General features: G+C 42.1%; 6 protein-coding genes and 1 pseudogene across 11 annotated transcripts; 4 read left to right on the plus strand and 3 right to left on the minus strand.

The window, feature by feature from the left end:
- Positions 1-24,720: 24,720 nt before the first annotated feature.
- Positions 24,721-29,685, minus strand: LOC135543868 (four and a half LIM domains protein 1-like; annotated as a pseudogene).
- Positions 29,686-41,283: 11,598 nt separating this feature from the next.
- Positions 41,284-52,445, minus strand: slc9a6b (solute carrier family 9 member 6b). Of its 2 annotated transcripts, none has more exons than XM_064971549.1 (16): positions 52,113-52,445; positions 51,651-51,850; positions 51,193-51,270; positions 51,005-51,081; positions 50,081-50,193; positions 49,080-49,185; positions 46,334-46,475; positions 45,656-45,761; positions 45,399-45,487; positions 45,143-45,256; positions 44,898-45,009; positions 44,625-44,778; positions 44,469-44,499; positions 44,202-44,287; positions 43,425-43,530; positions 41,284-43,352 (listed from the first exon to the last, which is right to left on the minus strand). In XM_064971549.1, the coding sequence occupies exons 1-16, from the start codon at positions 52,381-52,383 to the stop codon at positions 42,996-42,998; spliced, it is 2,142 nt and encodes a 713-aa protein (XP_064827621.1). In that variant the 5' UTR covers positions 52,384-52,445; the 3' UTR covers positions 41,284-42,995. The 2 variants fall into 2 exon arrangements, with proteins under 2 accessions (XP_064827621.1, XP_064827620.1); XM_064971548.1 differs by having other exon boundaries at positions 44,202-44,290.
- Positions 52,446-60,964: 8,519 nt separating this feature from the next.
- Positions 60,965-68,468, plus strand: LOC135544143 (cytokine receptor common subunit gamma-like). Its single transcript, XM_064971550.1, has 10 exons — positions 60,965-61,039; positions 64,431-64,524; positions 64,764-64,930; positions 65,090-65,223; positions 65,359-65,530; positions 65,629-65,728; positions 65,883-65,967; positions 66,094-66,160; positions 68,194-68,264; positions 68,352-68,468. The coding sequence occupies exons 1-9, from the start codon at positions 60,970-60,972 to the stop codon at positions 68,196-68,198; spliced, it is 894 nt and encodes a 297-aa protein (XP_064827622.1). The 5' UTR covers positions 60,965-60,969; the 3' UTR covers positions 68,199-68,264; positions 68,352-68,468.
- Positions 68,469-68,475: 7 nt separating this feature from the next.
- On the plus strand, positions 68,476-71,208 carry LOC135544144 (putative nuclease HARBI1). 2 transcript variants are annotated; one of them, XM_064971551.1, is made up of 9 exons: positions 68,476-68,527; positions 68,618-68,679; positions 68,762-68,848; positions 68,936-68,977; positions 69,046-69,218; positions 69,298-69,333; positions 69,430-69,984; positions 70,266-70,377; positions 70,472-71,208. In XM_064971551.1, exons 7-9 carry the CDS (start codon positions 69,916-69,918, stop codon positions 70,840-70,842), a joined length of 552 nt encoding a protein of 183 aa, XP_064827623.1. In that variant the 5' UTR covers positions 68,476-68,527; positions 68,618-68,679; positions 68,762-68,848; positions 68,936-68,977; positions 69,046-69,218; positions 69,298-69,333; positions 69,430-69,915; the 3' UTR covers positions 70,843-71,208. The 2 variants fall into 2 exon arrangements, with proteins under 2 accessions (XP_064827623.1, XP_064827624.1); XM_064971552.1 differs by lacking the exons at positions 68,476-68,527; positions 68,618-68,679; positions 68,762-68,848; ... (1 more) ...; positions 69,046-69,218; positions 69,298-69,333 and having other exon boundaries at positions 69,422-69,984.
- An 8,352-nt stretch (positions 71,209-79,560) lies between these two features.
- On the plus strand, positions 79,561-94,534 carry dpp3 (dipeptidyl-peptidase 3). The gene is made up of 18 exons (XM_064971556.1): positions 79,561-79,647; positions 84,548-84,878; positions 85,170-85,259; positions 85,355-85,492; positions 85,641-85,715; positions 85,971-86,064; positions 86,184-86,314; positions 89,489-89,619; positions 89,721-89,779; positions 89,889-90,083; positions 90,647-90,759; positions 91,027-91,119; positions 91,382-91,444; positions 92,474-92,598; positions 92,722-92,842; positions 93,069-93,248; positions 93,381-93,543; positions 93,728-94,534. The coding sequence occupies exons 2-18, from the start codon at positions 84,609-84,611 to the stop codon at positions 93,868-93,870; spliced, it is 2,184 nt and encodes a 727-aa protein (XP_064827628.1). The 5' UTR covers positions 79,561-79,647; positions 84,548-84,608; the 3' UTR covers positions 93,871-94,534.
- Positions 94,535-94,629: 95 nt separating this feature from the next.
- LOC135544145 (ras and Rab interactor 2-like) lies at positions 94,630-102,711 on the minus strand. Of its 3 annotated transcripts, XM_064971554.1 has the most exons (11): positions 102,435-102,711; positions 102,264-102,331; positions 100,478-100,672; positions 100,139-100,253; positions 99,953-100,025; positions 99,771-99,862; positions 98,396-99,460; positions 97,960-98,268; positions 97,702-97,833; positions 97,439-97,605; positions 94,630-95,870 (listed from the first exon to the last, which is right to left on the minus strand). In XM_064971554.1, the coding sequence occupies exons 2-11, from the start codon at positions 102,327-102,329 to the stop codon at positions 95,565-95,567; spliced, it is 2,520 nt and encodes an 839-aa protein (XP_064827626.1). In that variant the 5' UTR covers positions 102,330-102,331; positions 102,435-102,711; the 3' UTR covers positions 94,630-95,564. The 3 variants fall into 3 exon arrangements, with proteins under 3 accessions (XP_064827626.1, XP_064827625.1, XP_064827627.1); XM_064971553.1 differs by having other exon boundaries at positions 102,264-102,710; XM_064971555.1 differs by lacking the exons at positions 100,139-100,253; positions 102,264-102,331; positions 102,435-102,711 and having other exon boundaries at positions 100,315-100,557.
- Positions 102,712-103,354: 643 nt separating this feature from the next.
- LOC135544147 (RNA-binding protein 4-like) lies at positions 103,355-111,473 on the plus strand. Of its 2 annotated transcripts, none has more exons than XM_064971557.1 (4): positions 103,355-103,412; positions 104,051-104,420; positions 105,173-106,070; positions 106,156-111,473. In XM_064971557.1, the coding sequence occupies exons 2-4, from the start codon at positions 104,063-104,065 to the stop codon at positions 106,439-106,441; spliced, it is 1,542 nt and encodes a 513-aa protein (XP_064827629.1). In that variant the 5' UTR covers positions 103,355-103,412; positions 104,051-104,062; the 3' UTR covers positions 106,442-111,473. The 2 variants fall into 2 exon arrangements, with proteins under 2 accessions (XP_064827629.1, XP_064827630.1); XM_064971558.1 differs by lacking the exon at positions 103,355-103,412 and adding an exon at positions 103,418-103,443.
- The last annotated feature ends 10,423 nt before the right edge of the window (positions 111,474-121,896 follow it).

Consider the following 121,896-nt stretch of genomic DNA (forward strand, 5'->3'; position numbering starts at 1 on the left):
TGTCTCCTCTCTAATGGGAGTTTGAGTCAGAGCTTCCTGGGCGTTAAAGAGGAGACACGGCATACTCATCGTAGACATACCTAACACACAGATAGTGGGTGAGTGTGGAGGTAGAGTAGTAGCTGTGGTGAGAATAACAGAGGAAGCAAAAGTGTCCACATTGTAAACCATAACTCATAGCATTGCAGTTAGAACCTGTAACATACATTACACTCTGCCTCCAGATGTCAGCCTTCTAATACACAATCTAAATCGTGGACAAGAAGTCTACTCCGCTTGGTATATGAAAGGCATGCAGAGCATACAAGAGGGCAATTTATATCATTTCTGCTGTGGACAAAAATCCAGCTAATGAATAAGATGTAGGTATTATTCTACTGGTCAGCAGACACTGTAACCAAGGTGACAGTTTGTATATTGTTGAGCCAGGGACAAGATACAGTGAAAGCTTACATAAGAATAAAATACTAACAGTCATCAAGAAACACTGGTTTGACTTGAAAGTTTGACTCAAAATGTGTCTCTCTACCAGTCAAACTGACTGTGTAGTGAGTTTCAGAGATCAAACATGTTATTTGCTTATTTACTGTTAATTCAAGACTAGGATGCATGTGGTATGTATCTCTCACACAGGACAGAGAGCTTGGCGCGAGTGGACCTGTTGAAACATGAGATTGACATGCAAGTTTCTTCCTCAGTTTTCAGTATCTCTAAAACTTTACCATTATGAAAAGGATAGGAATCGTATAGGTTATCAAGTCAACTAACCGAAAAGCGTGTTGGCGAAACCGTACCACTTGCACCCTTGGTCTCCGATGAGCCATCTGCCGTAGAGGCTCGCAGCAAAACTGAAGGGAGTTCCAAAGATACACACCAGCATGTCACTCACGCTGATGTTGAGCAGGATGAGGTTGATGGGCGTCCTCAGCACCTGGAACCGTGCGAAGAGGAGAAGGACGAAGAAATTGCTGATGAATCCTAATAGTAAAATGACACCGAGGAATACTGCAACCACTGTGTGCCCTGTCCTGCTGAGCTCAGACTTCTCGCTGTATACGAGAGAGTCACGGACACTGTCATTCGCGTTGGGGTTCGTCGCGGAACTGTCCTGGGTACTGAAATTGAAGTTGTGGCTTTCAACAACTATTGTAGCGCCTTGCGGAGTCAATGGTGGTGGATGAGACATTTCAAGGGGCCGGGGAAGATTGTTCTGGACCTTAGCTCTCACTCACACGTTGTCAGTGCAGACATGGGAAATACATCTAAGACTCGCCTGCAGATTTCAGTTTCCACTGCTCTCGCAATCGCTTGCAGGCTATCGACGAATCGGCCCCAGACGGCTCAACGCCAACTCTTTATTTATCATTCCCATTGGGTTTTTTCTTAGTTTTAATTGAATGTGCTACGCAATGAGGAAGTCGGCGAAACACTAAAATAGTTGAATTAACCAACAAGGGTAGACTATGTCTAATAGACTCATGTAATTAGATAAGCACCCACACCAGTCTCTGTTCAATGAATACAAAGCACACTGACGTAACACAATGAGTGCTTTACACAGACAGGCCAATTACAATAGTTGTCCACTAATTAGTATTTTGACCAATCAGATCAGCTCTTTTGCCAATAATTGGGCAAAGGGTCAGAATTGATCGCAGCCAAACATTTGAGTTGCATTTTCCAAGGACAATTGCCCCCTCAACATACTGTACTTTCAGACTGCTTCATTAATGCACAGTGTGCCGAGCCATGGTCCATGACTGAATACAATAGGTTCTGTTGAGTGGCTATTATGCTATTAGTCAAAAACATCTGCTCACTTGTATATGCCGTACTGTTCACTGTTAGATAATGGTACACCAATGTTCTGGTAAATATTGAAATAGCTGCATGAAGATCTGGAGCCCAAGGCTTATATTTAAATTGAGCTTTTCTTCCTGTGGTTGAAAGGGCCATGATATTGTTCCATCCCAGGGGGTCATCTCACTTCCCCCATACAGAGACACACAGCACTGCATTTCAGCGTAAACAGGTGCTATTAGCCTATAGCTTTGAGTATGTTGGTCATCTAAAGAGTAAAGAAAGAATGTATTTACAGAGCCTGAGAGTGTGGAAATTGGACTGCTCAAAAGCTTTTCAGATCGTTATCTGTGAAAATTGAATTATTCGAGCCATAACTCTCTCAAGCTGTATCCAAAGTTTGGGATGTAACCCTTGTAGAGATATTTTGATCTCATCAGTCTCAGCAGTCTATAAGACTCAGCAAAGCGCTCCCATTGAGGGAGCAATCCTAAATAGGCCGGATGTCACGCTGGAGCAGCTTCGAGATCACCTCTCTACTTTGTTCTTCCTCTGTGGTAATGAATTGTAAATCAAATAAAATTTTATTGGTTGCATATGTAGCCGATGTGAAATGGCTCGCTAGGTAGCGGTGGTGCACGCCAGTGGCGTTTCAATCGGTGACGTCACTTGCTCTGAGACCTTGAAGTAGTGGTTCCCTTGCTCTGTAAGGGCCGTGGCTTTGGTGGAGCGATGGGTGACGATGCTTCGAGGGTGACTGTTGACGAGTGCAGAGTATCCCTGGTTTGCGCCCAGGTCGGGGCAACGGGACGGACGTAAAGTCTATACTGTTACACATACACATATTTAGAAGATGTTATTGTGGGTGTAGGGAAATGCGTGTGTTCCTAGCTCCAACAGCGCAATAATATCTCACAATACACACCAATCTAAAAGTAAAATAATGGAATTAAGGAATATAGAAATATTTTGACAAGCAATGTCAGATTCCGGAGTGTGTGTGTGTGTGTGTGTGTGTGTGTGTGTGTGTGTGTGTGTGTGTATACACACACTCCAGATTCTAACTATATATATATTATACTACCGTTCAAAAGTTTGGGGTCACTTAGAAATGTCCTTGTTGTCCATGAAAACATACATGAAATGAATTGAAAAATGAATAGGAAATGTAGTCAAGACATTGACAAGGTTATGGGCACTTCTTACGTACCATACGGTCAAGCTGCAGCTCAATAGGGTTGAGATCCGGTGACCGTGCTGGCCACTCCATTATAGACAGAATACCAGCTCACTGCTTCTTCCCTAAATAGTTATTGCATAGTTTTGAGCTGTGCTTTGGGTCATTGTTCTGTTGTAGGAGGAAATTGGCTCCAATTACCGCAGTCCACAGGGTATGGCATGGCGTTGCAAACTGGAGTGGTTGCCTTCCTTCTGGAAGATCCCTTTAACCCTGTAGAAATCTCCCACTTTACCATCACCAAAGCACCCCAGACCATCACATTGCCTCCACCATGCTTGACAGATGGCGTGAAGCACTCCTCAAGGATCTTTTCAGTTTTTCTGCATCTCACGAATGTTCTTCTTTGTGGTCCGAACACCTCAAACTTAGATTTGTCTGTCCATAACACTTTTTCCAATCTTCCTCTGTCCAGAAGAAGAGACTTGCTTGGGTCAAGAACCACAAGCAATGGACATTAGACATTAGTGGAAATCTGTCATTTGGTATAACATATATTTTGATTTGTTTAATACTTTTTGGGTTACTACATGATGTCTTCACTATTATTCTACAATGTAGAAAAAAATTAAGAAAAACCCATGAATAAGTCAGTGTCCAAACTTTTGACTGGTACTGTATATATCATGTATTTTTATGTGCACTGTGTCATCATCCACATACCTTTATCCACAACAAGTCAATTTGATGGAAACAACTCTGGTGGAAAAAATCTATTTTTTTAATGCAGAATTTTGAAAATGTCTATGAAAATCTGTCACCAATTGGATGTAAACCTAGATACAGAGATCTCTTCTTCTTGGAGGTGGTCTGGGGCGGTGTGTCACACCTCCTTCTTCTTCTTCTCCTCTTCTAGTCATTCTTCTAGCTAGCTTTCCATCCAATTGGTGACAGATTTTCATCGAAATATAAAAAAATATGCATAAATCAAATATGCACATTTCCCATTGACTTGTTGCAGATAAAACTCAGTGTGTGATGACGTAGTGCACAAAAAATGTACTTTTTCGCTTACCGTATGTTTTCATGTGCCTAATACAAATCTAATGTTCAATGTGTTTCCATCCCATTTTCAACTCTACCAATAGTTTTGTCACAAACTGTTTTGTTAAATAGCAGATGTGCCTACTCTGGTCTTGGCACTTGCTCTCTAGCCCAGGGTTTCCTAAACTTGGTCCTGGGCCCCCGGGTGCATGTTTATATTTTTGCCCTAGCACTACACAGCTGATTCAAATAAACAATGATTGATGATGAACCCTGCTCTAGCCAACAGCTTGCAGATACAGTGCGGGTCGGCTCTGCGGCACAGGTGTCAAACTCATTCCATAAAGGGCCGAGTGGCTGAGGGTTTTCGCACCTCCCTTGTACTTAAATGATCAATTCAGGTTACTAATTAGCAAGGAACTCTCACCTGTTTGTCTAGGTCTTAATTGAACGGAAAAACTAAAAACCTGCAGTAACCAATTATTATGGGATGCAGTCCCTTCAAGTAACCATTGCAAATCCAGAATCATGATTTACTAATATATACAGTATATATATATATATATGTTATTCCTGTTAGATTATCGTTAATATAGACATGGATAATTCCTAATAAACCGAACAGACGCTGCTATAGTTCCTAAAATAAACTCCTCTCACTATCAACCGAGTTTATTTTCAGCAAACTTAACATGTGTAAATATTTGTATGAACATAACAAGATTCAACAACTGAGACATAAACTGACCAGGTTCCACAGACATGTGACTAACAGAAATGGAATAATGTGTCCCTGAACAAAGGGGGGTCAAAATCAAAATTAACAGTCAGTATATGGTGTGGCCACCAGCTGCATTAAGTACTGCAGTGCATCTCCTCCTCATGGACTGCACTAGATTTGCCACTCTTCCACCAAGGCATCTGCAAGTTAGATCCAACAGGTCACAGACGTGCTCAATGGGATTGAGATCCGGGCTCTTCGCTGGCCATGGCAGGACACTGAAATTCCTGTCTTGCAGGAAATCCCGCACAGAACGAGCAGTATGGCTGGTGGCATTGTCATGCTGGAGGGTCATGTCAGGATGAGCCTGTAGGAAGGGTACCACATGAGGGAGGAGGATGTCTTCCCTGTAACTCACAGCGTTGAGATTGCCTGCAATGACAACAAGCTCAGTCCAATGATGCTGTGACAATGATGCTGAACGATCCCGTTCCAGAGTACAGGCCTCGGTGTAACGCTCATTCCTTTGACGATAAATGGGAATCCGACCATCACCCCTGGTGAGACAAAACCTCAACTTGTTAGTGAAGAGCACTTTTTGCCAGTCCTGTCTGGTCCAGCGACGGTGGGTTTGGCCCATAGGCAATGTTTTTGCCGGTGATGTCTGGTGAGGACCTGCCTTACAACAGGCCTACAAGCCCTCAGTCCAGCTTCTCTCAGCCTATTGCAAACAATCTGAGCACTGATGGAGGGATTGTGCGCTCTTTTTTTATAATATGTTTGTTATTATACAATAAAAAATCAAATAAAAAAGACAGCAATACTAACAATGACATTCATTGTACTGTTGAATGGGATGGCCAATTTAGAGGACAAAACAAAACCAAACTTAACTCACACATACACAAAATAAAACAAAATCCTATTAGGTGGTACATGTATATGAAGACAGCATATAATCATTACAAGCAGTGTAGTTAAGCCAAAAATAAATGTTGAGTGGAGTACAGCACAGAGTAGCAGCAGATCGTCAACCCAGTTATGAAGCGGGACTAGACCATTTATCCAGTATCGGCTGCCATATTTTGTAAAACATTGGAATTCTATTGGAGGTATTGTATAGAATCTTTCCCATATGTATTACATTACCTAAATCCCATAACCACATTTCAAAAGGTAGGTACAGTCTCCAGTTTCCAAAATTGCAATATGAGACACGATTGTGCATTCTTGGTGGAACTCTGGCAGTTGTTGTTGCCATCCTGTACCTGTCCCGCAGGTGTGAGGTTCGGATGTACCGATCCTGTGCAAGTGTCGTTACATGTGGTCTGCCTCTGCGAGGACGATCAGCTGTACGTCCTGTCTCCCTGTAGCGCTATCTTAGGCGTCTCACAGTATGGACATGGCAATTTATTGCCCTGGCCAAATCTGCAGTTCTCATGCCTCCTTGCAGCATGCCTAAGGCACGTCCACGCAGATGAGCAGGGACCCTGGGCATCTTTCTTTTGGTGTATTTCAGTCAGTAGAAAGGCCTCTTTAGTGTCCTAAGTTTTCTATGACTTTAATTGCCTACCTTCTGTAAGCTGTTAGTGTCTTAACGACCTTTCCACAGGTGCATGTTAATTCATTATTTATGGTTCATTGAACAAGCATGGGAATCATTGTTTAAAACCTTTGCAATGAAGATCTGTGAAGTTATTTGGACTTTTACAAAGTATCTTTGAAAGACAGGGTCCTAAAAAAGGGACGTTACTTTTTTTGCTGTGTTTAGTTATTGTCTGACTTAAAGTCATGCATTCCCCATTCCCCACAGAGCATGCAGAAATGACGGACAAGAAGGCACTTCCCGGGTGTCAGTATCACATTGTCCCCCTCCTCAGTATGTCTGGGGGCAATGTGTATGAGGAAAAGGAACTCACGTTTCACACTTAGTTCCCCTGTCCTCTTTTCTTCATTAACCTTGCAGGACTGTGACGCAGGATTCTATGTGGGCTCACATCTAATCAAAAGTATTGAGGAATAGACACGTTCACGCTACTGTAATTGGTTGACATTCTGAAATACTTGACGGTGGGCAAGGAGTGTTGAGGATACAACAACAACTGATATCATGTTCACAGTCTCACCAGGCACGCTTCCCATCTACACACAGTGGAGGGGGATTGTGACATGAACTTCTGGCATCTTAGATAAAGGTTGCATTCCCAATGGTTGTATGCCACATCATTGACTGAGTCAGACTGGCAGATTGCTATAATGTGGTTAGCTGATACTTAAAATACCTATCCAAGCGCTGCAATATCTGGCATGCGTCAGCAACCCCTGGGCAGAGGAACACGCCCATTGTGGTTGGCTGATATGTAAAACACCTATCCAGACCAGATGTAGTGATACCTGGCATGCGTCAGCAACGCCTGGAAAGCACAATGTGCCCAAAACCATTACATGGAGGTGGAAGATCTGTTACAGTTAGAGGATTTGTGCAGCAGAGTTTTGTGTGTGAAAGACAATGTGTGGGAGTTGATGGCTATTGGTATAACATCACCTTAGTGATAGATCTGTGCACATGATTAAGAGGCTGGACGTGAGCTTGTCTGGAAGTTGGATGTGTGTGGGTGGCCTGGACGTAAGTGAATCTACCTTCCCCAGAGGACTTAATCCAGCACAGCCAGCCAGCTACGGAGAGTAGGCGGATATCAATCTTTCCCTCCCACACAGGCTGAAACGTCCACACTGCACAGGCTGAAACGTCCACACTGCACTGGCTGAAACGTCCACACTGCACTGGCTGAAACGTCCACACAGGCTGAAACGTCCACACTGCACAGGCTGAAACGTCCACACTGCACTGGCTGAAACGTCCACACAGGCTGAAACGTCCACACTGCACAGGCTGAAACGTCCACACTGCACTGGCTGAAACGTCCACACTGCACTGGCTGAAACGTCCACACAGGCTGAAATGTCCATGCTGCACACTCTGAAATGTCCACACAGGCTGAAATGTAAACACTGCACAGGTTGAAACGTCCACACTGCACAGGTTGAAATGTCCGCACTGCACAAGCTGAAACGTCCCACTGCACTGGCTGAAACGTCCACACTGCCAGAAACACTTCCCACTACTTCCCCAGTCTCTGCTGCTTTTTCGAACATTCCACAACTCTCCCACTGGGCACACGCTGGTTGAATAAACTTGGAATAGATGTCTGTGCCCAGTGGCTCTAATGTGTGGTTACTTTTTCACACAAACCAATCTGCTGCCTTATGGCAACATCTACAAGCAATCAATAATACAGGTGAAAGAATAAACACAATATCATGCATGGTTGCCATTGGTAAAATTGTCAAATTGATTTTCCATCTCAAAATAAATCATATGACAAGACAGACACTTGAGTTTCAGTTTTAAAGTTGAAATCGAGTCCACTATGAGAGAGCCAATGAGAAACACCGATGTAAACCCTTTCTGTTTTACACTTCTCCAAGGCTTAGTCCCTAATTGTGTTTCCATTCCAGATGACTCATATCAAGACCAAGATCATTTAGTTCATTACACAAATTCTTAGTATAAAATACATTAAAGCGATGTTGCACATTTTTGATGTGTTTTTAAGGGAAATAATTAAAAATACATAAATCACTTTTATTTATTTTTATTAAAATCGCCAAGTATTCAAGAACAGAATACTTCCATGCCAACAGTTCAATTCCTCAATCCTCAATGTGTCACTTTCCACCAATCAAACTGGGAGGTGTGGGGCAGTTCAGCAGTGTCCTTTGTATATCCTGAACAAAGGGCGTGTAGACAGACATCTCTCTACGTGTCCTCATCATCACTTCCTGTCAGGCTGTTGTCATTGGAACCTACTTCTGAGCCCTCAGAGGTCTCTGGTTCCACCCCTGGATCTTCTGCTACCTTCACCCCTGCTTCCTAGCTCTGAGAGTTGGAGGGCTCTGCTACTCCAACTACTCACTCAGTTTCAGGTTGGGTGGTGTCCTCAGGTCTCTGCTGTTTGTTTGCTAGAGCACCCCCTGTATAGCTTGTAAAAGGAATCCTTGGTACCAGTAATCCCTCCAGGTAATTTTGTCCAAAATTAGGTTGTAGGTTTGGAATTTTGATCTGGAGCGAATGCCATCATGTGGAGGGTAGCATCCTGTATATGTCCCTGCTAAAACATCCAAGTTTAGCTAACTCCAAATCTATTATTTTGTTTTTTAAAACAAGTTGAAAAATGTGAGAGCTCAAATGCAGCTGTGTCTCTCTCTTTATCCCTCTCATGCTCATTCACATTGGTGTTGAGTGGAAATGCCTGGCTCATTGTCTCATATGTGCAAGAATGTTTCCACCTGATCACATCTGACATCCATCCTTGAGGACATGTATTTCCATTGTTAGTGTGGTCAGGTGAATATCTTGTCAAAATAGGCTCATAGATCATATTTGCCCATGTAGATATTTAATGTAGCAGCAGGGGGCAGTAGAGAGCACCAACCCACCACAAATCAACTAAATAACTGGTGTCAGTGCTCCCATCCCAAATACTTGTATTTTTCATCTCACATAATACTTTGATACTGACACAAATACTGATATTTAAAAAATGATCGCAGTCTGTCATTTATTGTCAGTTTTCCACACGTTTACAGACTAGACTTATTTGTCACACCTTAAGTACAATGAATAGATCAGTAAGGATGAACATCAGGACATAACTGCATTTTTATGTGTTCCAATGTAAGAATAAATTAAAAACATAATTCATAGTATGACCCAAATCATTTGCTTTATCATACTGTGCATATGCTCCTCTCTTAGGGAGACTTCCTTGACTCGTTTATCTCCCATTCAGATTGAGTCAAAGCACAAGCTGTCATGTTACACAGAAGCAAGCCATGTCAGATATTTCAGATTGCAACACACTGACTGCACAAGTTGACTTACAATCTTTGTTTTTCTATTCATTCATTTGGCACAACTGAAAAGGTGTTCCTCCTTGCTGATTTTGAAAGGTGTTAAGTGATGGGTAGCCGATGTCTTGGGTGCGATCCGTCTTGCCAAGTGGGCCCCTCGTAGTTCCCCTCCTCTGGGAAAGTGGTGCTCTTGTGAGGAAGAGGAGTGTGGTTGAGTTGGACGCGTGGTAGTGCCAAGCAATTCTCATACACGAGGTCTGCCAACCAGGGTGACACAGGAAGAACATATCATTACAACATAAGCACCATCTCTCTAATCACTCATGATAATGTCCTAATAGGAGTCATAGAATAATGATAAATCAGAATGATTCTTACTTGGAGAAAATGGGATCTCACCCAAGTTAGGTCTTCTGATGGAGACCTGTCGTTGACTGGAGCCAGAGGAGGCAGAGGTGCTATCTGTGGCACTGGACTTGATGGACCTCACTGAGGGCATGCGCACCAGAGGGCTAGGCCTGGATTTGGCTCCAACTGTGGCAGTTTGGCTCCATTCTGAACAAGACAGGTTATACATGTAGAACTTTTTATTTTCACATCGACATCAACATTTATTTTTTGTATATATTTAATTGAATATGACAATGGTCAAACTGAGTAGTTTCATTTCTAATTTGGGTGGTAGGAAGGTATATTGATATGTGGTTGTAAATACCGGAGTATTCTTGGAGTCTTAAGCTGCCAAAGCACAAATGGATTCTCCATTGTTTCCTCACATTCTCCTTCATCAGACAGTGGAACAGAAAGATGAAAAACCCTGAAACACAGTGGTGAGACTGACGTTAGGTTATACCCTATATACCCTATACCCTATAACGTAGCCCTTTCCTGTAGTCAAACACAAGCATTTCACGACACACGCAATTACATCCGCTAAACACATGTATGTGACAAATAAAATGTGATTTGATTTGAATAACAAAAGCACCCTCCTTTGGCCTCATGGGTGGAATGTTATTAATATTTTTCATAATTGCATCATTAATAAAGATTATTTAAAAGAAAACAAATCAAATCTGGTGTTTCTACGTCAAACAGTTTCGTTATAGTTCAGTCTTCTGTGATGTATAGTATATAAAGTGTAATATTGGGATGCAAACTCAAAATTGAATACATTTCAACTCTATACCAATAATCACTCTGTGTGACCCTGATTTAGCCCACTGCAGTAAAAGGTTAAAGGATGTACTGGCATCAGGCTATAACTTATACCTTATACATACCTTATACACTATGACTTAAACAGACAAATGCCTGTTGCTTGGCAGCAGTCACTTACCTTGCAGACCGTTCAGGACACAGAAGACGTAGAGAAAAGGAACCTTGGCTGGCCCCCAGGCAAAGAAAGCCACAGTCCAGGTGAGACCCAGCAGGAAGGTGAGACTGGACACCCCCTTCAGGTCCTGCAGAAGGAGTCCGCTGTGGACGCCGGCTGGCTGATTGACCCGCATGTGGCGGATCTGGACCAGGACCACAACGAAGGTAGCCATGTTGCACAGCAGCACCAGCAAAATGTAGCCCACCACAGACACATAGAAAGCCACTTCATCTTGGATCCAGCAGCTGATAATAGAAGAGAGTAGGATTTATCTATGCATCTGAATAACAACCTCAGTCCAGAATCTACAATACACAGATATACTATACAGACACTAGTACCACACACTGGTCATCCATTATCTACACATATCTCAATTTAACTGTATAACGTTTTGACAGAGTTGCCATTGAGAGAGTCAGATACATGTCATTCAGTGTCATAAAAAAAAGTGCTGATCATCTAATGACCGGGAACGATAAACTACCGCAGGATGAATCTAATACCCACAATGCCTCAGAGTTATCCAGTGGTTCCATGGACTCACTGCCGAGGGAACTGCCATAAGAGTCTCTCTTCACAACCAGAACAAGGCAACACATAACCAGGGGGGTTCCTGCAAGAAGGTAGGAAGATGGAGAACAGGTGATATGGTTCAATTTATAAAAGTAACAGGGAATACTCATAACTAGTAAAAATATATATATAAAGAAGTATTTTTTTACTGATGTTCTAAATGAACTGAGAGATTGATCTCACCCCATCCCAGGGCGCAGAGCTTTAGGATGTAGGAGGGTACATAAACATTGAAGACTTTGACCAAGGCAAAGTACATGTGCACAGCCTCCAGGCCCATCCAGGTGAAAGAGGCCAGCAGGAAGTAGTGCAGTGTGGAAGCCACCACCACACAGAGCCCATAGCTGCCAAAGGAGGAGAGCCAGGAGTTGACCAGGAAAACCATGTTGAGCCCCAGCAGCGCCAGAGACAAGTTGATGAGGATCTTGGATGGATAGTCTCTGCGGAGCTTCCTGTGAGGGAAGATGGGGGGGTGAGACAGAGAGAAAGTAGAGAGGGTAAGAATCAAGTAGACTGTATAAAGTGTATGAAAAGAGGAGGAAGCTGTGGAAAGAATAAGTTCATTTACAAAAGACAAAAGATGATAAAGTGTGAAAACAGGAAGAAGGTAACACTCTAAAAAACGGAAGATGCCGGGTGTACAGTATTTAACTTGATTGATTCATACTCAAATGCTGTGTATGTCAACACAGTGATTCCCAGGAAGAGAGAGGATACACCACAGCCAAGATAAGTTATGATGGTCAGAATTTCCTCATTTGGTACGTCGATGGGTGTCCTGGATACGTCCTACAATACAAGTGAGGACAGTGGGGTAGAGAATGACATCATAGTGACAACAAAGCTTCTGTAAAGTTTTGTAAGGTGACCGGCCTTGGTGCGTTTAAAAGAGGGTAATTACCAGAAGTACTCCAAAATGAGTGAGGTGGTCACACAGGCATGTGGTATAGTCAGCACTGGTGTTGTGCTTCCTGCATCCATGCTGTTCCCATCCTCCCTTTCCATCTGTAGTAATATAAACAAAATACTCCATCTACCTCTGATATAACACACAAATCAACTTAGAGTATACTCTTTCCAAAATGTTCTGATTTGTATTTGTTTGATAATTTTTCAGTGATTTATAGTGGGACCCACCATTTTGATTGAAGTCCCAGTAGACACACTGCACCTCCTTACCAAGCTTCAAGAGAAAATATCATTGGATCAGGCAGTAAAATATGGGTTTGATTGATCATTTTACAAGTGGTTGTTCAATTGTTTTATTGTCACCCTTATGAAAATGTACTGCAGTTAGAGTGCAGTATAACTGTTGTAGTGTCTTTAGTATCCTTAATGTGAAGATTGTTATTTTATCAAATCAATTCTCTGTGTAATTATTATTACTACGTAATTAAACTAATCATGTAAAACTTGAATTAACTAGGAAGTCGGGGCACCAGGGGAAAAATGTTTATAGTGTCTATTTCCCGAATCAACTCTTCAGATATTTTCATATCTTATCAATTAGTCTTCCATAAATGATTATTAATTGTTACCTCATTAATCTCATTCCAAACGTCGTAAAATGCTTGGTTGTCTGCACGAACCCTAGTTTCCATAATGAGTCAGCAATATACAAATTGGTTTAATTATTTATTTACTAACTAACTAAATAATCACACAAAATTACATACATACAACAGGATAAATTATACATTGATTACTAATCATGCCATGAAAAGTCCCTAGTGGACTAACCCGGTATGACAGCTGGTTACACGAAGGGTGGAGGAAGAAAGAGCGGGGTTAGGAGAGACAAAGGAATGAGTCTGATTCGTATCTTGGGAAGCTATGCTCACGTAAATACAAAAGCATATGCATTCTAATAACCGCCCATTCGGGAAAAATACAAAATATATATATATTTATGATTGAGATGGGCTTCGATAGGTGGGTTGATGATGTAAAACTCTGGTTTGCCCAGTAGAGATCGCCCTTTTCCTTTGTAAAAATCTCTCTGGTCGTAGTGTTGATTAGAGCGGATACGTTGGAGTACCCTGCAGTTCTTAGAGGATTGTCTGTGTCCTCGTCCAAGGACACGTACGTTCTCAGCTGCAGACTGGATAACCGTGATGATTAGGATTTGATTACTTATTTTATGTAGTGATCGATAGTTCAGAGTTCATACCATTTTGCCATATTGAGGCTGAGCTGCATTCTGGCTGGTGTAGTAGAAAATTAACCATTTCAACGTGGGGCTCGTCACCTCCATGTTATCTTGTCTCGTGTAAATTTAATGAGGTAGTATTGTAGTTCAACCATTTGCAACCTCAGTTTACACCGTGGTTTGCGTGGCCTTAACCATTTGTGACATCAGGCTTACCGTGGGTCTCTTTGGCATGAAATGTAAATTTCATCACGGGTGGTTTTACACATTTCAGAGAAAAGGGCAGTCCATGATGCCTAATGTGATGTCTGGGCTCGCGGGGGTGTGGCCACTGACTAGTTCATCTTTATATGAAAATCCATACTCTCATTTACAAGGTTAACATCACATTACATATTTTCACAAATAGTTTCATGTTTAATCACGTTTCACAATATTTAGATGTACACCTGACAGCTGGGAAATGTACACTTTAAGAGCTACAGTTATGTGGGTTTCCTGTCCTTCACGAGATCACCAAATGAAACACACTCGTCATAACTGTCCCTTAAGTGTCCATGATCTACACCCAAAAAGGGCCATGTCATGACACTGTAGTTTGAGTGCAGTACAACTGCAGTATGCTGCAAATACTGCATCCAAAATAACACTATTTGTTTTCTGGAGTAATTTTGTAGTGTAACTGCAGTTAGAGTGCAGTATGACTGCAATTGTTCTGCAATTACTGTGTCCAGAATACCACAATCGACTGCAGTTATTTGCACTTTTACTGCAGTTTCAAAACTTAAATATTTTTTTGTAAGGGCAGTAAGTGTTCCACATACTGCATTGGACATCAGGTGATGCAGTGTCACCTCAACATCCTCCTCGAGGTCCTTGATGGGGACACTGCTATTGGTGACACTGGCTGAGACCACATACGTGTTCAGGATCTTTCCACTCGGGTTGTTCTGAAAGTGAAAGTATACAGGATTGGGATTTACTTCTATCCTTGAATACAATACAGATCTGACATAATAAACCTTGCTGTGGTGCAACTCTGTTACCATGAAGAGAGTTGGGATTCCATAAAACTGAAACTGAACCCGCGGCTGGACACCACTGTGTTGAGGAAAGCTGTACTTCAAGGCTGAGGGTAGGGAGATGAATGCAACCGTTCCTTTGAATGGATCCTTGTTGATATAAATCTAAAAACACCAAGATGAATTAAGGCCATGACCAGAATGCCATCTCAATATCAATGACTGTACAGATGGTTAAACTGGCTTTATATTATATTACCTTGTGTTTAGAAGGATAACGCTGCAAAACTATTGTTATGTATGGAATTTAATTAGTGCTAACCTCAGGGTTCAGGCCCCCTGCAGCAGACGAAACGCCAAAGGTGAGGCTCTGAAACTGGTCAGGGTCAACATTCACCACAGAGATCGCCATCGCAGGAGCAACCAAAGTGTAATTTGTCTGGTAAAAACAAGACATCTTGTCCCCAACCATCTCTGTAATGTTCAGTATTCTACAGAGCAAAGAGAAGGAGGCAGAGAAGAGGACACAGTGAAGAGTGATGGCAGAGCATACAGGAGAGAGAGACAGAGGGAGAGAGAGAGAGGGAGAGAGAGAGAGGGAGAGAGAGCATATTATCAATTCGTACAGCTTCAATAGACTAGGGCTACGATCCAATATCCATACTAACATTAGCCCAGTACATTCCTTCATTCTAAGTGGTATGTTAGTGTGGATACTGGACTTGGTCCAAGGTCTATCGTGTTCGTCTGTGTGGTTTTGAGAAAGCCTCCTGATCACCACTCCATTTCTTTAACCACCTGATCTGTGTGGTAGTGCTGAGTGGAACAGAGAGAAAACACCCACTGGTTGGTGACATGCTGCAGGTAGCTCTTAGACTCCAACATGTCTGAGATGATGCTGATGATAGCTTTGCCCAGAGGTGGGGTCATCCAGCTGATGAAAACAATTGTTTTGAGTTTCTTCAGAATGGTATCAAGTTCATTGCAGTTGAGTTCTGGATGGTCCTGCAGCAGGCTCTCTATAATCTCTACCACATCCATTGCGTTCTCTGAAAACATCAAAAGCATAATACATTGATTTTCATGGCCACAGACAAAAGCCGAAAGGTAGACGGTTTCAAATCCTAGGGGGGGGGGGGTGTAACATATGGACAGTAAAGTAGTGTTCTAAATGGACATAGCAGAACTATTGAGGAACCCACCAGGAGTGACATCAATGTTGTCTAGGTCTGGAATGGTCTCAACCACAAATGGGCACTGGTGCAGATCTGGGATGCCCCAACTGACTGGTATACCCAACAGACTGTAAGTAGGAGTCATCCGCCCATAGTCCAGGTGTGGCAGGAGTCATCCGCCCACGGTCCAGGTGTGGCAGGAGTCATCCGCCCATGGTCAAACAGATGAGAGACAGGAAGATTCAAGTCAATGAATGGAATATATTTGTGTTAGCTGCCTCGTAATTCAATCCACAAGGCATTTTAGAAGGCTCAGTAATAGTTGTACAGTCTCGTGTTGTTAGCCATCACATATTTATCTCAATGGAGGCAAACAGGTGTCTCAGAGACAAACAATATCACATCCCTCGCAAACAGTAAGGCTCCATGCTTAACACACACAATAAAATTTATCATGGCAAATATTTAAAAATTAACTCTGCTCATGATGTAACAGATTCATGTTTTCATTGCAGGACATGTTCCAGATGTAGTCATCAATTGATTTGGTTATAATCGTTCAATGCAAATATCCTTCTTCCAGTGTTAAAGAGAGACAGCTTGGTCAGTAATGTTTCAGACAGCACACAGTCTCTGACAGCAAGATCAAATAGGCTATAAAATCAATGAGCCAGAAACAATAGAACTCTAAAACTAAACTGTGTGATGGCACAGTGGGACAAAAAACAAATTTGAGACCACAAAAGCCCTTCATCATTGGTAATTTGTCATAAATAATCATAATGGACTACAGTATGTCAACTCGACAGCTTGTCTCACCAGAGCCTACTAGCTGTCTTGCTGGGGTCTCCCTGACATGGCAGCGTGGCAGTCTGGGGGGCCCACGTGACCGGCCACACAAACAGGCCATGTCTGGTCTGGTGACGGTGCTCCAGACAACTCCCTGGTGGTGGAAAAAACAAGGAACACAAGGCATCAACGCCTGCACAATTCATAGGAACACATGCTATATTTTCACATCAAATTCAAAGTTCAAATCATTCATATCAAAGGGAAAAGCCATTTTCGACCGTTTGTTTTCTTCAACCTCAAGCCTCTTTTGTCCTAGACAGTTACCAGAGTCCTTTCAGTTTCAGGTTGTGGGTCTTGTTTCATTCAAGCAAAGCTTACATATATGACGGATCTCGATGTCCTTGGACTTGGTTTCTATGGTTATAAGGCCATTGGTGTATTTCTTCTCCAGGAGGGTGCGGATCCTTGTCGTTGTTGCCTCTTGACTTGATGACGTTGTCACCTGCACTCGGAACAGGCAGCCCTGTCTGTGGATGGATAGGGAAACTTCTTAGTTAAAATCCTCCAACCAAATAGTTACATATTGTTCACTCAATTTTATTATAAATTGCATGCAGTGTTTAGTTGTCCTCAGTGTGTCTGACTCTCTTGTAATATTATTTATATGTTTCTGTGATTATTTTCTATGATCATACCTTGACGTTTTGAGCAAGGAAGACTGCAAGAAAGAATGACAGTGTTAAGTGCTAACAGACCCTGAATATACCCACAGGTTAAAGTCATTTTCATTTTACAATGTGGATATGTTAACCTCCCACAATTACATTTCTTGCTGCCTCAACTACCAGGAGAGTCATTTGTATGTCCTTGGCCGATACATACCCTATCAGAATGAGTCGTGTTTGATCGTGGAGATGGATGGTGCCCACTGAAACACAGAACACCTACTGATTTAGCTGCGACTTTGTATTCACTGTATTTGTTTATTCTTTAAAAACCTCTTAAGCATAGGACCCTTTTTTTTCAATTTTCACCTAAAATTACATGCCCAAATCTAACTGCCTGTAGCTCAGGACCTGAAACAAGGATATGCATATTCTTGATACCATTTGAAAGGAAACACTGAAGTTTGTGAAACTTGAACTTAATGTAGGAGAATATAACACATTAGATCTGGTAAAATATAATGTTTTTTGTTCCATCATCTTTGAAATGCAAGCAGTGTATGTGCAAAGTTTTAGACTGATCCAATGAACCATTGCATTTCTGTTAAAAATGTCATATCAAGTCTGCCCAAATGTGCCTAATTGGTTTATTGATACATTTTCAAGTTCATAACTTTGCACTCTCCTCAAACAATAGCAATAGCATATTCTTTCACTGTAATAGCTACTGTAAATTGGACAGTGCAGTTCGATTAACAATAATTTAAGCTTTCTGCCCATATCAGATACGTCTGTGTCCTGGGAAATGTTCTTGTTACTTGCATCCTCATGCTAATCACATTAAGCTACATTAGCTCAACTGTCTGACACACACACACACACACACACACACACACACACACACACACACACACACACACACACACACACACACACACACACACACACACACACACGACCGATCCTGTAGAGGTTAAGACGTTTGTATTAAGAGCTAGACAAAATCTCCCATGATTCCATTTACGGGATGTAGTGAGTGTTTTACTGTTACATACCTGTATGCCTTTCTCAAAAGCTGGAAGGTCAGAACAGACATCTCAGCAGGTAGAGTGCCATGCAGCTGAAAGTGTCAGAGAACAGGCAGAATAATTAGTAACCTGGATTAATCAGGAAAACAAGCTTTTGAATGAAGAAATGCTGTTCTATCAGCACACATACCCAGTTCCTGATGGTCTGTCCTGGATCGTCACAGAACCCAGTAAGGGTCACGTTCGCATCAACCTCAAAATATATATCTGTAATGAAAGACAGTTTACGCCTCATGTCCACCAGATGCATCAACTCGTTGCATTCCGGTGGTAGTCATTCATTGTCAATGGAGCAGCTCTACATTGGGGGTGCAGCACTAGGCTGCAGTGTGTTCTGTGTACCACACGAGTTCAATATTTTCAACTCTTGTTTTGCTTTATCGTGTTGTGGTACAAATGGAAGTACAGACACACAGACTCCAACGAGCTAGCTTTTAGCTAGTTGAAAAGCGAAGCACATGTGCATCAAGAACGGAAACGGTATATACATCTGGTGGACGGGAGACATTTTAAAACAACTATATTTCAAGTCAAAAGTCCTACCACATGCAGTAATTCGTTTGGTTGTGGATAGAAGAAGGGATGGACTGGATCATTTCCTGAAACAGATGAGGAACACACTAACCTGAGAGTTTGCCACCAGTCGTGACACTAAGGTCTGTGGTTGTGTCAGAAGAGGCTTCAGTGACTATGTCAACGGGAGGAATGTGCGTGGCTTGGGGGAAGTCCTCTGTGGAAAAAGACAATCACTCTCCTCATAGACCTGTATTGGTTCTCCTCATCACAGTGGAACCATGGAACATTTACATCACACGTCTAGATCATCTATAAGACCAAGAGTTTGTCCTCCTGACCAGGAAAAACTCAGGGCCCTAATCACTTAGCAACTTCCTCTTTAGTCATTCTTTTCTCTTCAGAGATGGGATTTCTTTTGAAATGCTTTGTGTCTTACCTACAGCGTTCACTTGGATGCTGTAGGGGTCAGCCATTAGTGTGAGATATCCAGAGTTCTGATGGGTGTTCAGCAAAAAAGAGACCTGTTTCTGCACTGTACTGACATCAGAGCTGGGGATCACGTTGAGGTGGACCAGACAGTCAAAGCTGTGTGATGATACAACAATGATTAAACAACAACAAGCACAAGTCCTTTTAGTCCCAAACCTATAGCTTCAATCAGCTCCTGGAAATGTGAGGTAGTGAGTATATTTCTTTGTAAATGTTTTGCCAATTGTAGTAGTGTCATAGAGACCATTTTCAAAAAGTGAAACTTGTGAATAACACCAGAATAAAGTATTTCTTACTTGTTAACATTGAATTCAGCCCGAAATGTTGGTTTGTCCTGGGGAATTAAAATCGTAATACATGCTATCATCTGTGCTCAAAAAGGTGCACTGATCACCATCAGAATAAATGTTTCACTTTGTAATTGTTGTTACTGTATATTGTAGTATCATCGTTCCATCGAGTTCAACACTTACCTGGACCTCTTCCTCGTATGTCTCACCAACACTGTCAACCGTGTGATATGGCCTGCAGTAGAGATTACACATGAGAAGAAGAGATGATATACTTGTATTGCATAAATAAATCCATGATATACCTGTAATAAATGTGTAATTGGGTCTTCTCTTACCTGGTTGACACAGACACAGAGACTCTGTACAAATAATATTTGTTGGATGGTAATATTTGTCTGAGCTGCAAGTAGATAAAGGTAATGGATCCATCAAAATAGAGAACATTACATGTGGAGAGTAATACTGGAATTATTCTAAACACTGTGCAACAGGAAGTGAAATGTGACCCAGTAGCTTACCCATTGATGTGCAAGGTCTCTGGCTTTGTATTTATCTGTACTGTTTCCATCATAGCAGATGATGGCAATCTTGACTTTAACTTCATACAGAGACCAGGCTGACAGAAATTATGAAAATGATGTCATTGATCAGAAGCAATGTATAAGATACAAAACATAGCTTTGGTGTTTAGACCATTTACCTTCTGATTTGTGACTACTTATCATCTACATATCTACCGAATGCACTGTAGAAGGACCATCTCTAATGACCTGAAAGTCACTGCAGAGAGCTTTGAGTTTGATGTTTAACACATGTTTAATTATGCACCCTGTGTTTGCACCATTGGATACGAGATCAATATTTGAACTTGGGTCCAGATACATAACAGGAACAGCAGAGGACACCGGAGAAATACAAAATGGCTGCTCATAGCTGACACCAATCAGTTTTTCCATAGAGAATTACATTAAAAATAAATGTACAGACAATCAAAATCTATATAAAATATAAATGGTCTCCTGTCTCACCACACTGTAGACGGGAGTCTGGGACTGGAGGGCAGCTCAGGGTAAGCCAGTCAACAGCATCCCAGCGCACCTCATCCCCCTCTGTGCAGCTCAGGTCAGACACCTGTTCAGGGGTGCGTGCATGTCCCCACATGCGGAACAGAGACAGACTCCCATTGAAGTTGGTACCGTTCTTCACATGCATCTCCCCTTGAACTACGTAGTGTGAGACGCCCAGCGTGAGCGTCCCGTGCGCGACCAGCCTGCAGCAGGAGGGGGACAGGGGGGATCCCTTAGCATGGGCTGTAACATCCACACTGGTCCCATTGACGTAGAGGGCTGGCTGGTGAGACGCCCCAGACCAGGTTATACAGATGTAGGTCCATTGGCCCAGGGGGAGGTGGAGGGGGGCTGACCACCTCATCCCAAACAGCCAGGTGTGGACCAGACCCTGCTGCCCCGCCAGGCCCAGCTCAGCCTGCAGCCCGTCAGGGTGGCGGTACATGAAGGCTGTCCAGGCCGGCGTGCTGATGTGCTGCTGGAGGTGGACACACACACTGAGCTCCTCCAGGGCAGGGATTGAGAGGTCGGGACTCAGCTGCCAGTAGCTGCAATCCCCTGTAAAGTCAGCCATCTTCCCCCACAAGCTCACGCTGGAACACTCTGGTGTACATAGGGCACATGGACCACCGTCAGCAGGCACTTTTTATTTTGTCAATCGTTGTTGGTCGTACTTATCTTCCATATCTCCATTCATATCTTCACTTTCTTCCAGATACAGTATTTCTCCCAGACAATTGGCAGCATATGGCTTGTTATTGATCAGTTGTGTGTGTAATTGAGTGTGAGTGCAGTGCAGTGCTGTGGCCAGCTGTTTACCTGGGTCCTGGGGAGAGGCACAGCTTAGTAGAGACACACTGAGAAGGAGATGGAGGAGTTTCTTACAAACGTTCATCACAGCTCTGAAATAAACATCAGCAACAGTAAGACCTGCACTCAAGCTTCTACTCTGGTGTTTTATATACATCTTTCAAATGTAATATTTTGTAGGGCAAAATGTTCTTCTGTGTAAAGCCTATCAATCATTGTACGCACTTTACATTTGGACAAACACTTTCCAAAGGACAGTTTTCTAAGCTGCTATTAACCAGCACAATACAATATCTGAGAGAATATATCAACTCTATTGCACTTTGTTATGTGTTCGCATATTGACTTTTGGTTATCATTGTTCCCACTGCCAAAGCCTTTAAGGTTGTTCCATATGATTTCAATCCCTTTCTGACTGCACCACTTTTCATTTGAAATAAACCTTCCATACATGTTCGCCCACGGTAGAAGTGGTCAGAAAGTGACAAAACATTCAGAGATGCTCAATGTTGACCCATTTTGCATAACCCACCCTACCATGGGACAACCATGTCTTCATCACTGGAAAAGATAAATCATTTTAAAAAGCTTACAAACACTTGTCAAACTGTTTAATTTTACATTTTACATTTTTTCAATACATTTTCAAATAGTTTGACCACAATTCAAATGATATTTTTTTATTTTTTTTTAACCTTTATTTAACCAGGCAAGTCAGTTAAGAACAAATTCTTATTTTCAATGACGGCCTGGGAACAGTGGGTTAACTGCCTGTTCAGGGGCAGAACGACAGATTTGTACCTTGTCAGCTCAGGGGTTTGAACTCGCAACCTTCCGGTTAGTAGTCCAACGCTCTAACCACTAGGCTACCCTGCCGCCCCTCAAACTCCACCATTTATATTTTTCAGTGATGAAGACATGGCTGTCTCATTGTAGGGTGGGGAATGCAAAATGGCTATTCAGGTCTGAAAAGTAACTTTCTGACCACTTCTACCATAGGACAACATGTATGGAAGGATCCGTTCAAATCAAAAGGGATGAAGTCAGAAAGGGATTGAAATCATATGAAATGACCCTTCATTGTCCAGTGTGTAACTCAACATGAGACTGGCCATATTTACAGTAATGAACATCTAGAATAATCTACAGCAGAATTAGACAACCATAAAATATTACAATTTATGACATGAATGAGAGATGACTGTCACGGTTTTCTGTAGGTGAAAGAGAGTCGGACCAAAATGCGGCGTGTCTATTACGATCCATGTTTAATAAAACTGAAGTAAACACGAATCAATATGAAAAACAATAAACAATACACGAAAACCAAAACAGCCTAATACTGGTGCAAACTGGCACACGACAGACCTAAGGACAAACAGGCTACCTAAATATGGTTCCCAATCAGAGACAATGACTAACATCCCTCTGATTGAGAACCATATCAGGCCAAACACAGAAACCGACAAACTAGACACACAACATAGAATACTCACTCAGATCACACCCTGACCAAACAAAACATATAAACATACAAAGCAAACTATGGTCAGGGTGTGACAATGACATTAAGATTACAATGACATTGAGTTGGAAATGAATATACTAAACAGAGAACTGAGTTCGACATATATTTTATATCATATGAAGCATACACCCCCACCCCAAAAAAAAAAAATAGTGTAAAACCGCTGTCTTGGATTCAACTAACATTTTTGTTTAATCACAAATAAACGTACAAATACTGAAAAACTTGGTCAACATCATTAAAGTGAAGTTAAAGGATAATTTTTTAAAGTCTATGATATAAATGGTCAAATGACTTACCAAATAATTAGGTGCCTGCAACAGGCAGATGATCCTGGTATATAGTCACTTAATGGATGGTGCTATTAACCACTTTATCTATTCCTAAATGGATGGGTGAGACCTGTAGTGTTCTGGTGTCAGTGAGACCTGTAGTGTTCTGGTGTCAGTGAGACCTGTAGTGTTCTGGTGTCAGTGAGACCTGTAGTGTTCTGGTGTCAGTGAGACCTGTAGTGTTCTGGTGTCAGTGAGACCTGTAGTGTTCTGGTGTCAGTGAGACCTGTAGTGTTCTGGTTTCAGTGAGACCTGTAGTGTTCTGGTGTCAGTGAGACCTGTAGTGTTCTAGTGTCAGTGAGACCTGTAGTGTTCTGGTGTCAGTGAGACCTGTAGTGTTCTGGTGTCAGTGAGACCTGTAGTGTTCTGGTGTCAGTGAGACCTGTAGTGTTCTGGTGTCAGTGAGACCTGTAGTGTTCTAGTGTCAGAGAAACCTGAATTCGTCTACACACACCTTGAAACCCCATATATGACTGTGGCTCCACCCCCTCACTTCTTACCTCTGTTTTACATGGTGTGCCAGTGAATCCGCCTGTAGGCTGGGTGTAAGATCTCTTCCCAGATTACTGCTCTTTCCAACCTTGAAATGAATGCATGTTTGTTACATTTTCAATCTCTTAGTTTTGATGTCATACACACTGTAAAGTGAAATGTCTGTTACTGGATTGATTAGGCAGCTGTCCATGGTGCTGATGATGAGCATCTGAATCTCATGTTGTTTTTTATGAAAATAAAAGTATATACTGAGCCCAATATATGACAATGCAATTTAAGTACAACTATCATGATGACAAAAGAAAAGCAGAGTCCTCCGCAATGTTTTGTGGAAATAATATATTATTTTATTCCTGATAAACCCACACAAATGCCATTCCCGTCACAATAGTCATTATAAGTAATCGCTATGGGACATTGTCTTTCCCTTTAAGACCTTTGAATGGACAGTTACAGTTGTGATGTACCCCAGGGTTGAAATGTCTCCTATTGACTATGACCCCAATCTTAACAAAGATACTTGAATACCCCACTGAATCAACTGATTCTAACCCAAATATATGTATCCCACACTATCGCTGTAAAATTAAATGTAAAACAATTGCTTTCAGCGTTACAACCTGACACACTGGCATAGTAGGCCCACTGTGTCACGTTCGTCATAAGTAGGAGACCAAGGCGCAGCGTGATAAGAATACATTCTTTTTTATTTACACGAAGAACAATAAACAAACTAACAAAACAACAAGACAACAATAAACAGCTGCCTCTGATTGGGAACCAATCTAGGCAACCATAGACATATAAACCCCTAGACATACAAAAAACCCTAGACATCACAAAAAATACACAAACCACCCTCGTCACACCCTGACCTAACCAAAATAATAAAGAAAACAAAGATAACTAAGGTCAGGGCGTGACAGTACCTCCCCCCAAAGGTGCGGACTCCCGGCCGCAAACCTAAACCTATATGGGAGGGTCTGGGTGGGCATCTAACCTCGCGGCGGCTCTGGTTATGGACACCGCCCCCCTTCTTTACACGGAGTCCTCGCCGTAGGCCCCGGGCTGGGGACCCTCGCTGCGTGGATCATCGCCGGATGTTCCGGACTGGGACCGTCGCCGGATGTTCCGGACTGGGGCCCGTCGCCGGAGGTTCCGGACTGGGGCCCGTCGCCGGAGGTTCCGGACTGGGGCCCGTCGCCGGAGGTTCCGGACTGGGGCCCGTCGCCGGAGGCTCCGGACTGGGGCCCGTCGCCGGAGGTTCCGGACTGGGGCCCGTCGCCGGACGCTCCGGACTGGGGCCCGTCGCCGGACGCTCCGGACTGGGGCCCGTCGCCGGACGCTCCGGACTGGGGCCCGTCGCCGGACGCTCCGGACTGGGTACCGTCGCCGGACGCTCCGGACTGGGTACCGTCGCCGGACGCTCCGGACTGGGTACCGTCGCCGGACGCTCCGGACTGGGTACCGTCGCCGGACGCTCCGGACTGGGTACCGTCGCCGGACACTCCGGACTGGGTACTGTCGCCGGACACTCCGGACTGGGTACTGTCGCCGGACGCTCTGGACTGCTGAGGCGCACTATAGGCCTGGTGCATGGTGCCGGCACTGGTGGTACCGGGCGGGGACACACACCTCAGGACACGTACCTCGAATATCGCCGTTCCGCTTTCGCTGCCTCTAACTCCTACTTAGGACGCCGATACTCCCCCGGCTGTGTCCAGGGTCCTGCTCCATCTAATATCTCCTCCGAGGTCCATCTCCCCATTAAGTGCTGTTCCTCCTTTTCACGCTGCTTGGTCCTTGTTTGGTGGGTTATTCTGTCACGTTCGTCATAACGAGGAGACCAAGGCGCAGCGTGATAAGAATACATTCTTCTTTATTTACACGATGAAGACTAAAAAAACTAAGAAAACGAACGTGAAGCTACAAGACACGATTGCTGACAGGCAACTACACATAGACAATAACCCATGAAATACCCAAGGAATATGGCTACCTAAATATGGTCCCCAATCAGAGTCAACGATAAACAGCTGCCTCTGATTGGGAACCAATCTAGGCAACCATAGACATATAAACACCTAGATATACAACAACCCCTAGATAATACAAAAACTACACAAACCACCCTCGTCACTCCCTGACCTAACCAAAATAATAAAGATAACTAAGGTCAGGGCATGACACACTGTTTCTGTTCCAAGTTCACCTCAGAGCTTCTTGGCACATTCTGAGTAGAAGATATCCCTTGAGTTGGACAAAATGCACTTGTTAGCCACGCTCAGGGAACACTTCTTGCAGTTGAAGCAGTACTCATGCTGCCCTCGTAATTCACCACATTGGTGGCTTTGCCGAAACCTGAAGGACAGAGAATAAACAACAAACAATTACTAATGTGTACAATCGTTCAATAGTGGAATTTGTTTGTGTGTGTGTTTGTTTTGACCTGTAATGGGGTTCTGGCAGCCGCTGCCTTTCTTGGCTACAGTAGTCTTGTAGCAGTTCACACAGAAAGCCTTTTCCTCATGGGAGGTAAAGCGGGTCCCAGCCAGTGGCTTTTGACAGGAGCTGCAGACAAAACACTCCGAGTGCCATGGCTGCTCTTGGTAGTTCACTCCCCCTGTGGTGAGGGCCTAGATACGGGGCAGGAGAGAGTCAAGTCAAATTTAGAGAGGAATCCATATTAGGGCAGTGTGTTTTGCGCAACCATTTGATATGCCTGGATTTGAACTTTTATTTACACTAAACAAAAATATAAATGCAACGTGTAAAGTGTTGGTCCCATGTTTCATGAACTGAAATAAAAAATCCCAGAAATGTTCCATACACACAAAAAGGCTGTTTTTTCCAGCATCTTCACAAGGTCCTTTGCTCTTTGTTCTTTGATTGATTTACACTTTTCGCACCAAAGTACGTTCATCTCTTGGAGACAAAACGCATCTCCTTCCTGAGCGTTATGACGACTGCGTGGTCCCATGGTGTTTATACTTCCGTACTATTGTTTGTACAGATTAATGTGGTACCTTCAGGCGTTTGGAAATTGCTCCCAGGGATGAACCAGACTTCTGGAGGTCTACAATTTTTTTTCTGAGGTTTTGGCTGATTTCTTTTGATTTTCTATGATGTCAAGCAAAGAGTCACTGGGTTTGAAGGTAGGTATTGAAATACATCCACAGGTACACCTCCAATTGACTCAAATTATGTCAATTAGCCTGTCAGAAGCTTCTAAAGCCATGACATCATTTTCTGGAATATTCCATGCTGTTTAAAGGCACAGTCAATTTAGTGTATGTAAACGTCTGACCCACTCTGGAATTGTGATACAGTGAGTTATAAGTGAAATAATCGATGTAGATGTCTTAACTGACTTGCCAAAACTATAGTTTGTTAACAAGAAAGTTGTGGAGTGGTTGAAAAACAAGTTTTAATGACTCCAACCTATGTGTATGTAAACTTCCGACTCCAACTGTAATTGCAAAAGGGTTTTCTAATGATCAATTAGCCTTTTAAAATTATAAACTTGGATTAGCAAACACAACGTGCCATTTAAACACAGGAGTGATGATTACTGATAGTGGGCCTCTAAACGCCTATGTAGATATTCAATTTTTAAAAAATCTGCCATTTCCAGCTACAATAGTCCTTTTGTCACGACTTCCGCCGAAGTTGGCTCACCTGCCTGTTCTGGCGGTGCTCGGCGGTCGTCGTCACCGTCCTACTACCCGCCCGATCCCTTTTTCGTTTGTCTGTTTGTTTTGTCTTATTAGTTTCACCTGTGTTCTGTTGTACGGCTTAATGAGCTTCCCTATTTTAAGTACGTGTACCCGCCCTTGTTTTGTGTGGGATTGTCTTTATGTTACGTGTGTGCGTTTTAGGTAGAGGTGTATATATTTTCGGAATTTGGCACCCTGTGTTTTTGGGTAGTCACTTTGTTGTCCGCGCCCTGTGTTGTTGGGCTTATCATTTTTGAGTGCCGTATTAAAGAGCACTTTTCACAACTGGAACTCTGCGCCTGATTCCTTCACCCAAATAGTCCCTCGTAACACCTTTACAACATTAACGTCTACAATGTATTTCTGATCAATTTTATGTTATTTTAATGGGGGGGAAATTGCTTATCTTTCAACAACAAGGACCCCAAACTTTTGAACGGTAGTGTACATAAAATTATATTTGTGTTTGTAGATCAATGTACTTCTGCCAGATTACTTTTATTAAGTTTCTGCGCTAAAGACCATTGCGCTAATTTTTTTCCCATTGAATAATATTCAAAACGTCAAAAAAAAAGTTCAAAAACTTACAAGGCTACTTGCTGAGAAACAGCGCATCTCTTGCATACCGTAAACAGGATGTCATTTATAGGGCAGAACAACCGATTTCTAACCAACCACTTTGGTCCAATTGGCTTATTTAAAATGGACATCCATCAATTATATCAAAGGATTTTGATCCTGTTGAAAAAAATCTAATCTTTACGGAACCTGATTACAGCTGACACAGATCCTGGCAAACTTCTTCTCATGGCAAAGGTTACAGTAGATGTCCGTGCCTTTGGTCAGGAAGCTTTGAGAGCGGATGTTGTTGTTTTTTACAGTCGAAACAGGTGAAGCAGTCCTCGTGCCAAACGCCGCCTTTTATACTCCACATTCTCGGAGCCTTTAGTAAAGAAAAATATTCACATTAGTCTCAAGGAAGGTTTAAAGGGGCAATCTGCAATTAGTACGTCCATTTTTGGACTTTTAAATTGATTATGTATACCCATTGATTCTTGAAGAATAGAACTTATAAATGCCTCATGCCTCAGTCATTCCCCATCAGAACCCAAAATATAAGCTTGTTTTACTCAATTGGTTGTAAACATTATAATTGTAAACAAACACTGTATACCCTCAAAACATCCATTTTATGGATGGTCAATCCTTCCATCCTAAATTATGTCTAATTTGAAAGTGGTTACATTTCTCCAGCTCCATTCATCAGCTATTTACCAACACAGTGGCAGAGTGCCTCTTTGTTATTGTTTGAACAGTAGATTGCCCCTTTAATGGAACTTAACTGTAATTTATGAAGAAAGTGTTTACTAATTATGTCTAAGTTCACATAATGGAGAGTGTCTATAAAATGAAGCGTACAGTGGGTGTAAATATCACTTGCTGAATTTCATGTTAACTCATATCAGTGACAGTGAGTCTTAGCCCATAGTGCCCCCTACCGGCTAGAATGGATTTGTAGCAGGTGTGACAATGAGGGGCATCCTCTCGGGAGCTACACTTCCCACATATGATGCCGTCCTCCTTAGCACTGAAAGACTCCTTGGCTAGCGACTTGTAGCACTTGTAGCAGCGAAAGCAGTCTGCGTGCCAATAGGGGCCCTTATGTTGCAGCTCCTAAAGGAAGGAAGGAAGGAAGGTAGGTAACTGTTTTCTTCCTCAGATGCTTGGTAGACATTGTGCACTCATAAACACATCTCGACAGTCAGTCATGAAAACACACACCTTGGAGTCGATGCCAATAGGGTGGCGGTACTCAGGTCAGGTGTTGGCACAGAACTGGTCATGGCATCGGACACAAACAGGCTTCTCCTCCTGTGTAACGTACTTCTTCCCACTTAGGTCTTCCCGGCACTATTTGCAGTTCATACTGTCAGTCATGACAGCAGCAGCAGGGCAGCAAACACCTGAAAAACACACAGGTGTGTGTATATATATATATATATATATATATATATATATATATATATATGAGCCGCTGCTCTGTTTATAACAAGTGGTATTTTTCAGGAACCATTGTCTGAATATAATGGTGTAGGTCTAAACTTTATGTCCTGCAGGGTACAACAATACAATTGAAAGCTATTGGATGTGGTGGTGTACTGTATGTGTTTAGAGAACACTTGCATTACTTCTCATTGCCACAGAGGGGCAGTGTAATTCTAGGCTGCATCACATCCGGCTGTGATTGGGTGTCCCATATGTCAGCGCACAATTGGCCCAGTGTCATTCGGGATTTGCCGGAGAAGGCCGTCATTATAAATAAGAATTTGTTCTTAACTGATTTGCCTAGTTAAATAAAGGTTAAATCATATTTTACAAAATCAAGTTCTAGCCAAAGCCACATACACTATATCCAGAGATGGCCATGTTTTAGAACAGCTGCCATGTTAGCGCCTTCATTCTAAAAACATTTTGGTGATGTAACAATACTAGAGCGCTTCCGACAGGTCACTATGAAACGACCCACTGTAAACACGCAAAACAGAGCAGCGAATTTAACAGACGTTTTTATTGATTAGCATTCAGGATCATGTGTATCCAAGTCGGTACTGTGTTGTGGTCTCAATAAATGGCATATTTGCTTTCACTGGACATCTTCATAGGTTTTGAAAACTATTAGAAATAAACAGCACAATGGGGAAGTGTAATCGATCACTTAGCAACCGCTATGGAGGAGAAAGTGACGCTCTCAGAACGTTCAGATAGAAACCGAACCAACTCTCTATATATACACACTGTGTTCAAACCAATAGGAACACTGTCCTAATATTGAGTTGCACCCCATTTGCCCTCAGAACAGCCTCAATTGGTCAGGCATGGACTCTACAAAGCGTCAAATTTCTGTTCCACAGGGATGCTGACCCATGTTGACGCCAATGCTTTCCACAGTTGTGTCAAATTGGCTGGATGTCCTTTGGGTGGTGGACCATTATTGATACACAGGGGAAACTGTTGAGCCTAAAAACCCAGCAGAGTTGCAGTTCTTGCAATTCTTGACACACTCAAACCGGTGCCCCTGGCACCTACTACCATACCCGTTCAAAGGCACTTAAATATTTTGTCTTGCCCATTCCCCCTCTGAATGGCACACATACACAATCCATCTCAATTGTCTCAAGGCTTAAAAATCCATCTTTAACCTGTCTCCTCCCCTTCATCTACACTGATTTGAAGTGGATTTAACAAGTGAGCTAGTTAGTTCTAGTCGTGTAGCTCCAACGATATGAGGGGATGAAAAGGAACTGTGAACAAACAGAGACTAAACACTATTCAATCCCAATCTGTGTCTGGGCATAAACAAGAACACATTGTGAGTTACCAGGGAAAACATGCTGTAATATTTACTGAGGTGTTGATAAAATGCTATTTGTTCCATAACTTTTAACTTTCCTGTTGTGTTCGTTTCATGTTAATTCATTCTGTGTTCCCGGTCCAAAATGACCGCCCCATTATAGCTGATTATAAATCCATAATAATACATGTATTATCACCTAATGTTGTGTTAATCTTTTAATCAGCTTAAATTATTGTGAACATTACAAGTTTTGAACTTCTATTTGCTATTTATGGCCTGTGGGCCTTATTGACCTGAGCTCATACAACTCGTTTTTGAGTTTAAAAAAAGCATAATATATGGATTATTTTTACTATGACAAATACTCAGATGAAACTTATTGTGCTATTTATCACAGACTACTTTGTGTCAAAGTTTAACAAGGACTCTATCCTCACCAGTGTCATGATCAAAGATATGATCAAGAGCCTCACACACAGTATATTGTTTGGTCATTTTGCTGCCACAGAATTAATTGTGAGCAAGGCCTCAAAAAAGCTTCATATACCAGAGCTGCGATTATTTGTGAGAATGCCAACAGGTGTGGTTCCCGAGGGGGAAAGATTCTATTCTATTCTATTCTATAATTTTGCAGGCCCAATTTTTCAGTTTTTGATTTGTTAAAAAAGTTTGAAATATCCAATAAATGTCGTTCCACTTCATGATTGTGTCCCACTTGTTGTTGATTCTTCACAAAAAATACAGTTTTATATCTTTATGTTTGAAGCCTGAAATGTGGCAAAAGGTCGCAAAGTTCAAGGGGGCCGAATACTTTCGCAAGGCACTGTATATACTGTACTCTATCATCTACTGCATCCTTATGTAATACATGTATCACTAGCCACTTTAACTATGCCACTTTGTTTACATACTCATCTCATATGTATATACTGTACTCGATACCATCTACTGTATTTTGCCTATGCTGCTCTGCACCATCACTCATTCATATCTTTATGTACATATTCTTTATCCCCTTACACTGTGTATAAGAAATTAGTTTTGGAATTGTTAGTTAGATTACTTGTTGGTTATTACTGCATTGTCGGAACTGGAAACACAAGCATTTCGCTACACTCGCATTAACATCTGCTAACCATGTGTATGTGACAAATAAAATTTGATTTGATTTGACTTGCCGATATCTGAACAAGAGAGCCTCATCGAAATTGCAACAAGCGGTTCTGTGAAAATTTAATTTAGTCAGAAGCCACTGACAGCTTTCTGGATTGGGTTGCGCTCAGAGTATCCTGCCTTGGCAAATGGCGCTGTTAAGACACTGATGCCCTTTGCAACCACGTACCTATGTGAGAGTGGATTGTCGGCCCTCACGAGCATGAAAACTAAATACAGGCACAGACTGTGTGTGGAAAATGATTTAAGACTGAGACTCTCTCCAATACAACCCAACACTGCAGAGTTATGTGCATCCTTTCAAGCACATCCTTCTCATTAACCTGTGTTGAGTTATTCACAATTTTCGATGAACAAATAAGGTTTTATATGTAAGATGGTTAAATAAAGAGCAAAGTTAATGATTATTATTATATTATTATTTGTGCTCTGGTCCTATAAGAGCTCTTTGTCACTTCCCACGGATTGTGACAAAAACTCACATTCATTATTATGTTTAATAAATGTATCTTATAGTGTGTGTGGCAGGCTTACAATGATGGCAAAAAACAACATTTGAGAGTGCGCTGACCCTGGTGCTAGAGGGGTACGCAGCTGGAGGTTGAATGTTTGAAGTGGTACGGGACTATAAAAAGTTTGGGAACCACTGCTGTAGATCACAAATAGATGGAAAATAAATATTAGATTGTAGTGTTAGGATTAAAGAACATAAATATTAGATTGTAGGGTTTGGACTAAAGAACATAAATATTAGATTGTAGCGTTAGGATTAAAGAACATAAATATTAGATTGTAGCGTTAGGATTAAAGAACGTACATTTTAGATTGTAGGATTAGGATTAAAGAACGTACATCTTAGATTGTAGAGTTAGGATTAAAGAACATATATCTTAGATTGTAGGGTGTCACGTTCTGACCTTAGTTCCTTTGTTATGTCTTTGTTTTAGTATGGTCAGGGCGTGAGTTGGGTGGGTTGTCTATGTTCGTTTTTCTATCATTTGGGATTTCTGTGTTCGGCCTAGTATGGTTCTCAATCAGAGGCAGCTGTCAATCGTTGTCCCTGATTGAGAATCATACTTAGGTAGCCTGGTTTCACGTTCATTGTTTTGTTCCAGTGTTCTGTTGTGTTTTGATTAAACATTATGGACACTTACCACACTTCTCGCTACTCCACCTCAGAAGAGGAGGACGAGATCCATTACATAGGGTTAGGATTAAAGATAAATATTAGATTGTAGGGTTAGGATTAAAGATAAATATTAGATTGTAGGGTTAGGATTAAAGATAAATATTAGATTGTAGGGTTAGGATTAAATAACATAAATATTGGATTGTAGGGTTAGGATTAAAGATAAATATTAGATTGTAGGGTTAGGATTAAAGAACATAAATATTAGATTGTAGGGTTAGGATTAAAGAACATAAATATTAGATTGTAGGGTTAGGATTAAAGAACATAAATATTAGATTGTAGGGTTAGGATTAAAGAACATAAATATTAGATTGTAGGGTTAGGATTAAAGAACATAAATATTAGATTGTAGGGTTAGGATTAAAGATAAATATTAGATTGTAGGGTTAGGATTAAAGAACATAAATATTAGATTGTAGCGTTAGGATTAAAGAACGTACATCTTAGATTGTAGGATTAGGATTAAAGAACATAAATATTAGATTGTAGGGTTAGGATTAAATAACATAAATATTAGATTGTAGAATTAGGATTAAAGAACATATATATTAGATTGTAGGGTGTCAGTTCTGATTAAAGAATGTCTTTGTTTTAGTATGGTCAGGGTTTGGGTGGGTTGTCTATGTTCGATAATCATTTGGGATTTCTGTGTTCGGCCTAGATTGTTCTCAATCAGAGGCAGCTGTAATCGTTGTCCCTGATTGAGAACATAAATATTAGATTGTTTTGTTCCAGTGTTCTGTTGTGTTTTGATTAAACATTATGGACACTTACCACACTTCTCGCTATCCACCTTAGATCCATTACATAGGGTTAGGATTAAAGATAAATAAATATTAGATTGTAAATATTAGATTAGGGTTAGATTAAAGAACATAAATATTAGATTGTAGGGTTAGGATTAAAGAACATAAATATTAGATTGTAGGGTTAGGATTAAAGATAAATATTAGATTGTTTAGGATTAAAGACACATATTAGTTGTTAGTTAGGATTAAAGAACATAAATATTAGATTGTGGGTTGTCTATTGTTCGTTTTTAAAGATAAATATTAGATTGTAGGGTTAGGATTAAAGAACATAAATATTAGATTCTCAATTAGGATTAAATAACATAAATATTAGATTGTAGGGTTAGGATTAAAGAACATAAATATTAGATTGTAGCGTTAGGATTAAAGAACGTTCATCTTTTGTTCCAGGATTAGGATTAAAGAACATAAATATTAGATTGTAAGGATTAAATAACATAAATATTAGATTGGAGGATTAAAGATAAATATTAGATTGTAGGGTTAGGATTAAAGAACATAAATATTAGATTGTAGCGTTAGATTAAAGAATTACATCTTAGATTGGGTTAGGATTAAAGAACATAAATATTAGATTGTAGGGTTAGGATTAAATAACATAAATATTAGATTGTAGAATTAGGATTAAAGAACATATATCTTAGATTGTAGGGTTCAGGACCTTAGTTCCTTTGTTATGTCTTTGTTTTAGTATGGTCAGGGCGTGAGTTGTAGGTTGTCTATGTTCGTTTTTCTATCATTTGGGATTTCTGTAGATATGGTTCTCAATCAGAGGCAGCTTCAATCGTTGTCCCTGATTAAATCAACTTAGGTATGGTTTCACGATTGTTTTGTTCCAGTGTTCTGTTGTGTTTTGATTAAACATTATGGACACTTACCACATTAGATCCACCTCAGAAGCGTCCATTACATAGGGTTAGGATTAAAGATAAATATTAGATTGTAGGGTTAGGATTAAAGATAAATATTAGATTGTAGGGTTAGGATTAAAGAACATAAATATTAGATTGTAGGGTTAGGATTAAAGAACATAAATATTAGATTGTAGGGTTAGGATTAAAGATAAATATTAGATTGTAGGGTTAGGATTAAAGACACATATTAGATTGTTGCGTTAGGATTAAAGAACATAAATATTAGATTGTAGGGTTAGGATTAAATAACATAAATATTAGATTGTAGCGTTAGGATTAAAGATAAATATTAGATTGTAGGGTTAGGATTAAAGAACATAAATATTAGATTGTAGGGTTAGGATTAAATAACATAAATATTAGATTGTAGGGTTAGGATTAAAGAACATAAATATTAGATTGTAGCGTTAGGATTAAAGAACGTACATCTTAGATTGTAGGATTAGGATTAAAGAACATAAATATTAGATTGTAGGGTTAGGATTAAATAACATAAATATTAGATTGTAGAGTTAGGATTAAAGAACATATATCTTAGATTGTAGGGTGTCACGTTCTGACCTTAGTTCCTTTGTTATGTCTTTGTTTTAGTATGGTCAGGGCGTGAGTTGGGTGGGTTGTCTATGTTCGTTTTTCTATCATTTGGGATTTCTGTGTTCGGCCTAGTATGGTTCTCAATCAGAGGCAGCTGTCAATTGTTGTCCCTGATTGAGAATCATACTTAGGTAGCCTGGTTTCACGTTCATTGTTTTGTTCCAGTGTTCTGTTGTGTTGTGTTTTGATTAAACATTATGGACACTTACCACACTTCTCGCTACTCCACCTCAGAAGAGGAGGACGAGATCCATTACATAGGGTTAGGATTAAAGATAAATATTAGATTGTAGGGTTAGGATTAAAGATAAATATTAGATTGTAGGGTTAGGATTAAATAACATAAATATTGGATTGTAGGGTTAGGACTAAAGATAAATATTAGATTGTAGGGTTAGGATTATTGTAGGGTTAGGATTAAATAACATAAATATTAGATTGTAGCGTTAGGATTAAAGATAAATATTAGATTGTAGGGTTAGGATTAAAGAACATAAATATTAGATTGTAGGGTTAGGATTAAAGAACATAAATATTAGATTGTAGGGTTAGGATTAAAGAACATAAATATTAGATTGTAGGGTTAGGATTAAAGAAAAATACATAAAACCCACATGACAACCCAAACAACCGAGACTGATTATAGCCGACATAAATACATCCATAAATACATCTCTTAATACATCCAGCTGTTCTTGTGCGTGTACTTGGAGTGAGGGTGTGGGAACAGCCTGTGTGTTTGTGCAGTGGGGTGTATTCGTGAAGGAATGCCTGTTATAAGTGTTTGCGAGATCTGGACTGTTGCCAGCTCTTTGACAGACCCAGTGAGCGGACTGTTTCCTCCCTTTGGACCTCCTCTGTGAAGTAGAAGAGGTACTGAGGATCCACAAGACTATTACCCATTACAATGTGTAGGGTTATTCCATTGTTGTTGAGAGAAATATACACTTTTAATATGACAAAATTCATATACTGTATACAAACACTTACAATAGGAGGACCCTTGGTGTCTGAAAAATGTACATTATTTCAAAGAGCTTGTTGTTGTCAGTGCAGTATAAAGCCATCAGAACCAAGGAATTGTCTGCCACTGCCTCAGACAAAAATAGCATGGCTCTTTTCACTGCCTTGGCGTACACACACACACACACACACACACACACACACGACTACTTCCTGAATGCACAAACCAAATTGGAGATCATTCATGTTACATGTTCTTTCTACCTTTGTTTCCCAACATCTCCTTATCTCCTGTAGCAACCTGTGAAAGACTCAAACATTATGCACACAAACAAACAAAACAAAACATTAGGGGCTGGGACCACAGAACGTTTCCAAAATCTCATTTATCTCCTCCAGAGTTTATTATATCTAAGGCCACACCTCCTCTGTCTTTTCTATTCACTTCATTTGTGTTTTTCTTCTAATCTACCATCGCAATGCCCCCCCTCTCTCTCTCACTCGCTCTCTCTCTCTCTCGCACGCTCTCACTCACACGCTTTCTCTCTCTCAATCGCTTTCTCTCTCTCACCCTCTGTTAGCCGCATTTTCGCTTCCTCATATGTTGCTTTCACTTCCTAAAAGGGTAACTGGTATCTATGCTAAGCCACAACCAGAGAGAACATTGAAAATACTTGTATTTCATTGTTTTATCTCAGAGGTTTGGCCCTCAGAGGTAAGTTGAGTTACTCACCGAACAATGGTCACCATTCATAGGACAGCCATCCTGCTCTGGGCTCAATGCTATTCTCTTAATCATGACTCTGATGATATCAGAGGAAAACAAACCTTGTTATCTGAATGTATCTGATCTCCATGAAAAGAAGAAGGGTTATTGGGAAATAGAGTGACACAGTCTTGTTTCTCTGCCAGCATCTGCAGCCCAGTCGGGTGTATGTGGAGGGCTACAGCCAAGGTAAACAGAGCTGGAGCAGCCGTTATCTTTCTGGCATGAAAAGGGGCTTTGTGCTTTACCTCACCCTAACCCAGTTATATTGAAACTTTTTCAGCAGGGGACCACATTTTTCTTTATCTCAAAAGTCTAATGAAAAAATACATCAACAAATAACATTAAATTCATGACATTTGGATTGTTCTTATTAAGAGAACCAATAAATATATTTACTTAACATAGTTGTATTTTTTAAATTATCTTTCTCAAAAACATCTGTATTTTGTCCCATACAATAATCAGTGATTTATTTTTTTATCTATCAGCAGCTGACTGACACAAACCAATATGGGCCTTTTAAAACAGGCTCTGTATGGCATCTGTGTCATAAGTTATAACTTTTGCAGAAACTTGTAAAAAGTTTGAAAGTACCCAAGAGGCCAAAACAGGCTATATGTCTTAGTGAGACTCAATTTATTAACTTTTTGATACTTCAGCCAACGCCCCAGCCAACTCAATACATTATTGCATATGGGCTTACACTATTTAAGTCTATAATTGTTTCAAATTAAATATAATTTGGTGTTTACAGAAAGATGGCATCTATTAAAGTAGGCATAGGCCTTTTCTGAACGCTGGTTTTAGGTGAACTGAAGTCACCAGAGTACAGTAGGTAGGCTATGGAAGGTTGAAGTCGGAAGTTTACATACACCTAGGTTGGACTCATTCAAATTCGTTTTTCAACCACTCCACAAATTTCTTGTTAACAAACTATAGTTTTGGATAGTCGGTTAGGACATCTACTACAGTGGGGAAAAAAGTATTTAGTCAGCCACCAATTGTGCAAGTTCTCCCACTTAAAAAGATGAGAGAGGCCTGTAATTTTCATCATAGGTACACTTCAACTATGACAGACAAAATGAGAAAACAAATCCAGAAAATCACATTGTAGGATTTTTAATGAATTTATTTGCAAATTATGGTGGAAAATAAGTATTTGGTCACCTACAAACAAGCAAGATTTCTGGCTCTCCCAGACCTGTAACTACTTCTTTTTAGAGGCTCCTCTGTCCTCCACTCATTACCTGTATTAATGGCACCTGTTTGAACTTGTTATCAGTATAAAAGACACCTGTCCACAACCTCAAACAGTCACACTCCAAACTCCACTATGGCCAAGACCAAAGAGCTGTCAAAGGACACCAGAAACAAAATTGTAGACTTGCACCAGGCTGGGAAGACTGAATCTGCAATAGGTAAGCAGCTTGGTTTGAAGAAATCGACTGTGGGAGCAATTATTAGGAAATGGAAGACATACAAGACCACTGATAATGTCCCTCGATCTGGGGCTCCACACAAGATCTCACCTTGTGGGGTCAAAATGATCACAAGAACGGTGAGCAAAAACCTAGTGAATGACCTGCAGAGAGCTGGGACCAAAGTAACAAAGCCTACCATCAGTAACACACTACGCCGCCAGGGACTCAAATCCTGCAGTGCCGAACGTGTCCCCCTGCTTATGCCAGTACATGTCCAGGCCCGTCTGAAGTTTGCTAGAGAGCATTTGGATGATCCAGAAGAAGATTGGGAGAATGTCATATGGTCAGATGAAACCAAAATATAACTTTTTGAGGACAAAGAACACCATACCTACTGTGAAGCATGGTGGTGGAAACATCATGCTTTGGGGCTGTTTTTCTGCAAAGGGACCAGGACGACTGATCCGTGTAAAGGGAAGAATGAATGGGGCCATGTATCGTGAGATTTTGAGTGAAAACCTCCTTCCATCAGCAAGGGCATTGAAGATGAAACGTGACAATGATCCCAAACACACCGCCCGAGCAACGAAGGAGTGGCTTCGTAAGAAGCATTTCAAGGTCCTGGAGTGGCCTAGCCAGTCTCCAGATCTCAACCTCATAGAAAATCTTTGGAGGGAGTTTAAAGTCCATGTTGCCCAGCAACAGTCCCAAAACATCACTGCTCTAGAGGAGATCTTCATGGATGAATGGGCCAAAATACCAGCAACAGTGTGTGAAAACCTTGTGAAGACTTTTGTTATTGATCGAATACTTATTTTCCACCATAATTTGTAAATAAATTCATTAAAAATTTTACAATGTGATTTTCTGGAATTATTTTTCTAAGTTTGTCTGTCACAGTTGAAGTGTACCTTTTTGCCCCACTGTATATCAATCCAAGAACAACAGCAAAGGACCATGTGAAGATGCTGGAGGAAACAGGTATAAAAGTATCTATATCCACAGTAAAACGAGTTCTATATCGACATAACCTGAAAGGCCGCTCAGCATGGAAGAAGCCACTGCTCCAAAACCGCCACAAAAAAGCTACGGTTGGCAACTGCACATGGGGACAAAGATCGTACTTTTTGGAGAAATGTCCTCCGGTCTGATTAAAACAAAAATAGAACATAAAAGGGGGAGAGTTGCAAGCTAAAGAATACCACCCCTACCATGAAGCACGGGGTGGCAGCATCATGTTGTGGGGGTGCTTTGCTGCAGGAGGGACAGGTGCACTTCACAAAATAGATGGCATCATGAGGAAGGAAAAGTATGTGGATATATTGAAGCAACATCTCAAGACATCAGCCAGGAAGTGAAAGCTTGGTCGCAAATGAGTCTTCCAAATGGACAATGACCCCAAGCATACTTCCAAATCTGTGGCAAAATGGCTTAAGGATAACAAAGTTAAGGCATTGGAGTGGCCATCACAAAGCCCTGACCTCAATCCAATAGAAAATGTGTGTGCAGAAATGAAAAAGTATGTGTGAGCAAGGAGGCCTACAAACCTGACTCAGTTACACCAGCTCTGTCAGGAGGAATGGGCCAAAATTCACCCAACTTATTGTGGGAAGCTTGTGGAAGGCTACCGGAAACATTTGACCCAAGTTAAACAATTTGAAGGCAAATTTGAAGGCAATGCTACCAAATACTAATTGAGTGTATGCAAACTTCTGACCCACTGGGAATGTGATGAAAGAAATAAAAGCTGAAATAAATCCTTCTCTCTACTATTATTCTGATATTTCACATTCTTAAAATAAAGTGGTGATCCTAACTGACCAAAAACAGGGAATTTTTACTATGATTAAATGTCAGGAATGGTGAAAAACTGGGTTTAAATGTAGTTGGCTAAGGTGTATGTAAACATCCGATTTCAACTGTATTATATCGAATGACTTTACTGTACATTCGTGTTTACAATTTAGGATACTCTAAAAACATACCGCACCAATAGCTATACAAATCATATTGAATGTCCTTGTATTAATTCATTCTGACACAAGATTCGGATCTGTCCATGCAACTTCAAAGTTTAAACCAAGTTCAAAGAAAGTCGTGGGACACGCGCACGCACTTCCTGATCTGCACAATCGCCTCTTTTCTTCTGAACAGGATAAAGCCTATTATAGGAAATGTACCCTACAGAAGCAAACCACTCATCCGGAGGCAGGATATCGGGGGGGGGACAGGATACGACTGCCTTCCAATCAACCCAACTGTAATGTATTTCCACAGAATATTATTAGCCAAGTCTTCAGGAAAAGGTTGAATGAACGATTAACCACTTATTGGGGTGAAATATTGATTGATCTACTCTTTATACGTTGTGTACTGAAAGGAAGTGTTTGTGAAATACAACACGTTACACATATAACATACTTGTAAATAAATACAAAAGTTACATGGATTTGGTACTTGAAACAGGAAAAAAAAACATCCCAAAATAATTTTGTAGCCTAATAGAATAATTTATTTTCATTCATATTAGATTCACATATTTAGTATTTAGGCTACTGTACATTGAGACTTTTCATAACTTTTTCTCTCCCCACATCCAAATTAACTGTATTTTGTAGAATTCACATTTCATTAACAAAAACAAACTATTCACAAAATATAGCAACATCAATATCATACATCCAAATACTGTTGGAACAAGTAAAGGCTGCCTCACCTTTTCAGGTTGAATTTTCTGCTACTTTAACAACTGAGCTTTAAGTTACTATGCTAAATATCTGAGCTGAACTACAATCCCATTTACAGACTAGATTAGTTCCAGTTAGAGTTTAGACTATCTGAACCATTGCTTCCATAACATGTGGTTACTCTAGCTACTGTCGGTGGTAGGGTTGCATTCTAGTCAGGTCTTTCAACATAAGCTCAAGTGGCTCAATCTAAATAAAGATCACAATGCAAACAAATTATATGTAATAAAGCGCAAAAATCTGTTCATAGTTGCTGCCCACCTGACTGAGAAAGAAAGGATTCGGCAGGTATAATTCTTTGCAAACAAAAACTAATCCTGCATAGCAGGAGCTCAGAGAGTGACAGTTCCAGCTCGCTGTCTTAGAGCCCATACACACATTCAGCCTGGACCGAGTCCATAGAAAGCAGCTCTGTACAGTATTGTACCAAACCCTTTGCCACAGCTTTCTGCTCAGGTCGTTAGATTCAGTATCAAGGCATCTGCTTATAGTTAAGGGCCTTGTCGTTCACAGAGCAAGAGTGGAGGTGACAGGAATCTCCAGACTTCGAAATCTGCTTATGAAAATGTCAATATTTCATTTAAAGTAATGACCATATCTTAATCATTTCCACCAGGCTTAATTTGCAAATGTATATCAATCAACTACAACTAATGAATATTACAATTTACAGAAAAAGGTTCATAGTACAATATTGCATTGTATTCATTAGGGTCTTGGTATAACACTGAGCTGAGTTCCAAGTTAGAATAATCCAAATGATTTACTGTAAATTATTAATGAATATGTACAAATCTGCATAAATTGAAAAAAATATATATAATTAGGCACTTGTTTAAAACAGTTCAGCATCCTGGAGCCCCCAATACAGATGCCTCTGACTTAAATAATGACCCTTACATCAGCCAGTAGCAATCAGGTAGGAGAACTGAGTGAAACTTATTATTCACAACTTACTAGCAACTAAAGTTCACCCTAAACTACTCCCATGACATAAAAATCACCACTGAAATTCATATTTATGTTTCCATGTTTTGAAAAAGAAAGGAAGCATGGCTCTTGAAACCCCCGACGACTCCCTGTGGGGTAAGGGCAACAATGAAGACATCAACATATAAATACAGTGTAAATAAATAAAAATAAATATAGGATGTACTTTTTAAAATATACAAATACATGAATGGGCAGAGGAGAAAGAGGCAGACATGGGTAAAGACCACCACATAAAACACAACCAATTTTGCTTTTCAAAGCAGGGGTTGTTCAAGACCAAGGGATGGCTAGACAGAAAAGGGGAGCCCTTGGCCTCTAGAGTCTGTTGCGTCTGGGATCGGAGAAGGGATCTGAAAAGGGATCAGAGAAGGGATCTGAGAAAGGCGGGGGGGAGGTGGGGGGAGGTGGCAGGGTCACAGTGGGTTCAGGGGGGTCGTCCATGGGCAGGACCAGACGTGTTCCCCTGATGACCAGTTCATGCTCCCCAAACGCCAGCTCCTGGTCCAGGGCCTCCTCTGAAGTTATGCCCATGGTGGAGGCAGACAGGGGTTTATGGTTGGTGGTGAAGGTGCCCGATGCGTCGGTGCTCACTGTGACATCACCATACATGGTTGCATTGCCGTCGTTCAGGACCAGTTCGTCAGAATCATCATTCTGCTGGTGCCCTTCATTCTAGAGAGAAAAGGAATCATGAACCACTACGTACATAGGTACGTACGTGCGTGCGTGCGTGCGTGTACTCACCTCATATGCCTGAGTGCTGGTGAGACAGCGAGCCAAGGGGCCACAGCAGGCAGGCAGGGTGGCAGTGAGGGGTGGGCCACTGTGAGTCAACAGGGGTTTCAGGTAGCTGGGGAAGGCTGCAGTCAAGGGATCTAATCCTCAGGGGACTCTAAACGCTGTTACAAACTGGGTGGTTTGAGCTCTGAATGCTGATTGGCTGACAGACGTGGTATATCAGACCGTATATCACAGGTATAACAAAAAAATGTATTTTTACTGTTCTAATTACGTTGGTAACTAGTTTGTAATAGGAATAAGGCACCTCGGGGGTTTGTGATATTATGGCCAATATACCACGGCTAAGGGCTGTATTAAGGCAGTCCGTGTTGCATCGTGCATTAGAACAGCCCTTAGCCGTGGTATATTGGCCATATACCACTACCTCTCGGGCCTTATTGCTTATTTATAGTAGTCTGAACCCAATCACCATTAATGAAGGAATAACCTCTATAAAAGGCATTTAGTGCCTTGTCATATTTTCATTGAGGAATGTGTATCACATGAACTGACTTGCCTTCACTTTTCAAAGGAAATTCAAAGAGTGGCCTCTAGTGTATAATTAAGCAATAAGGCCTGAAGGGGTGTGGTATATGGCCAATATACCGCAGATAATCACCACTGAACAGTGTTTCTTCAATGGTTGGTTCAAGTTGAAGACTGGATTGTCATGGCTTCATCTAATAACTCACAGCCATATTCTAAAGGCTTTAGGTGTGACATGTAGCAGATAAAGGATACGTATTGTCGAAATTGTACCATATTCTGAAAGGCCAGGCACTCTCGTGTTTGGTGTTCCTATGTTGCGTTCCATCCGAAACAGTCACCTGCTCAAAGACATAAAAGTGAGCATGTGACTTTTGTAATACCATAACGGTACAACCACAATCTCCAATTGTGCACTTTTCCTATTCTTTTGTCCACACAACGCTACCCTGTAAACAGATTTCTGCTGTCCTTTAGAAGCAAATCTCAGAATCATGGACAATCAGATCGTTGGTTACTTACTGAGCTGTCTTGGTCCGAGTCCACTCCCACACTAGCACAAACACAAGGATGAGAATGTGTAAGAAGAACATACAGTAGAGGTATACATCCATCTATCGAATCGAGGCATAATGATCAAACTAGTGGTGAAAGATGTGACATCTAGGTGAGACTCACCGTATACTCATGAAGGAGAGCATCGGGGTGGTGCCGCCTCCACACACCCACACAGTGAAGAAGACGATCAGGAGGGTGGTGGAGAACATCATCTGCCGGGCGTACGTGGCCGTGTCCCGGATGGAGAGGGCAAAGGTCATAGCCCCCCGAAGGCCTGATCAACAGATATCAGAGAAGACATTGAAATGAGAGAAAATTACACCGCAAACATGATCTACAGACGTCAATCATCCAAGTCCTTCTAGAACAGGACAACTACAGACAGACTCCTACCTGCAAACATCATAACATGTTGGAAGTTAGATCCAATTTTGTTTTTACGGCCCAAATTGAGCAAGAAAGAGAGGGGGTAGATGTTGGCTGCCCTGCCAAGGAATACCGCAATCTGGTAGGGGACAGCAGTTAAGGAAAGTGGCTTCTGGATGGGAAAAACTACATGCAGTTATAATTAAAGATATTACATTGGGTGTATAATTATTTATTTTTTGCCTCTCGCTCTGTGTGTTTTTTTAGGATACAAATGCTCCAATGATGAACAAGGGGTTGAACACATGGGACTGGAAGGAGAACAGTGTCAGGCCCATATAGGAAAATATGAAATTCTCCGCCAGAAAGTTCAGGAGCTCAAATAGCTTTGGGACGAGAGACAAAAACAATATCAACCAAAATAACAATTTAATAGCGTAAATGTACATTCAAATGTTAGGCCAGGCATTGTCTAACAAAAACCTACAACATGGTTTAAGGCAAATAGACCGGTATGTGTTCCCGTACCTGTTTGGTCCTGTCCTGGGAGTCAGGAGAAAGGTTGTTGAAAGTGTAGTGAGCCTGGGTCATCCCACAGAACAACACGGCCACCACACCTGCACGAGAAAGTTCACAGATCAGCATGTGATGGGGACTCACCTATGTAAGCTTGAAACCGTGTGTGTGTGTGTGTGTGTCTGTGTCTGTGTGTGTGTCGTGTCTGTGTGTGTGTACGTACGTGTGTGTGTGTGTGTGTGTGTGTGTGTAAACACTGCATTAGTTACCAGTCATTTCACAGGCCTCGGCCAGCAGGAAAGTGCTCCAGGACATGAGGAAGAAGAGGGCCGTCTCCAGCAGGGGGAAATCACGCAGCTTAGTGAACTTGGTGACGTGACGAGCGACAGGTCAAGGAACAGATCGAGAACTTCAATCCATCACAGAAACATTGCAACATTCAAGGATGAGATAATACGATAACACAGCAAATGCGTTACTCCTGGAGAATAGAAGCTGTAATGCCTTTAAAAAAACAGCAAATTGCCTTAGATAAAGCAGATTAGCAGACTTTCAATTATTTGAGTCTAGAAGCCATATCTTATTTGGAAGGGAGGGGGCGATGATGTCAAATTTGACCCACATTCAGAATTTCACTTCCTGTTTGGAAGATTGCCTGCCATATGAGTTCTGTTATACTCACAGACATAATTAAATCAGTTTAATTTAATAATAAACTTCAGAGTGTTTTCCATCCAATAGTAACAATAATATGCATATATTAGCAATTTAGGACAGAATAGGATGCAGTTCACTATTGGCACGCAATCTGGATGTCAGAAGGTGAATTCACCAATTTGTAAGTCGCTCTGGATAAGAGCGTCTGCTAAATGACTTAAATGTAAATGTAGAAAATTCACAGGCTTTTCTTTTGAATGAATGCCATCCTCTGGCACACAAAAGGATATCAGTGCAGTCATGACTCCGGTGGCCACACCAAGGGCAAGGGATCCACTGAAGACCCCAAGGAACACACCAAAAGACTTGATCATGGCTGTTGCGTCGAATGTGTGGCTGTTGTCCCCGGCTGGCTGATAGGCACCTATGGAGCTGTAACCAGTGCAGACACATGGAGCCAGAGACAGGTGTAAGCATTAGGAGGCTCTACTACTAACAATGCACATGTTTACAATGCAAAAGGGAAAATGAAAGAGAAAATGTGAAGACATCAGTAAGATACAGTATCTCTGCAACATCTGTACATTGGTCATTCCACAAAATAAGTCCCTTTTGTGTCCCTTTTATATTTTAAGTAGAAATTGTGCACCAATATTGAAGTCTGCATTTTATATTAAATGAAGTGCCCTTTAATATATGGAATTTCCAATAAATCTGAATAAAGACTAGCTAAAGTGCCAAAATTCTGCATTTTGACATGTCTCTCTGTGCCTCCTCTGACTTCTAGGAAGATTTTAGCCCACTTAACCTAAACATTTCTCCAAGTTTCCACCATCATCGTAAAGCCCTAGTTATTTTGTTGCTTTGACAAAGTCATTTCATGAAATTATTGATTTAATGTGATAAGCTGGTCTCTCTTCCTGTCCATGTAGAAGCGCAAAACAAGTGCAAGACACAAGCAGTGGAATCCCTGTTCCTTCATGGGGAAAAACAGCGGTAGGCACAAAAAAAGGGTTTAGGTTGAAGTAACCTTGGATAATCCCAGGGCAAGGTACAGGCACGAGTGGTGAAATTGACAGAGCGTGCGGCTCACTCACCCACTTTGTGGATGTAATGACTAAGGAAATGTCCTCGCTTTGCAGAGGCTCCCAAGGGTGACTGTAAAAGTACCTAAACTACAACAGAAAGTTCCCAGGGTGGGACTAGCTGTTTGGGTACTGGGCGTAGGCGACGTGCGCCCTTCATACGGCAGGCAGAGATGGCAGCCAAATACACCTGTATAGTGGAAAGGGCTTTTTCCCCTTGTCCTGTAGAAGCAGAGAGCCTCTGGAACAGAGCAAAGAAAGGGAATGATCCCCCCAAAAAGTAGCTGAATTCCTACGCTCGGCAGTGAATCCTCACGGGTTCGCCTATGAACAGTTTAGCAGGAAAGCAGTAGTCCAAAGTCGATGCTAAGGACATTATGAAGAAGTATTACGACCTCATAAGGAAGAACTGAAGTGAGATGAGGGAGCGACAGCGCCTTAAAGGTGCGGGGTCCCCCCTATTGGCTGTCGCTCCAGTCTGTCTATGACAGACGTTGTGTGATAGGAGTTCCTTAATGATCACGCCCATTGAAGGCGTTACCCATACTGAGTGACTCAGCGATTATTTGAAATAGAACTCTCGTTTTGATGTGGTGAAACATTGAAATAATAGTCAAATCATAGTGTAAAAGCAGGTGAGCTGGTTATAATCTTTTTGGCCATTTTCTAGTGTTTTGTCGTGAAAACTGAGTGAGTCGAGCATAACACGTCAACAGTGTTACCCATAGATAGTCAGGCAAGACATTTTTTTTAGCAATGTCATTTTTTTTGTAAAGCTTCCATTCCATTGCCTCTCCTGTAGCACACAAGCTTCCATTCCCCTGTAACAAGGGGATTTATGGACAATGGAAGATGAAATCGTCAACCCTGTTACTTTATTTGGCACTTACTAAAATGTTTATTTTCTCTCAACCAAGTCACACTACCCAAAAGGGACTCATTTCGTGGAACAACCCACAACTTTTGTATTTACAGCACAAAAGTCTGGGGAGGTGCTTACCATGTCTACATAGCTAGCAGCTATGCCTACAACACAGTTATAAGAGCCTCTCCTTCCAAAACTGAGGGGGAAATTATAATTTGACAAACAAATCCCAACCTATAGGAACCCAACTCCACTCCACACAGGTCTCTTGATCATTGAATGGTGTGAGAACAGATTGATTAAAAGGTCTGACTTGGCATAGGCTAATTAAATGGCTAATCTAGATGTTAATTAAGAAAGATGCTGATTGTAAACCCTACAGGGACTGCAGTTGGGTTCCACACACTCTTAATGACCACAACAGTGAATAACCTGCACAGCAAACAAGAGCAATATAGAGAAACTTAAAAGAGAATTACACACACTGAAAAAAGGTCATCAACCAACAAGTAGGCTATACCCGTTCTACCTGAACAGCAAATCACCAGCACATACTCCCTTTCAAGAGGAATGATGTTTTCCACAACGCCCACTTTTAAACCTGGTATTTACTATCAATAAGTACAGAAGGTACCAAAAACAATGCCATCTGTGGTGCTGAGCAGGTCTTCAGTAGGGGTCACAACATAAGAACAGTCCATTGTTGTAACCACTTAGGCCTTACTCAAGGACCTGTTTTCATTAGCTGGTAATTTGCTGAGCCTACAGTAACCTAAAGTAGCAGGGGTGTGTGGTATAGTAAAGCTGGGTGAGGCAGACTATAACCATAGCCCACCTAGGGGGGATCCCCTGTTCCTCTACCAATGGTGTGGTCTCTCCATGGCCATGCCGGGCCTGCCTGCTCTGCTTTTCGTAATGCAGAAGAACTCTGTATACAGGTGGCCAGTAAAATGTGAGGGGGTGCGGTTAGTGTCTGCACAAAGTCAACACATCTCCAAACACCAATGAAAGTGACAGGATTGGACAACATAGACAAGAAGATGAGGAGAGGTGCTCAATGTGATGTTGAAAAGGACGGAGACTTACGAAGATAGAACTATGGCCACAGCGTCATTGAGTACACTCTCTCCAAACATCAGGGCGTACAGGTCCACATCCACCTTCAGCTCGTTGAATATGGCAAGTACTGTCACTGTGGGAGCAACAGCAGGAACGTCACATACATACTCATATCCATGATTGCAATGTAGGCTAATCCGAACGCTTAAAATCGCTAACACAAATGCTAAAGTAGTTAATAAGACTGTTCAATGGAGTTTACAACTAAAGCATATTGTAGCACTGTGTACAGAATAGGCCCCTCAAACTCAACTCTAGACCTCGAAGCCAGTTCCACTGCTTTTTTTCCATTGTTCCCCTCTAAAGATTCAGCATGCTTCGATTCGGCTAGGCGAACATGTGCTCGCATACCACTTTAAAAAGACATTCGCTTGAAAAATTTGAAAAAGTGGCATTAGTACTGTTTGTCCTTCTTGAGATGCCGTAGCCAGTATACACTTCCTCAAGAGTCAGAATTAATCTAAAATAACTCAAAAACTGCTGTCACTAATTTTGACGTTTGTGCCGAGGAGATCGTAGTCGCGCAATTTTACATATAACTGAGATGTCTGGTGCAGTAATTCTCAAGTGAAAAAATTTGCATGAAAATGAGTCTCTCATTAAATGACAACAAACACTTGAATAATTCCTACTGTTGACCAATCACAAACGAAGGGGCATAGACTTCGGCTACCAACTTTGGCTTGCCTCAAAAAAAAATGTTGTGCGTACGAACAACTGGAAAAACCCTTGCCGAAGACCAAAAATTTCACAAAATGTCATCACAATATACGCACAAACTGTTCCGAACTGATTTGGATGGGAAGCATGCGGATGTCTTTAAAACCAGGCAATGATTTAGACCTGGGACACCAGGTGGGCATAATTATTTATTTGGTAGAACAGAAAACCATCATGCTCCGGACCTCGTAGGGTAAGAGGTGAATAGCCCTGGTATAGGCTATGCTAGTCAGGGTGAGGATGATTACCTGGGTCTGTGGCTGAGACAATGGCACCAAAAAAGAGGCAGTCAGTAAAGAAAAAGTCCCCTCCCAACTGCCCAACCGCCTTCATTAATGTCACACAGCCATACATAACCAGCCTGTAAGAGAAAAGAGAGTGATTAATCACGTAAACACAACAAAACAAGACCACAATTAGGGGGAATTTCGCCTAATGTAATCCATAGAAAGGTCCTTTGTAGAAAGGATTGTCGACATATATTTGAAATGTGTATCTAAAAGCATAATTAAGAAATTAATTTATCAAAGTTTACCAGGCCTCCTTTAAGACTCCATAATGTTTCATCCAAGACCGTTATTAGTTCATCATTTCAACAGGTGTGAATCTTTTAGTTGATGGCAAATCACCCACAAATGTGTGTCTACTTCCGTCTGCTACAACAGAGGTTCCCAAAATGCATGAGAGGGTACTTCAGAGGTATTCTAGTCAGAGCAAAATTCAGTTGGTGGTACAGTAACCAAAAAAGGTTGGGAACCACTGTACTATAAGACAAAGCTGAAACCACTCCAAAATAACCTGTGTTTCCCCTATATTAATTTAGCAGTGGCAACGGAGTTAGAAAGGACGCCTGTATCGTTGTAGTGACTGGGTGTATTGATACACCATCCAAAGTGTAATTAATAACTACACCATGCTCATAGGAATATTCAATGTCTGCTTTTTTCTTTTTTACCCATCTACCAATACGTGCCCTTCTTTGCGAGGCATTGAAAACATCCCTGGTCTTTGTGTTTGAAATTCACTGCTTAACTGAGGGACCTTACAGATAATTGTATGTGTGGGGTACAAAGATGAGGTAGTCATTCAAAAATCATGTTAAAACACTATTATTGCACACAGAGTGAGCACATGCTCACACCATTTTGATAGTTTTAAAGAAATGGGCTCACCCAATGACAAAAGATGATATGACTGTCCCCATGAAAGCATAGGCAAGGATGGACCCCAGATTCCTGAAGAAGTGTCGCTGAAACACAATGGAGGTGTAGGGGAGACAACAAAATAGTATTCCAGTTAAGTACACAGAAGACTTTTCTATGGTGCCGGCACACAGTCTTCAAGCCATGAATTATCTTACCCGCTTCAAGCTGTAGCCAGCATGGAAGATGATTGGAGGCAGCAAAATGTTGAAAAATACTTCAGGGTCAAAGGTCACCTTGCAGAAAATAATGAAAGGTTAGAAAACTAAATCAACCCATACTGTAACAATCTAAACACAATCTATACCGAATCGCTCCTCTGCAGGCAGCTCAAAGCTTATCAGACAACATCCAGCCCATGTTAATGATTGTAGACTTTGTCACACAACTATTAAATAGCTCCCTTTCCTACTCCTCATTCATTACACCACTGATCTGGAAAATGGAAACGGGAAAAAGCAACATGATGGCTATCAAGTGTTTTCAGCCATCAGTGGTCATGACTGGGAGTCAGCGAAAGGAGACCATTTCAGAGTAGACTACCATCCAGGTCTAGGACCATCCAGTCTGCTGGTAATGTGTGTGTAAATTGACAGTGAGTGAAAGAGTACTGTACCTTCCTGAGCATCTCATCATCTTGCACGTCATGCCCCTTGACGGTGCTGACTTCACCCTTCAGTGTGTACTCATAAAAGCGCCCGCTGACGTTGACCAGAAGAGTTGGTGGGCTGGCATTCACACTGCAGTTCATAGTCACATTGTTCATATTTCGTGGCACATGAACCCCAAAACGAAGGATCACCCCCACCAGCAGACCTGAGGAGTGGACAGCGATAGAGGCCAGTCAGATACAGGTCAGGCAGACATACAGATGAAAAGGGGTGTCAAATACATCTTATCAAGAAATAGCAAGTACAAGTTAATATGGGCATAATGCATGTAAGCCAAGGCATGTTATTTCATTGCCATCTTGCAACGATGTGGCATGAACTGTAGGATGTAGCTCACTCAGTGTTGTCATTCTGCATTATATAGCTAACGTTAGCTAGCTAGCTACAGAGTTCACGAAGGTCCTCACCATAGATCATTGCCAGTCCTGTTTCGTGTAGAAACCTGAAGCGACGGTGTTTAAACAGCCAAATGGTTAAAATAGTGAGAGTTAAGAGCATTATGAAAATAAGAAGGTTGGCACTGTCTTGTCTATGGCTTTCCTCAGCCCTCCTCTCAGTAGCAACATTGTCCATAGCAGTATTCTCGCCTTGACTACCCACTAAAAGAAATGTAAACAGAGAAGGTAAAACAAACAATGTCTTCGACGCCTTTAGAGCCGAATTTGGTTTTAGTCCCATGACTAGACAGTGATGACTATCTGACACCAGATAGCTGAGTTGGTAGCTAGCTGGCTGGACTACTAGTCTGACAGCAGAAAAAAAATGACGTCACTGTCGTATGGTAATGATGAAACCTTCAAAATAAATGCCCACATTTCAAAACATTGCAATGTGAACAAACTCATTTAAAAGATATTCAATTTTAATCAATGTCCATTTTTATGGTGCCTATAAGCATATTCAAAAGGCATTTATGAAAAGAATTGAAAATATATACAGTATCTTCCCAGCTCTGCAGATTTTGTTGTGAGGAGGCAGAGTCATTAGATCATTTATTTTGGTATTGTCCATATGTAGCTCGTTTTTGGTCACAGGTCCAGGAATGGCTGAAGAATTGCAACATTTGCCTAGAACTAACGCTGCAGACAGCAATACTGGGTGATTTGAAAAGCCATTTTCAATCAATCAACAATATAATAATTATTTTAGCAAAAATGTTTATTTTTAATTTACAATCTGTAGAAGTTATGAGAATAGAAAGGCTCAAGTCGTTTTTGTGAAGCATCACAGCACAGTTGAAAAATATATGGCAAATAGAAATTCAAAATGGATGATGTTGTGAGATAGATGGGAGAGGTTGAATGGAGCTGAAGGATCTAATAGCAAGATAAAACATGTAGAACATACAGGGTCTGTAAAATGTATATATGTTTAGAACTTTTGTGAAATAGCACAGTTACAAATAGAAATCAAACTGGATGGACATCGGAAATAGAGGAAGGACTAAAAACAAACAAAAAATAACTATTGTAAAATAGACTGTGAATGTAAAATGTGTATTAAGATGTATAATTGAAGGTAAAAGCCGAAGTGTTTATTAGTTTACTCTAATTGGGGGATCGGTGGTAGGGTTTGCGGGAAATGATAATAAAGGTATATTCTTTAAAAAAAAGTATGTATGTCTATATAGGTATGTGTATGTATATATGTATGCATGTGTGTATGGATATATATATTTTTACCCAAAAAATATATGGTGGATTGGAAATGATGCAGACAATTACATTGATGGAACATACTGTATATTCTTTCCGCAATATTTAGCTGATCCACCCCTTTAAATAATAATAATAATAATAATAAATATATATATATATACACACACACCAGTCAAATGTTTGGACACACCTACTCATTCAAGGGTTTTTACTGTCGTTTCTCTTTGCTTATTTGAGCTGTTCTTTCCATAATATCGACTTGGTCTTTGACCAAATAGGGTTATCTTCTGTATACCACCCTTACCTTGTCACAACACAACTGATTGGCTCAAATGCATTAAAAAGGAAAGAAATTCCACAAAACTTTTAACAAGGCACAGCTGTTAATTGAAATACATTCCAGGTGATTTCCTCATGAAGCTGGTTGAGAGAATGCCAAGAGTGTGCAAAGCTGTCATCAAGGCAAAGCGTGGCTACTTTGAAGAATCTCAAATATAAAATAGATTTTGATATGTTTAATACTTTTTTGGTTACTACATTATTTCATGTGTGTTATTTCATAGTGTATGTCTTCACTATTATTCTACAATGTAGAAAATAGTAAAACATTAAGAAAAACATTGGAATGAGTAGGTGTGTCCAAACCTTTGACTTGTACCGTATATATCTGTAGAATCTATTTATGGTATTATTTCATGGGGGACTGAGGTCTAAATACTGAGCAGCAGGATATTATGTTCGCAGCACAGTCTTGGATTTGTATTCTTCACAGTAAGTGTGCCCCTACAAAGACGCTAAGCTTGGGAATATCGATTGTTTAACACTCTAGTGCAGTAAAACTGTTTTTCACAGCATTGCAAACACCTAATTTGAAGTATATACAGTGGGGCAAAAAAGTATTTAGTCAGCCACCAATTGTGCAAGTTCTCCCACTTAAAAAAAGATGAGGGCCTGTAATTTTCATCATAGGTACACTTCAACTATGACAGACAAAATGAGAAAAAAAATATCCAGAAAATCACATTGTAGGATTTTTAATGAATGTATTTGTAATTTATGGTGGAAAATAAGTATTTGGTCAATAACAAAAGTTTCTCAATACTTTGTTATATACCCTTTGTTGGAAATGACAGAGGTGAAGACTTACAGAAAACGTTTGACAAGGTTTTCACACACTGTTGCTGGTATTTTGGCCCATTCCTCCATTCAGATCTCCTCTAGAGCAGTGATGTTTTGGGGCTGTTGCTGGGCAACACAGACTTTCAACTCCCTCCAAAGATTTTCTATGGGGTTGAGATCTGGAGACTGGCTAGGCCACTCCAGGACCTTGAAATGCTTCTTACGAAGCCACTCCATTGCCCGGGCGGTGTGTTTGGGATCATTGTCATGCTGAAAGACCCAGCCACGTTTCATCTTCAATGCCCTTGCTGATGGAAGGAGGTTTTCACTCAAAATCTCACGATACATGGCCCCATTCATTCTTTCCTTTACACGGATCAGTCATCCTGGTCCCTTTGCAGAAAAACAGCCCCAAAGCATGATGTTTCCACCCCCATGCTTCACAGTAGGTATGGTGTTCTTTGGATGCAACTCAGCATTCTTTGTCCTCCAAACACGACGAGTTGAGTTTTTACCAAAAAGTTATATTTTGGTTTCATCTGACCATTCTCCCAATCTTCTTCTGGATCAGCCAAATGCTATCTAGCAAACTTCAGACGGGCCTGGACATGTACTGGCTAAGCATGGGGACATGTCTGGCACTGCAGGATTTGAGTCCATGGCGGCGTAGTGTGTTACTGATGGTAGGTTTTGTTACTCTGGTCCCAGCTCTCTGCAGGTCATTCACTCGGTCCCCCCGTGTGGTTCTGGGATTTTTGCTCACCGTTCTTGTGATCATTTTGACCCCATGGGGTGAGATCTTGTGTGGAGCCCCAGATCGAGGTAGATTATCAGTGGTCTTGTATGTCTTCCATTTCCTAATAATTGCTCCCACAGTTGATTTCTTCAAACCAAGCTGCTTACCTATTGCAGATTCAGTCTTTCCAGCCTGGTGCAGGTCTACAATTTTGATCCTGGTGTCCTTTGACAGCTCTTTAGTCTTGGCCATAGTGGAATTTAGAGTGTGACTGTTTGAGGTTGTGGACAGGTGTCTTTTATACTGATAACAAGTTCAAACAGGTGCCATTAATACAGGTAACGAGTGAAGGACAAAGGAGCCTCTTAAAGAAGAAGTTACAGGTCTGTGAGAGCCAGAAATCTTGCTTCTTTGACCAAATACTTATTTTCCACCATAATTTGCAAATAAATTCATAAAAAATCCTACAATGTGATTTTCTGGATTTGTTTTCTAATTTTGTCTGTCATAGTTGAAGTGTACCTATGATGAAAATTACAGGCCTCTCATCTTTTTAAGTGGGAGAACTTGCACAATTGGTGGCTGACTAAATACTTTTATGCCCACTGTAATAGCCAGCAGCACATTCTACTCCACCCATTCCATTGGTCCCAATGCATTACACAGTAGGCCTATTGAATTATTGGGGTAGAAATTGCTGCTGGATATTAAGACAGTCTAAAAACAGACCCTACTGAGTAATCCCAACCCCACATTAAACCTTGGCACAAAATATTTTTTTCTCTATTAGCCAATATGTGATTTATAGGCATCCAGTGTATTCCATTTGGACCAATGGAATGGGTGGAATATAAAGTGCTGCTGGGTATTATACACGTCACATAAAGTGGTTGCAATGCTGTGAAAAACATTTGTACTGCACTAGAGTGCTAGAACAAATCGAGATTCCCAAAATGTAGCATGTCTTTGCAGGGTGACTCTTATTTTGAAGAATATAACTTCTCAATCGTGCTGCCAGCATAATATCCTTCTACTAAAAGACCAGTAATCTTGTCCCCAGGCTTAGTATCTCTGGCTTCTCGGCTATTGCGCATTGAGGCGGAAGTGTAATGCCGTAGAGCTTGTTCGACATTGGAGCTGACAGTGCAAGCCACAGCCGGACTGATCTTCAAATCAAACCTTGCATCATAAATAACTAGTATTATTTTTTAAATCAGTCACTATTTACCCACAATGCATCATGTATTTGATGCTCTTGAACGTTCGTATTATACATGAGTGTTTCGAACATGGCCACAGTGGTTTCACTGCCCTTTTCTCTGTAATTTGGATAAAATCGAGAAGTCCGTTCTCCGTGACCAGATAAGTGGTCGAAGAGAGTGTCAATTTGTTAGTAGGTAAACCGGAGAGTCCTCCCCAGCTCAATAGTCATCTTTCATCGAGGATAGTCATGTAATTTATCCTTCTGCCTGAGTCCTTCGCAGAATAGTTTTTTATATTTATATATATATATATATTTGCCACACCCCCTTTGAAGTGGTTATTGTTTTCTGGACTGGGAAATGCAAGCAAACATTTAAAATTATATACTAATTATCATTGTATCTATAAAATGTCTTGCACAAGCTAAATGTGTTTTATCACTTTACAAATGTATTTTGTGATTCCACTGTAAACTTTATTTGCCTGATAATGCGGGAGAGGAGAGAGGAGCCTCATTTCATAAAAGCGCATTTTCGTCCACATTCCTTCTCCTCACAAATTATTCTTGAAACCTTTGACATTTTTTCAAAAGGAGGCGAGAGAGGATGCAGGGGTTGAGCAAAGTTAATTGAGAAAAGGCCACTGTCTTTGGTAACGCTAGTTGGCTATCAGCTTGCAAGTTCGTGTCTTTCTGCCAGTAAAACAAACTTGATAACAGAATCTTTGAATTCTTCTAAATAAAAGTTCCATGATGTGCCCATCTAATTATTGAAAGCAAAAATGTGTTTTGCTCGTCATAAATACAATTTTAAAAATAATAAATTACTTAAAAGGACTATGAAAATAGCCTAGCATGCTTCCAGATCTCTCTCCCAAGGGCTTTTTATTGGCATGGGGAACATGTGTTAGGTAGATAATAAACAAAAGTGAAATAAACTATAAAAATTGCACTCACAGAAGTTCCAAAAGAATAAATACATTTCAAATGTCATATTATGTATATATCCAGTATACAGTGTTGTAACGTACAAAAGGGAAATTAAATAAACATAAATATGGGTTGTAGTTACAATGGTGTTGGTTCTTCACTGGTTGCCCCTTTCTTGTAGCAACAGGTCACAAATCTTGCTGCTGTGATGGCACACTGGTATTTCACCCAGTAGATAAGGGAGTTTGGTTTTGAATTATTTGTGGATATGTGTAATCCCTTGGGAAATATGTGTCTCTAATATGGTCATACATTTGGCAGAAGGTTAGGAAGTGCAGCTCAATTTCCACCTCATTTTGTGGGCAGTGTGCACATACAGTGGGGCAAAAAAAGTATTTAGTCAGCCACCAATTGTGCAAGTTCTCCCACTTAAAAAGATGAGACAGGATTTAATGAATTTATTTGAAAATTACGGTGGAAAATAAGTATTTGGTCACCTACAAACAAGCAAGATTTTTGTCACTCACAGACCTGTAACTTCTTTTTAAGAGGGTCCTCTGTCCTCCACTCATTACCTGTATTAATGGCACTTGTTTGAACTTGTTTGGAACACCATTATTTTGGTCTTACTGATATTTACTGTCAGGGCCCAGGTCTGGCAGAATCTGTGCAGAATATCTAGGTTCTGCTGTAGGCCCTCTTTGGTTGGTGACAGAAGCACCAGATCATCAGCAAACAGTAGACATTTGACTTCAGATTCTAGCAGGGTGAGGCTGGGTGCTGCAGACTGTGCCCTCGCCAATTCGTTGATAGAGTTGAAGTCAGAAGTTTACATACACCTCAGCCAACTACATTTAAACTCAGTTTTTCACAATTCCTGACATTTAATCCTAATAAAAATTCCCTGTCTTAGGATCACCACTATATTTTAAGAATATGAAATGTCAGAATAATAGTAGAGAGTGATTTATTTCAGCTTTTATTTTTTTCATCACATTCCCAGTGGGTCAGAAGTTTACATACACTCAATTAGTATTTGGTAGCATTGCCTTTAAATTGTTTAACTTGGGTCAAACGTTTTGGGTAGCCTTCCACATTCTTCCGCAATAAGTTGGGTGAATATTGTCCCATTCCTCCTGACAATGCTGGTGTAACTGAGTCAGTTTTGTAGGCCTCCTTGCACACATACGATTTTTCAGTTCTGCCCACAAATTTTCTATAGGATTGAGGTCAGGGCTGTGTGATGGACACTCCAATACATTGACTTTGTTGTCCTTAAGCCATTTTGCCACAACTTTGGAAGTATGCTTGGGGTCATTGTCCATTTGGAAGACCCATTTGCGACCAAGCTTTAACTTCCTGACTGATGTCTTGAGATGTTTCTTCAATATATCCACATAATTTTCTTCCTGATGGTGCCATCTATTTTGTGAAGAGCACCAGTCCCTCCTGCAGCATAGCACCCCCACAACATGATGCTGCCACCCCCGTGCTTCACGGTTGGGGTGGTGTTCTTCTGCTTGCAAGCATCCCCCTTTTTCCTCCAAACATAATGATGGTCATTATGGCCAAACAGTTCTATTTTTGTTTCGTCAGACCAGAGGACTTTTCTCCAAAAAGTACAATCTTTGTCTCTGTGCAGTTGCAATCCGTAGTCTGGCTATTTTTATGCCGGTTTTGGAGCAGTGGCTTCTTCCTTGCTGAGCGGCCTTTCAGGTTTTGTCGATATAGGACTCATTTTACTGTGGATATAGATACTTTTGTACCTGCTTCCTCCAGCATCTTCACAAGGTCCTTTGCTGTTGTTCTGGGATTGATTTGCACTTTTCGCACCAAAGTACGTTCATCTCTAGGAGACAGAACGCGTCTCCTCCCTGAGTGGTATGACGGCTGCGTGGTCCCCATGGTGTTTATACTTGAGGCATTTGGAAATCGCTCCCTTCAGGCATTTGGAAATCGCTCCCAAGGATGAACCAGACTTGTGGAGGTCTACAAAAAAATTCCTGAGGTCTTGGCTGATTTCTTTTGATCTTCCCATGATGTCAAGCAAAGAGGCACTGAGTTTGAAGGTAGGCCTTGAAATACATCCACAGGTACACCTCCAATTGACTCAATGATGTCAATTAGCCTGTCAGAAGCTTCTGAAGCCATGACATCATTTTCTGGAATTTTCCATGCTGTTTCAAGGCGCAGTCAATTTAGTGTATGTAAACTTCTGACCCACTGGAATTGTGATACAGTGAGCTATATGTAAAATAATCTGTCTCTAAACAATTGTTGGAAAAATGACTTGTGTCATGCACAAAGTAGATGTCCTAACCGACTTGCCAAAACTATAGTTTGTTAACAAGAAATTTGTGGAGTTGTTGAAAAATGAGTTTTAATGACTCCAACCTATGTGTATGTAAACTTCTGACCTCAACTGTATACATGTTGAAGGGGGTGGGGCTTAAGCTTGCCCCCCAACTCCACTTTCCATCAATTTGTGGGCAGATCCTCATGCCAAATTGAGTGAAAATGCTTTTTAAATCAACAAAGCAGGAGAAGACTTTGCCTTTGTTTTGGTTTGTTTGTTTGTCAATTAGGGTGTGCAGGGTGAATATGTGGTCTGTCATACAATACTTTGGAAAAAGCCAATTTGACATTTGCTCAGTACATTGTTTTCACTGCGGAAATGTTCAAGTCTGCTGTTAATGATAATGCAGTGGATTTTCCCAAGGTTGCTGTTGACGCATATCCCATTGTAGTTATTGTGGTCAAATTTGTCTCCACTTTTGCAGATTGGAGTGATCAGTCCTTGGTTTCACATATTGGGGAAGATGCCAGAGCTAAGGATGATATTACATAGTTTAAGTATAGTCAATTGAAATGTGTTATCTGTATATTTTATCATTTCATTGAGGATACCTTCAACACCACAGGCCTTTTTGGGTTGGAGGGTTTTAATTTTGTCCTGTAGTTCATTCAAGGTAACTGGAGAATCCAGTGGGTTCTGGTAGTCTTTAATAGTTGATTCTAAGATTTGGTTTTGATCATGTATATGTTTTTGCTGTTTGTTCTTTGTTATAGAGCCAAAAAGATTGGAGAAGTGATTTAACCATACATCTCCATTTTGGACAGATAACTCTTTGTGTCGTTGTTTGTTTAGGTTTTTGCATTCTTCATCAAACCAATTGTAATTGTTGTTCATTTTCTTTGGTTTTCTGGGGGGGGTTTTTTGATCGGGAAGCTAAAAGTGAAATACTCTCTTTTCTTTCTCTCAATATCCACAATGGATGTCATAAATTGCTTTATGGATTAATGCATACCCTATCCAGAATGCAAGGTGTTCCACTCATTCTTTAAAACCGTCAGAAACAATTATGGGTAACCCTTTAAAGCACTTTATTTGAAGGATCAGATTATACATGTTTATATATCAGTTTGTAGAAAGTTAATATATGTGTTATAACATTGTTTGCTTGTTATTTAGCTGCTTTGATTGTCAGACTTTTCCTGTATTTTTTTATAGAGTAGATGATGTGGCCACTGCCACAGGAAATGTAGCACACATGTAGGCCTACCGTAGCTGTATAAAAGAGAGGAAGTAAAGGGGAGTGAAGAGGAAGACACATTTTGACATGAAGATGGTTGGAAGCTGGCTGTTTCTCCTCATCTCTCTCCAAGGATATGAGGCTCCCTCCACCCCCAGTAAGATTGTCCTGTTGGATGCTACACCTGTGATATTAAATATTTATGAATAATGTTAGCTTATTAAACATGTTTAAGACCTGGTGCAATGAAAACACATCTGGCCAATGTGCCCTCAACTTTTGACACTGTTTTTGACCTTGTCATAGGAGGATTTATTATAATTTATTGTGTTAATCAGGGAGTTAGTTTTAGTTTGTCCCTTGATTTGGTGTAGGCCTACTCTCATTGTGAGTTGGTGGTTTCATGCTCTCAGTTGACAATTATTTGTTATTATTATATTTGTAGTCATGTTTTTGGTTCAACTTTATATGTTTAGTTTATTACTATTTACCTACTATTAACTTCTGAATTACATAGTAAAATGGCAACATATATATATAAGTTATAGTAATTATAGGCCTACTCTTTTATAGGCCAATGCCATGTCATACCAGGTACTCTATTAATTAATGTGATCAAACTATTACATAACCTATATATGGAACCATAAGTTTTTTTTCAATGATGGCCTCTCCTTCACAAAATACTAAGAAATGGGAACTAAAGACTGTTTCATGTGCCATTTCTATTGCTGCTGTGACACCAAAAGTCCCCTGCTAGTCTGAGATTGACGTCAACTACTTTGTGGTTTCCCTATCCCTAACCCTAACCCAGGGTTAACATGGCCATCCATCTTGTCTCATACATTCACATACTGATAAAATTATTAATTTAATTCAATGTGATGGTGGAAAAGTACTCTGCAATCTTAGAAAATGGTTATTTGGCTGTCCATATAGGAGAACCCTTTTTGGTTCCAGGTAGAACACATTTGGGTTCCATGTTGAACCCTTTGTGTAAAGGGTTCTACCTGGAACCAAAAGGGTTCTCCTATGGGGAAAGGCAAAGAACCCCTTTAGGTTCTAGATAGCATATTTTTTTCTAAGAGTGTAGTCATGATATACATGAATGTATAGACCCCTCAATATGTTATCTGATTTGTCTCTTAGAAATCTGGTAACATCAAATGTAATTATGCAACTCATCTTGATATACCACAGCTCCCCTTTAAAGGATTCAATAGGTTTTCAATAGGCAGGTTTCCATTGACCCAGGTTTATTTGACTAAAGCAATGTAATGAAAATGGCAGATATCGGAGAAACTATCTAAAGATTAACATTTTTATCTGTTCAACAGGGGTGGCTTTTGAGACATAGGATATACCTGAGACATGAAACAGATATGTGGGAGGGCACATAGGCTTTCGCCAGTTTATTAATGCACAATTTAATTAAATGGGTCATGGAAACACTTCAACCACTTCAATTTTATAAGAAATGAGCTATGTTTCCATCCAATTTGCAACAGATCTTCATGTGAATATTCTAAAAATCTGCATTAAAAAAAGATGTGCATTTTCCCACCAGAGATGTGTTTCCATCAAATTGAATTTTTGCAGATTAAAGTCTGTGCGTATGACCTAATGCATATAAAAATGAAGTTTGCCTTTAAATGCACATGTACCGAATGAAAAATACAAGTTAAATGGGTTTCCATCACATTGTCAACTCTACTGATGGTTTTGTCACAAAAACGGTTGCATTACATAGCAAATGTGCCCACTCTGGTCTTGGCACATGTGGTTTAGCCAACTGCTGGTAGATACATGAGACCATTATGGATAAGAGCGATATTTGTCAAACGGCAGCCAAGCATCAATCATCATGTCACCAGAATAATACCCTATATATTTATAGGAAAGGAGTATCAAGCTCATCACCTTGCACATTCACCACCTTGTGTAGTTTATCATAATTTAATTCATCTGTATCCTTATAAATTGCATGCTTTCCCGAGCCGTAGTGGGAGGATCACAGAACATATAATATTGTGACTCCCAATTTTACTTCGATATGATGGTTATTATATCAATATTTGCGCATAAATGCGTCTCCACAGCCGTTTCTCACATAATTCATTTTCCAGAAGCACAAAGATTCTACCATGTGTATCTGACAATTTGTATGTCTGCATTTTAAAATTGTACTAGTATTTCATGGTTCCATCAGCCCCTTCGTGGATTTTTATGCGTCAGGTAATTAATCCGCATGAAATGGTTAGATGGAAACGTGGTTACTGAAGCGTGGTTTTTGCAAGAAAGTTTCGCTTGTGACCTTTTTACGCCCAGCTGTTTTTATGAGAAGGGCGCAACTGTGGCATGTAATTCAAGGTGTTCATGCATGTGAGCATTCCTGCAGGTGCAGGAACCCCTTTATTCATTGGTCCATTTTTAAGTTAGGACAGGCGGGAGGTGGGGGCGCTCCAGTACAGTAGGTGGCGTCAATGCACAGTAATGTTGGATGCCAGCCGCAAAAACCCCACAGAAGGGGCAAGGGCGACAACTGTAGCTAGCCCAGCCGTACAACGGTCGACAGTGTCCTTCACCCCTGCCTGTCTGGCACTGTTTTCCCGCAGTTCTGTTAAGGACGCTGAGGGCAGGTGGGCGCGAAGGATGTTCTCTACCCGTGTCGCTCCAGCTAGCTAGCAAGGAGGACTCCAGAAGGCAGGGGCGAAAAAACTCAGATAATAATTATTTGGGGCCTTACTGCTATTAGCCCACACAAACACATTGAATAACAGATTCCCTACATGGAACAACAGTCCCTTAACAACAACAAAATCGAAAGGAAATTTGTTCTGAAGTGTCTGTCCTATATCTGAGAGATATACATGTATTTAACCCCTTATTTTTGGCACTAAACTGTCTCCATATGTATACTTTGATAAATGTTTTTGACTGGAACCGGGGGACCTTCAGACAAGTCTTGTGAGACATGTGGGCATCCTAGAAACATTACACAGAGGGGTCATACACATTACACAAACATTCACACAGAGGGGTCATATTAATAGAAGTTGGCATATCGGCTGGACCAACTTCAGGCGAGTCCCAAGACGCTTGTGGGAGTCATCCTTCCATAGAGTCATCAAAATAGTTCGTAGGCCAAACCGTTCGGACCCTACAGACGATTTTATGATAAGATTGATTTTGGGGATGTCTCCAGGTCTGACAAACACCACTCTAGCTCTGTCACCTTTCACCACAGATGGGATGTCTCCAGGTCTGACAAACACCACTCTAGCTCTGTCACCTTTCACCACAGATGGGATGTCTCCAGGTCTGACAAACACCACTCTAGCTCTGTCACCTTTCACCACAGATGCGGAAGTGTTAAATAGGCGGATGTGGTGGATTTGAATGCATCCAATGAAAAGAAAACAGATATCTCTTGCTTAAAGTGAGAGATATTTATATTGAGGATGTTTGTATTACGCTAATTAGATGTCCACGCGGGTGTAGAAATCGACCTTAGGAGGTTTTAATGGAAATTTCTGATGCTTTTGCAGATGTAAACTGCCTGATCATTAACCTGGATTATGTCAACTGCACCTGGAGTGAACAGAGGAGTCCAGAGGTCAACTACACCTTCTTCCACAAGAGGTTAGTGCAATGGCAGTACCCTGTCTTACTTTCAACATACGTGTTGGGCGATGGGTGTTGAGCTCTTTGGTACAAAATGCTTGCCGTGTATCCATGTGATGGATGCTACACATTGTTTGTGGTTGAAGTGAGTGAGTTTCCTCCTTGAAAGGGATTTCAAGACCTAGAGAGATGTGATAGTGACTGTCAAATGTTTGGTACTAATTATCATCCATCATTTTCACATGGTATGTGTTTAGGTCCATCAAAAGGAATATGGAGGAGTGCACAACATATCTCCAGGAGAAGAGTTATGCTGTGGGATGTAGACTGTCCTATGACAAGTCTGACAGGTTTAGAACACTGACAACCAAGCTGGTCCATCAGAACAACAGTTATGTGCAGAACCATAACCTGAAAAGCATGGGTAGGTTCTTTTTCTCAATCAAATCAGAACCTTACATACATAACAGCATGTAACATGAAGAGCAATAGTCATCTTTAGGCTATTTAACATGTGTTTTTCCTATTTCAATCTTCATTTGATGTGTCGTTAACATTTGACCCTCCTTAACGCTTTTTCTAGTGAAGCTTTACCCTCCTGTCAACCTGTCAGTTGAGATGAACAAAGACCCAGAGCTGAATCTGTACTGGAACAACAGCAAGAACACCTGCATTGAGAGTGAAGTTCGCTACAGAATAAACAGCGACAAGTGGAAGGTGGGCATGGGTCAGGACTCAGGAGCTGGACCACTGTTTGGACACTGTAGCCTACTGGTCATTTTTCAACAAAATGCTGGACAAATCTTTGAAAGAACTGTCTCTCTCCTCCACTCTCTTTGTTCCTTTCTTCAGACTTCTACTCCAAGCAAGGAACAGAAGTATGCTGTGGCTTTCCCGTTAAAGAGCAGTCGGTATGAGTTTCAAGTGAGAGCACGAGTAAACGACATGTGTGGAGAGTCCAAGTTCTGGAGTGAATGGAGTCAGCCCATTCAATGGGATTCCATGAAGGGAAATAACATCACAGGTAAATATATACAACATCTCTGCTTGGCTTTATGGTTATAGAGTAGTGCTCAGACTTCTGTCAGGACTTTGTTATGTCAACCTTTCTCTTTGGCCTAGACATATCTGGCAGCTCAATGTCTGTGTGGAAGCCAGTACTGTCATTAGTGGGTACCATGACACTCTTCATATTGTCCTGCATGCTGGTCTACAGGGAAAGGTGGGTTTGCCAACAGAAGTTAACGCCACACTTAGGCCCAAATAAAGACTAAAATCAAGGGGTATAGTTTACATTATAAAAAAATCAGTCTCCTCCATTCTTCCTCTGAAAAAAAGTGATACTCTGATTCTGAACTGACCCTATCTCTTTGTAGAGAACGACTGAGATTCATCCTCATTCCCATTGTGCCTAATCCAGTAAAGAGCCTGAAGGACCTTCTTGACAAGGACACTGTAGAGGTACTATTTATCACTGATTGCTCTTTACCATTCACTGCACTTCATTATAATCTTTATATCTTACAAGTGGTACTGTTATCTACAGTGTAAATCAAATCTCTTATTACATAACCTCTACCCTTGAAGGCCTGGCTTCACATCTCCGAAGGTGTTTGCTTCCAGTCTAACTTCACTGAGCTTGCCTGTCCTGTTCGTGAGTACAGTCTGGTTCCCCAAACTAGCAGCGTCAGTGAATCTGAGAGCAACCTCTCCATTACAACAGACCAGTCAGATCTTCTGTCCATGTGTTCCTCCTCAGTTTCCACTTTTCCTGGGGGGCATTTTGTTCCAACTAGGCACTACGCCTGACCAACTGAGCTAATTGATTAGTTCAATGATTGCCCAAATTCAACACACCTGATCTTCCAACTCAGTTAAATCAAAGACTTGATCCAGGACCAGGGTTGCCTACCCCTGGGATACTGAATAAATTGTTAAGCCAGACAAAATTGATTCACTGTTTAATGGATTTTCCCCCCAGAAAAGTGAGGCGAGTGAGCAAAAAATAACATATTGGTGGATAAGAAATAACAGTACTTTATCCAATTGTCCTAGGTGCTTGTGCAGGTTCTAGGCCTAACGTGGCTTCAAGAGTCATTCCATGCGAAAAGAATGCAGATGTTACAATGTTGTTATAACCATGAGAAATGAAACAATGGGAAGAGAATCTTGTGACAGTTTCTTTATTCCTGGAAAATAAAAGTGCAATCCAATCTCGTAATTTAATGTGATGCATCGGGTAATGTCAATCAAGAATGCTTGACAATTGTAATCAAATTAAACATGTTTTTGTATAATTAATTCATTACCTGAATGCATCTCTGTAGCCTATAGGCGTTAACAAAATATTCATACTGATATGATTAGTCCTCTCAGACTATTATGCCTAGTAGAAAGAGGGTCAATCTTTCAGGTCAGCCAAAAAAACAAAACATAAATCCAGCCATAGAGTATAGCCTATCATCATCAAAATAAAAATGTTAACATGCACAATTAGAACTCAAACACAATTAGAGCAACCTTAACTAATTTCGAGCCCAGTAACTTTGCTCACCGTATCCTCCTTTGATTGTCTCGTCTGGCTGCCACCTTGGAGACAGTCGATAACATCATTGTGGAGCTGCTGATCGGCACGAAGTGTGTGCTTGCAACTGGCGATGTACTTTGCTGGACATGCTAGCTGTTCTCGGCAGCGCATCATCACTTCAAACGCATTACGTCTTGGGTTATCGGTTTGCCTACTACTACTGGTGGTACCGGTAAAATGTAAGTTACGAATCGCAAATCACCATACAGCTGACACACTTCGATTTCGTCAATAATTTTGACTTCACTTTGGTTGTCACAAATACGATCAGCTTGCACTGGGTCTTTGCTGATGAATGTCCAGATCTCTGTCAATTGGTTCAATGACATTGTTGTTTCGTCTAACAATCGCTTCTAAATTATCTGAAAATTATGCATTAGCCGACTGTTTGTTTATAATGAGGGACGTTACACGTTTAACCTGGGGCCTGTTGCACAAAAGTAGAATTAAGACATCCGGGATAAATGACTCAGCTGAGCTCAATGAAGCCAAAACATGTGCGTCCAGGCTTAATTGGTTGCACAAAGACCAAACCAGGATGAGCAGACACGGATTCATTAAGCCAGGTGAAACCAATCCTGGATAGGTGCGCGCTCACGGCTCACTCAAATAGACCCCGCCACAGATCACAGATTAACTGATTTACCATGGCAACTAGAGCCGCGTACTTTTCCCCGTCGGAAGCACAAATCCTCATGGAGGCATACGAGGAGGTAAAAGATATAATTAAGAAGAAAGGCAACACCGCCACAGTGATAAAGCAAAGAGAAAAAGCGTGGCAAAGTATTGCAGACCGCCTGAATGCGTAAGTAGTGCACAATTACACACTCACCGCTCCGCTGAAACATCACAATTACAATTCAAATATTTAATTCACATCTCCAAAAATGCAGTTGTACTGTAATTATGAAACGGTTAAATGTTTAATTGAAATGCACTGCAGATATGAGTGAAATTGTGTAAAGTAACTCCATCACACTGTATAAAGCTATGATAAATTTTTTGATATTTTTACTGAAAACAAGACAAAAATACCAAGTAATTTTTTGCAGTGTGACTCCATTAAATGTGTGTGTGTGTGTGTGTGTGTGTGTGTGTAGATTAAACATGAACGGGCCAAAACGGACATGGCAGCAGGTCAAAATCAAATACAAGAACATTCTGCAGAATGGTATGGTCCCTGACTAATATTTAACAAAGCACAAGCATATATTGTACCCAGAAGGTGCCTGCTCACACATTGTCTGTACTGTTTTAGCAGTGAAAAAGAATACCCACAGACAAGGCACGGGTGGTGGGTCACCAAAGGCTGACCTTACCCCAGCAGAGGACATGGCCTTGGAGCTAAATAAAGGCAGGCCCGTCTTAGAGGGGATCCCTGGGGGAAAGAGACGAGCATAGGTTCCTCCCAAGATGCCACCCGCTTCATTCAAGGTATGTCCTTCCATCTCTACATGGGATACAACCACATTCATATTGAATCAATTTGGACTGTCTGACTTTGGTTTACCTATTGCCTTGCAGTGTCTGGCAGCACTGTGTTCCTGTTAGAGCCACCAGCACAAGCACCAGACGATGCTGATCCAGTGAGTACTCCATCAAAGGCATACTGTAGGCCTGGCATGTCTTGTCTACTAGCTTCAATATGAATCCGATTAAATGTGATAGGGTGAAGGCCCCAGTGCAGCAGCAACAGCACATGATGGAGACGATGATGAGGAGGAGACCATCTCTCTGGATTCCAGAAGGCATGAGGTATCATGTTAAGACTGTGAAAGTACTATTTACTCTACAATGGTGAGGAGTCCTCATCAAAATCAAAAAATCTAATTTATTTTACAGGACCCAGATGCTATACAGTGGGAAAACCAGCCTGGCAACATAGTGCGTATTAATAAAAGGACACCACATCCTGCCAAATTCCAGCTGCGCTAATTGTATTGTGTTCACAGAGCTCACAAGCTATCAGAAAGTTGTATGGCAACCACCTCCAGCGCCAAATAGAACTGGCAGACATAGACATTCAGTACAAGAAGAAAAAGATGGAAAATCTTGCACTGGAGTCCGAAATAAAAAGAGGACAATTAGGAAACTGGACCTTGAAATAAAAAAACTTGAGAGGGAGGTGAGATATGCCTTCAATGTACACTGTATGCTAACTGTAACACAAATGTATTAATCATTATTTTTCTTTCCTCCCCCAGCTCCAAGAAGATGACACAGCTCAAAATAAAAATTAGGTATATTCTCGTAAAGTCAAGTGAGCCATGACATATGAGCTCTTATTGTGAGCACACAGGACGGTGGCATCTTTCTAAGGTTTTTTATTTTCCCAGCAATCAGTACAACCAAGTCATCGTTATAAGGCATCGCCCTCTTTTGCCCACCCCCCCAGCACCAGGTGTGGCCACTAGCCTATACGAAGGCCCAAAATTGTGTGTTCCTTTCTGCTCTGACAATGGCATGCCCATTCGTGCGAGATGTGGTGGATGAAGAAGCACTTGTGCTGAGGAGAGCCTTCAGGCGAGAAAGGGTCTTCAGGGACCGGTTGGACCCACTGGCCTTCCCTGATGACCATCTATATGAAAGATACAGGTTTTCTGCAGATGGCATCAGGTATCTATGCAGACTACTGGGTCCCAGGATTAAGCACCGCACTGCACGGAGCCATGCACTGAGTGTGGAGCAAATGGTTTGTGTGGCCTTGCGCTTTTTTGCTAGTGGAGCCTTCCTGTACTCAGTGGGGGATGCAGAACAGCTGAACAAGGCCACAATTTGCCGCACAATAAGGAGTGTGTGTCTGGCTATCAAAGCATTAGCAGATGTCTTCATCTCCTTCCCTGGCCACAGAAGACTCTGTGACATCAAAGAGGAGTTCTATAGGATTGCAGGTAAGAGGATCTACAAATTACAGGACAACTGTTAACACATAGTAGGATACTCATTACTTTGTGTGACAGGTTTCCCCAATGTCATTGGTGCAGTGGACTGCACACACATAAGGATAAAAGCCCCCTCAGGTGCCCATGAGGCCGATTTTGTGAATAGGAAATCCTTTCACAGCATTAATGTTCAGGTGAACATAACTTTTTGATATTGTCCATTGACGAACACTCTGCATTGCCAGTGATGTGCATTGATTGGTGTAATATTCCTCATCTTATGATTTCAGATGGTCTGCAATGCTGACTGTGTGATCAGCAATGTTGTGGCAAAATGGCCTGGCTCAGTCCATGACTCCAGAATCTTTCGGGCCTCTGAAATCTATCAGTGCCTATCACAAGGTAAGCCACACAACCCCTATTTATAACCATCATGGCTGTGTCAAGAATATCACTGTGTTTATGAGGTAGTAATGATGAGATTTTGTGTTGACAGGTGAATTCTCTGGTGTGTTGCTGGGAGACAGGGGGTATGGCTGCCAGCCTTTTCTCCTGACACCTTTCACAGACCCCCAGGAAGCACAGCAGGCCTACAACCATGCCCATGCCAGGACCAGGGCCAGAGTTGAAATGACCTTTGGCCTCCTGAAGGCACGCTTTCACTGCCTTCACAAATTAAGGGTCAGCCCTGTTAGGGCATGTGATATTACTGTGGCTTGTGCTGTCCTCCACAATGTGGCCTGCCTGAGGAAGGAGAGGGCCCCCAGAGTGCCACCAGCCATGGACTGGGACAATCCGGCAATCTTCCCTGATGACGACAGTGGTCGGCTGCTGAGGGACCAATATGTGTTGAATTATTTTAGTTAGTATGTGTGCTTTCAATTTTGGTTAAATATGTCCTGCGGTGGCAGAGGAATTTGGGTTTTTTGGGTTCGTTTTTTGACGAATTTGGCCTCTTATGATGTTTGTGCGGTATACTGTGTGTAATACAAGGCTGCAGGGAGGCTACTGCATCCATTCATTTGTCTGTTCAGTTGATGTGTATGGATTTGTCCTGCATTTATTTTAGTGTGCAGACATGCAGGGTGTGTTATATACAGACCTTTGAATGTGTATGTATCATTTTGTATAATATGCTTGGATTCTGTGCTTTCCATCTTGTAGAGTCACTGTGACTTCAGTTTCGAAAGGAGCTGATGGTTTACCTGCTTTGTTTTGTCCTTATTCAATAAAGGAACATAATGTTACACATTGTGTTTTTATATTCATATGGAATGTGTATTTGTTTATATGACAGAGTACTAGGGCCACACTGAAGAAAAAGGATAAAGTCATACATTTATGAGGCTGGTTCTTTCTGCAGAAAAGCTACATATTGTTTTTACAGTTTTGATACTTATGACAATGTGATACTTAATATTCTGGCACATCAGCATGTCTTTGTTTATGAAACCATACTGAAGTACAATTTCACGAAATGCCCCACATCTGTCATTTTAACAACTGTCCTCCTTTAAAACAACTGGTTACAATATTATGACTTGTGTTTTTTTCCCTCTGTGGCCCTAATATTCTATCATTTTATATATAGCCTTATAGTCTATGGGAAACTGTAAATTATCTAATGATAGCAACATCATCTAAAAATCATTTTTTATCCAAAATCATTGAAATTAATGATCACAAACGTTTAAATAATAACAGTGGGTCTAGTTATATGTGATAACAATGTATAGTGAGCAGTGAAATAACTATTGGTTTCCATTTGTGGTGACTGCTGACTGACATTAGGGATGAGATTAAATAGATCCTGGAATTTAGCCTGGTCTGGAGCAGGCTAGCTCCACAGAATAAATCTCCATGGTAATTTATACCATAACATATCCTCCTGCCCCCTATCCATCTTTAGTGCAACCGGATTACGGATCAATTGAGCCAGGATCACCAAGATATCCTGGCTTAATCCCTTATCCTAGTTTTGTGCAACAGGCCCCTGGACACAAATAGTATTTATTTGTTCAGCCATGATGGCATGTGCACGTGGGTTTGACTGTCCAATCTGAGGCTCGAACATGATCTTAGCGTGTGATGTTGCTGTTTGGTGACTTGTATGGAGGGCCAAGATGACCCAAATCAAATGAAAACATAAATAAATCTATTTCGGCCATCTTGGTCCTCCATAGTCTAGGTCTTTAATTGAAAGGAAAAAACAAAAACCTGCAGACACTAGGCCCTCTGTGGAATGAGTTTGACACACATGCTTAGCTATCAACCTCAGATCCAGACTGAATGCATACATTTTCATACTGTTATAAGTTTCATTGGGCTTAATTTGTTTGGTTATTTTACTCCTAAATTTCAATACATTTCTCTGTGAATTGTGTTTGAGTTCAAACTGTGTCATTTATATTATATTTAGTTAGTTTTATCCTTTTCCCCTGCTCTCTTGAGGCTCCCCAGGGGTGAGAATGTCAGACTAGACTGGGCTCTGACAAAGACAAAAATATCAGTAGACCACAGTAGAAAAATGTTAATCTGATGTTTGAGGTGTTTGAATCCAGAATCGGCATACCCAGACCCAGAGCAATATAGACTCTGGGCATACCCATCACCAGAGTCACTAAAATAGAATGATGAGACGCTTGTGTTTTCACTCTAACTGTTGTCCACAGAGCAGAACGGCGGATTGTCAAGCTCTTGCGGTCCCGTCTTCCTCTTTTTTGGATTGATGGATATATCTCATTCTTTGAATACTTTTTAAAATATTAGATGAGGGACGTTGACGTCAACCGCCTGTATATACAATGAAGAGTGAGACGCTATGGTAGCCTCATGAATATGCATAGATCCTCCCTCTGCAATTGGATCCGGGACTTCCTGGTGGGCTGCCCCCAGGTGGTGAGGGTAGGCAAAAACACATCCGCCATGGTTACCCTCAACATGGTGGTCCCTCAGGGGTGAGTGCTTAGTCCTCTCCTGTACTCCCTGTTCACCCTTGACTGCGTGGCTGTGAACGACTCCAACACCATCATTAAGTTTGCCGACGACACAACGATGAGACAGCCTATTGGGAGGGGATCAGAGACCTGGCAGTATGGTGCTACGACAACAACCTCTCCCTCAACTTCAGGAAAATAAAGGAGCTGAGCATGCACCCATTTACACCGACAGGGTTGTAGTGGAGGGGATCGACAGCTTCAAGTTCCTCAGTGTCCACATCACTAAGGACCTATCATGGTCCCAATACACCAACACAGTCATTAAGAGGTCATGTCTTCCCTCTCAGGAGGCTCTAAAAAGGTTTGGCATGGGCCTCAGATCCTCAAAGTTATACAACTGCACCAACGAGAGCATCTTGACTGGCTGCATCACCACTTGGTATGGCTACTGCTTGGCATCTGACCGTAAGACACTACAGAGCGTATTGCGTACAGCCAGTACATCAGTGGTGCAGAGCTCCCTGCCATCCAGGACCTCTATACCAGGCGGTGTCAGAGGAAGGCCCGGCCACCCAAGTCATAGACTATTCTCTCTGCTACCTCACGGCAAGCGGTACCGGAGCGCCAAGTCTGGGACAAAAAGGCCTGCACAGCTTCTACCCCCAAGCCATAAGACCGCTTAACAGTTAGTCAAGTGGCTACCCAGACTATTTGCATTGACCCCTTTAATTTTGGATTATCTTACACTGGCTTTATGCTCACTCACTAGACTCTACCCACACGTTCACACACTCACATATTGATGCCACACGCACGCACTCACACATAGACAGACTTTCACACTCTTCACATACGCTGCTGTAAGCGGTGCGTAACTGGCTGCAGGGAAGTCAGGCGCGGGAGAGCAGGAATGGGTAACAACTGGTGTCACGATCCTTACAAGGGGCGGACCAAGATGCAGCGTGGTATGTTTACATCCTTTTTATTTGGAAGAGAAACTCAAAGAAAAAAACAATCAAGCAAAAAAACGAAACTTGAAGCTCAAAGTAGTGCTCGCAGGCAACTATACCTAGACAAGATCCCACAATGGGGAAATGGCTGCCTAAATATGATCCCCAATCAGAGACAACGATAAACAGCTGCCTCTGATTGGGAACCATACCAGGCCAACATAGATAATTAATCACCTAGATAACCCACCCTAGTCAATGTCACAGCTCTCTATGGTCAGGGCGTGACAACTGGAGCACTTTAATAATGCAAAAAAAAAAACAAGCTGCACCCAGAACAACAAAATACGGGTGAAAATACCCCGTCGCAAAACTAGTCAGAAGTGCACATACACTTTACAACAAACAATTCCACACACATATATGGGAGGAACAGAGGGTTATATACATGTCAAATAATGAGGGAATGTAAACCAGGTGTGTGGGAAAACAAGACAAAACAAATGGAAAATGAAAGGTGGATCGGCGATGGCTAGAAGACCGGTGACGTCGACCACCAAACGCCGCCCGAACAAGGAGAGGAACCGACTTCGGCGGAAGTCGTGACAGCTGCTGCTACTCTGTTTATTATATATTATGATTACCTAGCCACTTTTACCCCGAACCTACATGTACATATTACCTCAATTACTTCAACTACCTCGTACCAACTAACTCTGCATTGTTGGGAAAGGGCTTGTAAGTCCGCATTTCACGGTAAGGTCTACTATACCTGTTGTATTCGGCACATTGTGACAAATAACATGCGATTTGATTTAGACCCTCTTGAATATCAACAGGGACAACTCCGGTATAAGATTTTTTTTCTCAAAGTTGCCAGGATGTCACGTGCATCACACTTAGATCAGTACACTCGTAACAACCTAAGCATTACAAAACTTCTATTATATAAAATAAACCTCACATATCAAAATAGCAGTGCATGGAGGTGAGGAGCTGTCAGTCTGAAGTTTAGGGGCGATGAGTCCGATAAGGTTGACGGCTGTGATAAAAGAGTTGATGGGGAAGCTGTCAATGCTAAAGTGTTAAGAGATGGGAGCTTGTTGGTGTTCATGTTGGCGCAGAGGGAAAAAGCTCAGAGTTAAGCAAATAGGGAAGTGTAAAGTGGTGTGGAGCAGCTGGACTGATCAAGCAGTGGATTAAAGGGGTGATAACAGGAGAGGTATGGAGCAGCTGGACTGATCAGGTAGTGGATTAAAGGGGTGATAACAGGAGAGGTGTGAAGCAGCTGGACTGATCAAGCAGTGGATTAAAGGGGTGATAACAGGAGAGGTGTGGAGCAGCTGGACTGATCAAGCAGTGGATTAAAGGGGTGATAACAGGAGAGGTGTGGAGCAGCTGGACTGATCAAGCAGTGGATTAAAGGGGTGATAACAGGAGAGGTGTGGAGCAGCTGGATTGATCAAGCAGTGGATTAAAGGGGTGATAACAGGAGAGGTATGGAGCAGCTGGACTGATCAAGCAGTGGATTAAAGGGGTGATAACAGGAGAGGTGTGGAGCAGCTGGACTGATCAAGCAGTGGATTAAAGGGGTGATAACAGGAGAGGTGTGGAGCAGCTGGACTGATCAAGCAGGGAAGCGGTGGATTAAAGGGATGATAACAGGAGGGCCTGTCGGTGTTGGCACTGAAGAGGAGAGCAACAACTTGAGAGGAGGAGTTCTAGTGAATGTTCAAGGATTTCCAGTAACTAGAGGTGGAGTTAGGGTAGATAACCTGTCTATTCTGTTACACTTCAAGGACAGGGTACTGCCAAATAAAGAAACCCTTAGGATATATGAGATATTATGTGAGGGTGTGTGTCCTGAAGCCTTTAAGATGATATAACTGACAGAGGGCATGTGGCAACAGCCTGTAAAGAGAAAAAGAGGTGTGCCAGGTATGGAGGGGAGCATGAGTATGGGAAGTGTGGGGATGGGGAGGTGTAACAGATGAATGAAAATGGCAAAGTGATGGAAAATCAGATGGAAATGAAATCTTTGGTAAGCCTGAATGACAGCCAAGGGATCAGGAATGATGTAGCCACAGGGAAAGAGTCTGCCTTGAACCTCGTATCTAGTGCAATGGCAGGAATCTGAGTGGTAGTTAAGGGAGGAGTCGACAGCAGGGAGTGATTATTACCCCATAGTATGCACAGTAGGCCAGAGGGGGATGAGGTGTCAGTGGATGGAGTAGGCAGGTGGTTGTTTGTTAGGGCAAAGTGGGATGAGTTTCAGCAGCTCAGTGAGCAGGTGATGGGTGGATATGAGAGGGGATGTGGATAGTATGAATAACGGTGAGAACAGCGTTAGTGGGGGCCGCTACTGAGGCTATACCTAAGAGTTCAGGGATGAGGAGGAAAACAGTCCCATGGTGGACGGAGAAGTGAGGGGGAATGGTGAGGAGTAGGAACAGGGCATTTAGAGTACTGAAAAGGACACATAACTTCCAACATCTGATTCAGTATAAGCGGCCCAAGCCCCGGTGAGGAGAACTATCCGTCAGGCAATGAGGTCATGTTGGTGTCAGGTTATGTGACACCATTGGAAGGGCAACATTTATGGGGGATTATTAAGAGGATGAGTGGGGTCACAAGGGTTGTGGGATTACCCAGTGTTGATGAGTGGGAAGGATGTGGCAGTAACAGAGGAGGAGAAGGCAGAGATGATGGTCAAAGCATTTGTCCAAATGCATAGCTCTGAAAAATGGTCAAAGGAGGGGCAGAGGGGGAGAGAGCGAACGAGAGAGGAGCATCCTGGAGTGCTGGATAGGAGAGAGGATGTAAATGATGCGTTGAATGCACCATTTGCCATGGAAGAGATGAAAAGGGCAATAGGTAAGGCTGGGTTAACTTCACGTGGGAAAGATGAGGTGTGCTATGTTATGCTGACCCATCTTAGTGATGAGGCACTGGATAAGGTATTGGTGTTGTACAACAGAGTGTGGGAGGAGAAACTACCAGACAGCTGGAAGGAGGCAGTAGTGGTACCAATCTGGAAGCCAGGGAAGGACCCAACTAGGCCAACAAGCTATCGGCCAGTAACATCATATATATGTATGTAAGATTATGGAATGTACAGTATGATTACGGAGAGGCTAACTTACTTCCTGGAGAGCAGGGGGCTAGTATCATTAGAGTGGGTTTAGGAAGGGGAGTGTAACTATGGACCCAGTGCTCTGCTTAGAAGCAGAGGTCAGGAAGGCTCAGGTGAACAAGGAGACTGTTGTAGCTGTCTTTGATGTGAATAATGCATATGATATGTTAATCAAGCTTGAAATTATGGGGGTAGGAGGAAGAACATACAACTGGATAAAGGATTTCCTGTTTGGAAGGTTTATCCAGGTGAGGGTGGGGAAGTCTATCAGGCAGCGACCTGGTGGATAACGGTACACCACAGGGGAGTGTGATTAGTCCACTGTTGTTCTCAATCATGATCAATGATGTTTACTCTCAGGTACAGATGGATATTGGGAGGTTGTTATTTGCAGATGATGGGGCCTTATAGGAGAGGGGATGAAATGTGCCATACATAGTCAGGAAGGGACAGGAAGCAATTGATGAGGTAGAGCGGTGGGGATTCAGGTTCTCTGTAGAGAAAACACAGTGTTCTTTTCCAGGAGGAAGGTGGGAGATGAGGTATGCTTGAGGTTATATGGGAGAAACTTGGAGAGGATGGGGAAATTCAGGTTCCTTGGGGTATACTTTGACACTAGACTGACTTGGGCAGAACACATTGAGAGAGTGGTGGGAAAGTGTAAGAAGGTGCTAAATGTGATGCTCTGTCTGACGGGGAAGGAGTTGGGGGCTGGGCGTTCTTCATTGAGGACCATGTATTGATTGATCCGATCTGTAATAGACTATGGCAGTATACAGTATGGTTTAGCAGCCCAGACCTCATTGTCATACAGGGGCAGGGACTCAGAATATATAAGGGCACAAGGCGAGACTCAAATGCAGACACAGGAGGCAGAGCTCCGATATTTATTATAATAAAGGGAGTAGGTCAGGGACAGGTGAGAGTTCATAAACCAGGTCAGAGTCCAAACAGTATCAGACGATAGGTTGTTTCGAGGTCAGGCCAGGCAGGGGTCAGAAACCAAATCTGAGTCCAAAAACAGTACAAGGGGATAGGCAGGCTGATAGTCAGAATAGGCAGGTGGGTTCGGAGTCACGACAGGCAAGGGTCGAAACCAGGACGACTAGAAACAAACAGAGACGGGTAAAAATAGGAACAAGGAAAACCGCTGGTTGACTTGGCAAAACAAGACAAACTGGCACAGAGAGACAGGAAACACAGGGATATATACACCGGGGATAATAAGCGACACCTGGAGGTGGTGGAGACAGTCACGAGGACAGGTTAACCAGATCAGGGTGTGACAAAATATGTAGTGGGGCGTTTCGAATGTCCCCAGTGGCTGCACTACAGGTGGAGATGGGGGATATGCCTTTGCAGATTAGGAGACAACAGCTGGCAATGAATTATTGGGTATACCTACAGGTACATGGGGTGTCTCATCCTGCGAAAGTGATTTTACAGGCATGCTGGGATGATGAGTAAGGACAGGACGTACTGGGTCATTATTTGTAGTGCAGGAATGTGTGGTGGCAGTCAGGAAACGTTTTACAGATCACCTGGCTGTATATGTGGCGGAGCTGATGGCCATACTGTTGGCCTTGTAGTGGGTGGAGGAAGTCAAGCCAGACAGAGTAGTTATTTGCTCTGATTCATGTGCAGTGTTGATGAGTCTGCAGTTCTTTAGCTCACATAGCAGACAAGACCTGCTTTGTGATGTACTACAAACCCATGGCAGGATTAGACAGATGGGTAAACAGATAAAGGGGAACGTGGGTTAGAGAGGAACGAGGCAGTTGATGTACTTTTTAAACAAGCACTTAGTAGTGGGGATATTGTTGTAGTTTCAATGAGAAGGGCAGAGGCAATACGCCTGATATGGACAGTGATGGTGCAGAGATGGCAGGAGCAGTGGAATAGAGATACTAAGAGCAGGCATTTATTTCAAGTACAGAGGAAAGTTGGAGAGGACGGCAGGAAGGGACAGAAGAGAGGAGGCTATTTTTACAAGAAGGTGGGACAAGCTGGTTGAATAAGACTTTAAATGTGATAGGAAAGCATCCAACAGGAAATTGTGATTAATGTCAGGAAATAGAGACTGTGGAGCATGTATTGCTACAGTGTGGGCAGTTTCAGAGGGGAGAAGATAGGCTGAGATCTAGTATGAGGGAGAAGAGGATACAAGAAATTTGTTTAGAGTATATTGAATAGATATAGTCTCAAAAATGTTGTTTTTCTTTTTTAAGAGCAACTGGGCTGGCAGGTAGGATTTGGTTTGGGGGACTGAGTGGGCAGTGGTTTAAGACACTGTATCAGAGTGCTAGAGGTGTCACTACTGACCTGGGTTCAATCTCGGGCTGTATCACAACCGGCCATGATCGGGAGTCCCGATCTGTGCACAATTGGCCCAGTGTTGTCTGGCCAGGGTAGAATGTCATTGTAAATAATAATTTGTTCTTAACTGATTTGCCTATAAAACTATAAAAAATAGTTGATCAATGTCCCTAGTCCGACACTCCAGTACAGCAGGTGGCGGTAATGCACCATAACTTTGGATAAACCCCCCACCGAAGAAGAAGACAGGCGGGCTTGGCATTGAACGAACATAGGAAGTGAATTTGAGAGTGAGATTGCAATTTGACGTTCAGACGTGTCCACAAATAATCAGGTAGTGTAGCCTAATACAAACTTGATTTAACGGCAACAAAAATACACCATAATCACTGCTGGATGTTTCTTTGTAACCTGATTAAAGGCTTGCGTATTGTGAATGTACAGTAGCAAGCGACAGAGGATTTACTCACTCAACGTTAGCTACCCGGCTGACTAGCTAGCTAAGGTTAGCTGTTAGCCAGGGGTGTATTCATTACAGAAACCGTTTACTGTGAACCAAACCGAGAAAATGGAACGAAACAGAGAGGGGCCTAAACTCTCGTTTGCATTCACAAAACGTTTTGTTAATAGATGAAACTTTTGCAACAGAATCGGCGTAATGATTACACCCCAATACATAGCGGTAACTGAATAACAAGCTACCGGCTACTACCATGTTCCACTATTACTATAACGTTATATAAGTTAAAAAGTGTATGTTTTCGAATGAACACCGGCGTTACGAAATTTCTTTTCGCGGCAATCTATATTGCAAAATCTGGAGTTTATCCTAGCTAACTAGTACCTTAATGTTTTATTGAACCAACACATTCGCTCCCACTGGCTAACCTAGCTAGATGGCTAGTAGCCAGCAGATCCGACCCGCTTTATTTCAGTTGCACTCGGGTCAGAGAGACTTTATATTTAGGTTGAAGGCCACAGCATGCTCCACATCCGAAACAGTTTGTGCTTACATTTTGTGACTCGTGGACCTTTTGTAGGCCAAAATAAAAAAGTATTTATACACTGAACAAAAAAATATAAATGTAACATGCAACAATTGCAAAGATTTTACTGAGTTACAGTTCATAAAGAAATAATTCAATTTAAATACATTTATTAGGCCCTAATCTATGGATTTCAAATGACTGGAAATACAGATACCTTAAAAAAAATGTTTTTTAGGGGTCAGAAAACCAGTTAGTATCTGGTGTATCTGTATCTGGACCACCATTTGCCTGTTTCAGCGCGATACATCTCCTTCGCATAGAGTTGATCAGGCTGTTGATTATGGCCCACACAACGCCATACATGTGGTCTGCGGTTGTGAGGCCAGTTGGAAATACTGCCAAATTCTCAAAAATGATGTTGGAGGTGGCTTATGGTAGAGAAATGAACATTCAATTCTCTAGCAACAGCTCTGGTGGACATTCCTGCAGTCAGCATGCCAATTGCACGCTCCCTCAACTTGAGTAATCTGTGGCATTGTGTTGTTTTAGTGTTTTATTGTCCCCAGCACAAGGTACACCTGTGTAATTTAATCCGTTTAAATTTAGCCGTTTAATCAGCTTCTTGATATGCCACAACTATCAGGTGGATGGATTATCTTGGTAAAGGAGAAATGCTCACTAACAGGGATGTGCACAACATTTGAGAGAAATAAGCTTTTTGTTTGTATTGACCATTTCTGGGATATTTTATTTCAGCTCATGAAACATGGGACCAACACTTTAATGTTTATATTTTTGTTCAGTGTATATGAACTCGGGAAGAAAAAGAAACGTCCTCTCACTGTCAACTGCGTTTATTTTCAGCAAACTTGACGTGTAAATATTTGTATGAACATGACAAGATACAACAACTGATACATAAACTGAGCAAGTTCCACAGACATGTGACTAACAGAAATGGAATAATATGTCCCTGAACAAAGGAGGGGTCAAAATCAAAAGTAACAGTCAGTATCTGGTGTGGCCACCAGCTGCATTAAGTACTGCAGTGCATCTCCTCATGGAATGCACCAGATTTGCCAGTTCTTGCTGTGAGATGTTACACCACTCTTCCACCAAGGCACCTGCAAGTTCCTGGACATTTCTGGGAGGAATGGCCCTGTCCCTAGCCCTCACCCTCCGATCCAACAGGTCCCAGACGTGCTCAATGGGATTGAGATCCGGGCTCTTCGCTGGCCATGGCAGAACACTGACATTCCAGTCTGGCAGGAAATCACGCGTAGAACGAGCAGTATGCCTGGTGGCATTGTCATGCTGGAGGGTCATGTCAGGATGAGCCTGCAGGAAGGGTACCACATGAGGGAGGAGGATGTCTTCCCTGTAACACTGCCTGCAATGACAACAAGCTCAGTCCGATGATGCTGTGACACACCGCCCCAGACCATGACGAACCCTCCACCTCCAAATCGATCCCGCTCCAGAGTACAGGCCTCGGTATAACGCTCATTCCTTCAATGATAAACGCGAATTCGACCATCACCCCTGGTGAGACAAAACCACAACTCGTCAGTGAAGAGCACTTTTTGCCAGTCCTGTCTGGTCCAGCGACGGTGGTTTGTACCCATAGGCAACGTTTGTTGCAGATGATGTCTGGTGAGGACCTGCCTTCCTTACAACAGGCCTACAAGTCCTCAGTCCAGCCTCTCTCAGCCTATTGCAGACAGTCTGAGCACTGATGGAGGGATTGTGCGTTCCTGGTGTAACTAGGGCAGTTGTTGTTGCCATCCTGTACATGTCCTGCAGATGTGATGTTCGGGTGTACCGATCCTGTGCAGGTGTTGTTACACTTGGTCTGCCACTGCGTGGACATTCAGCTGTCCGTCCTGTCTCCCTGTAGCACGGTCTTAGGCGTCTCAGTACGTACGTTGACATTTATTGCCCTGGCCACATCTGCAGTCCTCATGCTTCCTTGCAGCATGCCTAAGGCACATTCATGCAGATGAGCAGGGACCCTGGGCATCTTTCTTTTGGTGTTTTTCAGAGTCAGTGGAAAGGCCTCTTTCGTGTCCTAAGTCTTTATAACTGTGACCTTAATTGCCTACAGCTTACACTGTTAGTGTCTTAATGACTGTTCCACAGGTGCATGTTCCTTAATTGTTTGGTTCATTGAACAAGCATGGGAAACGGGATCTAAACCCTTTACAATGAAGATCTGTGAAGTTATTTGGATTTTTACAAATTATCTTTGAAAGACAGGGTCCTGAAAAAGGGACGTTTCTTTTTTTACTGTGTGTGTGTGTGTTATTATTATTTTTGGTAACTCAGTCTGGGTCTCAATTTTTGAGAGTTAGAATAATAGAATACACAGGGTGCAATTTAGAAATGTGGTTGTGCATCAGCAGTTACTCAATACCATTGTCAGCAAAAAATGATTTGATTGCTAAGTTAGTCTTGGGGCCAGCTATCTAAACTTGTAGTAAGCATGGTTGAATTATAGACCTGGGTGGGGCCCATTGATAATCCGTTATATTTAAAACGGCGAGCATTTTCGTCAACCCTTTTGCAAAATGTGTAGAATTGCCGGAAATTAGCTGAAAAACTGCACATTTTTCTCTACTCCGTGGCAAAATGAGTAGAATTGCATGAAATTCGTTAGAAAAATTCTAAATCTTCTCTCCTCCCCATTGCAAAATGTGTACATTTGCAGGAAATTAACTTTAAAAAAAAAAGTTTTAATCTTCGTTGTCACGAGGGGAGCTTTCAAAATGTTTCTCGGAAGGTGGGGGTTCCATTTTTTTGTGGCTCCCACCTCCATCAAAGTTACCCATCCCCGATCCAAACCGCTGTGAAATATATTTTCCATAACCAAAAATATTGTATTTTCAGCTGTGTGAAGCTTGTGGACAAAACTGAAAGTAAAAGCTAAACTTAAAAACAGGAAGCATAGAAATAGCCCCCATAGAACAGATCTACCACTTTTTAGACTTGCTTTCAATGAGAATGACAGATTTATAACTCACATTTCTATGTGAATTTGGTCAGGTCACCCAAAAAGTTACATATTTTAGTTTTATGGGTGTGTCTACACTTGACACTTACATGTCACTTCCACAATTAGAATCGAAGATCGGGTCTAGTCGCATTGTAGTTGGATCAGAGTGGCAGGTAGCCTAGTGGTTAGAGCGTTGGGCCAGTAACCGAAATGTTGCTGGATCGAATCCCCGAGCTGACAAGGTCAAAATCTATCGTTCTGCCCCTGAACAAAGCAAGAATTTGTTCTTAACTGACTTGCCTAGTTAAATGTAAAAAGAAATATAACAAATTGTTCAGATCTGGTTGACAACATCAGGTAGTGGTCAGGGACACATAGTGTCCAGCTTTCTCCTCAGTCTGGACGCAATCAGGCTATCGAAAGCACATGCTGTGGGCGACGACAGCAGTGCTCTGCACACAAGTCTCCATAAAACGTGGTTTTGGGAACAAGAAGCACCTTTTTTCATTAAATGTTGGATGAAATACGTTCCTAGTGTGTGAGGAACGTGTTTGCTGGCTTCATAAAATAAATTATATCAAAAATATATATTTTTGTTTGGCTAGTGTTATGCTAACCTGTTAGCTGGATAAAGTAGTTGCCATTAAGTTGTGTTATCAGATTTAGCATGTTCCACCATTTGCAGAATGCATACAGGCGTTGGAAAAAAGGAATCAGGACACAATGTGAACATGGTGCACATTTAAATGTAGCTGACGCATGACGTGTTTGGAATTTCATGATCACAACTCACATGATTAGAATCAAAAGCTGCATGATCTGTCAAGTGTAGACATGGCCTGAGTTAACGCGGAGCCGGTGCGAGATATGGTTTGGAAAATGTACCTCAGTCCAGGGATGAGAAATGCATTGTACTCCTAATTGTCCCATTTTTCCCAACTGTTACACAGAAGATTTAAAGACTTCTAGTCTTTCCGTAAAACTGTCCTTTTCGTCCTCCTGCTAAGTAGCAGAAGCCACAGCAGCCATGGAATGGCAATGTCAGCCAATCTGCTCCTTCCTTGTTAAACGTGATGTAGCTGTCTAGCTAGTATTGCTTTATCATGCAATCTATTTAGTTAAAGCTACAGCTAGGAAGGATTCTCAGAACTTCTCACCCGATGACTTGAGACATAATGTTAGTGTGGAAATGTAACCATACATGTAGAAACATTTCTTGCAGCTAATAATATGCATTTCGTTTACATCTACAGATTCTCAACAGTGAGTGTTGCGTTAAAGAGGCAGCTGCAAGCGTCCAGATTGTTGTTCACCATGGTGGACTCTCAGTACTTCCTCCCCAATGACATTGGGATCTCTGCGCTGGACTGTACTGAAGCCTTTCGCCTGCTGTCCCCTAGAGAAAAGCTCTATGCACACTACCTCTCCCGGTCTGCCTGGTACGGAGGACTGGCTGTGCTGCTGCAGACCTCGCCCGAGTCTGCCTCCATCTTCGTTCTCTTACAGAGGCTGTTCCGCAAGCAGCCAGCAGCACAGCTGGAGAGCATAGCCACTGCAGCTGGACTTAGTCCTGAAGAGTACCAGGTCAAGTAATGCACCTGCCTACAGAGCCTTGAGAGAAAAACTGAGTCAAACAATGTTTTCACCATAGAATTCGGATTTGTGTATACACACACACACACACGCAGTGATGGTAGAGGCTTAGAGTTCCATTAGAATATAGGCTTTAGAGGACAAACTACACTGTGTGTGGAATATGTCACACATCCACTCCACCTGCTCATACTCCCAGCCACTCAGCCTGTTGTAATAAACATGTCTTCTGTAACTCCGCCTGACTAGACAATAATAGCTATTTTTCTTCCGTATTTACAGGCCTTTCTTGTTTATGCTGCTGGTCTCTATGCCAACATGGGAAACTACAAGTCATTTGGAGACACCAAGTTCATTCCCAACCTCCCCAAGGTAGATCATCCTCGCTTTTAGAACTGAATGTATTATAAAAAAAGCCTTGACATAATCACGGCGGTGGCCTTTCATAACCACTCATTGCGGTATAGGAGAAGCTGAAGGCCCTTGTGTGGCAGAGCCAGGCATTCCAGGACAGCCCCAGTGAGATGGAGGCCCTGTGGGACAGCTGCTCCACCCTCCTCTTCTCCCTGGAGGACCAACAGAAACAGCTGGGCTTGGGGGACAAAGTGAGAGACTTCATGATGCCAAGCTCTTATCTCACTCATGCCTTATGTGGTGATGGGTTCTCTTATTGGCAGCCTTAGTTGTTTGAATAAATCCTGTATACTGTAGCCTAGGTGTTGATAATGATGTTACTTTATTTCTTGTTCTCAGGGAGTCACCACATATTTCTCAGGGAACTGTTGCTTGGAGGATGCAGAGTTGGCCCAGAAATTCCTGGATTCAAAGGTATGTATTCAAGTTGGTCTTATTTCTGTGTTATTAGTATTTTAGTATTTAGGCGGCAGGTAGCCTAGCGGTTAAGAACGTTGGGCGTAACAGAAAGGTCGCTGGTTCGAATCCCCAAGCCAACTAGGTGAATAATAATCTGTTGCTGTGCCCTTGAGCAAGGCACTTCACCCTAATTGCTCCTGTAAGTCACTCTGGATGAGAGCGTCTGCTAAATGACTAAAATGTACATTTATATAAGTGTCTCCTTTACAGAACCTGAGTGCCTACAACACACGACTGTTCAAGAACAAATCAGAAGAAGGCAAGGCCAGCTATGAGGTGCGCCTGGCGTCAGCTGTGCAGAAGGGTGAGAGTGCCATGTCCTTTTTAGAAAGCTATGCTAATTGAGGAAACACTAGTTATTTTTCTGTCAATGTCAGTAATGCATTCTCTTTATTAAATCCCCTGTATCTGTCATCGCTGTAGACTGTGCAGTGGATGGGGAGGGAGATAGCAGGTGTGGCAGATATGACTTTGAGGACTGTGTCTTCATGGTGTCCAGGGGAGACTATGCTTACCTTATGAAGAAAGTGAGTGAAAATCTGGAGAAAGCAAAGGTGAGTTCAAAGACAATATTTTAATTCAAATGTACAGTGCATTCGGAAATTATTCAGACCCCTTGAATTTTTCCACATTTTGTTACGTTACAGCCTTATTCAACATTGGATCAAATTGTTTTTTCCCCCTCAATCTACACACTACCCAATAATGACAAAGCAAAAACAGGTTTTTAGACATTCTTGCAGTAAAATAAATGTATACAAGTATTCAGACCCTTTACTCAGTACTTTGCACCTTTGGCAGCGATTACAGCCTCAAGTGTTCTTGGGTATAACCCTACAAGCTTGGCACACCTGTATTTGGGGAGTTTCTCCCTTCTCTGCAGATCCTCTCAAGCTCTGTCAGGTTGGATGTGGAGCGTTGCGGTTTCATCAGACCAGAGATTCTTGTTTCTCATGGCCTGAGTGTCCTTTAGGTGCCTTTTGGCAAACTCCAAGCAGGCTATCATGTGCCTTTTACTGAGGAGTGGCTTCTGTCTGGCCACTCTACCATAAAGGCCTGATTAGTGCAGTGCTGCAGAGATGCTTGTCCTTCTGGAATGTTTTCCCATCTCCACAGATGAACTCTATAGCTCTGTCTCTATAGCTCCATCAGGTTCTTGGTCACCTCCCTGACCAAGGCCCTTCACCCTCAGTTGCTCAGTTTGGCCGGGCGGCCAGCTCAAGAAGAAGTCTTGGTGGTTCCAAACTTCTTCCATTTTTAAGAATGACAGAGGCCGCTATTCTTGGGTACCTTCAATTAGAGGTCGACCGATTATGATTTTTCAATGCCGATACCGATTATTGGAGGACACAAAAAGCCGATACCGATTAATCGGGCGATTTAAAAACATTTTTTTTTTTACATTTTTATTATTATTTTTTTTTACAAATGTGTATATACACACACACATTTTTGTAATAATGACAATTGCAACAATACTGAATGAACAATGAACACTTTTATTTTAACTTAATATAATACATATGGGCTTTTGGATGGGTGTTCTTAAGGTGATTCCACAGGTTGGTGGTATGTTTTGATTTAGCCGTTGCTGACCCCATGCTTACATCTTTATCACAAATAAGACACCTTGCTTTCCCTGGTGCCAATTCCATGTCACAGTCCCACACTGGTGCTCTGCTTTTCTCTGCCATCTGTAAAACACACACAGCTCTGAAGTGACAATGATGCTGAAGAGTCTGCTTAGGAGACAAATACTCTCAACTGTTTGAATAAAAATAGAGTTTAAGTTGCCTGTGATGAATGTTGAAAACAAAAACTGTAATTTCTATATGCAGGAAATCCTATTTTAATAATGGACATGGTAAGAATTGACTACCAAAGTGTGAGTCATAATTCCCATGACACCTAGCGAAATCTGAAAAGCGGTTCCTTCATTCATTTATTCCATAGGATATTTTTAGATTCACTTAAAATAAGGTCTGTGTTTCATGTAGGCTTACACCACCTTGACAATTGTATAACTGTGTAGATATCCATAGGACAAGGTAACTCTGATCAATATTGGCTAAATATAAGCGAAGATCATTTTTTTTGTATAGTGGATTTATGAAAATATTTTGACAAACGTTACCTTATCCTAGTGAGATTTACACAGGTATCAAAACGCAGAGGTGGTTTAAGCCTGAACAAAACACAGACCTTATTTGAAGTAGATCAAGACGTTCTCTATGGAAGACATGAACGGTAAAATAACGAAGAACCCCTTTCAAGTTCAGCTGCAAGTTATTACAGGAATTATAACGCGTCAACTATTTCTCTCTAAACCATATACCTTTGACTATTACGAGCCTGCTGCTGCCTACCACCCCTCAGTCAGACTGCTCTATCAAATATAAAACCAGACTTAACTATAATAAACACACAGAAATACGAGCCGTAGGTCAAATCCGGAAACTATCACCTCGAAAACAAAACGTTTATTCCGTTCCGTATTTTATCTAATGGGTGGCATCCATGAGTCTAAATATTCCTGTTACATTGAACAACCTTCAATGTTATGTCATAATTACGTAAAATTCTAGCAAATTAGTTTGCAAAGAGCCAGGCGGCCCAAACTGTTGCATATACCCTGACTCTGCGTGCAATGAACGCAAGAGAAGTGACACAATTTCACCTGGTTAATATTGCCTGCTAACCTGGATTTATTTTAGCTAAATATGCAGGTATAAAAATATATACTTGTGTATTGATTTTTAGAAAGGCATTGATGTTTATGGTTAAGTACACATTGGAGCAACGACAGTCGTTGATTGATTTTTTTTTTATAAGATAAGTTTAATGCTAGTTTACAACTTACCTTGGGTTACTGCATTCGCGTAACAGGCAGGCTCCTCCTCGTGAGGCAGGTAGTTAGAGCGTTGGACTAGTTAACTGTAAGGTTGCAAGATTGGATCCCCCGAGCTGACAAGGTAAAAATCTGTTGTTCTGCCTCGTTCCTAGGCCGTCATTGAAAATAAGAATGTGTTCTTAACTGACTTGCCTAGTTAAATAAAGATTAAATAAAGGTTGTGAAAACTTGAAATCGGCCCCAATTAATCGGCCATTGCGATTAATCGGTCGACCTCTACCTTCAATGCTGCAGACATTTTTTTATTACCCTTCTTCAGATCTGTGCCTCGACACAGTCCTGTCTCGGAGCTCTACGGACAATTCCTTCAAACTCATGGCTTGGGTTTTGCTCTGACATGCACTGTTAACTGTGGGACCTTTTTATGTAGACAGGTGTGTGCCTTTCCAAATCATGTCCAATCAATAACATTTACCACAGGTAGACTCCAATCAAGTTATAGAAACATCTCAAGGATGATCAATGGAAACAGGATGCACCTGAGTTCAATTTTGAGTCTCATAACAAGGGGTCTGAATAAATGTAAATAAGGTAATTCTGTTTTTAATACATTTGCAAAAGTTTCTAAAAACCTATTCTCGCTTTGTTATTATGGGTATTGTGTGCAGCTTGATGGGGAAAAAATCAAGAAAAAAAAAATCTATTTTAGAATAAGGTTGTAATGTAACAAAAATGTAGACAAAGTCAAAGGGTCTGAATACTTTCTGAATACACTGTTTTTTTTGTCCCTTTATCAATTGAAAAGTGTTTCAAAACTACTAGTGCATCTTAGAAATGTGTGTTTGGTCTCGTGTCAACGTCTTGTCCTTGATGACAGGACCATGCTGCCAATGAGAACCAGAAGCGAATGCTGGAGGAATATGCACAGAGTTTCACCTTTGGGTCCATAGAGGCGCACAAGGAGGGCTCTCGTTTCTGGATCAAAGACAAGGGACCCATCGTTGAGAGGTGAGAGAGCACTGCCCTCCACATTTGGCCTTCCACTCAGGATGAAATAGAAGTAGCAATTCCTTAATTTTCTGTTCTTCTTTTTCCCATTTCTCTCCTAGTTATATTGGCTTTATCGAGAGCTACAGGGATCCCTTTGGTTCCAGGGGAGAGTTTGAAGGTACAAATGAAGAGGCAAAGCATGTGTCATCAATATCACCCCTTTTATCACGACATGTTTTGGAAGACTCCTTGGTGATCTTATTGGGGTTTGTCTTTGCTTCCCTCAGGCTTTGTGGCTGTGGTGAACAAGGCCATGAGTGAACGTTTTGCTAAGCTGGTGAGCTCAGCCGAGGTGCTGCTGCCAGAGCTGCCTTGGCCAAAAGACTTTGAGAAGGACCGTTTCCTCCTGCCAGACTTCACCTCCCTGGACGTACTGACGTTTGCTGGCAGTGGCATTCCAGCTGGCATTAACATTCCCAACTGTGAGTGCCACCTCCAACGGACTCTTTATCTCTTTAATATTGACATGACTGATCCACAGTTTCTTATGGTCTTGGAAGGATCTCTTAATCATCAAATCAAATGTATTTTATATAGCCCTTCTTACATCAGCTGATATCTCAAAGTGCTGTACAGAAACCCAGCCTAAAACCCCAAACAGCAAGCAATACAGGTGTAGATGCACAGTGGCTAGGAAAAACTCCCTAGAAAGGCCAAAACCTAGGAAGAAACCTAGAGAGGAACCAGGCTATGAGGGGTGGCCAGTCCTCTTCTGGCTGTGCTGGGTGGAGATTATAACAGAACATGGCCAAGATGTTCAAATGTTCATAAATGACCATCATGGTCAAATAATAATAATCACAGTAGTTGTCGAGGGTGCAGCAAGTCAGCACCTCAGGAGTAAATGTCAGTTGGCTTTTCATAGCCGATCATTAAGAGTATCTCTACCGCTCCTGCTGTCTCTAGAGAGTTGAAGACGGCAGGTCTGGGACAGGTAGCACGACTTCAGCTAAACGTTAACTCTGTGTGTCTGATCTGTGTCCAGATGATGACATCAGACAGTCGGAGGGCTTTAAGAATGTCTCCTTGGGCAATGTGCTTGCTGTGGCCTACGCTACCCAAAAGGACAAGCTCACATTCCTGGATGAGGAAGACAAGGTAATGACAAGCTCACCTTCCTGGATGAGGAAGGCGAGGTAAACGACAAGCTCACTATGACCAAAACTGAAAGCAATTGTCTTGGAATGGTTCTGGACTATCTGACATGAAAAATAGCTAGATACATTTATGGAAAAGCATTAAATAAATGTTAAAATCCAGGTCATGTGGCATTATTGCACAGAACACAGGGCCCTATCAAAGATACAATTTATGTCTCAGTCGGATCTTTGTCAGTTCCTTCAATGGTTGCTCTCTGTCTTTCAGGATATGTACATTAAGTGGAAGGGGCCCTCCTTCGAGGTGCAGGTTGGCCTCCATGAGCTGCTGGGCCATGGCAGTGGGAAGCTCTTTGTCCAGGTGAGCGAGAGAGTCCTCTCCATCCATGCTCATGTCATGCATGGTCAGTCTTTGCATCCATAGCCTAGTCCATGCATTTGAGTGCTTACATTTCTCCAGCTCACTCACCCCCCCCCCAAGCTGTTTACCATAACAGTGGCCAGGTAACCGCTTTGCTATTGATTGAACTGCACATTGCTCCTTTTAATATCTAAATGTATGGTTTTTAGTTACAGCCATTGTGAATGATTAAGTGTATCATTATGTGCTGTCACGTGTACAGGATGAGAAGGGGAATTTCAACTTTGAGCAGGATAATGTTCGAAATCCTGAGACTGGAGAACAGGTGAGTCTATACATCAGTCATTTGGTATCATAAGTTTTCTTAATTCTTTGCTTCTGAGACCGCATCATTTATTGTCGGGGTAAAGCACATGACCAGAAAAATGTGGACACCTGCTCGTCAAACATCTCATTCCAGTATCATGGGCATTAATATGGAGTTGCCCCCCGGGGGGCATTGTCTTGCTGAAACAGGAAAGGGCCTTCCCTCAACTGTTGCCACAAAGTTGGAAGCACAGAATCGTCTAGAATATAATTGAATGGTGTAGCATTGATTTTCCTTCACTGGAACTAAGGGGCCTAGCCCAAACCATTATCCCTCCTCCACCAAACTTTACAGTTGGCACTATGCATTCGGGGAGGTAGCATTCTCCTGGCCTCCACCAAACCCAGATTCATCCATCAGACTGCCAGATTCATCACTCCAGAGAATGCGTTTCCACTGCTCCAGAGTCCAATGGCGGAGAGCTTTACACCATTCCACCCAACGCTTGGCATTGCACATAGTGATCTTAGGCTTATGTGCAGCTGCTTGGCCATGGAAACCCATTTCATGAAGCTCCCCATGCTTCTTCCAGGGGCAGTTTGGAACTCGGTACTGAGTGTTGCAACTGAGGACAGACCCTTTTATGCGCTTCAGCACTCGGCGGTCCCATTATGTGAACTTGTGTCGCCTACCACTTCGTGGCTGAGCCGTTGTTGCTCGTAGACGTTTCCACTTCACAATAACAGCACTTACGGTTGACCGGGCAGCTCTAGCAGGGCAGAAATTTAACAAACTTACTTGTTGGAAGGGTGGCATCCTATCACGGTGTCATGTTGAAAGTCATTGAGTTCTTCCGTAAGGCAATTCTACTACCAATGATTGTCTATAGAGATCGCATGGCTGTGTGTTCGATTTTATACACCTGTCAGCAAATAGCCAAATCCACTCATTTGAAGGGGTGTCCACATACCTTTGTAAATATAGTGTATCTATGATCTTGAAATTTCTGGTTTAAGTATTGTCTAAAGTATGGTTTATGTGCTTCAGATCACCACCTGGTACAAAGGCAATGAAACATGGGACAGCAAATTTTCCACTATTTCTTGCTCCTATGAAGAGTGCAGGGCCGAGTGTGTGGGGCTTTACCTCTGCCTCAACAAACACGTGCTCAGGTATCTTTACGCAAGTGCACACACACATACTCTGTTACTCACTGAAGCTACATGAATATATAAACAGTGATCTTATATGGGTCAGGATGCTCTAACGAGGATGATGTCCCTGTGGGTTTGCAGTATCTTTGGCCATGAGGACGAGGATGCAAAGGAGGTGGTGTACATCAACTGGCTCAACATGGTGCGAGCTGGCCTACTGGGCCTGGAGTTCTTTACCCCTGAGAGCAAGAGCTGGAGACAGGTCAGCGGAGTTCAGTCCTTTGTATAGTACAGCCTATCATGCTGTCTTTCTTACTCTAAAGCTCTTTTGAATTGCTTTCCCACTGACTGAGCACTAGCCCGTGAGCCAGCATGATCTCAAGTGCTTACATGAATGGTTCGCTGCAGTGTTAATCAGTCTGGTAGTATGAGGCTATATGTGACCCCTTGTATCTGTTTGACTGAACCTCCTGTTGTCTCTGTCTCAGGCCCACATGCAGGCTCGCTTTGTGATCCTACGGGTGCTCCTGGAGGCTGGCGAGGGGCTGGTGACCCTGAAGGAGAGCACAGGAAAGGATGGGCGCCCAGATGCCCTCATAACGCTGGACCGCAGCAAGGTCCACACTGTGGGCAAAGCTGCCATCGAGAGGTTCCTATGCAAACTACAGGTACAGTCGTAGAAGCCTAGAAAATGTCTTGGTCATGGCTGGGATTACAGGGGTAAATTACCAGCATCAATATTCAATTTAAAAATCTAATAAAGTCTCCTATTTGACCCATTATAATCCATGTCCCTGCAGGTTATCAAGTCCACAGCTGATGTGGAGGGAGGCAGAGCTCTGTATGAGGGCTACTCAGCTGTGTCAGACACTGGTTCTCACAACTTCCTGCGCCTGCGGGAGACTGTTCTCCTGCGCAAAGAGGCTCGCAAGATGTTTGTTCAGGCCAACACAAGGGTCAAAGGTCAGTCTTTTTCCCCCTGTCCTAATGACAAGACACATGTCTACATTTTAAATGGCCCTTCATATATCTTCCTACTAAGTGGTCTACTTTCTTGATAATAAGGCTTTTTTATCACCCAGCCTAAACCATTCTACTGGCACATATGCCATTGTTGTTCTAAGACTTGATGTATTGTGTGATGCAGGTGAAAGTGTGGAGCTGGTGGAATATGAGGGTAGTGCAGCCGGACTGATCCGCTCCTTCACAGAACGGTTTGCAGATGACGCTGAGGAGGTGGAGGCCCACCTGCTAGAGCTGAACAAGAGGGATGCCCCCTGCTGGTGCTGAGTGAACAGTGCAGATACAGTCAAAGCACTGCTAAGACCCAGACATGCTACTGCCCTGCCCATGCCTGCTTCTGACTGAAACATCCCTGGTCTGTGTGGACTTTTAAGAAAGGATCTTTCACTGTCAAATGCCTAAATCAGTCAAGGGTAGAATGCACATGTGGTTATGGTTGTAATTGGGAGACATTCAACCCCGAGGCACAGTTTCAAACTACGTTAAGTCCCTATCATTATACAGTTATTTCCCTCTTCCAATATCAGGAAGGATAGGAACAGTGTAAACAATCTGGTGTTGAAAGGACCTAGTGGTAGGAGCTTTTAGTCAGTTTGAAACAAGAATATTAAAAAAAGCTAAGTAACTCAAGGGGACTATACACGGTCCACCATCAACTGTGTCAATCAAATCCCAACCACAGTCTTATTAAGCTTTTGTTGACACATTTCAATTGCTCTTTGTCTTGACAATGTTCTTTTTATAGAACTCCTTCCAAATAATGTTAATCATATGATAAGCTTTTTGTCCATTGTGTCCAGGGCACTTGAAGCCACCACTGTGACATGGTCAAAGGCAAAGCATTGTCAAAGGGTCCACAGTACTGTAAGTCTCTCTTGGTTAGGTTGTTGAGAAACAACCTATACAAAAATACATTTGATTAAAACAATAAGACCGATGTCTGTTTTTTGTCATGAAAAATATCTCAGATAACTTGTGTAATCAGCTGCATACTAAACTGATACACATTGAAATATAATTTACACAGACCTTTGTATTTATTTCTCATTACCTTGCGATATCAGACCTGCCAACATGCACGCATTTTGCGTACCAACTACGCCATTTTCTGTCCATGTACGAGGTCCGAATTGAAAGTACGTAGAAATGAATTGGGCCTGATTTTTTTTGTTACATTTTAATAAAAAATAAATCCACTGAGTAAATCTAACATCCCGATTCTCGAGCTGCAACACAGACATATACGGAGTTTGTGTCAACGGACATGGAGATGAATACATTATTATTGGACGTAGCTACCCCGTGTCTGACCTTTCTGTTTGTTGACATGCTGAGTTTGCCGACTGTCAGTTTTACTTAAACATGGACAAATCCCTTTTCGACTCCGTGTGTTGTGGAAAGGTAAACACGAATTGTTTCAAGCTAACGTTGGCGGACATTCAGTGGGCTCTAACGTGCCAGCAGTTCACTTGCATTTGTTAGTGAATAGAAATGCAAATACGAAAAATAACTGGTCGCATTTGTTCGAGTGTGATATACATTTAATTCTGCATTCCATTTTCCACGTAACATTACGAGGTTCACGCAACCTGAGACTAACTAATTATGATCTACGTCACAAAAAGCATTACAAAAGTATAATCACAAATAAATATAAACATCTTGGCATTAAATAGGAGTCAGGAGTTTAGAAGTCTGCGCGATGAAGAATGAATGAGTGTCCGGTATTAGCTATAGAGGCAATGTTTCTAAAATGCCTTCGCACTAGATTTGCGAGATGAATCTCCATTGGTCCGCGCGCGTCTGGTAATCTGAAAAATTGGACTGGGTTGGCAGGTCTGCCATTTCCATTCAGAAAAATGTTCATTTAAATAGTTTAATAAAGTACAAAGCAATTATTTCTAGCAGTTGAGTGGTTTAAGAACATCGGTCAATAATGTGTGGATACCAAAGTGGACCTCTCAAGGTAATCCCATAAGGTCCACCGTCTCCTGTTTACGAGTCTTGAGTTGATCCTGGTTGGCTTGCTGGTATATGAGGGGTGTCCCACTGCTGCCTTGGCCCTGTAGGTCCTGGATCTGGGCCTGTGTTGGGAGGTCTTTGATCTCCCCCTCACTCCGCCAGTACAGTTTGTACAGTTCTGGGTTGTCCACCCCAAATTTAGCAGCACAGAGCTGGGTCAGGGCCCCCCCACTAACTCCTGCCCTCCACTGCAGGGTTTTCATCCAGCTGTTCTCTCCATCTTGAAACAGAACCCTGACACACCTCTGCAACACAGAATGAAAAGGGATGTACCCAGAAGAACAGTATCAAGCATTCCTTATGGTGACTTTGGGGTACAGAGATATTCTACTGTGGTATATTATTCCACATCTGTTATGATGAGTATGTGTTCATTTCTGTTCGGTATTACTGCTAGATGTGGGATTCTTTACAGTGGGGTTCGGAAACAGGCAGAAATTAGCCTGCAAGTGGGGGAAAGGGGATATTTCAGTTTTTTGGTTTAAAAAAAGGACAGTAAAATCAAAAGGAATTAAGCTAAAATGAGTTTGTATTTGAACATATCCAAAATGAATCTCTTTTTGGGCTTAGTTGTAGTCAATTTGCAGTATACAAATTATAACTGTCCCGCTGACTAAAATCATCCCATGGCTGAATCTACACTGAAAAAAATATAAACGCACCATGTAAAGTGTTGGTTTCATGAGCTGAATTAAAAGATCCCAGAAATGTTCCATATGCACAAAAAGCTTATTTCTCTCAGATATTGTGCACAAATTCGTTTACATCCCTTTTAGTGAGCATTTCTCCTTTGCCAATATAATGCTCTACCTGGCTGGTGTGGAATATCAAGAAGCGGATTAAACAGAATGATCATTACGCAGGTGCACCTTGGGTTGGGACAATAAAAGGCCACTCTAAAATGTGCAATTTTGTTGCCAGGGACGACTCAAGTTGAAGGAGCGTGCAATTGGAATGCTGCCTACAGGAATGTCCCATAAACTGCCTCCAACATTGTTTTAGAAAATGTTGCAGTTCATTTACCCAACCTCACAACTGCAGACCATGTGTATAGCATCGTGTGGGCGAGCAGTTTTTCTGATGTGAACGTTGTGGACAGAATGCCCCATGGTGGTGGTGGGGTTATGGTATGGGCAGGCATAAAGTACGGACAATGAACATAATTGCATTTTATCGATGAAAATTTGAATGCACAGAGATATCGTGACGAGATCCTAAGGCCCAGTGTCATGCCATTCATCTGCTGTCATCACCTCATGTTTCAGCATGGCCCCTTGTCGCAAGGATCTGTACACAGTTCCTGCAAGCTGAAAATGTCCCAGTTCTTCCATGGCCTGCATACTTACCAGACATGTTACCCATTGAGTATGTTTGGGATGCTATGCTACGGTATGACAGCGTGTTCCAGTTCCTGCCAACATCCAGCAACTTTGCACAGCCATTGAAGAGGAGTGGGACAAAATTCCACAGGCCACAATCAACAGCCTGATCAACTCTATGCAAAGGAGATGTGATGCGTTGCGCTGCATGAAGCAAATGGTGATCACACCAGATACTGACTGGTTTTCTGATCCACGCCTCCACCTTTTAAGGTATCTGTGATCAACAGATGCATATCTGTATTCCCAAGCATGTGAAATCCATAGATCAGGGCCTAATAAATGTATTTGAAATTGACTGATTTCTTTATATGAACTGTAACTCAGTAAAATCTTTGAATTTGTTGCATGTTGCGTTTATATTTTTGTTCAGTATAGTTTCCTACCCCTGCTATACAGTATTGGTGCTAATAAATCACTGAATTGAGCCGTACCAGTTGCTGTTGTAAGTTTTTCTGGCTTTGCGCCTGGATGCTCCGGCGCCGGCTCCAGTCTTTCAAAGAGTCTCTGGCCTCACGGGTCAGCCCACTGGAGGGTACTACTTCAGGCTTGCTCTGGATCAGGCACAGGCTGGCATACACACTGGTCAGGTAGTACCCACCTGGTACAAGCATTACAAAATGGCTATTTGGCATCGCATACTATTAAAAATATTTTCACATTTAAAGTATAAATACTTCACAGTTAAAGCCTTTACCCTCCCCTTTGAGCCATGATGACTCCAGCAGTTCCATCATGTACTCCACCTCCACAGACAGCTCAGGCATGTTACACTGTACGAGGACATAGGACAAGGCTGGCAGGAAGTCATCTGCACTGAACTCCTGGCCTGCTCATGAAGACAAAGCAACCATGTTGACACAAGACATGACAAGACCAACGATGGTAGGGATAGCAGCTGTTGGTTCTGTAATGTTTATTTCTCTATCACATTCACTCAAAGAAAAGCCCTCACCCGAATTGTCCTTCATGGCTTTATAGATGAGCTTGCAGACCTGCAGAAGCAGCACAACCTTGTCAATGGGAGAGTATGCCCGCCTCATGAGAGCTAACTTCTGCAGCACCTTCTCCACATCGGCAGCATCCGGCACTCCCACCCGCACTCCAAAACACTCCAACGGGGTCTTTCCCCTGGCCTTAGCCAGGCTCTCTGCCATGCTTTGGGTGGAGCGGTCTCGCTCATGCAAAGTTTGCAGTGTCCCATCTATCTGTCCTTTCAAAGGTTTCAGCACACAGCGGAACATGGCTTTCTCCAGCACCAGGTCTACACACAAACAAGCACATTCATAAAATGTCACATGTCATCATCACTAGGGAAACATGCTAGTACTGGTTGTATTTAAAGTGACTGAGCATATTTTGACAGTTCATTTGACTAATGTCTGCTGTACCTTTCTCATCATCATGCACCATGGTCTCAATGGGGGGCTGTAGGTCTCCACAGTCCAGCAGGAAGGTCTTGGCCTGGGAGAGGAAGAGACGGATGCCCTGCAGTAGCTCTATGCCAGATCTCTGGCACTGAGGCTTGATCACCTCGTGCTGCTGCCTGAGGAAGTCCTGCACCAGGACACCAAACGCAGTCCTCTTGTCACGGGACAGGTCCTCCACCAGCCTCGCCACGCGCTTTTCAGGCACAAAGAAGGACACAAAAGCTGCACTAAGCTTGCGCAAGCCTGAGACGGGCTGATGAGCGGGAGAGGTGCATGGGGGTGAGGGGTTACTTGTTCCCCTGGTGAGGGGAGGTCGCTCTGAGTTCTCCTCTGTCTCCTCCAAGCTGCTGAGGGAACTGCTGCTGTCCAGCTCACTCAGGGAGGGAGCATATCTCTGCTCCAGCAAGAGATCCACCTCCTCACTCATCTCCTCCCCCTCACCTCCTTTCTCCTGGCCAAGTCCCTGCAGAAGACCTATGGGCACATGGTAGTCATCCTCCTCTGCAGTGGGAGACAGTGTGGGTGTGACCCTGGTCTTTTTCGGAAGAACTGGAAGAACCAAGCATGGCTGCAAGTAGTCTGAGTCCTCCTGGACGGGTGCTGTCCCTCCCTCACCCTCCACTCTGGCCTCCACTGCTCTACTGGCCTGATGGACCTTCTTGCTCTTTTTCTTGGCCAGCAGAGGTGGGGGAGGGGGAGGAGCAAATGGTGGGGACAAGGGGCTAGAGTTCTCAGTGGAGACACGCACCTTGAGGCTGCGTTTGAACTGGTGGCGGCGTCTGTGCAGTGCAGTCTGGAACTGCAGGAAGAGTGGGTTGATGAAACAGAGAGCCCTTTGGCCTGCTGCCCCACAGTTCAGCTCCCGGGGGCTGCGTGTTTGGATGGAGCAGAACTCTTGAAACAGGGTGGGGCTCTCCTCGGGTGTGGCACAATCCTCAGGGGTGGGGCTAGGGGGCAGCGGTGCTTCCTCCACTGGTGGGGGCCCATTACGTGGACCTCTGAAGTTCAGCGGGGAGCTCCAGAACTCTGAATGAAAAAGATGCAAAACTATGTCAGCATTATTCTTCAAGGCTATCCTTGATCAATCAATCGAATGTCCCTTTTCCATCAGCAGTTGTCACAGATAGATACCCAACCTAAAACTCCAAAAGAGCAAGGAACGCAGAGGCAGAAGCACAGTGGCTATGAAAAACTCAATAGAAGGCAGAAACCAAGGAAGAAACCTAGAGATGAGTAGTTGAGAAGTGGTGTACAGCACACAATGGCAGCTAGCATTTCAACAATCGCCAAGACCTTGGTGGATCATCAGACCTCTGAGCCACTCTGTGGTACCTACCCACTCCCATGTGGGAGATGGACTCCAGCTGTTTGTGGGATGAAGCCTTGACTATGGCCTCAGGTAGCTCCAGGGGGAAGGGCAACACATCCCTGAAATATACAGCACATACAGTAGGTTTTATAGACAGGTCTGATTGGTCTAAAGGTCCTGAACCTATTCTACTGTGATGTAGAACATACCGGCTAACACAGTAGAAGGCGATGAGCCGGCAGAGGTCAGGGAAACTGATAGCAGCTCTCTCCAAGGAGAAAGCTGTGAATGGAAGGGAAATGGGGATGCAAGGATAAGATCATTAGTAAGACCCTCATCGTTCACTGCAACGGGCTGTAGATGGAACATCTCTGGCTTTCTCTTTCAACACTCACTGGAGTCCAATTCCTGGATGACAAATTGTTTGAAAAAGGAGGGGAGGCAGTCATCTGCAAGCCTGACACACAGCACTTTCTTCTGCGAGGTGTTGGACCTGCGCACTAGAAAGGTCTGCAGAGAGACAGATATATGCAAACTTAGGTTGTGGTTTGTGTGCGGTTTTGTGTCTCACCCACAGGAGGTTGGTGGTTGGGGAGGACAGGCTCGTGGTAATGGCTGGAGTGGAATAAGTGGAATGGTATCAAATACATCAAACAAAATTATGCCATTCCATTTGCTCCATTCTAGCCATTACTATGAGCCATCCTCCCCTCAGCAGCCTCCACTGGTCTCACCCCAGGCGGCTCCCTCTGTAGGATGTGCAGAGCGGTAGCAGAGTTGATGGACAGCTGCAGCCAGACGGGGTGTGTGAGAAGCAGACGGTCCAGCACACTGATGCTCTTCAGGGAGCTACGCTGAAGACAAGCCCGCCTCTCAACTATCGGCTTCCCTACTGGCTCAGGGAAATCATACACCGGGTCCTCCTGCATCTGGGGAACAGAGACATACAGTATATAGCACGGGTACTATATGGTATCTGTACACCATGTGGTTATGCTTTATGTTGCCACAATGATGCTTCCCATTGAAGGTAAAACACCAGCAAGAGAATACACATTCTTTGAGGTTCTGCTCTTCCGCAGACTAATGCTCCATAATCAGTACCCTTCCTGTTCCGTTCTGGTAACACCAGCATGCATCATGTCATATGTTCTGTGTTCCGTGCTGACCACTACTTCTCTGTCCTTTTGGGAACTCCCGTATTCCTTCCTCTGAGTAATCTGGAAGGTGTATGTCATCAACTGAGTACGACTCACCACACGTGAGGGTGTGTGGCTCTAGTGTGTGCACATATCCTAAGGATCCGACCCTCAACAGTGAACTTGCTGGGACTGAAGTATAATTTTGTCTTAGCTTTTTAAACCCTTTGAATATGAGAAGGTGTAGCTATATTTTGACAGAGGTAGTTATGTGCACAGGCTGTTATCATCTCCAACTTCCTTCCAGGGATTGGCTGCTGCTGTATATATGCCCCTGAGCCTAAAACACCGTTCTAGAGAAGAGGTGGATGTAGGGCTTGCTGCCCAAGTCTCCGTTGAAGCCTGGCAAGTTTAGACTTGGTGAGACTTGGTGAAAACACTCTCCAAACCTACAGAGAAGTGTGTGAAAATGGTAATCTAACCCAGCAAACAATTGAGAGGTACAGATCTCAAATTTAATCCAGTAGCTTAAAAGAGTATTCATATGTTTAATGCAATAAAACATGTCCAGAATGAATAGCCTATTCTGAAGCCTGCTATTGAACCTCATAAGACTGACTCAATGAGACAATTGTATAACTGACAAAAAAACAACTGTGACCTGCCAGGATCTGAATATACAGTATCACTGGAATAACATGAAGGTGTAATAAATGACCTGCCAGGATCTGAATATACAGTATCACTAGAATAACATGAAGGTGTAATGACCTGCCAGGACCTGAATATACAGTATAACTAGAATAACATGAAGGTGTAATGACCTGCCAGGATCTGAATATACAGTATCACTAGAATAACATGAAGGTGTAATGAATTACCTGCCAGGACCTGAATATACAGTATTACTAGAATAACATGAAGGTGTAATGACCTGCCAGGACCTGAATATACAGTATCACTAGAATAACATGAAGGTGTAATGACCTGCCAGGACCTGAATATACAGTATCACTAGAATAACATGAAGGTGTAATGACCTGCCAGGACCTGAATATACAGTATCACTAGAATAACATGAAGGTGTAATGACCTGCCAGGACCTGAATATACAGTATCACTAGAACAACATGAAGGTGTAGTGCCAAACGAGTAGTTTAAAATGAGGTCATTAATGGCGTTATACAGCTCTTATGTTGTGGAACCAGTGATGATTTTCTTTTTCTTCCATAAATAACAGTTTACTATATTGTAATAACTGACCATGATACCAAAGAGTACTTCATTCAGTAAATTGAAAAAATGTATTTTGTATTTTATTTGTATAAATAATAACATTACAGCATCCTATTTGTGGACATGGTATGGGTTTCCAACATACCTTGCGTGCTGCTCGATCTGTACAACTCTGTGCGCGGCACTTCCTTGATCTGCGGTCTTCTTGCATACCTTCAGTTAACGAGTGCCAGGTCTCGTGATTTCACTAATCATACAAATATTCGCAACTGTTCCTTGTTTTACACTTTCAAATAAATGACATGACATAATTTACCTTCATCTCCCGATCCCCTTAAAATGTGACAGAGATTATTCTAAATAGCCTACTGTAAATCTCATCTGATCCCTGAATTTCCAAATGCCATTGAAACTTCAAAAGTATAGAGAATGTAATAGTCCTAGATCTCTGGATACGTCATGATGTCTGTCTGGGACTCTCCAGTCTCTGTGAAGCTGTAGTTCAGAAGTTCCTGGCACTCCTCTGCTGTCTTCCGTATATTTTCCATTCACATTTGGGAGAGAAACAAACCTGAACCAAGGTTAAATACGCCTGCGCCCGTCACCATGTTGCGGAAATTCAATTGAAACAGTATTTTCAAAGGGAAATTCGCCTCTTAAACACAATTACAATGCAGTCCCTGAATACAGTATTTTTAATGGGAAATTCGCCTCTAAAAAACCATTACAAGCTATCTGTATCCTGTACTTTGTGATGGAGGGCTAGACAATTCATCTGCATCAATTATTTGTAAACTTCCGAGTGGTCACCACCAATTGCCACCAAATTAGGTTGCAATTATTAACATATTTTACAGACATACACAGCCTATTTATTGAAATGTAAATGTCTGTTTAATTTCATACTTTATAGAAAAGGATTGACATCATTTACCAGGCAAATGCAACAACAAGAAGTAATGTTTGAAAGCATAACATTAGGAATTCGAACACTAGGATCACTATGGTTGTAACACTCATAATGTCTGGGGCTTTGGGAGCGAGACCCAGGAACTACAGCAGACGTGCAACAACATTACACGTCTGCTGGAGTGATAAGCAAAACTCACTCCACTCAAACAACATGGTCATTTACATCGTAGAAAAAGATTGTAGCCGACATTGTGTAATACGCCTGCCATGAACGTTTACATGTAACCAGACTTCTGCTCTAGTGATTTGTTGAAAATATCATACGTCACTCTCTCAAAGATCGGAACCGGAGGTGGTCATTGGAAATATTGCACCACGTTAGGTAAGATGGATGCACAGTGTGCTTATTTTTTGTATGTGTAAACTTGAGTAATATTTGTTTAGCTTGGCAACATTTATGAATGCACAATGTGATATAAAAATGTGCATAATGCTCTGAATAGTTGCAAATAGATGTAATTAGTTAAACTGCTTCTGAACATTATTTTTCAACACCGCAAAATGGCTAGTTTAGCTAGCCAGTAAGCTAACTCTAATCCGCGCCGAAATGATCATTTAGCTAGCCAGCTAGCGAGCCAGGATAAATCTGATCACACCTCGACCAACTAATGTGTGTATAGTACAGCAATTTCATGTAACGATATGAGCATCTCGTGTTTCCCGATCGGGTGTTGCCAAGCATCACCGAATTGATGCCACCTCGACTCGAGAAGGGAGGGGGAAACGAACGTTAGCTTGCTAGCTAGGTTTTCTAATGTTGACCATGGACTAGTTTTAGCTTTATGCGTTAAACTATTGTTAGTTACTTGTCATGTTTTATTAAACTACTATATTCATGATTTGCCTATAGTTGTTGCATGCGGTTTTTCTTAAGACGTCCCTTAATAACAGTTATGCCATCAGCTAAAATATCAACTTAAATTAGCTAGCTCGGTCACTGACACCCTGCTCCTTCCCCAGGTGTACCCAACCATGGAGTCAACGGATAAGAACGAAGCTATAAAGCTCTTTGTGGGGAACCTGGCTTTGGACACCTCTCAGGAGGACCTGACACAGCTCTTTGGGCCATATGGACAGGTGGTCACCTGCAGTGTACTCCGTCAGTTTGCCTTCATCCATCTCCAGGGAGATGGTGCTGCTGATCTAGCCATAAGGGAACTGAATGGACGGGAGTTCCGTGGCCGAAACCTGGTGGTTGAAGAGTCCCGCGGAAGGCCCATGCATTCCACCAAGGTCTTTGTGGGGAATCTCAGTGCCATGTGTTCTGCTGAGGACCTGCAAGAGCTCTTTCAGACCTTTGGGAAAGTTCTGGAGTGTGATAAGGTCAAAGGTGAGTCTCTACCCTCCCATCCACTTGTCAAAAGATTTATAAGCAACTACTGGTATTCAAATTATACTGATAGGGGTATTTTCATCAAATTGGTCTGTTGAGGATACAAAACTGTGTGTAATGCACTTTGTTCTGTATCTTAACTCTGTCAATGGTTTTGTCACAAACTCTTAGGATAAACAGTACATTTGTCCATGGTGGTCTTGGAACGTGCACTCTAGCCTATAGCTCGTAGATACAACACACAGGGTACATGAGATTATGGCTAAGAGGAAGATCATTTTTATTGGTCAATTAAATGTAATCGACAACCAATCACTGATAACCTTGTCACCAGCATCCAAATTAAGACCTTTTGAAATGTATTGGAAATAAGCATCAAGCTCATCAGGTTCATCATAACTTATTTGATCTGTTAATAAACTGCGTTTTTTTTCACCTCGTAGTAGGAGGACCGCACAACATAGCATGAGTGCAAATTTACTTCCATATGATGGTTATTCTAGCAACAACTATGCAAAAAAAAGCATATCCACCACAGTTTATCACATTATATTTCACCATAAAATTGTTTTTATACAATCCTGTCGAACGTGTTTTGTCAACATTTAGGAAAGTTAAGACAATTTTCGTTTCCATCAGGCCAATGGTGAGTTTTATCAAACCTGTACTTTACTCATCAGAATGGATGGTAAACATGGTTAGTGGTTACTTCATTGCTGACTGTCTTATCATCCTGTGCTTGGTTACAGCGAGGCTCTCCTCCTCTGCGGGGTATGCCTTTGTACACATGGAGCGGAAGGAGGATGCAGTGCAGGCTATTGAGGCTCTCCATGGGACCACCTTCAAAGGCCGACCGCTCTCTGTGGAGCTCTCCAATGTGCAGCCCAGTAATCCCACCACGACTACAGCAAAGGCCCCCATCATGAGTCACTATGCCACTGAAAGCCCCTCCATCAACCCTCATATGGAGCACCACCAGAGTCAGGCTGCTGTACTGGCTGCTGCCGTTGCTGCAGCTGCAGGTCTGCCTCTTCAGGTGCAGCAGAGCTTGCACAACTCTGTCTACAACACAACAAGCTTTGATCCCACATACGCTGCGCTAAAGGGCATGACGGCAGCCAGCGCCACAGATGGTACTCCAGTGAGCCCTGCCGTCTACGGTGCCCTCGCCAGCCAGGTGTACGGTTCTGTAGCGGATCAGGTATACGACTCTATAGCCAACCAGGCCGCCAGCTATCAGAATTCAGCCACATCGGACGCAGAAGGCTACAGTAACCAGTACGACCCCACAGCTGGAGAGGCACCGTCAGCCCAGGCTGCTGTCAACCCGGCCTATGGCGGAGCCTCGGCCCTCTACAACGCCAGCTCAGCCTATGGCTCCATGGGGGGTGCAGAACCCACTGCCCAGGCCATCTTTGAGGCAGCACGGGCCCGCTTCTTCCAGCAGGGCCAGCAGGTTCTAGCGGAGCAGCAGATGGGGACTAAGTCAGGGGACAGGGACCGCAGCCCAGTACGCCGCTCCACCCCACTGCTGCCTGACCCTGTGCCCCAGCCCTTCCCCCAGCCACGCCCCAAACGCCGCGCACTCCTCCCAACGCCACCCGGCCGACCAGAGGACCCTGCTGCTGATAGAGACCCCATTGCCAGGTACATGATGCACGTTTGGGGCAGTTTTAGTTATTTTGAAGCCGATCAAATGTGTTCAACAGGCTTTCTCTTTTCTTAACTTCAGATGCTATGCAGAGTACTATCAGCAGGTCCAGCAGTACCAACAGTACCAGCAGTACCAACAACAGTACCAGCAGTACCAATATGGCTACCCTCCTCCAGCCCCGACCCAGATGCCCCCCACAATGCCCAACTACCAGATGCCAATGCAGGCCCCGCCACCGACAGAGGCCCACACCCTGGAAGCGCCTGCTACCTACGCCCCAGCTAGAGCGTATGATCCGCCTCCATCACACAAGGAGCCCCTCCTCCGCCGCCCTGACTACTCCCACATGCCAGAGCACCGATAACCCTTTACATTGCAGTGTGAATGTGTGTGTGTGTGAATGTGTGGGTTTTGAGTGATGTAGTTATGGTCCAAATGTGCATCACTGCAAGTTCGCCCATTTATAATTCCCCTGTTTTGCATCTTCTCTTTTCTAAACACAATTCTGACTAGTTGATTTTTCACTTTATAGTATGCCTGGTTTTGCTTTGATAGTAACGCTGCCCCATAATGCAGTGATCTATATTGTGAAGTCGTTATGGTTTTAAGGAAGTGTATGGTTGTGATGCGTACTGGGGGCTCTGTAATGACAGCTCTTCCTTACACATCCCCGTCCCATAATCTGTCAAATATGCGAGAATATGAATCCATACCAGAGGAGTGCCTTGTTAAAAGCCTAGTTGAAATATATTGTGTAAAATAAATGTGTATATTTTTGAGCGATGAAGGAAGCACCCAAATCGATCCATACATTTTTTAAATCAGAGCCTTGCCTCTGTCCTCAAGGTGACTTTAGCTCATCCAAATTAGCCATTAGTTCACATACACTACATGTCCAAAAGTATATGGACAGCCCTTCAAATTAGTGTAGTCATCTATTTTAGCCACACCCGTTGTGGACAGGTGTATAAAATAGCTCACACAATGGCTCAGTCACGAAGTGGTAGTCAACGAAAGCTCACAGAATAGGACCGCCGAGTACTGAAGCGCGTAAAAAATCATCTGTCCTCGGTTGCTACACCCACTACCGAGTTCCAAACTGCCTCAGGAAGCAACGTCAGCACAATAACTGTTTCTTCAGGAGCTTCATGAAATGGGTTTCCATGGCCGAGCAGCCGCACGCAAACATAAGATCACCATGCGCAATTCCAAGCGTTGGCTTGAGTGATGTAAAGCTCACCGCCATTGGACTCTGGAGCAGTGGAAACACGTCCAGATGATGAATCATGCTTCACCATCTGGCAGTCCGACGGACAAATCTGGGTTTGGCGGATGCCAGGGGAACGCTACCTGCTCAAATGGTGGAGGAGGAATAATAGTCTGTTTTTCATGGTTCCGGCTAGGTCCCTTATTTCCAGTGACATCTTAAAGCTACAGCATACAATGACATTCTAGATTATTCTGTGCTTCCAACTTTGTGGCAATAGTTTGGGAAGGTCCTCTCCTGTTTCAGCATGACAAAGCTCCCTGTGCACAAAGCGAGTTCCATACAGTAATGGTCTGTCAAGATCGGTGTGGAAGAACTTGGCCCGCCCAGAGCCCTGACCTTAACTCATCCCTTTGGGATGTTGGCCTAATCGCCCAACATCAGTGCCCGACCTCACTAATGTCTTGTGGCTGAATAGAAGCAACATCTACTGGAAATCCTTCCCAGAAGAGTGGAGGCTGTTCTAGCAGCAAAGCGGGGACCAAGTCCATATTAATACCCATGATTTTGGGTATCCACATACTTTTGGCCATGTAGTGTATATAGTTTAGAGCTTAATTTTTCCATTGGCCAGATTTTGTTTTTTAAATTTATATTGCCTTCATCGAAGACCTTGATATGAAAAGTCACTGTTCCAATATGTTCCAGCGTATGTAGATCTTTGGTTAATAAAATGGTTAAAGGTTTTAGAGCTTGTGTTTAGAAAAAAAAATAGAAAAAAATGGAAAGCAAGGGGCAAAGTATCTTTACATGTAGGCTAATTTGGACATGAGGACCAGTGTGACTGTATGTGTGGACACTTGTGAACATTCTAGGGGATCAATTTAAGCATGATGCCTTCACTTTTTATGACAATCACAGGAATACACATTCACACCTCAGTCATCAAACTTTCTTTCCATAATGTCTGGGGCTTTGGGAGCGAGACCCAGGCGCTTTGGGAGCGAGACCCAGGCGCTTTGCTGCAACAACATTACACGTGTGCTGGAGTGAAAAGCAAAAGTCACTTTTCTCTGGCCTCTGGGAATGTAGTCCTTCCCCACGTCTCACATGACCTCCCGTTGGAACTGATCAAATGTATCAGATAGAAATCCAACCAAGCAAACCACTTTAAGATTAGACAGGCTAGCTTTAAACTCGCATTTTCTGGGGAACTCGTTTTTTTATTTGCAGACAGTGATGCATGAATGATTTCTATTATTATACCATGAATACTAGCCTAGTGACTTAACTGGTTTCACCTCTGTTTGGTTTAAATGGAAATGTGGAAAGCCCTGAAGGTGGCAAGTGCATGCTGAGGGCTTCCTTTAAGCATGCCTTTCAGGATCTGAGGGTAATCAACTGCCATTTTGGGCCTCACGTTTTCTCCAAAGGACAAAAACTAGTGGGCTTTTCACACACAGTACATTGTGTGGTTTGACCTTGTACAGGACAAACATGTTCCTTTTCTTTGTTTTCTTTTGGTTTAAGTGAACTTCCTGTGCGATCCTGATCATAATATTCTGTGAGAGTATTTACTTCAATTGGACCATCAAATTAATGAATTGTCTTAAATGGAGCCATTAGGCTGTCCAGGTTTGATGGAAACTCATTGGTTTCTATTATTCAGTATGTAACCTATTGAAACCTTAAGCCTCAAGCTTAAGTAATAAAAGTAGGAGTGACTTGGTTTGAGAATAAAACAACATGCGGCTGTATTTTTTTATAATTTAAAATAGGAAATGTTTTCCCTATCGGGTTAATTATTAGACATGCGATTAAACATGATATTAAATCGTTTCCATGTTTTTTTTCCAAAGGATTTACTAATTATTTCAACCTTTCACATCTGAAGGGAAACACTTTAAACAAAGATTATCCCATTCCTGTGAACTATGACAAGATCATTTCAAAAAGTTCTCAATTGGGCTCTACCACTTGGTCTCAGCCTAGCTCTTCATTACACCTACCTCAGAACATGCCACAAACCTCATGGCGATGTTTGTTAGTTTGTCGCCGTGGGTGTCAGAAGAACAGTTGAAGGCGATCATATCATTAGAATGAGAAATGGTTGTCGCCTTGCTGCGTCACAGTATTTGGATGTAGAAGTGAGCTGTAGACTACAGTTGGTTATCGATTGTTTTTAATTTCTGATAGGAAAAATTTTAAATCCTTATCTCATTCTTTCTGGTTACCATGATAACATGCACCTGCTTATTGCACGTATATTCGTTGATATGGCTTTCTGTGATGTTTTAAAACTGTAGTGCATGACATTGTTACTGTTATTGCTCTTCCAGCTACGTTTTCCCTTCTCGCTAATTATTACAGCTAAAATGGCTCCTGGGTCCCTGGACGCCATGTTGTGTGTGACGGGGGAAGAAAATTAGTCGCGCAATGCCGTGGACGCAGTCCCCACAAAGGTAAAGCCCTCTGCCCCCGACCACGCCTGCACTTCGACCATACACTTCCCTCATTGACCCCACTCCTCCTTCACAACGAGGCACCCCATTTTATTATTTATTTGAGGTCTGTGATGCTGGAAGCCCAACAAACTATCACAAGACAACTAGTTTACAAGAACCCAGGGCCTGAATGTCTGGGCTTGTCTAATGGGTTAGTGAGGCCACACTCCCCTCATTGTAGTTGTAGTACTGCTACTAGTATGGTTGATAAGGGTAATCCCTACAAGGCACATACACTATTTAGCCTTTTGCAGACCCAACTGATCTGGGTTGACGCTAGATGTGCCTGTAAAATAGTCCAGTCATGGCTCTATCTGAGGCCATCCTCCTTTCCGAAATTAGATGACCCCCATCAACAGTAGTCATGGATTTTCTTATTTTCTTTGATTCTATTGATGTTTTTAAAGAAATAATTTTGCCAAATTGAAATGAATCACACTGTATATTGTCATTAAATTAATCTTCAATTAATCACAGAAATAGGTTTTAAACCTGTACTCAAAACAGACTTAAGAAACTTAAGTTATTGTAATTAAAGGTGGTCAGATTGGGGAATGCTGGAGTTGTTGCTTGTGTTGTGGCATATTTTTCTGAGGTATTTCCAGTGAGACAAGATGTGCATTCAGGCTCAAAACTGAGGCGTTCCAGCTGTGCTTTGAACGGCTAAGGACGCAGTGGTACGCAAAAGGCCAGATGAACGGAGGGAGGGAGGTAGGGCTATCGACCTCTGTCCCACGCATGCTGGGTGAGTAACCAATGCACCACTGCCCCGCTCAAATTCACCTACCCCCCCCCTTCAATCTGCAGCACAACGCCCAAACCCTCTCACTCTGATCCCATAATCAGTATATCTACAGGCCTACAACACCGTCACCTCGAGAACATTCCACAGCTGCGTTAGCTTAGAAGATATGGATGTCAAGAGGACAACATTCAGTATTCTACGTTCCCTGTCTAGTTTAAGTAAATTGTACATATCCTAATCACCCTGTAAAATTGTCTGATTACAATTTTCAAACATTGATTGGGAACCTTAATGTAATCATGTGGTTGATTTAAGATATATTAGGCTGTTTTTACACAGGCAGCCCAATTTGGATCTTTTGCCAATAATTGGGCAGAAGATCAGAATTGGGCTGCCTGTGTAAATGCAGCCAAACACAAATTCCACCATATTGTTTTTGTTAAGTTTGTATTGCTGTGTTTATTGAGGACTTCAGTGGCCTCCCTCAATGAATGAGAGCTGGACTATATCGGCCTACGATACACCGTGCACGGTTTCAATCAAAGTCCCCTTACCTATCTGTCACGTTATAGTTTCGAATTGGCACTAATCATATCACTACTAAACAGTTTTTCTTCCAGTTTCTCAATCTTTCGTCCATTGGAATTCCTGACATTTTTACAGAGACTTGTTTGAACGCATGTGGATTAGGACTGAAAACTATATGTAAGACCAAGCTTTATGAGAAATCAGGGAAAATACTGTACATCTGTAGATTACTGTTATTTGTCCATTACAGAAAATGAAAGACAGGTTGCTGATTGCAGAACCATTTATTGAAAGATATAGAAATGAATCACCTGATTCTTAATTGAGAATTTGTTTTCATTTGTAGCTGTCAAATTAATTTCAATGAAGACACGTTGTTCTTTGTAAGTCTCAATAAATGACATTGAAACAACTCATTTGTTTTGAAGAGGCTACTTTTTTATGGGCATGAAGGGACATGTTTACTGAACTAAGAAGTATGACACAATGCTCTGCATTATGTAAATGTGGAATAAAGCCTTTCACATTGATTTTGATCATTTCTCACATATCCTGAACCTGCGACCTCTGGTTAGTGGCAGTGCCCACCAAGACCTGTCACAAATGGCTGGCTACATATCAAGGACTTGATTGGAATGAATATCTTACACATGTTTGTTTGTGACCCTTATTGATTTGTAGATGAGAACTCTTGCAGTCTAGATCGATGCATCTGCAAGAGGCATACATGCATATCCACTAGTTCTGCCTAGTCTTTTTAGTGTCACTTATAGCCCCAGGTCAGGCCAGTCATATGTAACGAGATGCTGTTACCTGTGTCTGCTTTGACCAGGGGTTTGAGTGCAGTCTACTTCGTGCGGCGGGTGCACCAGTTTTGCGGGCTTAAGAGTTGACTGCTCAGTGCGTGTATGTTTAATTGAAAAGTGCAAATTAAATTGAGTACGTCGAGGGAATAAGCATCTCCCAAAGGAGACATCGAAATGACAGCAATTGAAACGCAGGTGCAATATAGTTCCTACATGATGACTTCGGACTCGGAGCACGTCTACATGAACCAAGAGGATGATTGGGACAGGGAACTTCTATTGGACCCCGCATGGGAGAAACAGCAGCGCAAGGGGATTTGGCCCACAAATGTTGCATGGCGTTACTATTTACAAAATGAAGGATTGGTACCTATGTAGCCTGCAGGATATATACCCTCTGGATATACACTTGAGTGGACAAAACATTAGGAACACTCTCCTAATATTGAGTTGCACCCGACCCCCTTTGCCCTCAGAACATCCTCAATTATATTTATATTATAAACTGGTTCGAGCCCTGAATGCTGATTGGCTGAAAGCTGTGTCATATCAGACCATATACCAAGGGTACGACACAAATAATTTTTACTGTTCTAATTACTTCTGGAACTAGTTGATAATAGCAATAAGGCACCTCTGGGGTTTGTGGTATATGGCCAATATACCACGGCTAATGGCTGCATCTTGGCACGCCACATAGCGTCGTGCATAAGAACAGCCCTGAACCTGGGATATTGGCCATATACCACAAACCCCCGATGTGCCATATTCCTTTAATAATATATACATGATATGCCATTTACTTTTATTCAAAGCAACTTAGTAATGTATGCATTTGACGTGTTACCGGGAATCGAATACACTAGCTTGGCATTGCAAGCACTGTACTCTACCAACTGAGCTGGAGGTATGGACTCTACAAGGTGTTGAAAGCTGTCCTCAGGGATTCTGACCCATGTGGACTTCAACGCTTTCCACAGTTGTGTCAAGTTGGCTGGATGTCTTTTGGGTGGTGGACCACATTCTTGATACACAGGGGAAACTGTTGAGCCTGAAAAACCCAGCTGAGTTGCAGTTCTTGCAATTCTTGACACATACAAACCAGTGTGCCTGGCACCTACTACCATACCCCATTCAAAGGCACTTAAATATTTTGTCTTGCCCTTTCCCCCTCTGAGTGGCACACACACAATCCATGTCTCAAGGCTTAAAAATCCTTAACCTGTCTCCTCACGTTTATCTACACTGATTGAAGTGGATTGAACAAGTGACATCAATAAGGGATGTTAGCTTTCACCTAGGTTCACCTGGTCAATCTGTCAAGGTGGTTCTAATGTTTTGTACACTGTATATCTGTTGTACCGCTTAAGGTCTCTGATAACAATTTGAATGAGTTGCCAGTGAACTTATTGATTAAATGATTGCTTGTACAATTCCATTTTGGGGATGGGTAAAATGGTCATTATAGTGTAGACCAGCTACAGGTAGGGAGAGGATGCCTGAATCACATTTAAACTTGGCTGATCTAATTGAATACTGGCCATTCACTTGCTTGATTTGGGAAGATTCATTGCACATACCAGTTTATATGTACTTCAACCTATTTTCAACTGTCTGTCTTATTACAGTGGTCATTGACAGGGGTAGCCTAGCCTACATTGGTTTCCCATCAGTGTGAGGGTAGTTGAGCCAAATATAAGTCTCTCAATTCCTATATTGCGGAGACTGCAGCAGATGACAACACCAAGACAGTGAGACGTAGAGTGGCAAGAGAGCTTACTGTATTTCAGACCCCCAAATAGACTAATGAACTATACATGCTTAACCCGCCCACCACACCCCCTATATAATATTCCTAGAGCCCATCAATCCCACTGCTACTGCAAGTACTTTGCCTCTTCATCGTTCTCTGGGGTTTTATGAGAGTACACCATGGTAGACTTGTCTTATCCAATAATGTCCCTAAAACTTTTGAGGTAATAACCTCTAGATTCTGAGAGTTAAAACAAAAAAACAAAAAAATCTCTAATTTGTCGGTATGACAACATAAAGCTTTAATACTCTAGAACAGCTGCCTGAATTCCTGATTTTGGAGTGCAGGCATCTGACCAGAAAGACTAGAAGTTCCTCTTCATGTACTAAGCGACGGTGTTTACCAAATACTCAAGAACAAATGTGCTTACTAACTTACTCCACATAAGCCAAGGGAAATTATTGTCACAGAGGGCCTTATAATATCCTTGTTTGTTGTTGCTGCCAGTTGTATAGTCAGGATGCTCGGATAGAAATGCATTAATCTCAGCACCCAGAACCAAATCAGCTATGATCGTCAGAGACTGTTACACTGCACTTAGTAAACACTTAGGACTCCCTATTTTGTGGCTTTTGAGAATTCATTGCATTGAGTATGGTCACCTTTTGCAATGGTATTTACCTGTAAAAAATAATTCTGGGCATTATTTATTTACCTGTCAGAGCCCACTCCACTATGTACAGTGAGGAGAACAAGTATTTGATACAATGCCGATTTTGCAGGTTTTCCCTACTTACAAAGCATGTAGAGGTCTGTAATTTTTATCACAGGTACACTTTAACTGTGAGAGACGGAATCTAAAACAAAAATCCAGAAAATCACATTGTATGATTTTTAAGTAATTAATTTGTATTTTATTGCATGACATAAGTATTTGATACATCAGAAAAGCAGAACTTAATATTTGGTACAGAAACCTTTGTTTGCAATTACAGAGATCATATGTTTCCTGTAGTTCTTGACCAGGTTTGCACACACTGCAGCAGGGATTTTGGCCCATTCCTCCATACAGACCTTCTCCAGATCCTTCAGGTTTTGGGGCTGTCACTGGGCAATACGTACTTTCAGCTCCCTCCTAGGATTTTCTATTTGGTTCAGGTCTGGAGACTGGCTAAGCCACTCCAGGACCTTGATGCTTCTTATGGAGCCCCTCCTTAGTTGCCCTGGCTGTGTGTTTCGGGTTGTTGTCATGCTGGAAGAAACAGCCACGACCCATCTTCAATGCTCTTACTGAGTGAAGGAGGTTGTTGGCCAAGATCTCGCGATACATGGCCCCATCCATCCTCCCCTCAATATGGTGCAGTCGTCCTTTCCCCTTTGCAGAAAAGCATCCCCAAAGAATGATGTTTCCACCTCCATGCTTCACGGTTGGGATGGTGTTCTTGGGGTTGTACTCATCCTTCTTCCTCCAAACACGGCGAGTGGAGTTTAGACCAAAAAGCTCTATTTTTGTCTCATCAGACCACATGACCTTATCCCATTCCTCCTCTGGATGATCCAGATGGTCATTGGCAAACTTCAGACGGGCCTGGACATGCGTTGGCTTGAGCAGGGGGACCTTGCGTGTGCTGCATGATTTTAATCCATGACGGCGTAGTGTGTTACTAATGGTTTTCTTTGAGACTGTGGTCCCAGCTCTCTTCAGGTCATTGACCAGGTTCTGCCGTGTAGTTCTGGGCTGATCCCTCACCTTCCTCGTGATCATTGATGCCCCACGAGGTGAGATCTTGCATGGATACCTGGACCGAGGGTATTTGACTGTCATCTTGAACTTCTTCCATTTTCAAATAATTGCGCCAACAGTTGTTGCCTTCTCACCAAGCTGCTTGCCTATTGTCCTGTAGCCCATCCCAGCCTTGTGCAGGTCTACAATTTTATCCTGATGTCCTTACACAGCTCTCTGGTCTTGGCCATTGTGGAGAGGTTGGAGTCTGTTTGTTTGAGTGTGTGGACAGGTGTATTTTATACAGGTACTGAGTTCAAACAGGTGCAGTTAATACGGGTATTGAGTGGAGAACAGGAGGGCTTCTTAAAGAAAAACTACGTGTCTGTGAGAGCCGGAATTCTAACTGGTTGTTAGGTGATCAAATCAGCAAATTAATTACTTAATCATACAATGTGATTTTCTGGATTTTTGTTTTAGATTCCGTCTCTCACAGTTGAAGGGTACCTATGATAAAATTACAGACCTCTACATGCTTTGTAAGTAGGAAACACTTCCGATTTTGCAGGTTATCAAATACTTGTTCTCCCCACTGTATGTACTGTAGATTGCCACGTTGATCTATTTTAGACTTCTGTTTGATGGTGTAACACGTAGTTGGGTGTTTCCCTGGCTCAGTGGTGTAGTCCAGGGATTAGGCCTAGTCAATGTTTATGGAGGGCTGTCTGATCCGCCTGTGGTCTCTGGATCCTGACAGCTGCAGGACTGTCTACCAATTTGTAATGTGTGAATTGGAATTTGTAACATATCATACGAATTGCAAGACAATTATTATAATATCAAACAAAATATTCAATACGAAATGGATGACATTGTAAGCAGCATTTATAAATCCTTGTGTACCTTTTCAGTAGACACCATGAAGCATCATCCATCACTGGATGGAAGCCTCAGTCTGTCTGTACAGTCTTAGAAGACTCACTGTACTTTGGACACAAAAAGACCTACTAATTATGCTGATGATGTTAGCCCTTTAGCAGTTATAACTAGTCATTGGGGTTTCTGGAGCCCTCACAAATGCTGGCAGACATACAGTACCTGTCAAAAGTTTGGACACACCTACTCATTCCAGGGTTTGTCTTTATTTTGACTCTTTAACACATTGTACAATAATAGTGAAGATATCAAAACTATGAAATAACACATGGAATCATGTAGTAACCAAAAAAGTGTTAAACAAATCTAAATGGATTTTAGATTCTTCAAATTAGTCACCCTTTGTCTTGATGATAGCTTTGCACACTCTTGCCATTCTCTCAACCAGCTTCATGAGGTAGTCACCTGGAATGCATTCCAATTAACAGGTGTGCCTTGTTAAAAGTTAATTTGTGGAATTTCTTGCGTTTGAGCCAATCATTTGTGTTGTGACAAGGTATACAGAAGACGGCCCTATTTGGCAGAAGTCCAAGTCCATATTATGGCACGAACAGCTCAAATAACCAAAGAGAAACAACAATCATTACTTTAAGACATGAAATGTCAGTCAATACTGAACATTTCAATAAGTGCAGTCGCAAAAACCATCAAGCGCTATGATGAAACTGGCTCTCATTAGAACCGCCACAGGAAAGGAAGACCCAGAGTTACCTCTGCTGCAGAGGATAAATTCATTAGAGTTAACTGCACCTCAGATTGCAGCCCCCCAAAAAGAGTTAAAGTAACAGACACATCTCAACATCAACTGTTCAGAGGAGACTGCGTGAATCAGGCCTTCATGGTCTAATTTCTGCAAAGAAACCACTACTAAAGGACACCAATAATATGAAAAGACTTGCTTGGGCCAAGAAACATGAGCAATGGACATTAGACCAATGGAAATCTGTCCTTTGGTCTGATGAGTCCAAACTTGAGATTTTTGGTTCCAACTGCCGTGTCTTTGTGAGACGCAGAGGAGGTGGACGGATGATCTCTGAATGTGTGGTTTCCAATGTAAAGCATGGAGGAGGTGGTGTGGGGGTGATTTGTTGGTGACACTGTCTGTGATTTATTTAGAATTCAAGGCACACTGAACCAGCATGGCTACAACAGCACTCTGCAGCGATACGCCATCCCATCTGGTTTGGGCTTAGTGGGACTATCATTTGTTTTTCAACAGAACAATGACCCAAAACACACCTCCAGGTTATGTAAGGGCTCTTTGACCAAGGAGAGTGATGGAGTGCTGCATCAAATGACCCGGCCACAATCACCCGACAACCCAATTGAGATGGTTTTGGATGAGTTGGACTGAAGAGTGAATGAAAAGCAGCCAACAAGTGCTCAGCATACACTACCGTTCAAAAGTTTGGTGTCACCTAGAAATGTCCTTGTTTTTGAAAGAAAAGCACATTTTTTCGTCCATTAAAATAACATCAAATTGATCACAAGTTCATTGTAGACATTGTTAATGTTGTAAATGACTATTGTAGCTGGAAACAGCAGATCTTTTATGGAATATCTACATAGGCGTACAGAGGCCCATTATCAGCAACCATCACTTAATTAGCTAATCCAAGTTTATCATTTTAAAATGCTAATTGATCAGTAGAAAACCCTTTTGCAATTGTGTTAGCACAGCTGAAAACTGTTGTTCTGATTAAAGAAGCAATAAAACTGGACTTCTTTAGACTAATTGAGCATCTGGAGCATCAGGATTTGTGGGTTCGATTACAAACTCAAAATGGCCAGAAACAAATAACTTTCTTCTGAAACTCGTCAGTCTATTCTTGTTCTGAGAAATGAAAGCTATTCCATGAGAGAAATTGCCAAGAAACTGAAGATCTTTTACAACGCTGCATACTACTCCCTTCACAGAACAGCACAAACTGGCACTAACCAGAATAATTAGAGGGGTGGGAGGCCCCGGTGCTCAACTGAGCAAGAGGACAAGTACATTAGAGTGTCTAGTCTGAGAAGCAGACGCCTCACAAGTCCTCAACTGGCATCTTCATTAAATAGTACCTGCAAAACACCAGTCTCAACGTCAACAGTGAAGAGGCGACTCCGGATTGCTGGTCAGTTGCTGGGGACTGCTAGTCTCTGTCCAGTGATGCTGCCTACCAAGGATGGGTCTGAGGAGCTATTTGACGTTGCAGCAAGCCTAGCTGCTAGCGAGCTGCATATCAAACTAGCAGGGTTTTCTTGAGGGCTTGATCTGTCTGCGACGCGGTTAGGCATTGTGGCTGGGACCGTGGATTGTCCCAGGTTTGTGGTCCCTGCTGTTTGTTGTTTTCAATCTTCCCTGTGACCTGCCCTGTCTGGAACTGCGAGAAGTAACAGCCTAACATACGTTGCTAGCTACCATGACAAACGCCAAAGCCAATGCGAGTACCGTTGAGGGCAGTGGTGTCTATCACACGTGAAGGATCTTTTAAATGAACAAAAATAGTTCTACAAGCAGTTGTTACAACAACAAGAAAATAGCTTCAAGTGTTTTGTACAAACACTGATGAATTCGACTAATAAAAGAATGGACGACCTGACCAGAGAGGTCCAAGACCTGAAAACAGTGTGCTGTTCTACCAGGGTCAGCTCGATGAGTTGAAACTGGAGAACGGCAAGATGACAGCAATATGCAAGTCATTGAGAGAGGGCTTCAAGGGATAATCAAGGCGGAACAACATGGTTGTGGACGGAATTTCAGAATCTCCACATGAGACCTGGAAGGAATCTGAGGGCAAAGAGAGGAAAATGATCTCTGAGAAATTGAAGATGGACCACAGGAAGATTGAGGTGGAGCGCTCCCACAGGACTGGAAAACTCACCACCGGCCCAGGTGATAGGCCCAGGCCAATAGTGGTCAAGTTTCTGAGGTTCAAGGACAAGATAGCTGTTCTGGAGAGAGCCAAGAACTTGAGAGGGATGTATATCTTCCTCAACGAGGACTATCATGAAGCTGTGCGCCAGAAGAGGAAAGAACTTATTCCTGCCATGAAAGCTGCCAGAGCACATGGAGACATTGCTTACATCTGCTATGACAGACTCATTGTCCACCCTTCCTCCCTGAAGCCTGGAAGGAATGAGAGAGCCGAGCCTATGGGTTTGTAGCTTCAACCCCGCAGCGCGCACACACACACACACACACACACACACACACACACACACACCAATTGATTAATGGACTGCTGAATGTATATATTTTTTATTTTGCTTTGTTTGCTGTTTTCAGTGTTATGTCTATCTCTGATAAGCTACCCAGGAAAGTAAATAACTCATAATAATATATGTAGCATTAGAAATAAGGTTAATGAAATCAGTAGCTTGCTAACATCAGATAACATTCATAAATTACCCATTTCTGATACTCACTTAGATAATTAATTTGATGATACAGCAGTAGCAGTACAAGGATATAACATCTATAGAAGAGACAGAAATGCTTATGGGGGAGGTGTTGCTGTATATATTCAGAGCCATTTCCCTGTAATGCTTAGAGAAGATCTTATGTCGGGTGTTATTGAAGTGTTGTGGTTGCAGGTTCACTTGGCACATCTAAAGCCTTTTATTTTGGGGTGTTGCTTTAGGCCACCAAGTGCGAACATTCAGTCAGTATCTAAATAACGTGTGAAATGCTTGATAGTGTAGGTGATGTAAACAGGGAGGTCTACTTTCTTGGGGACCTGAATATTGACATGTTTTCATCAAGCTGTCCACTCAAGAGGAAGCTTACTGTAACCAGTGCCTGTAACCTGGTTCAGGTTAATAATCAACCTACCAGGGTGTTTACAAACACTACAGGAACATTCACATGTATCGATCACATTTTCATTAATACTGTAGAACTTTGTTCTAAACCTGTATCCGTACCCATTGGATGCAGTGATCACAATCTAGTGGCTATATCTAGGAAAGCCAAAGTTCTGATAGCTAGGCCAAAAATAGTGTATAAGAGATCATTCAAAAGATTTTGCTATGATTCTTATGTGGATGATGTAAAAAAATAGTTGTTGATCTGATGTGATTAATAAGGAGCATCCAGACACTGAACTTGACTAATTTATGAAATTGCTTCTTCCAATTATTGACGAACATGCACCTGTTAAGAAACTGACTGTTAAGGCTCGATGGACTGATGAGGAATTGAAAAACTGTATTGTTGAAAGAGATGGGGCAAAAGGAGTGGATAATAAGTCTGTACATCTGACTGGCTGACTTACTGCAAACTGAGAAATGATGTAACTAAACTCAACAAATAGAAGAAGAAACTATTATGAAGCCAATATCAATGATATAAAGAATGATGGAAAAACACTTTGGAGTACTTTAAATGAAATTATGGGCAGAAATACAATCTTTTATTGAATCAGATGGCTTATTTGTCACAAAACCATTTGATGTTGCCAATTATTTTAATGATAACTTAATTGGCAAAGTGGGCAAACTTAAGCAGGAAATGCCAACAATGAACAGTGAGCCATCCTACTCATGCATTAAAAAAAACTAGTAATGAAAGAAAAGCATTGCAAGTTTGAATTTTGTAAAGTTAGTGTGGGAGAGGTTGAACAATTATTGTTATCAATAATGACAAACCTGACATTGACATCTTAGATGGAAAGCTACTGAAGATAGCAGCTGACTCTATAGCCATTCCTATCCGTCATATTTTTAATCTGAGCCTAGAGGGAAGTCTTTGTCCTCAGGCCTGGAGGGAAGCCAAAGTAATTCCGCTAATGCCACTGGCATTAAACAAAGCATGTCTGTCCATATATGCTGAGGATTCAACCATATATGCATCATCAACCACAGCCAATGAAGTCAGTGAAGCCTCTAAGTTGCAGTCTGTTTTGGAACGGGTGGCTAGTAATAAACTGGTCCTGAACATCTCTAAAACTAAGAGCATTGTATTTTGTACAAATCCATTCCCTAAGTTCTTTACCTCCGCTGTATCTGGTAATGAATGATGTGGTTGTTGAACAAGTTGAGGAGACTAAATTACTTGGCGATACCTTAGATTGTAAACTGTCATGGTCAAAACATATAGATTCAATGGTTGTAAAGATGGGGAGAGGTCTGGCCGTAATAAAGAGATGCTCTGCTTTTTTGACACCACTCTCCAAAAAGAATGTTCTGCAGGCTCTAGTTTTGTCTAATCTTGATTATTGTCCAGTCGTGTGGTCCAGTGCTGCAAGGAAAGACCGAGTTAAGCTGCAGCTGGCCCAGAACAGAGCGGCACGTCTTGCTCTTCATTATAATCAGAGGGCTGATATAAATACTATGCATGCCAGTCTCTCTTGGCTAAGAGTTGAGGAGAGATTGACTGCATCACTTCTTTTTATAAGAAACATTAATGTGTTGAAAATCCCAAATTGTTTGCGTTGTCAACTTACACACAGCTCTGACACACACACTTACTCTACCAGACATGCCACCTGGGGTCTTTTCACCTTTTCAGTCCCCAAATCTAGAACACATTCAAGAAAGCGTATAGTGTTACATAGAGCCATTATTGCATGGAACGCCGTTCCATCTCATATTGCTCAAATAAACAGCAAACCTGTTTTTTTTTTAAAACAGA

This window comes from Oncorhynchus masou, chromosome 8, assembly GCF_036934945.1.
Source record: "Oncorhynchus masou masou isolate Uvic2021 chromosome 8, UVic_Omas_1.1, whole genome shotgun sequence".
In the NCBI taxonomy this organism is placed as follows: domain Eukaryota; kingdom Metazoa; phylum Chordata; class Actinopteri; order Salmoniformes; family Salmonidae; genus Oncorhynchus; species Oncorhynchus masou.

What these genes read in the sequence shown, in the direction of transcription:
- slc9a6b (XM_064971548.1), bottom strand. Translation starts at nt 52,383, where the DNA reads ATGGGACTAAAACCAAATTCGGCTCTAAAGGCGTCGAAGACATTGTTT. An exon ending in CTGGCTACAGCTTGAAGCGG is followed by an intron (nt 51,082 to 51,192) that starts GTAAGATAATTC and finishes ATTGTGTTTCAG; the next exon opens with CGACACTTCTTCAGGAATCT. An exon ending in CCCAGGACAGGACCAAACAG is followed by an intron (nt 45,257 to 45,398) that starts GTACGGGAACAC and finishes CTCGTCCCAAAG; the next exon opens with CTATTTGAGCTCCTGAACTT.
- LOC135544143 (XM_064971550.1), top strand. Translation starts at nt 60,970, where the DNA reads ATGAAGATGGTTGGAAGCTGGCTGTTTCTCCTCATCTCTCTCCAAGGA. An exon ending in CCATAACCTGAAAAGCATGG is followed by an intron (nt 64,931 to 65,089) that starts GTAGGTTCTTTT and finishes CGCTTTTTCTAG; the next exon opens with TGAAGCTTTACCCTCCTGTC. An exon ending in ATGCTGGTCTACAGGGAAAG is followed by an intron (nt 65,729 to 65,882) that starts GTGGGTTTGCCA and finishes ATCTCTTTGTAG; the next exon opens with AGAACGACTGAGATTCATCC.
- LOC135544144 (XM_064971551.1), top strand. Translation starts at nt 69,916, where the DNA reads ATGTCTTCATCTCCTTCCCTGGCCACAGAAGACTCTGTGACATCAAAG. An exon ending in GGAGTTCTATAGGATTGCAG is followed by an intron (nt 69,985 to 70,265) that starts GTAAGAGGATCT and finishes TTATGATTTCAG; the next exon opens with ATGGTCTGCAATGCTGACTG. An exon ending in CTATCAGTGCCTATCACAAG is followed by an intron (nt 70,378 to 70,471) that starts GTAAGCCACACA and finishes TTGTGTTGACAG; the next exon opens with GTGAATTCTCTGGTGTGTTG.
- dpp3 (XM_064971556.1), top strand. Translation starts at nt 84,609, where the DNA reads ATGGTGGACTCTCAGTACTTCCTCCCCAATGACATTGGGATCTCTGCG. An exon ending in TTAGTCCTGAAGAGTACCAG is followed by an intron (nt 84,879 to 85,169) that starts GTCAAGTAATGC and finishes CCGTATTTACAG; the next exon opens with GCCTTTCTTGTTTATGCTGC. An exon ending in AGAAATTCCTGGATTCAAAG is followed by an intron (nt 85,716 to 85,970) that starts GTATGTATTCAA and finishes TCTCCTTTACAG; the next exon opens with AACCTGAGTGCCTACAACAC.
- LOC135544145 (XM_064971554.1), bottom strand. Translation starts at nt 102,329, where the DNA reads ATGCAAGAAGACCGCAGATCAAGGAAGTGCCGCGCACAGAGTTGTACA. An exon ending in GCCTTCTACTGTGTTAGCCG is followed by an intron (nt 99,863 to 99,952) that starts GTATGTTCTACA and finishes TGTATATTTCAG; the next exon opens with GGATGTGTTGCCCTTCCCCC. An exon ending in AGCCATGAAGGACAATTCGG is followed by an intron (nt 97,834 to 97,959) that starts GTGAGGGCTTTT and finishes CTTCATGAGCAG; the next exon opens with GCCAGGAGTTCAGTGCAGAT.
- LOC135544147 (XM_064971557.1), top strand. Translation starts at nt 104,063, where the DNA reads ATGGAGTCAACGGATAAGAACGAAGCTATAAAGCTCTTTGTGGGGAAC. An exon ending in GGAGTGTGATAAGGTCAAAG is followed by an intron (nt 104,421 to 105,172) that starts GTGAGTCTCTAC and finishes GCTTGGTTACAG; the next exon opens with CGAGGCTCTCCTCCTCTGCG. An exon ending in GATAGAGACCCCATTGCCAG is followed by an intron (nt 106,071 to 106,155) that starts GTACATGATGCA and finishes TCTTAACTTCAG; the next exon opens with ATGCTATGCAGAGTACTATC.